Here is a 144,179-nt window from a genome sequence, read left to right as displayed (position 1 = left end):
GTACAGATAGCTGTAAAATGCTGTTTAATTTTACAGAGTGAATAGACAAAACAAGAGGAAATGATCAGGTTTACCTAATGGATCCAAGGAGGAAGACATGTCTTACTTATTTTGGAGTGTAAATTTCTATAGAATTTACATAGGAAAACAGCTCACCCTTCAATGTCGTATGATGCAGCTGAATCCCACTGTGGCCACCTAGGATACATTCACAGAATCTGATTTTGATAGCTGGTGTGTGCATTTTCTGCCTGACTCTAGGTGGATAATACGACCTGTTTTGGTGTTGATAAGCATTGCCTTCATACCGGGTTATATTTACATAAATTAACATTTTTATATTGTGGACATCAGGTTGAATTGTTGAGCTCCTTGCACCATTTGATCAAATCTTACTTATGCCATAAACAGTTTGGAAGCTGTCCAGTGGTGGTAGGAAGGGAAATGTGGGTAGTTTTGGAGGATTTTCCAGAACGCCCTGAATAAACATATATGATCACGGGGAGAACGTACAAACTCAGACAACACCCGTAGTCATGATTGAACCCAGGTCTCTGAACCAAGGCAGCAACTCGACCGCTGCACCATCGTGTCGCCCAGTTCTGGTCGCTCCATTATTGGAAAGATGTGGAGACTTTGGCGAGGGGGCTGGAGAGATTTACCAGAATGCTACATGGTTTAGAAGGTAGTAGCTATAAGGACAGGTTGGACAGACGCAATTTGTTTTCTCTGAAAACCTAAGGGTCAGGGGAGACCTGATAGAGGTTTATAAATTTAAGAAATGCATAGATAGGGTAGACAGTCAGAACCATTTTCCCAGGGAGGAAGCTAGAGGGCATAGCTTTAAAGTGAGAGGGACAAAGTTTAACCACAAGTTTTTTTTTACACAGAAAGTGGTGGGTTTCTGGAACGCGCTGCCAGGGGTGGTGATGGTGGCAGATACGATGGTGACATTTAAGAGATTTTCAAATAGGCACAAGAATATGCAGGGTATAGATAGAGAGATGTGGATCACATGCAGGCAGAGGAGATTAGTTTAACTTGGCATTCATGTTCAGTGTGGACATTATGGCCTGAAGAGCCTATTTCTGCGCTGTGCTTTCTATAATTTAGAAGCATAGAGAGAGCCACGGAGTCTATGCCAGCTCCCTGAACACCAGTCCGCTTCCCCATGTTATTTAGTTGCACCCGACTCTGTTCCACTGATTGGAATTGGAAGCAAATTCACCAGAATCAATAACGATAAGGGATAAACTTTAAAAAATACACAAACTTGGTTACTATCTCTAGAAAGGATTTAATCAGTGTTTCCTCTGAATCTTGGAGAATTAATGGGGAAAGTAGAGAGTTCTTTCTGTTATTTGAGGAATCTAGGAGAGGGGGATCGACCTCAAAATTAGAGTCAGCATTGTTAAGAACAAGTTGGGAAACATTTCTGAATACAGTGAGAGATAGGTATTTGAAATTCTTTCTGCAAAAGACATTAATGAGAAATTGAAAGATATTTGATAACCAAAGATATTGGGGAAAGTGAAGAGAATGTAGATACACAGAAACAAGGAACTGCAGGTGCTGGTATACTGGTTGACAAAAAAAGACACAAAGAGCAGGAGTAACTCAGCAGGTCTGGAGGACATGGATAGATGAAAATGGACGCTTCTGAGATTAATGTCATGGGGAGGGGGTGGGGAGGGGGTGAGAGATGGAAAAGTGCAGGGGCAGGACATTTTTGTGGCTTTTTGTTAGGCAGATGATTAGAAAAAGGTTGTGACTGTCTATCCTATCCATGCCACTCATAATTTTATATACTTATATCAGGTTTACTTCTATCACCTCCAGCCTTTTAGAGAAAACAATCCAAATCTGTCCAACCTCTCCTTTTAGCTAATACCCTCGAATCCAGGCATCATTCTAGTAAACCTCATCTGCACCCTTTCCAAAGCCTCCACATCTTTAGTATTGGGGAGACTTGAAATGCACACAGTACTGCAAATGCACACAATACCATAACTCGAGCATTCTGAAGATAGTTCCTCATCAAACAGATATGTACTTTAAGAATGTACTTTATCGTTTTCTGCCATTATCATTTATTTTAATTAGTCCCTTTAACACAATTATAATTTTGGTATTTACAGGTTAAAAATAGGGAAGAGTTTTTCCTTCATTGATCTCAATGTTGTACCCAATTTGACAAGAGGCCTGGTGCTTTGTTTCTAGTGGATAACCCAAAACATTTTGCAGTCTCTGAAACCTCCGTAGTCATGTTGTTACAATGGAGTGAACTGTGAGCAGCCCACACCACACAGAATGTGAGCACAAGAGTCTGTTTTATGGAGGTTTTCTGTTAATTCTGAATATCACACCACCAGAAAAATTGAAGTTAATTTTTGAAAAGATGCACGTACTTCAGCAAGTAGAAATATTTTTATTCACTATTGCCCACACACAAAATGAAGCACTTTGTCTATATCATCAAAGGAGTTGCCCCTCCGCCACCCATGTTAGAAGGATGTTCTGCAAAGACAAGTGCAAAACCGAGTTGCTCCGACTACATTCACCAGCTTCCAAAAATCATTCAACATCCCAGTATGTTGTGCCCTTTGATTTCCCTGTGAGTTGAAGTGGAGACCACACACACAACAGTGGTGGGGTGAGCATGCTAGGCAATCAAATTGTATGCGCGGCAGCAAGCATTTAATATCAATAGCCTCTGATAGCAAAAAGCAAAGAGAAGCACTGCTGACAATTACCAACGTTCGCTAGTTAGCTGATTTTGTCCTTTTCAATCGGCTAACAATTTAAGCCTTACCTTTCGTTGCTATCTTTTATCTCAAGCGACTGAATAAACTAACACATTAACTTCCACATTTAAAAAAGTTTCATAACAAAGTTCTTTTTTATTACACGGATAAGTAAGTTTGTGACTGCAACGAAAGGCCATGTAGAACCAAATATAATAAATATTTGGCTGCCATTAGCTTCGGAAGCAGCAAATCCAGTCAACAATTAATAAAATCCTATGAAAATCATAGAACAAACAAAAGAGACCAAAAAAATGGATGCAATCATTCACAAATAACTCATGCCTGGAAATGAACTGGTTTTGAAATCACCATTATGTTGAGGAATGTAGCCATATTTTAAAAGGTACTTTAAAGACATAGGAAGGAAATGAGAACATATAACTGCTCAGTGTTAAATTGGCATTCCTCGCAGCATGTTCGAATGCTATATAGGGGACCAGTAAATCACTATTGCAAATTTAGCTCTTATTCAGAGGAAACTACATACACTCACATATGGCTGTGCTGTGAAAGCACTGCCATTCATTAGTGGTCTCTAACCATTCACAGGCACACAGAGAATGCAGGAACTTTGAAACTCTACAGTGGAACTCTGTTAATGCTAATACTTGTGATGCATGTGAGATGGCTAATCAGTTCCCTTGGAAGGGTCAGCCGCAGACCAACATAAGTATCATTTCAATCAACACACAGTAAGTTAAAATGCAACTAGGTTAAAATCCCCTTTTGTGCTCTGGTGCAGCAGCAAAATTAGGAACTGCAGAACCACAGCCAGTTCTGCGGAGTCCAGCAGACAAACCCTCGGAGCAGCTGGTAGTTCAGGGCTGCAGTTATTCATTTACACATGAGAAGCTTTTTTCCCCCTTTCAGTCTCTCAATCAGAGAACAGAAGAACAGATGTTTTCTTTATTCAGCAACTGATTATGGATAAATTAAACATGATCTAGAAGACCCTACTAACTGTTGGAATTAGGTAGATCTTTTCTTCTGTACCATGGAGTTTAAAGTGGGAAGGTTTTCCATTAAGTAAAGCTATGTGATGAGGAAGTATTTAAACATGTTCTTTGTCCTCTTTAAAAAAATTGTGCCCTACTCTTGTTGTAATACACCAAGATCATAACAATATGTGTGGAAAAAATAGAAAGGAAATAGATGTAATACACATTTCTGGTTAAAAAAGAGTCATGGCTTCTAATTTTAGCTCAGCAGGAGAATTGTTCTGTTTCAACAATCTATGCAAAGGAGCTTTGGCAGACAGCATTTTTTTTATGAATGAAGCCACTTAACCACGAGTGGTTTGTTTTATTTTCATTTTTTTCAAGTTGGTAAATTCCTGCCCCAGACCCTCACAGGGGAACCAGTGTCCCACTGGGCGAGCTATCCCTTTAACCTCTGGGGACTCTGATTCAGACACTCTGCCTGAAGGTATAAAATCATAATTGGCAACAACGATGACCACTGACCTTCTAGCCAGCACATTGTGAGGGGAACCTCAGAAATCACAAAAGAAATGGAAAGGGCTGTTTAAGAAGGAACTGCAGATGCTGGATAATTGAAGGTATTGCACAAAAATGCTGGAGAAACTCAGCGGGTGCAGCAGCATCTATGGAGCGAAGGAGATAGGCAATGTTTCGGGCCGAAACCCTTCTTCAGACAGATGGAGAGGGCTTGTTGGAGTTAACACCTGTCCACACTCAGAATAGCTAAAGTGCCTCATAGTCAAAGAGGCACTTTAGAAGTGTAGTGGAACAGTCGTTGGTTCCCTGGTTGTTTCCTACTTCTGAGTCAGTAGACAACATGTTTGAGTTCCACGTGGCAGGAAAATGCAGCTTCTGCTCTGAGTTCCAGTTGAGTTGCCAGAGGATATTTGCATCTGATGAGTATGAGTGCCCTGCTTCATTGTGATGGGTCATTCAGTTTCTGTTGCTAACAACTCTTTGACCGATGTAAGGGTGGTGGACATGCAAAGGCCTTCATTGCTGCAAGTCGTCCAGCAAACATTACCTCCTCCCCCCTCTTCCAAAGTGAAATATAAGTCATTCAGAAACAGAAAGCTAATAGCCTGAGTTTCACATGTTCAAGTGGTGATGGTACAACATAATACCAAGGAACTGCAGATGCTATTTGATATCAAAGATAGACACATAATGTTGAAATAACTCAGCAGGTCAGGCAGCATCTCTGGACACAATGGAAGGTTAACATTTTGGGCCGGGACCCTTCTACACACTGAAGAAGCATCCCGAACCGTAACGTCACCTATCCATTTTCTGCAGAGATGCCTGACTGACTTGCTGAGTTACTCCAGCAATTTGTGTCTATCTTTGGTGATAATACAAATCTTACTTGAATAATGTTGGTTACATCTGCCATGTGTTACACCTCTGCAGGCCATTGATCTTGCTGCAAGATGAATTTTGTGGGTTTGGCTGGTGGGACTGGACCATCTCGATCAGCATCCTGAAACAATAGACAATAGGTGCAGGAGTAGGCCTTTCGGCCCTTCGAGCCAGCACCGCCATTCACTGTGATCGTGGCTGATCATCCACAATCAGTACCCCATTCCTTCCTTCTCTCCATATCCCCTGACTCCACCATCTTTAAGAGCTCGATCTAACTCTCTCTTGAAAGCATCCAGAGAATTGGCCTCCACTGCCTTCTGAGGCATAGAATTCCACAAATTCACAACACTCTGTGTGAAAAAGTTTTTCCTCATCTCCGTTCTAAATGGCTTACCCCTTATTCTTAAACTGTGGCCCCTGGTTCTGGGCTCCCCCAGCATCGGGAACATGTTTCCTGCCTCTAGTGTGTCCAATCCCTTAATAATCTTATATGTTTCATTAAGATCCCCTCTTACCCTTCTAAATTCCAGAGTATACAAGCCCAGCCGCTCCATTCTATCAACATATGACAGTCCCGCCATCCCGGGAATTAACCCTGTGAACCTACGCTGCACTCACTCAATAGCAAGAATATCCTTCCTAAAATTTGGAGACTAAAACTGCATACACTACTCCAGGTGTGATCTCACTAGGGCCCTGTACAACTGCAGAAGGACCTCTTTGTTCCTATACTCAACTACTCCTCTTGTTATGAAGTCCAACATGCCATTCGCTTTCTTCACTGCCTGCTGTACTTGCATGCTTAATTTCAGTGACTGATGAACAAGGACCCCCAGATCTCGTTGTACTTCCCCTTTTCCCAACTTGACACCATTCATATAATAATCTGCCTTCACGAAGAAGAACCTTAAAGCTCTTTATTTTGTTTATTAAATGACTAAGAGCACTTTCTCTGCATGACTTCATTTGCCTCATCTGAGCTGGTTGCCCTGACTGCTTGGTCAGTCTATGTTACTAGAAAGATATAACCTCGTAATTAGTATAAGGCAGATGATGTTGCCCCTGGCCCAGGTGCTTGAAAAATGCCCCTAACTATTTACACTATAATCATTGTGAAATGTGATATTTTGATCCCAAATATAACTCCGTGTTTTCAAATTTTCACAGATAACTTTAACAAATAATCATCAAATCATATAGTGCTTTGGTCAGATGACTTCTTGAAAGGCCCACCTATAATCAAGGAATATGCAAACACTGGAAATAATATAAGTAATAACCACAAGGTGGAAGCCAGTGATGGGGTACGAGCTAACAGGAAACACAGGATGGGCTCTGAGCTGAAGTCTTCACTACTTCAAAAAGAGATACCAGGGAAGGGAAATTCCACGGATTTCCAGGGATCTAGGAAAATTAACCTGGTAAAAGGACTAAAACATAGATTGAAACTTTTAGATATTAATTTTAGCTTAGTCATTGGAAGATTCTTCAGAACATAAAGTTATCAAAATGACGATAAAAGGTCTGGGCAGAGTAGTGCAGACCAGAAGCCCTGGAATCATTGGGTGCCAATTAATTAGTTGCAAAACGATATACAGCAGGTATGATAATTTCAGTTGGGCTTCCTCCTCTGTAATCAACCTGTGACTTTGTTTCAAACTGATGAGATTTAGGCTCCAGTTTTTTAATCTGTGCAGGGAGGCACAGTGGTGCAGCGGTAGAGTTGCTGCCTTACAGCGTTTGCATCGCCGGAGACCCATGGTCGATCCCGACTACGGGTGCTGTCTGTACAAAGTTCGTATGTTCTCCCCGTGACCGCATGGGTTTTCTCCGAGAACTTTGGTTTCCTCCCACACTCTGAAGACGTTAATTGGCTTGGTATAAGTGTAAATTGTCCCTAGTTGTGAGTAGGATAGTGTTAATGTGCGGAGATTGCTGGTCAGTACGAACTCGGTGTGCCGAAGGGCACTGTATCTCTAAACTAAACTAAACTAATCTGTGGAAGGGAAGAGAGTTTGTGTTTTCAGTCAAGATAATGTCTCTTCTTGCCATCATTGCCTTTGTTAGATGCTCCCCTTCTAAATTCCATTGTCCATAATAAAAATGGAATTGTCCTCTGCCAGTTGGCTTCTCCCCACCATTGTATTGAAGTCAGTGATTATAATTCCACAGTAACAGGAGGCTGTTGACCTTTTCAATTTCAGTGTTGGATAATATAAAGAAAATGATTGATAGAGAGATTCATCAACAGCAATATGACTCTGCAGGTAGAAAATACCCTTAAATATGAGGTATTTGGGCAGAGCTATCTGTGGACGAAATGGGCACATATGGAGGCTATGTCTGGGCAGATGGCCATTTTGGTGAAGAGGCTTAGGCGCTTGAAAGTCCTGTGGCAGCTTAATGCCTAGTGTTCAGTCACTGAATCTGACCTGGCTGTGTGAAGCTGACCTTCTGTCTTGCTGTTGTTGGCTCCACTTTGCTCAGGTTGGTTGAAAACTGGCACCGCTCCTTCAGTGCTCCCTTTGGAAACTCATAGTCCTTCTTCTGATGCCATTTTATTTTTGTGGAACGCTTGCGTTTTATTCAGTGTTAGGTCTACAAACTGAAACAAAGAAGTGTCAGTCCATCAGCAAAGCTCAATTATTTTTGGATCTACCAAAAGTCTGAGAGTAAAAATCAAATTTGAAGAAATAAATGTTTTCATATAAATCCTCTGCACAATATAATGGTTCATTACTCACAACAGAAGTTATTAGATGACACTTTTTGTGGCATTGTATTCGCTTTGTAATAACCACATTTGTTTCCTGTTAATCTTATATATGAAAAGAGCAAATTATAATAAGGTAATTTTAATTATTAAATTTAATATCATTGCTTTTAAAAGTAAAATTTGCATCAGGTGAATAGCAAAATTTGTGATTGACTTGTCAGAGGTATCTTATAGATTTTTCTTGCTCTTACAGTGCAATTATATAAAACAAATACATTTAAAATTAAATAATTGAAATCTCCAGCACAACTACAACCTAGTTTTAAGGACTAGAGTTGGCATCAAATTTGCTTTTGACAGGTGAGATGAAAGTGCTCTTTATAGAGTGCAAGTGGGGCTATGGGACAGTAAATGTTGGATATGATTGTTTTCTTGGCACAACTTGATACCATATTTGGGAACTCCTGCTACAAGAGACATTAAACCCACTTGGCAGACACACAGTCTACACAAAGCATTAAAACAGTGTGCCACACAGAGCGCTTCCTCCAACTGCTACCATAGCAGCAAGCAAACATTCAGCTAACACCCTGCAATGTGCAACAGATAAACAGCGGAGAATTTCAAAACTAACAAAAAAAAGCACAGAAAAAAATGTATAACAAAACAAAAAATGAATGCACCATTTAATTACAGGGTTGATGTCGGCTTTCCCTTTACCACCAATAAAGGGATTAAAATAAATCCTGTTGTTATTTCAGAGAGGATGGAAACTATTTAGCACCAAATGTTAAACCTTAACAAGATGAGCAAAGGGCGTGAGGGAAGAGTAACTGTTTGGTGCTGGAGGAGTGGAAAGAGCAAGAGACACAGCAATGGCATTAAGTCCATATAGAAGGAGTAAAATATGGATCATGTGCTGGCAGATGAGATTGAATTATCTTCAACAGCAAATCCAGACCTGACCCTAAAATGGCCCAAATCCAATTCTGGACCCTGATATGAGCAGAATCAATCCAAACAAGACCAATGTCCCACCAGAACCAATCCAAACCCAACCTGAGCCCCATCTGACTACAGCCAGTCTAAGTGTAACACAAATCGTGTCCGTTTGGCTGAGGATGGTAGTCTAGTTCTAGAGAGAAGCAGAGTGGGGAGCTGCCTCTTGTAATGCCAGCACCCTCCTAGCTACTTGCGGACAGACAGCCCCATCACTTATAAAGGGCTGGTCTGCCCCAAACCAGCCCAAGACTGAACTATAATAACAATTTGTTGGCTGCACGCACTGACCTACAACACATGCAACATATAATGGAGCCATTGGCCTAGTTTGAGGTCGCCAGGCAGCGTTTTCCAGCTTGCTGAAGCAGGTACTGACACAAAAAAACCCCACAGAAAGTAATGCAATGGAAAGTAATTAACTGCAATCAGAATATCCTTGAAAATGTGCATGGCCCTGAAACGCAGACCATGAATTCTATTATTGATTAGCTAATGCTACCTAAAGTCATCCCATATGAAAGCAATGCCAGTCCCTTGATGGTGTTCACTGAAGAAATATGTCTACTGGTGACAGGAACGCTGTCCTCAGTCTGATGCCAGTTTTAGATTTTCAAAGGACCAGGCAAATGGTAAAATATCCATTGGAGATTTTTTTAGTTACCCATCGATCAAAGAGCCTCAGGGTCATGTCAACCCCTGGAAAAAGTGGGATGTGATTCTTCCTCATTGATGCACTCAGGAGAATGGAAACCATGCACCAAATCTTTACCCCAATCTGTAATATTCTCTGGGATTGAGGAGTGTGCCAGGAGACTGCACCTATTCAAACACTGGGCAACATAGATCGATAATAGCAAAATGTGCTGCAATGTGCAGAGGTGTCAAGTACGATGGATTACATGATATTTTATCCTGTACCTAACTCTCTCCTTCAAAATTTTAACTAATTGCATCCTGAGGAAAGAAAGGTCTCACTGGGTAATTAAAGGGTTTATAGGATCTCGTGAATTCACAGTCCCACGTGACAGTGTTTGAATCTTCCAGCAAGGTGTGAGTTTGCAAAAGTAACCTTTGAAAAGCACCGAGTGTGGTGGGAGGTGGTTAATCAGGCGCGTGACCAAGGCAAGGACTGTTAGAAACCAAATGATTTATGAATAGAAAAATAAACAAAAAAATTGCACATTCTGGAAATAGGAAACAAATACAGAACATGTTCAAAAATTCACGCAGCATCTATGGGGAAAATACTGAGATACGACAATTTGGGAGTGACGCTATAGTTTGTTTGGAAAGGTAAGCTAATTAATCGTAAGCTACTTAAGGGATGATTTTTAAAAAAATCTTTGTGTTGTTGAAGGTAACAGAATAGCCCTGAAAATCCTGATAATGCCATTCATTTGGTGTAGGGGTCAATAAAAACAGAAATCCAGGTATTTTGCCAGCTCTCTGGTTTCCAGGGCTGCACGGTTGCAATAGAAGAAGGCTGAACAATTCCTTCGAAGTCGGTGGGATTGGTCCCACTCGTCTGCTCGATCTGCAGCAGGTTGGTATTTTGCCTTCTACTGTGTTGTGTAAATCAGATGGCAGAAGAGGAGAGACCTTGGACTAAGCTGAATTACCAGGACAGACAGTGATATTGTTTATTTTTTTCAACTCCTAAGGTGCTTTGCATTCATCTAGAATATACAGATACTGCAGGCCTGTGGCGGCACAGTGACACAGCTGGTAGAGCCGCTGCCTCACAGCACCAGAGACCTGGTTCAATCCTGACCTCGGGTGCTGTCTGTGCGGAGTCTGCATGTTCTCCTTGTGACTCCATGGGTTTCCTCTGGATGCTCTCACATCCTAAAGACGTGCAGGTTTGTAGCTTAATTAGCCTTTGTAAGTTGTCCTTAGTTTGTAGAAAAGTGGGAAAACATAGAACTAATGTGATCAATGGTCAGCGTGGACTCAGTGGGCCAAATGGCCTGTTTCAATGTGAAGGAAGGAACTGCAGATGCTGGTTTAAACCGAAGATAGACAGAAAAGCTGGAGTAGTTCAGCGGGACAGGCAGCATCTCTGGAGAGAAGGAATGGGTGACATTTCGGGTCTACCTTCTCTCCAGAGATGCTGCCTGTCCCGCTGAGTTCCTCTGGCATTTTGTGTACGGCCTGTTTCCATGTTGTCTTGTTTACTGTTTTCTCTCAATAGCAATGTGCCCAGCAGACAGCACAGGCTCCAAAGCTGATCATTTGTTTTTTTACATTGATTTCTGCCCGTAAGTCCAATCAGGTGATAGGACTACAATAGTGAAATTCTAAGACATATGAATATCCCAAAGCTTGGTGTTCCCACGTCTGGGCCTTAGGAAGACATTCCCTGGATTCAGCACAGGAGCAGAGGAGCATCAAGAACATTAGCCCTGAATGATGGGCAGGTATATTACACCCCTGAGAAGCACCGGTCTGCACTGACACAACAACCTGCTCAAAGGAACAGCAAACATAAGAGACATCTCACATGCACCGAACCTCATGAGTGTACAAAATATGTTGATTCTAATGAAAATATTTTTTCAGATATTAAATTTCTTTAAAAATCAAATATCTGATTTATATTAACTGAGTCCTGATGTAAGTAAGATAAGAGTGCAAGGCTAGCAATCTGTCGTGGTACCCAGTCATTTGTTTTGAAATTGGTTGATGGAGATATCCGATTTAAGACACGTAGCTCATACAGCACAGAAAAGGTCCACTGGCCCACCCATGCCAGACACCCCGCCCATGCCAGACACCCCACCCATGCCAGACAACCCGCCCATGCCAGACATTAGACACCCAATCCTTCTTTTCCTCTAATATTCCAATCAGTTCCCCTCTGGTACTCCTGCTACCCAGTCGCAAATTAACTGACCATCCAATACAACACTGGCACAAGGGAGGAAAGTTGAGCACCCATGGGAAACTCATATGGTCACAGGGAGAACACAGACAGTATCAATGGGGCTACTATTCATGTGCTGTACTGTTTATGTGCTTATGTTCTATGTTCTACCCAAGGTTAGGATTGAACCCATGTCACTGGAGCTGTGAGGCAGCAGCAACCTTCTTGTTCTGCATTGTCACTTTCTCCCCACACAATTATAAAACGTGGTAAATAGTTCATCTGCTAGACAGCAAAGTAAAAGCTAGCACTCTTACCTATTACTGATTAGCCAGTCAGCTGAACGGTCAGCTTGTCCTTGGCAGGGAATGGCACATCAAAGGAAGCCGCTTATTTTGAAGCATGTTTCAAAGCACAGTAGCTATCACAGGAATTAGGCTTATCAGGAATTTGGCATCTTATGAAGCAACAAGGACACACTATTTCATGGCTGGAGACAGTGCAAATTTGTTTTAGTAGCAAGCCAGAATATGAATTGATCTGTAAAACCAAGCTATGAACTGAGCTGCAGCGAATAACAAAGTGCTGGACAAACTCAGTGGGTCAGGCAGCATCTGTGGATGCAGATACTCTGCTGTATGACCGAGAGTGTGGTGGGGAGAGAGGTGAGGACGGCTCTGGCAGGCAATAGATGGATCCAGGTGAGGAGAGGGATGATAGGCAAGTGGAGCCAGGTGGGTGGAGGAGATAGGGACAAAGGGACAGAGACTGTAAGGTGATGAGTGGAGACTATAAAGGACTGCAAGTTCTAGAATCTATTAACTATGGAAGGGTGATAAATGAAAGCAGAGAAAGGAGGGTTAAAAGGCAGATAAAACCATTGGGGAGTGGTTATGAGACATATTGGAGTAATTCTGTAGGTGATGGGCAGGCTGAACTAGGTGGGGTTGGGGGAAAGAAACTGGGTTAGAGAGGATTGTTGGAAAGAAGGGCAGGTGCGAGAACCTGGGTGGATCAGAAGGAAAGAGAAAGAACCCAGGGAGCGTGGGTTACGTGGAACATTTCAGCTGCATTCCTATTAGCACAGTGACTTGGCATTTGGTTAATACTCTAATAAAAATTGAAAGATGAAAGATTAGTGTCTTAAAAAGTTAATTCTGCAATTGTCTCCATATGATTAGCTGAATAGTTGGAGGTTTATCTTTATTGTTTTGGATAGCATTCGTTTGGACTCAATTTATCCCTTAAAAAGAACTGCACACACTCACATGCAGAGAATGTAATCTATTTCTATCTTTATACTATTTAGGTTTACTATTAGAGTGCGATCGGTCTCAAATTTTATAAGCATCAGCCCTTGTTGTCCATCGATGGGAGTCTTTATCCTGCATCTTATTGATGTTTTGTTAATATATAGCCCTAATATACATCTGATATATCAACTGAATGGAGTTGCCTATCTTTATTTGATAATACTTATATATTTCCATATATATGGAATTTAAAAATATATATATACTAGACTAAGTGGGACCCGTTAGGTCCCAGCATCACACTGGAGGGCTGGTCCCCCGACGCAATATTCCACCTCTCCACCAATTCCAATATTCATTCGGCCTGCCCTGTGCTTGAAACTGCAATGGCAATGGAAGTGAAATGAAAATGCAATGAGCTGTTCGGCCTGCCCTGTGCTTGAAACTGCAATGGCAATGGAAGTGAAATGAAAATGCAATGAGCTGTTCGGCCTGCCCTGTGCTTCAAACTGCAATTGAAATGGAAATGAAATGAAAATGCAATGAGCTGTTTGGCCTGCCCTGTGCATGAAATTTAAATGAAATGAAATGAGTTGTTTGGCCTGCCTGAAACCACTAATTTCGGTCCACAAGGCCCATATTAGCTGAGAAACCAGTCCCTTTTGCCCAAAATGCTAGTATTAGCCCAGGAGGAGCATTTTGGCCCATAAGGCCCCTGCCAGGCCAGGAAAAGTCCAGAAAAAGTGCCTTTCACTGAGATTTCACTCAGATTTTTTTTAAAGGAGCCCCTTTGGCCCATCAAGCCTGTACTAGCCCAGGAGGAGTCGCTTCAACCCATCAGAAAGTATTCCCCCTGCAAGTATTAAACCTCACCCCAGTATTTTTCACCCTCCTTGGCTTCATTGGCTCCCTGTGAGATCCAGGCCAGGATAGACTTTCATCCTTCATTGCTGTGATCTGCAGAAAAATATGAAAAATTTGTAAAATTGATTCTCCACCCTCTCCCCTTTCTCTCTCACAGAGTCTCTCACCCGTTTTGGGCAGAATTTCTGGCAGTTTCTGAGCTGCCAGCCCACCAGGCCTGAGTGACTGAGCTGCCAGCCCACCAGGCCTGAGTGACTGAGCTGCCAGCCCAAGAATCCATTCGGCCCACAATGTCCATAATAGCCCTCTGGAAAGCCCTCGGGAGCCCAACAGGTCCCACTTAGTCTAGTACAAAATATTGCCATTATGAAGGAGCTCTAGAAAATCCTGCACCCACTCAAGCCATTCCCCTCCCCCCTCCTCCCCCCTCCTCCCCTTCCCTCCGACACGGACACGGAGCGATTGCCGGCCCCCTTTTTTTTGTTATACATCTATTTCCTTCGGGTGTTTTTTACAAATTTCCCCCTTACCATTTCCGTACATTTTCGATAGCTGCCATAACCCGTTTGATGTCATCCTTTGCCCTGCTCTTGGTCTCGACCCGCACCGATGTGTGTGTGTGTGTGGTGTGCGTGTGTGTGTGTGTGTGTGTGTGTGTGTGTGTGTGGGTGGGTGTGTGTGTGTGTGTGTGTGTGTGTGTGGTGTGTGTGTTTGTGTGTGGTGTGTGTGGTGTGTGTGTGTGTGTGTGTATGGTGTGTGTGTGGTGTGTGTGTGTGTGTGTGTGTGTGGTGTGTGTGTGTGTGGTGTGTGGGTGTGTGTGTGGTGTGTGTGTGGTGTATGTGTGTCTGGTGTGTGTGTGTGTGGGGTGTGGTGTGGTGTGTGTGTGTGGGTGTGTGGTGTGATGTGGTGTGGTGTGGTGTGGTGTGGTGTGTGGGTGGTGTTTGGTGGTGGTGTGTGATTGTGTGTTGTGTGTGTGGGGGTGTGTGGTGGGGTGGGGGGTGTGTGTGGGGGTGGGGGTGTGTGTGGGGGTGTGTGGGGGTGTGTGTGGTGGTGTGTGTGGTGGTGTGTGGTGGTGTGTGGTGGTGTGTGGCGGTGGTGTGTGGTGTGTGTGTGTGTGTGTGTGTGTGTGTGTGGGTGGGTGTGTGTGTGTGTGTGTGTGTCAGAGCCTGGGGGGAGAAGCGCCGGCACCAAGAGCGAGCGAACACGCGGACAGACGGACGAAAGCAACGATCATAGAGTTTTTTTGTCTAATTGTAGTCCTGTAGGTCTGTGTCCAAGATGGCTGCCGTGAAGAGAGAGTGGACGCTGGCGCGCTTTGGCTGCCGCTGCTCTCTCTTCACACTGTGTTTTTGATTTTCTGTTTTTGGATTGAATTCTGTTTTTAATTTGTGTCTCTGTGATGTCTTTATTACTTGTTATATTCCGATTATATGTTTTTATTCCGATTACTATGTAAGGTGTCCTTGAGATGTCTGAAAGGCGCCCATTAAATAACATTTATTATTATTATTATAGAGTGGAATAGGTGACATTTCTTGAGACCCTTCTTCAGACTGACATTCAAGGGAAAGAGAAACGGGAGATATAGGCATATCTTCCATTCATTTGTCCTTAGTACTGTCTATATCTCTTGTTCCTCTTTCCCCTGATTCAGTCCGAAGAAGGGTCTCGACCTGAAATGTCACCTATTCCGCTCTGTGACCATTACTTTCATCCGTCTGGCCGCGCGTTCGCTCGCCCTTGGATTAAGTAGCGCAGGATAAAGCTGCGAGTTCACACACAGGATGGAAACTGGAAACTGAAAACTGGGGAACGCCGTTCCCCCCCCCCCCACCATTTCCATCATTGGTCCTCAGGCTCCAATGCCTACTTGCCTCTAGTCTCTCCACTTCATGGGAGGACAAAGTGACTCTTCTGATCATTGCGAGGTGCACATCACAAAAATGTTAGTGGGAATGTGGGAATGGTGTGGGATACGTACTCAAGGCACAGGCTAAGCATTGTGCTCACGCAATTGGTAGACAATAGGGAAGATACAAAAGCACAAAACGGCTTTTGCTAGAAATCTGAAATTAAAAAAATGGAAAATGGAAATATCCAGGAGGTCACATAAGATCAATGGAGAGAGAAGATGAGTTAACAACTGAGGTCACTGATCTTTCAGCTGGATTGGGAATTATACAAAAGTTTTTTGGATACATGTATTTTCATACTCTGTGTAAAATGGTCTGAACTTCAAGCAAAATATTGGGCAGTCTTAAAAACTTCTCATTTATCGGCCAACTAGCTCCTGTCAAAAAGAGTTTAAAAAGGAACTGCAGATGCTGGAAAATCGAAGGTAGATAAAAAATGCTGGAGAAACTCAGCGGGTGAGGCAGCATCTATGGAGCGAAGGAAATAGACAACGTTTCAGTTCGAGACGCTTCTTCAAACTGAAAGACAAGGGGGACTCTGCCCTTGTTACAATGGGGAGATAGCCCTGGGAGTCAGTATCTGGACTACACTTCTTCCCACCCTGCTTCCTGTAAGGACTCCATCCCCAACTCCCAATTCCTCCGCCTACACCGCATCTGCACCCAGGATGAGGTGTTCCACACCAGGGCATCGGAGATGTCCTCATTCTTCAAGGAACGGGGGTTCCCCTCTTCTCCTAAAGGTGAGGCTCTCACCAGGGTCTCTTCTATACCCCGTGACTGCTCTCACTCCCCATCCCCCCACTCGTAACAAGGACAGAGTCCCCCTTGTCCTCACCTTCCACCCTACCAGCCGTCATATACAACAAATAATCCTCCGACATTTTCGCCACCTCCAACGGGATCCCACCACTGGCCACATCTTCCCATTTCCTCCCCTGTCTGCTTTCTGCAGAGACCGCTCCCTCCGTAACTCCCTGGTCAATTCGTCCCTTCCCACCCAAACCACCCCTTCTCCTAGCACTTTCCCTTGCAACCGCAGGAAATGCTACACTTGTCGCTTTACCTCCCCCCTTGACTCCATTCAAGGACCCAAGCAGTCTTTCCAGGTGATGCAGAGGTTCACCTGCACTTCCTCCAACCTCATCTATTGCATCCGCTGCTCTAGATGTCAGCTGCTCTACATCGGTGAGACCAAGCGTAGGCTTGGCGATCGCTTCGCCCAACACCTCTGCTCGGTTCGCATTAACCTACCTGATCTCCCGGTGGCTCAGCTCTTCAACTCCCCCTCCCATTCCAAATCCGACCTTTCTGTCCTGGGCCTCCTCCATGGCCAGAGTGAGGACCACCGTAAATTGGAGGAGCAACACCTCATATTTCGCTTGGGCAGTTTGCACCCCAGCAGTATGACCATTGACCTCTAATTTCAGGTAGTCCCAGCATTCTCCTCCCCTTCTCAGCTCTCCCTCAGCCCCCGGTCTCTGCCTCTTCCTTTCTTCTTCCCATCCTCCCCCCCCCCCCCCTCCCCCCCCCCCCCCCCACCTTCACATCAGTCTGAAGAATGGTCTCGACCCGAAACGTTGCCTATTTCCTTCGCTCCATAGATGCTGCCTCACCCGCTGAGTTTCTCCAGCAATTTTGTCTACCTGTCAAAAAGAGTGTCTGTTTTTTTTTGTGCTCTGACAACAACCTTTCAAAACCTTGTAGGATAATTAGAATGCAAATGCTTCAATCTTTAAGTGAACACAATGGAATTATATTGGTAATTCTGCAAACACAGATTAAAAATTCTCCCTCTTTGTTGAATCCAGTTTCATTGGAATTCATTGGGAGAATTTACATCGCTGCCGACTGAAAATTTGATGCCGTCGAATAGTGAAAAAATGAAAAATCTGTCAAAAGGAAACAGATGCGAACAAAGATCTTCCTCAAGCAAAATAGTTCTTACTGTTGGACAGTTGACACGTAGCAATAACACATTTCTTTCCAAATCTGTGTGACATACTAACAGATGGCTGTGAGGGATCCCAGCTTTCAGCAGGAATCTGCTGATGGTCTGGTCATTCAAGAGGTACGGGAGTAGCCAATGGAAGATTTGTGTCCACTGACGAGCAAGCATCTAGGTGGCATGCTGGGATGCAGAAATGTGCAGACAACACCTCAGCAGGCCCACAACAGATTCCAGCACCAATTCAACAGAGGCTTGTTCAGCCATTTCAGAGTTACAGGCATGTCTAATCCAATCACGTTTAATTGCCTGCTGCCCGTCTACCTCCCATAAAGCAGAGTTTAGGAAGTTTAAAGCAAACTTCAGCTCATATTGCTCTTCCCTGTTGTTGTCCTCTCATTCTGTAAAACCAATCTGTCTCCGTCAGGCACACAGAACTAATCCTCTTTACTCTCCTCATCAAATCAACCATTTTCTATGTTCATATCCTTTGAAGCAGTAACAAAAAAAAAACAAAAGCATGCAGATCATTTACATGGTGACATGCAAAATCCTGAATATTTTCCATTTGACAAACTGTACATTAACTGTTAGCAGTTTCCTCCACAGTCTGGAGGTCAGCTGGCCACACATCTCAGCTCAAACGACAGCCTGTTAGTTGTGAAAACATTTGTTTAACATTTCTTCCATTGTGTAAACTCAGTTCCTGCTAAATGTTATATGCGGCACATTTACTATTTATATTTTGATAAATAAAATCATACATCAAAATTCGATATATTCATATGATGGAGTTATTTCAATATACATGAACTTTTGCACAGGTAAATTTGGTAATGATTGATCTACAGCAAATACATATGTACACTTGTATTACATCATGTAATGTTAAAATCCTAAATAGTGATTTTTGTGGAAATTGTGGATTTTTAAAATATTTGACTACCACAATTTTTTGTTCCAAGACCTGAAGCTGCTGTGGGAGAGAAGGGAGAAGATTGCTCGCACTCCGGCAGAACTCTCTTCCCTGGTCACAAAAGGGGTGCCTCATGGCAAGAGGACAACAAATGCGATACCTTTGATGAAGAAGTTCAGCAGAAGAAGGCAAACAAATCTAACATTAATAGTGCGGAAATTATTGGAAAAAATCTGAGGTGCTGGATTCATTGGCATTTGGAGAGACAGGGATTAATCAAGAATAACGTTTCTTTGTTAGGGGAGATCCAATCTGATTCATTTTACTCAATTTTTCAATGAGGTGACTAAGTGTTGATGAGGGCAGAACAGTTGATGAAGTCTTCATCATCAGCAATAAGGCCCTTGACATGATCTCGCATGAGAAACTGTTCCAAAGATGAGAACCCAAAAAAGCAAAGCAATTTGGCAAATTGGAACTGAAATTGGTTTACAAATAGATGGCAGAAGTTAATGATGGAGGGTTATTGTTGTGAACTGCATTGGGATGGTTGTTGTTTGTTAATTTTATTGATTGAAATGTTATTGTAAGATACTGTTTGGAAACAGGCACTTTGGCCCACAGAGTCTACGCTGACCATTCATCACCTGTTTGTACTAGTTCTATGTAATTGCACTTTCATATCCATTGCCTGCACACTAGGGGCAATTTACAGAAACAAATTAACCTACAAACCCAGACGACTTTGGAATGTGTGATTCTGATTCTAATTCTGATTTTGATTCTGAAACCAGAGGATCCGGAGGAAACTGTAGTCACAAGGATAACGTGCAAACTGCACTCACCTGAAGCCAGGATCAAAACTGGGTGTCTGGCGTTGTGAGGCAGCAGCTCTACCAGTTGCACCACTGTGATTTGGAAATAATGGTAAGACCATCAGGAAAATGGTAGAAGGAATTTAATTCTGTGAAAAATCTGTGGCGATTTTTTTGGGAGGAAAATTAAGAAGCCTTGTATATACTCAATGTATATTGAGGTAGGACTCTCAGAAGTGCTGAGGAAGAAAGCGAGCTTCATACATATGTCCTCTGAAGGCAACAGCACAGGTCGATGTGGTTAAATAAAATCATACTATTCCATGGTACCGAATCTGTGCTAAGAGCAGGTAGATTATGGCACAACTATATAAAACAGTCAGATACAAGGTGCTGAAGTAATTTAGCAGGGCAGGCTTAGCAGCATCTCTGGAGATCATAAATAGGTGACGGTCTGAAGAAGGGTCTCAACCCGAACCTTCCCCTATCCATGTTCCATCCATGTTCTGCCTGACCCCTTGAGTTACTCCAGCACTTTGTATCCTCTTGTGAAAGCAGCACCTGCAGTTCCTTGCTTCTATATAAAACAGTTGTTAGGACACAGCTGGAGAATTATGTGCGGTTCTGGTTACCACACTTTAGGAAGGAAGTGATTACACTGGAGAAGGTGCAGTGGAGATTCACCAGAATGTTGCCTGGGATTGGGGGTTTCAGCTCCAGAGTTACTGGATAGGATGAATTTGTTTCCTTGAAGTGGAGATGACAAATGAGGTTTCTGAATATGACATAAAGGTTATGGAGATGAGGGACAAAGGTAAGATAGTTAGTGAGAATTATCCCCCGAAGCAGAGATGTCTATAACCAAAAGGCATAGGTATAATGTGAGGGCCGGAGATTTAGAGGGGATTTGAGGAAGGCTTTTCATACCCAAAAGTTGGTAGAAATCTGGCCAGCATCGTCCTATAGCATGATGGATGTTATTGTTCTCACATAATTTAACAAGCGGTGGATCTGGGATCGGCACTCACTAACAGCAGTAATGGAGGCTTTCTGGACTCAATCTGCATTACCGACAAGGGGCAAGACACTATAAAGGTGGAGCGTTTTCAGAGCTGGATTGGGCTGATGGTTCCCAATCCGTGTATGAGAGGGAAGAGGCAGCCCCCTCTTCCCCCCTCACCCTGGGGTCTCAGTGCTGGCCCACACTGATAACTGGAGAGGACACCAGCTCACTCTCACCCAGAGCCCCTCAGTAACGGCATCATTAGCACGTACCAGCTGTTCAAATACAGGTAGCAAGCCCTTGCATAGTTCACGTTGTCTTTCCCTGCTCAAGACCAAATTATAAATTATCATTATTAATCCAAAGTTGATATTACATTTACTGTTCTCATCAACATCTGAAAATGCTGAAGACACTCAGAGGGCCAGGTGGTGTATGTAGAAAGAGAAGCAGAGTTAACATGTCAAGTGAACTGGGAAAGTGAGAAAACAAGTTAGTTTTAAGTTGTAGAGAGGTTGGGGGAGAGATTGATAGAAAAAAGGGAATATCTCTGATTATGTGATGCCCGGATTGCCATGGTGATAAGCTGTTGATGAAGCCATCTGGTTGACAGGTTATTGGTGGAAGTTAGAGACGCAGAATATGTAAAAGGTGTAAGATGCAAAGCTGTAGAAAATACCTCGCAGTTCAGGCCATGCTAGCAGAGAGAAGGATAACCTGAGGCAGAATCATAGATAGACTACCGACAATCTGACGAGTACTGATGCAAATAAAGAAAGCAAGTTTGACCTTAGACATTGCGATACATGAGTGGGGCCCCATGTATTGGAGTGCCGTAGGTAATCACTCCATGCTGGTTCCAGGGTCCATACATCGCCCCATGTGAGGCTCAGTTTAGACCCTATCTCTGCTCCTCACTCCAACCTTGCTATTTAAAGCAAGTTTTCAAAAGAGTAGTGTGAATCATACATTAATAATGGTACGTAAATATGTACTAAGAATATTCTTCAAGCACCACTCAATTCAATGTAGATGTTTACAATGCAGATAGAGATATTGTAAACGTAGGAACTGCAGATGCTGGTTTAAACCGAAGATAGACACAAAAAGCTGGAGTAACACAGCAGGACAGGCAGCATCTCTGAAGAGAAGGAATGGGTGACATTTCAGGTCGAGACCCCTTCTTCAGACCTAAGAAACATCATTCCTGCTCTCCAGAGATACTGCCTGTCCTGCTGAGTTTCTCCAGCTTTTTGTGTCTATAATAGACACTGTATAAATGCTATTGTACTAAATGTAGATGAAGACTATCAATAAAGCAAATATCCATGTTGGGGATGTATTAAAACATTTCCAGCTTGTTGCAATTTACAGCCAATAGGTAAGAATTAAAAATACATTAATAAAAGCAAAAATCAAACCAGGAAAGAACAAATAACTTAAAATTTCTTATTTCTGAAATGGGAAAGACAACATAACAGGTAAAAGTTGAACATTGCGTTCTACCTCTCTTCAAAAACAAGGATAAATTCAAAATGCCAATCAAAACTCTGCAAATGCTGCACCGTGCCCCAACTGAATCTCAATGACCACGTTGTAACAGTTGACAGAGAAAAGCTGAATGGGCAATGTTGACATAGCAATGTGACCTGGTGGCCTGCAAATTCCTGCAACTGTAATGCATGTATTAATCGCACTGAACTCCCAGAGTCCTGAATTCCAGAGCTGAGGTGAAAGTGATTGTTCCTGACAACAAGGCACCGTCTCACCTAATCGGATGTGAAAGTGCAGCGAAACTGAAGTCGATGGAAATCGAGGAGAAAATTCTCTGTTGGTAGTCATTCATGCCTGGAACATGGGAAGGTGATTGTGCCTGTGAGAGGCTAATCATCTCCGCTCCAGGATGCATATCGCTGTCTGAATGTCTCAGGAATGTGTCCTGGGTCTAACCATGTTAAGCTCTTTCAACATCAAATTTCCTTCAATCATTGAGGTCAGAGGTGCACTGGTGTCCAGTTCCATTCATAATTCTCTAGGTGAGGCAGTCCTTCAAAACATACACAAATCTTCAATGGCTTGACAAGACTAATTGGAGGGGGGATATTTTCTTTGACTGGAGTCTAGGACAGGGCACACAGTTTGAATAATGAAAAGGCTGTTTAAGACTGAGATGCAGAGAAATTTCTACACTCGGAGAGTGCTGAACATTTGGATTCTCTGTGTAGGGAGGAAATGCAGATGCTGGTTTAAACCAAAGGTAGACACAAAATGCTGGAGTAACTCAACGGGACAAGCAGCATCTCTGGAGAGAAGGAATGAGTGCCATTTCAGGTCGAGACCCTTCTTCAGTGTGAATGTGACATTTCAGGTCGAGACCCTTCTTCAATCTGAAGAAGGGTCTCGACCCGAAACGTCACCCATTCCTTCTGTCCAGAGATGCTGTCTGTCCCGCTGAATTATTCCAGCATTCTGTGTCTATTTTGGGGATCCTCTGCTCTGTATGGCTGTGGAGACTTTGATAGATCTCTGGATATGAAAGAAATCAAAGGATATGGAGTGTGTTGCTACAAAATGACACAATAGAAGATCAGCCATGATTTTAGTGAAGAGTGTAGGGACCACAACTGAACCTAAATGATAAAGGCTTTTAAAACTAATCTGCTATATAGAAAACTATGAATTTAAGCCCATTTTTGCATGTATCTGATTGTGACTTACAGGCATAGAAAATAAAATGGAACCAAAGTAACCTGTGATTTTTCTGGGGTATTTACTATCCAGTGGTTTGTATTATCAAGGGTCTGAATCTTCTTCACGTTTAGATATATCTTTCTTACATGTTTATTAAGGAACGTAGGGATCTTTGGCAAGGCCCGCATTTATTAGCCATCCATACTTACTCTGAGGAGGTGGTGGTCTCATTCTGACACTGGTCGTCTTTCCAGTGAAGCTACTCCCACAGAGTTCCAACATTTAGATCCAATGACAATATAGAAACATAGAAACATAGAAAATAGGTGCAGGAGTAGGCCATTCGGACCTTCGAGCCTGCACCGCCATTCAATATGATCATGGCTGATCATCCAACTCAGTATCCTGTACCTGCCTTCTCTCCATACCCCCTGATCCCTTTAGCCACAAGGGCCACATCTAACTCCCTCTTAAATATAGCCAATGAACTGGCCTCAACTACCTTCTGTGGCAGAGAATTCCACAGATTCACCACATCTCGGTCCTAAAAGACTTCTCCCTTATCCTTAAACTGTGACCCCTTGTTCTGGACTTCCCCAACATCGGGAACAATCTTCCTGCATTTAGCCTGTCCAACCCCTTAAGAATTTTGTAAATTTCTATAAGATCCCCCCTCAATCTTCTAAATTCTAGTGAGTACAAGCCGAGTCTATCCAGTCTTTCTTCATATGAAAGTCTTGCCACCCCAGGAATCAGTCTGGTGAATCTTCTCTGTACTCCCTCTATGGCAAGAATGTCTTTCAATGAACAATGAAGGCACTGTAATATTATTCCAAGCCTTATCTTATAATTTAGTTTCATTTGGTTTAGAGATACAGCATGGGAGCAGGTCCTTCGGCCTAACGAGTCCACACCGACCATCGATCACCCATTCACATTAGTTCTATGTTATCCCACTTTCACATTGTGTCCCTACACACTCAGGGCTATTTATGCAGGCCAATTAACCTACAACCCCGCATGTCTTTGGGATGTGGGAGGAAACTGGACCACATGGTCACAGGGAGAACATGCAAACTCCACAAAGATACCAGCTAAGGTCAGGATCGAACCTGGACCTCTTGTGCCAGAGGCAGAAACTCTACCAGCTGCGCCACTCTGCTGCCCCTAATGGCTTTACAGAAGGAAAGTTAAAAGGAAATGAATGAGGCAGGTTATTTTGCACAGGGCAGGTGGTGGAAACAGATACAAACATTTAAGAGGCATTTAGACACATGAACAAGCAGAGGATGGAGGGATAAAGACCATGTTTACATTGGCCTCATGCTCATCTTAGACACCATGGGCCGAGGGGCCTGTTCCTGTGTTATACTATGTAGAAGTAGCTATTTCGGCCTAAAGACCATGCCACTGCCAGAGAAGCATTCCCATTCCCCCATGCCCTATCTCCCTCTACCACTGCAGTTTATTCTCTCTAACATGTACTCATCAACTCCTCTCTGATTCTTTTCCCCCATTAACCCAGTATAAAAGGTGAGTTGAGGTCAGGAAGGCAGGTTCCTCAGAAGTTGGCGATGCTCCTGCAGTTGGTGATGCTCTCATCTGCCTGACGTTGGAAATGGGTGCTTGGAAGTGCCCTTGACGAAACATTAGTGAGAAAGAACAGTGCGTTTTGTTGACAGTATATGGTAGTGAGAGTGAGCGTGTGCGTTAGCAGGCAGGAGGATGGTGTTGGAACTTGCCCTCACCCAGTTAAGTCTCCCATATCTTGTTGGAGATAATTGTTGCTTGGTACTAATGTGGAGCAAATGTTATTTGTCACATGTTTCTCAGTAGTGTATTATTCCAAGGGCTTCTAAGGCTTGACGTGTACAAGAGGTGAGATTTCTAAGAGCTCTGGTTTCCATGGAACAGGTTGTCCAAAGGAGTGGCATTTCTGTCAGCACCGGCCACGTGCATAAGTGGAGATTTCCCAGTGTATGGGTGGCCGTTGGGTTTTCCTGGGCATCTCAATTAGAGAGCAAGGGTTTTCCTCAGGTGTGAGGTTTAAGCGAATGTGGCGATTTCAGCGAGGATTACCCATGAGTTTGAATCAACAAAATCATGCGTTTTCCAATGATTTTGTTACTAAAAACCTTTCTGAGGTCTGGGTTTTATCAAAGAAGTGATGACCATTTTGTTTCTCTATGTTGGAGGACAATTAGGTCTCACAGTCAGCGCCTTCAGGGGGTATGAGGAAAGAAGATGAGTTAAAGCTAACTGGGGGAAAACAGGTCTTTGAAATTTCTATTCTTTCAGACACAGAGGATGTGGACATTTGTCAGATCACCCATGACTGTTTGCGGACAGTGACACCTAGTGCCAGTCATTGTATTTACCACAATTGTACCCTAATCTGCGTCAATGCGACTGATACCATACATCCAGCAACCAATTCCAATGTGTTTTGGGGCAATGTATTCACACAGTTAAGGCGTGGTTTCAATTTTAGGCAGAGATACAGAAGCATTATTTATCTTTCATTTAAGATGCAATAATGAGACGGAAAAATAAAGAAATTTTGATTGTGTATATTCTTTGCCTATATTAGGAATGCAACTGAAAGCTAATAGACTGGATTTATGCAGTGCCTTTTGTAATTTCAAGAAAACTTTAAGCAAGTTAAGATTAAGTGAGACATTTTTGAATTACACTGTTCTAATAAATACTGGATTGAAGTAGTTTTAAATATTCTCACATTCTAAATTATTTATATCGTAATACTCAGATAAAAAGTCACATTGTGATTTGATGATTATTTTTTCCTTTTGGGTTTTCTCTGCACAGGGTTGTGGCTCTGAAACTCTTACTGGATTTCTTCACTAGGTCGGTCCATATTAAACTTTTTTAGATGCCAATGTTTCTTACTGCAAAATCTGTCACTGGAAATCTTAACTGGTCTTTTTAACTGTTGTTCCATCCTTATCTATCATATTCATTATTGACTGTAAATAAAAACAGGCCATTCAGCCCTTCCAGCCTGGTCCACCTTTCATTATGATCAAGGCTGATCCACTACCACAAAGTGCCCAATTCCTTTGATTTTCTTAATGTCCAGAAATCTATCGATCTCTGTTGTGAAAAAAACCCACAATGACTGAGCCTTCCCAGAGCTCCAGGATAGAGAATTCCAAATGTTCACTATCTTCCGAATCAAAAGAATTTCTGTTCACCTCAGTTCTAAACAGCATATCCTTTACCCTATGATGAGTATACCTATTCTAGGCAAGGAGATCAAAACAGTACACAAAACTCTCATCAAGGTCTGATACAATTGCAATAAAACCTCCTTATTCTTGTATTCAAATCATCTGTAAATAGAACTTAACACACCACTCGCCTGTTTGTTGTTTGCTACACCTACACACTGACCTTCTTTGATCAATGTGCATGTGCATCTTAGTCATTTTCAACATCACCACTACACAGTCTCTCACCATTTAACAAATACTTTACTTTTCTATGAAGTGCACCAAAGTGCATGATCTCACATGTTCTCACACATTCTCACCAAGGTTGCCCATATTCCCTGAATCCCTTCTCTTTGCTCTCAATCCCACCTGGTGCAATATTTTGTGCAAATTTGGAAGTATGACATTTGGCACTTAGTTTATAAATTCATAAATTCTAGGAGCAGAATTTGGCCATTCGGACCATCAGGTCTACTCCACCATTCAATCACGGCTGATCTATCTTTCTCTCTCAACCCCATTCTCGCTCCATAACTTCTGACAGCCTTACTACTCGAAAATCTGCCAATCTCCCCCTTAAAAATATCCATTGACTTGCACTCCACAGCTGTCTGTGGCAATAAATTCCACAGATTCACCACCTTCTGACTAAAGAAATTCCTTCTCATCTCCTTTCTAAAGGTACGCCCTTTTATTCTGAGGCTATGGCCTCTGGTCCTAGACTCTCCCAAAAGTGGAAACATCCTCTCCACATTCACTCTATCCTTCCACATTCCTGACTGTGATGGAAGGCAATAAAGTTCAATCTTCTTCCTCTTGTTCTCCCGCGGTCGGGACAGTCAAACCATCAGCAGTCGGGGCGATCGAAGCCCCCGCAGCCGACGATCGGTCTGATCGAATCTCCCACGTCGGGCAGTTGAAACTCTGTCCGCGGCATGGAGCTCCAGAATCGGCCTCTTCTTACTAGAGAACGCGGGCTTCATGATGTTAAAGCCCCACAGACTCCTACGGCTTGGAGCGCCCGTCGGTCTCCAGGAAAAGCCGCCAACTCCACGATGTTGGGCCGCAGTGGGGACGGAGATACGATACCGAAAAAAATTAGCATCTCCATCGAGGTAAGAGATTGAAAAAAGGTTTCCCCCAACCCCCCCCCCCCCCCCCCCACACATAAACCAAACCAAGAAACACTAAAACATACTTTTTAACACATACTAAAAATAACAAAAAGAAGAAAGGACAGACAGACTGTTGGCGAGTTGCCACCCGTGTTACATCTTTTAATCACCCTGCTTCATGGAACTTTATTAAACACCATCCAAAAATCCAAACACATCATATCTGCTCATTCAACACTATCTAATCTACTGGTTACACCCTCAAAGAATGACAGCAGAGTTTTCAAACGTGATTTTTTTTTCACAAATCTTATTTTCCTTCAAGGCTTTCTGTCGTTACTCTTGCATCCTACTGAAGTTATACAGGATCTTGGTGAGATTACACCTGGAAAATTGTGTACAGGTCTCGTCTTCCTGCCCCTGGGAGGACATCCTAGCAGTAAAGGCAATCCAATGAAGAGTCATCAGATAGATTGTCGGGATATATTCCAATGAAGAGATATGAAGCATTATAAATATAGGGATGGGCTACCTGGAATGAGGGGTTACAGTCTAAAAATAAGGGATTGGTCTTATAGATGGATCAGAAGAAATGACTGATTGGATCATGATTTTTCTTTCTCTCACAACCTAATTCCCTGCTTTCTCCCAGTAAACGTTAACATACTGGTTTCCACTGGTGGGAGGGTCTAGAATTAAAGGGCGCTCTTTTAGAAAGGAGGTGAGGAGGAACTTAGTTAGAGGGTAGTCAAACTATGGAACTTATTGTCACAGAGGGCTGTGGAGGCCAAGTCAGTGGATATTTTTAAGGCAGAGATAGACAAATTCTTGATTGGAACGGGTTATGGGGAGAAGGCATGAAAATTGGATTAGGAGGCAGAGATGAGCAGTGATTGAATGGCGGAGTAGACTCGATGGGCCGAATGGCCTACTTCTACTCCTATAACTTGTGAACTTGTGAACATACAGAGCACCATGGAGAGATTCGAGATAGTTCCTTCCATGAAAGAGTAATACTATTCCACAAAGGTTCGGCGGCTTCAAAGTCACTTTTACTAAAATTAGTTAATTTAATTTCAGATTTTTAAAAGCATATTTAAATTTTCAGAATATAGTGGGATTAGAATGTTCACTTTCCTTCTGATAAACCAAGACTTCTGTATTAGTAGTATGACAGCCTGACCACCATAGCATTATGCAAGGGCCTGACCAGGAGCTGGGAATAACTGGGGAATTGGCATGAATTGGCAACACCAATGGTCATGATACACATTATATATAATGGAATCACACATATACATAGACATGGATAATCTGTATATGTTTAATATGCAGCCTCCCAATACAGTCAAATGTAAATTCCTATGCTCATACCTCTTTACATACGTATATATCAGCAGCGAAGGCAAATTTTTCTTTTTCAAGATTTGCTTACATTTTCCATAGTGAGGTTATGTGCCAAACCACTTTGCACTTCCACCTTACGCCTGGAGAGGGTGGTGTTGCTGTACGATGGACAAAAGAAAATGCTGTTGACACAAGGAATTGCAGACGCTGGAATCTTGAGCAAAACACAATGTGCTGGAGGAACTCAACAGGCCAGGCAGCATCTGTGGAGGGAACAGAAAGGCAATGTTTCAAGTCAACCGCAGAGAAGAGAACAGAGAGGCTGCCAATTCAGGTGTGAATCCTTCATCAATATAGAAGATCTCAATCATACACAGCAAAGGTGAGCAAGGAAGGGGATATTTGATACCAGTAGCTAAGAATTATTTAAAATATATATATATAAAATTAGGTTCCATCCTGCAACTCAATGCTTATGGATTCCAGGATCCTGGTCAACAGGTTAATTCCTAAGCGTTTAGTTTCAGTTATTTATTCAGAATAAATATTGTTTCCAATTCAGTTCAGTTTAGTTTATTGTCACATGTACTGAGGTACAGTGAAAAGCTTTTGTTGCGTGCTATGCAGCCAGCGGAAAGATTATATATGATCACAATCGAGCCATTTACATTGTATAGATGCATGATTAGGGAATAACATTTAGGGGAAAGGAAAGCCAGCAAAGTCCGATCAAGGATAGTCTGCGACTGCTATTTGTTACATTTATACATAATGTCAGATATTTCTGCTATGGAAAGTTTGTTGGGATTCATTTCCCGTCTCATTTATTGCCAATATATTGCTGATTGGTTATTTATTGCTGATTGATTATTTATTGCTCTTTGGTTATCTATGTTTCTGCTTTTCCTCTTGTTCCTGTTTGCCAGCCAATCTGCACGTAAGTTCCTACCCCAAGAATGGTTCTTTCCCTTGTTAAACCGCTGATTAGGAACTTGGACCTCTGCATGACTTCTACTTGCAAGATCATGACAATTTTTACATCAGACTTGTCAGATTTGTCCGAAAACTTTATGAGTATGAACTTATTCTCACAATGTTCAACAGACTAATCCACCAGCAGCACATAGTGCCAGAAGTTTCCACTGAACGTTTAACAAAGTACAAACTTAACCATTTCTCTTAGTCCAAGAATAAGACTGCCTCTGTGAACTTGGACAGGGCTCTCGGTGAGACTAAACCTGGAATATTGAGGAACCTGAATCTGGTCTCTTTAGAGGGAGGATATACTTGATTCCTCCACTGGGGGCATTGCCCGCTGAGGGGAGATGAAGCAGACTGGGCCTATATTCTCCAAAGTTGCCAAGAATAAAACATGAAACATTCTTACAGGGTCAATGCATGCATGATGCAAGGTAAGGGGATTGAGTGGACTCGATAATATAATCTATAATGTGGGGAGCAGGCAAGAAGGGCCACCAATGCTTCTATTTCTTATGTTTACCAACAAAATCATCTCTATATTCAATGGTGTTGAGTGAATATTGATAATGTGTGTTGAATTAGCCCTGCCCACAAAAGCTCAGAATATCTTCATAAATTCATATGTGATTGGAGCAGAATTAGGTCATTCAGCCCATCGTCTACTCTGCCATTCAATCATAACTGATCTATTTTCCCTATCTTAACCCCATTCTCCTGCCTTCTCCCCATTACCCCTTGACTACTGCTTCTGACATTTGGAAAATTAAGAGTACAATTAAGAAAAAAAGAATAGCTTATGAAATTTAATAAGCGTAAATGAAAAGATTTTATACGGTTAGGAATGCTTTAAAGTAATTTAAGGTATTTAACCAAGCTCAATAAATGGAAAGAAATGTAAACAACCTAATACTGACCTTGCTTCCTACCAATCATTCTGCTCTAAGTTCAATGACCAGGTCCCCATTATTAGTGGTCCCCACTATAATACTGGAGGAATTGCAGTTAGTTCCTAGAGTGCCAGTCAGTCGGTCAGTGTGCATTTCAGGTCACCCAGCTACAGCAAGGATGTCATTAAGTTGGAAAGGTGCAGAAGAGGTTCACCAGGACTTGCGGGCTTGAGTTATAGGCAGACATTGGATTGGCTGAGACTCTTTTTGGAGCATTAGAGACTGACGGGTGACCTTATTGAGGTGTAAAAGATCATGAGGGGCATGGATTAAAATGAATGCGGACACCTTTTGCCCACGGTAGTGGATTCTAAAGTTAGAGGGCTTAGGCTTAAGGTGAGAGGTGGAAAGATTTAAGAGCATTCTCAGGGTCAACGTTTTCACATTGAGGATAGTCTATATCTAGAATGAGCTGCCTGAGGAAGCAAACGAAGAGGATAAAATTCTGACATTTATTAGACATTTGGGTAAATATGGACGGGCAGGTTTTAGTGGGCTATGGGCCAAATACAAGGAAATGTGACTAGTACAATATGCCACCTTGGTCGGCATGGACACGGCGGGCCGAAGGGCCTGTTTCCATGCTGTATAGCTGTATCACACTGTCGCTAGCTCATACTTAACCACTACACTCAAATTAAGGGAAACAGCTTCAGAGCAATGTCAGGAAATTGCAGGTGGAGAGCCTACAGATTCTGTACTCCCACATCCTATGGGAAACCTGAAACACTCGTAGAGTCATAGAGTTATAGAATCATGCAGCAGAGACACAGAGCATTCAGCCCACACGTTCACACTGACCAGCGGGAGCCCATCTGCATTAAACCATCTTCCACTTGGCGCATAGCCTTCAATGCCAAGGTGATCCTAGTGCTCATCTGAATTCATCTTAAATGCTGTTGGCAACTGATTCCACCATTCTCTCAGCAAGAGTGTTTAATAGTTCAATAGTGTTTTATTTGCAACTGCGCAGTGAAATTCATTTTGCATATATTACGCATGTGGCGGCATTATTATAAATCCATAGCCCGGTCAGTCCGCGCGCCCGATGTACTGGAGCAATTCCCGTGAACCAACATCCCTCTCCTCACCCGGCCATCTATGTGTCCCTGGGGTGATTCCTGCAGCTTGAGGCATAATCTTGGTTCACCCTCCTGAAATCCCCCTCTGATCCTCTCTAACATTTCCCCTGCACCCTAAATCTATGCCCCCTGGTTTTATCTACCTCTGATATGGGGAAATGTTTCCTGCATTCTACCCTATCTACTCCCCTCATAACTTTATATATCTCAGACATGTCGCCTCTTTATCTCTTCCACTCCAGTGAAAACAGATCCATCCTCTCCAATCACTCCTCATAACTAAAATGCCAGACACCAGCTAAAATCCTGGTGAATCTCCTCTGCACCCTCTCCAGCACTCTTATATCCAGTGACTAAAACTGCACGCTGTAATCCAGCCGAGGTCTGACCAATGTTGGCAAAGTGGAGACAGAAGGAACTGCAGGTACTGGAATCATGAGCAAAACACGAAGTGCTGGAGTAACCCAACAGGTAAGGCAGCATCTGTAGAGGGAATTGACAGGCGATGTTAATGGGTCAGGATCCTTCCTCAGACTCAGGTCCTGGCCCGAAATATTACCTGTCCATTCCCTCTGCACATGTTGCCTGACCCACTGAGTTACTCCAGCACTTTGTGTTGTGCTCAATGTGTTATAACATAGAGCATTGACTCCCAGCTCTTGTATTCAATGCCCTGACTAATGAAGGCCGGTATTCCATGTGTCTACCTGCACTTCCGCCTTCAAGGATCTTGGATTTGTACACCAAACTCCCTCCATTCCTCAATGCCATCTGGGACTCTACAATTCAATGTAATGACATTAAGTAGGGAAATGCTAGCAATTCCACTCAAGCGCCAAATCTTTAAAAACAAATCCTCCCTTATCTAGACTCAAAGGTGAAGAGTGCAATAGCACAATCTCCCTAGTACCCCTCTTAACCAGGAGCTACAGTCCCAAATCAGCATCACCTCCTACAGAGCTACCTCCGCTACCCCATCACTTCCCACAGCAGTCACCTCCCCACAGCACCCACATCCCCTTCTACATTTATCCATCGCCCGTATTTCATCACCATCCCATCCCCAAACCTCAACACTGTACATTCCACCTTGACTGGGGATTTCAGTAGGAGAAAACGAAACTACCAGTTGGGTGTCTCAATAAATGTAGTTAGACAATGAGGGTGTTATTGACAACACCCTACAAAAGGAGATACCTGCCAGCACTCTCTCCACAGCACTGGGGTATCAGATTGCTCATCTATTGCATTCAGTACTTGACTTTTCTGTTTTGGGAATGATATGGGCAGGTTGTGTACAACCTGCTCTTACTGTACCTCCGCTCCCACCCTCAGAAGTACAGGTCTTGCTATGCTCAGTTCTATCCTCGTGACCAAGTATTGCTCTAATTATTTTCGATCTGCAGGAGGCGGATAACGGCAGCAAATCCATATTTTTATTCTCCTTCAAAGCACCAGAGGACACTGACGGTGAGGTTGCCCTTTCACCTGCTGCACGAAGTAAGAGGTTTGTGATTCTAAGACACCATTGAAGGATTGACGATAAATAAACAAATCAACATAGTCTATGACTTGGAGGGAACTTTGTTTAGAGATACAGCGATCCACTCGCTTTGGGCCACTGAATCTGCAGCAATCCACGTACATTAACACTGTCCTACACACACACTAGGGACAATTTACAATTTACACTTATACCAGCCAATTAAACTACAAACCTGTACGTCTTTGGAGTGTGGGAGGAAACCGAAGATCTCGGAGAAACCCCACGCGGTCACGGGGAGAACGTACAAACTCCGTACTGTCAAGCACCCGTAGTTGCCGTCGAACCTGGGTCTCGGGCGCTGCAAGCATTGTAAGGCAGCAACTCTACCATGATGAGAGTGTTCCTGTAACTTTCCTGTTTGTGTCTGCAGAGCAAGAAACGTATTTGGGCATGAAAAACCCTTTGACAACATTTCTTATGAAAGAACGCCGCGGAATCTAGCAGTGCCTTTCAAAATAAACTTTGGAAGTGAATTAAAAAAACAACTAGCTGCAAATAAACAGAATTAACTAATCCATTTGCTTCAAGGTTACTTCAATGTGTTCAAGTTCTGTAAAGTGTAATTGTACCGACTGCAGCAAATTGCACATTTCAAAGTCAGCTAAGATTGCATAAAAGTTCAATATTTTGAGAAGAGCAAATCCATAGCTCCCTGAAAGTGGCAACACAGCTGGTTAGGATAGTGAAAGGGTATGTGATATCCTTGCATTCAAAGGCTAGGCATTGATATATGAATTGGAATATATTGTTGCAGCTATATAAAACATTGGCCTATTGTGTTCAGTTCTTGTCGTCACACTCCATGCAGCAGTAGAGAGAGTATAGAAGGGATTCATCCGGATATTTCTTGGAATGAAGGACATAGTTATAAGGAGAGATTGGATAGGCTGTGTTTATTGTCAGTAGAACATAAGAGGTTGAGGGGTGCCCTTATAAAGGTTTATAACATTATGAAGTGCATAGACAGGATAGATAGTCAGTCTTTCCCCCCAAGCAGGTGAGTCTGGAATAAGAGGGCACAGTTTTAAAGTGAGAGCGGAGAAATTTAAATGAGATCTGGAACAAGTGGCCAGATGAAGCGGTAGAGGTGGATACAATGACAATGTTTAAATGACATTAGAACAGGTACTTACTGTAGATAGGAACGGTGAGAAGGGATGCAGGCCCAAAGGTGTCGATGGATTATTGTTGATAGGCAACATGGTGGCATGGATGAGGTGGGTCAAAATAACTTGTTTCTGAGCTGTAAGATTTTATGATTCTATGAATCTATTATTGAAAAACCTGCTTTTCTCATGCAAAGGAGATCATATCTATTTCTGAACAACTGACAAAATAAATTATTCAGTTATAAAGAAGGTTTTATAACTCTGGGCAAGATTCCAATGTGACTTAACAATGGAGAAACAGGTTATCCAAATATTACCTCCGCTTAAGAGTTACTATTAAAAAAAGTAATATGCCCCAGTTGTAGATCTAAGATTAATTACAATTAATGAATTACCCTGTGGGTTGTGAGAAATGTAAGAGTAATACTCTAAAGGTATTTTCATCATTGTGAACAGTGTCATTATGCAACCTTCTGGTAAGATGAGAGATAGGTGCCACCTCTTCATTGAAATGGTAATGTTGTCGAACCAGTATTGCCTCCATATTCCTTTCCTCCTTGTTCTGACATAATGGATCAGACTACATGTTCACGGCCTGATTAGGATACAGAGGGCCTCCATTTGGTGGATTCAGCCATCAGTAACCTAGCAAGCATTTATTTCAAGAAGACTAGAATATAAAAACAGGGATGTAATTCTGAGGCTTTCTACGACACTGTCAGACCACTACTGGAGTATTGTGAGCCATTTTGGGCCATATATCGGAGGAAGGATGCACTGGCGCTGGAGAGGGTCCAGAGGAGGTTTACGAGAATTATCCCAGGGTTAACATATGATGAGCATTTGACTGGCCCTGTACTCGCTGGAGTTTAGAAAGGTCGGTGGGGGGGGGGGACCTTTTTGAAACTTTTCGAATGGTGAAAGGTCTCGACAGAGTGGATGTGGAAACGATGTTTCCGCTAGTGGGAGAGTCTAGCACCAGAGGTCACAGCCTCAGAATAGAAGGACATATTCTTAGAAAGGAAATGAGGAGAAATTTCTGTAGTCAGGGAGTGGTAAATCTTTTGAATTCTTTCCCACAGAAGGCTATGGAGGCTGTCAATGGATATTTTTAAGGCGGAGATTGGCAGAATCTTGATTAGTACGGGGTGTAAGGGGTTACCTTCTCTCCTCTCCCCACACTAAGGAAATTAGTTTCTCTAGACATTAGGAAGCCATGCATTGTCCTGAACTGGTTTCTGAAAGTTTTCAGAAGTTTCATCAATATAATGTTTATGAAGGTACACTATAGAAATACTTTTGTCATACACTTCACTGATAATTAACACAGGAGTTTTGTATGTCTGTTCTCAGGGTACAAGCCACATTGTTCCATTTGCGTTATGTCACCTGCAACATAGTTAATTCCCTTGGTATACAGCCTTTGAGCTAGCTAACAGTCCATGGGGTTTTTAAACATGCTTCAGCCCCTCAGTGTTCACTGGCAGGATGGGTTTACACTGTGGTCTTTCCTCCTACAGTGCCTGCAGTGGCTGCATCAACCTTCAGTACATGATGCCAGACCATGCAATGTGCCAGCCTGCAACATTCGGTCAGAGCCAGGATTTTGCATTGGAAGAACAGCAAGTTTCAGGCAAACCAGGAGATATCTTTCACCAAAATGATAATCTTCCAACAACAGTGGATGATTGTCTCAACATATGTCAATGGCAACAGTGCTATCTGCTGCACATGCAACTGGGTGAATTCTGCCAAAGTCCATTGCGTCCCTCTCCAGACCATCTTGGCAAATGGCCATTCCAGAAGGGGAGAGGCAATGGTCTCATGCCCAGGGCAACATGCAGTCGACAAAAGTCTACAAAGGACAGTACAGTCCAATTGAATAGAACGTTCTGTGGCACCAAGACCAGACAACAACTAGCACAGAGATAACCATATTATCTGGTCACCCGCAGTGTTTGTACAGCCAGGGTCTTCACACAGCCAGATGCTTCCACACGTAAAGATGGTCTTCATGATGACGCACACATTGAGCATGCTTTACTTCATTCTCCCCAGCGATTTGTACATTGTTTCTCCATGGACACAACACGAGGCAGTGTTAATCTGTTGTGAGAGCCTCCCACCTTCAATGCAGAGCAGCCACGGGGTCTTTGAGTGCTTAATGTTAGTGCGATACAATAAAAGAAATCACTGTTCATGCCAAGAATGCAGAAAAATAAATAATTGCACTTGCCTTAGGGCTGTCTGTTCAGCTACAAGGGTTATTGAGTACCAGCAATAAAAGTTCATTCCATGGTCCCATGTCTGACTAGCGCTGATGGTAGTTATCACCTGGACTCTGGGAGACCAATATTTTTGAACAATGGAAATTCTGAATCCAAACCCTTCAGCTGAAACGTATCACCACAAATACAGCAAGGTATAAAATTCGAGTTCATGGTGTACACAGCTTTTGCATTTATCTGGAAAACTAGTTTGTCAGCGGTGAAATGAAAATCCCCCCACCCCAATCCTAAACCCATCCCCAGCCTTCACCCACTCACGCTCATTCCTATACCTTTCCCACACCACCCCACCCCATCCCGACTCCCACTGTTCCTATCCCATTCCCACCTCTTACCCAGTCCCATTCAACACTCCATCCCCACCTCCACTCCCATTTCTATCCCATCCCCACTCCATTCCCATCTACACCCTATGCTGACCCCATCCAGCCCCCATTCCCATCTTCACCTCCATTCATATCACATCCACACCTCACCCCACCAACACCATCCCCATCCACACTCTGCCACTATTGTTAAAACAATCCCATCCCTACCCCATCTCCAATCAATTTCCATCTCCACTGCATCCTTACTCTATCGCATTTCCCACCTCCATCCCTTTCCCGTCCCTATTCTCTATCACATTCCCATGCACATCCTCATCCTTACACCTGCATCTCCATCCCCAAACCACATCTCACAGGGATACAACTCATTTTGAAATATCTCCCTCTAAACGAACATGATTTTGACACATACAAATGTTCATGGTCTTGGTGATGCTTAATCCATTTCAAACTATCCCTAATTTTATTCTGCTCCCTTCTGTTACCAACATGTGGCCAGTATTTCCCAATTATATTTGTCTTCATACCTCCACTATACAAATTGCTAATGTCATGAAATACTGTTGGCCCATAGACCACATCTAACCAGGACAGAAGGCCATAGGAGATCCTTCTTCCCTGTGGCAACTCATCCCTCTTCTGTCATGGGGTAGACTGAGACTGAGACTGATCTCCCCAAAGCCTTACCACTCGTCACTTTATTTTCATGTTTCATGTATTTTGTGTTTTTTATGACTGTTGGCAAATTAATTTCCCTCCTAGAATAAATAAAGTTCTATCATATCGTATCGTATTATATTATTTCGTTCAATATTCGAGAGGCCCAGGAGCGGTTGGAGCGGCTGGGTTTAAAAACGGAGCCCGGGGCTTTGTTCCACAGAGGCCCAGGAGTGGCTGGTGCAGCGTTGCCCACTCTGCAACGTTCCATCACACTTCAAAAGAAGTGGTCTGTTTGGTGGAAGCGGACTAGAGGAAGCACCTGATTGGGAGCAACCCCAGGTTTGTATTTCTGCTTTCTGGTTAAGGGTTCAGTGAGTTAAGGGTACAGTGCTTTTTAGTAAAGGTACAGTTTAAAGGATTAAGATTTTTATAGTGGGAGTGAGTTGATTTAATTTGGGGGTAAGCCATGTCAGTTGAGATCGGCCCCATGGTTTGCTCATCCTGCAACATGTGGGAGATCAGGGATATGGTCGGTGTCCCTGGTGACTACGTGTGCAGGAAGTGTGTCCAGCTGCAGCTCCTGGCTGACCGCATTGAACGGTTGGAGCTGCGGTGGGATCCATACTGGAGCATCCACGTAGCGGTAGACAGGTAGTGCAGGAGTCCCCTAGGGTCATCTCCCTCCTAAACAGATATACCATTTTTGATACTGTTGGGGGAGATGGCTCATCAGGGGAAAGCAGTAGCAGCCAAGTTCATGGCACCGTGGGTGGCTCTGCGGCACAGGAGGGGAGGAAAAAGAGTGGAAGGGCTATAGTAATAGGGGATTCAATTGTAAGGGGAATAGATAGGCGTTTCTGCGGCCGCAAATGAGACTCCAGGATGGTATGTTGCCTCCCTGGTGCTAAGGTCAGGGATGTCACTGAACGGCTGCAGAACATTCTGGAGGTGGAGGGTGAACAGCCAGTTGTCGTGGTGCACATTGGCACCAACGATATAGGTTAAAAACAGGATGAGGTCCTACAAGGTGAATTTAGGGAGCTAGGAGATAAACTTAAAAGTAGGACCTCAAAGTTAATAATCTCTGGATTACTACCAGTGCCATGTGCTAGTCAGAGTAGAAATAGGAGGATATTGCAGATGAATACGTGGCTTGAAAAATGGTGCAAGGGGGAGGGATTCAAATTTTTAGGGCATTGGAACCAGTTCTGGGGGAGGTGGGACCAGTACAAACAGGACGGTCTACACCTGGGCTGGAATGGAACCAATGACCTTGGGGGAGTGTTTGCTAGTGCTGTCGGGGAGGATTTAAACTAATGTGGCAGGGGGATGGGAGCATGAGCAGAGAGACAGAGGGTTGTAAAATCAGGGCACAAGCAATAGGTAGCAAGGTGAAAAGTAAAAGTGGCAGGCAGACAAATCCAGGGCAAAAATCAAAAAGGGCCATTTTTCAACATAATTGTATAAGTGGTAAGAGTGTTGTAAAAACAAGCCTGAAGGCTTTGTGTCTCAAAGCAAGGAGAATTCATAATAAGGTGGATGAGTTGAATGTGCAGATAGTTATTAATGAATATGATATAGTTGGGATCACGGAGACATGGCTCCAGGGTGACCAAGGCTGGGAGCTGAACATCCAGGGATATTCAATATTCAGGAGGGATAGACAGAAAGGAAAAGGAGGTGGGGTAGCGTTGCTGGTTAGAGAGCAGATTAACGCAATAGAAAGGAAGGGCATTAGCTTGGAGGATGTGGAATCGATATGGGTAGAGCTGCGAAACGCTAGTGGGAGTTGTGTACAGGCCACCTAACAGTAGTAGTGGAGTTGGGGATGGCATTAAACAGGAAATTAGAAATGCGTGCAACAAAGGTAAAACAGTTATAATAGGTGACTACAATCTACGTATAGATTGGGTGAATCAAATTGGCAGGGGTGCTGAGGAAGAGGATTTCTTGGAATGTATGCGGGATAGTTTTCTAAACCAACATGTAGAGGAACCAAAGAGAGAGCAGGCTATTCTAGACTGGGTATTGAGTAATGAGAAAGGGTTAGTTAGCAGTCTTGTTGTACATGGCCCCTTGGGCAAGAGTGACCATAATATGGTTGAGTCCTTCATTAGGATGGAGAGTGACATAATTAATTCAGAAACAAGGGTTTTGAACTTAAAGAAAGGTAACTTTGAGGGTATGAGACGTGAATTGTCCAAGATAGACTGGAAATTGATTCTTAAAGAGTTGACGGTGGATATGCAATGGAAGGCATTTAAAGACTGCATGGATGAACTACAACAATTGTTCATCCCAATTTGGCAAAATAATAAATCAGGTAAGGTAGTGCATCCGTGGATAACAAGGGAAATCAGGGATAGTATCAAAACAAAAGATGAAGCATACAAATTAGCCAGAAAAAGCAGCCTACCAGAGGACTGGGAGAAATTCAGAGTCCAGCAGAGGAGGACAAAGGGCTTAATTAGGAAAGGGAAAATAGATTATGAAAGAAAACTGGCAGCGAACATAAAAACTGACTGCAAAAGTTTTTATAGATATGTGAAGAGAAAAAGATTAGTTAAAACAAATGTAGGTCCCTTGCAGTCAGAAACAGGTGAATTGATCATGGGGAACAAGGACATGGCAGACCAATTGAATAACTACGTTGGTTCTGTCTTCACTAAGGAAGACATAAATAATCTGCCGGAAATAGCAGGGGACCGGGGGTCAAATGAGATGGAGGAACTGTGAAATCCAGGTTAGTCGGGAAGTAGTGTTAGGTGAATTGAATGGATTAAAGGCCGATAAATCCCCAGGGCCAGATAGGCTGCATCCCAGAGTACTTATGGAAGTAGCCCCAGAAATAGTGGATGCATTATTGATAATTTTTCAAAACTCTTTAGATTCTGGAGTAGTTCCTGAGGATTGGAGGGTAGCTAATGTAACCCCGCTTTTTAAAAAGGGAGGGAGAGAGAAAACAGTGAATTACAGACCAGTTAGTCTAACATCGGTAGTGGGGAAAATGCTAGTCAGTTATTAAAGATGGGATAGCAGCACATTTGGAAAGTGGTGAAATCATTGGACAAAGTCAGCATGGATTTATGAAAGGTAAATCATGTCTGACAAATCTTATAGAATTTTTCGAGGATGTAACTAGTAGAGTGGATAAGGGAGAACCAGTGGATGTGTTATATCTGGACTTTCAGAAGGCTTTGACTAGGTCCCACATAAGTGATTAGTATGCAAACTTAAAGCACACGGTATTGGAGGTTCAGTATTGATGCGGATAGAGAACTGGCAGACAGGAAGGAGTAAACGGGTCCTTTTCAGAATGGCAGGCAGTGACTAGTGGGGTACCGCAAGGCTCAGTGCTGGGACCCCAGCTATTTACAATATATATTAATGATTTGGACGAGGGAATTGAATGCAACATCTCCACGTTTGCGGATGACACAAAGCTGGGCTGCAGTGTTAGCTGTGAGGAGGATGCTAGGAGGCTGCAAGGTGACATGGATAGGTTGGGTGAGTGGGCAAATGCATGGCAGATGCAGTATAATGTGGATAAATGTGAGGTTATCCACTTTGGTGGCAAGAACAGGAAAGTAGACTATTATCTGAATGGTGGCCGATTAGGAAAAGAGGAGATGCAATGAGATCTGGGTCTCATGGTGCACCAGTCATTGAAAGTAGACATGCAGGTGCAGCAGGCAATGAAGAAAGCGAATGGTATGTTAGCATTCATAGCAAAATGATTTGAGTATAGGAGCAGGGAGGTTCTATTGCAGTTGTACAGAGCCTTGGTGAGACCACACCTGGAGTATTGTGTACAGTTTTGGTCTCTTAATCTGAGGAAAGACATTCTTGCCATAGAGGGAGTACAGAGAAGGTTCACCAGGCTGATTCCTGGGATGGCAGGACTTTCATATGAAGAAAGACTGGATAGACTTGGCTTGTACTCGCTAGAATTTAGAAGATTGAGGGGGGATCTTATAGAAACTGTAAATTCTTAAGCGGTTGGACAGGCTAGATGCAGGAAGATTGTTCCCGATGTTGGGGAAGTCCAGAACAAGGGGTCACAGTTTAAGGATAAGGGGGAAATCTTTTAAGACCGAGATGAGAAAAATATTTTTCACCCAGAGAGTGGTGAATCTGTGGAATTCTGTGCCACAGAAGGTAGTTGAGACCAGTTCATTGGCTATATTTAAGAGGGAGTTAGATGTGGCCCTTGTGGCTAAAGGGATCAGGGGGTATGGAGAGAAGGCAGGTACAGGATACTGAGTTGGATGATCAGCCATGATCATATTGAATGGAGGTGCAGGCTCGAAGGGCCGAATGGCCTACTCCTGCACCTATTTTCTATGTTTCTATGTTTCTAAATAGCTTTTCATTTGTGCAGTATAAAAGAAACACTAAAAAAAATTTTAAATAAGAAGCAATAATTTGCTATAGGAAAGATGTTGTTAATCTGGAAGGAATGCAGAGAAGATTTACGAGGGTGCTGTCAGGACTTGATGGCCTGAGCTATAGGGAGAGGTTGGGCAGGCTATGACTGTATTCCTCGGAGCTTAGGAGGATGAAAGGTGATCTTATTAGAATTAGAATTAGATTCCTTTATTGTCATTCAGACCTTTCAGTCTGAACGAAATTATGTTGCCTGCAGTCATACACAGAACCAATAAAAACAAAACATACAATAAACACAAATTAAACATCCACCACAGTGAGTTCACCAAGCACATCCTCACTGTGATGGAGGCAAAGTCTTAGTCTCCGTCTCTTCCCTCCTTGTTCTCCCTCTGCGCTGAGGCGATCGATCCAGGCCGGAGATGCCGCCCTCCAGTCCAGCGGACCTCCGTGGTGATGTCGCCGCCGCCGAAAGCTGGAACGCCGTCTCCGCTCCGAGACAGCCCGCCACAGCATCAGCTACAGGCAGCCGCCCCAGCTCCAGGCCGCCGCCCCAGCTCCAGGTCCCGCAGTCTCCGCTCCGGGCCGCTGCCCCAGCTCCAGGCCGCCGCCCCAGCTCCGGGTCCCGCAGTCTCCGCTCCGGGCCGCTGCCCCAGCTCCGGGCAGCCGCCTCAGCCGCCCCAGAGGACATAGAGGTGTGCAAGATAATGAGGGGAATAAACAGGGTTGATGCACAGAATCTTTTACCCAGAGTAGGGCAATCAAGAACCAGAGGACATAGGTATATGGTTAGAGGGGAAAATTTACTAAGAATCTGAGGAACTACTTGGTCACATAGGGTGGTTTGTATGTGGAATGAGCTGCCTGAGGAGGTCGATGAGGCAGAAACTATAACACCATTTAAAAACATTTGGACAGGTACATGGATAGGAAAGTTTTAGAGGGATATGGGTCAAACATGGGCAGGCTAGGCTGAAGGGGTTGACTCTATGACTAACCTCTGATTACTGAAATCTGAAATAAGTATTAAAAGTACCAGAAACTCTCCAGCAGATCAGGCAACATCATGTTCTGACTCATACCATACGTAACATGGTTCTACCAGCTGAAGCAACAAAAGGTTGCCAGTGGGGTCTGCTTCATCAAAAGAAAGTGTTGCAGTGTTTGGAAAATGGGTTTGTGAATGAAAAAGAAAGGTGTTGAAATGTATTTGCTCTGAAATCAGGGATTTAAAACATTGAGTACAGGGCTTGTTGTACTGTTTTTTAAATGTTGTAATTGGTTCATGGTCTTCCTTTGCAATAGCCCAGCTGCACTCCATTCTAGATGCCTATGCTAATGAAGGAATCCAGCACAGGCTGTCTCCGGATTATGTCAGAGACATGTTCCTTAAAACTGATTTCTCCATAAATCAGAAATTTCCATTTTCGATAGTCATCACATACACTTGCTATAATTATATCATTTCATTGAATAGTCACCCTCCCAGTGATCACGATTAAACTATTCAATTCAATTCAATTCAATTCAATTCAATTCAATTCAACTTTATTGTCATTGCACAAATACAAGTATAGGTACAACGAAATGCAGTTTAGCGTCTGGTCATAGTGCAAGATAGTAGAAGTAAAAATAAAAAATACAAAATAAAAATAACCGGTTAAAAATGTGTGGGTTGTGGATGAATTAAACTGGTACATAGGCAAATAACTGTATACAAATGGGAGAGTCTAAAGATAGCTGGCGATGGGACTCAGAGTTCAGCAGTGTAATGGTGTTATTGAAAAAGCTGTTCCTCAGCCTGCTTGTGCGAGACCTGAGGCTCCTGTACCGCCTCCCTGATGGGAGGAGGGCAAACAGTCCATGGTTAGGGTGTGAGGGGTCCCTGATGATTTTCCCGGCCCGTCTCAGACACCGTTTTCAGTGGAGGGCATCCATGGCAGGGAGCGGGGCACCGATGATGTGCTGAGCGGTTTTCACCACCCGTTGCAGTGCCTTCCTGTCAGCTGTGGTGCAGCTGCTGTACCATACCGTGAAGCAGGTGGTCAGGATGCTTTCGATGGTTCAGCGGTAGAAGTTGGACAGGATCTGGGGGGACAGGTGAGCTTTCTTGAGCCTCCTCAGAAAGTAAAGGCGCTGCTGCGCCTTTTTGATCAATTTGGTGGTATTGAGGGACCAGGACAGATCCTCTGAGATATGTACCCCGAGGAATTTGTAGTTGGAGACGCGCTCCATCTCAGTCCCGTTTATATGGATGGGGGTATGTCTGCCACCTCTGGTCTTCCTGAAGTCAACAATGATTTCCTTCGTCTTCTTGGAGTTGAGGACGAGGTTATTGTTGGCACACCAGGTTGTCAGGTGCTGGACCTCATCCCTGTAGGCTGACTCGTCGTTGTCACTGATCAGTCCTACCACCGTGGTGTCTTCGGCTAATTTAATGATGGCGTTGGAGCCATTCTTAGGGATGCAATCATGGGTGAAGAGGGAGTAGAGGAGAGGGCTGAGCACACAGCCCTGTGGCACGCCAGTGTTCAGTGTTAGAGTGGAGGAGGTGAGGTTGTTGATCCTAACAGACTGTGGTCTGTTGGTGAGGAAATCCAGTGTCCAGTTGCAGAGGGAGGTGGAGATGCCAAGTCCGCTGAGTTTGGTGATCAAGCTGGCGGGGATGACAGTGTTAAAGGCGGAGCTGAAGTCGATGAACAACAACCTGATGTAGGAGTTGTTGTTGTCCAGGTGGGTCAGGGCAGAGTGTAGGGCCGCCGATATGGCGTCCTCTGTAGATCTGTTGGTCCGGTAGGCAAACTGATGGGGGTCCAGTGTGGGGGGGAGGCTGGCTTTGAGGTGAGCCAAGATCAGCCGCTCAAAGCACTTTGCGATGACAGGGGTGAGTGCCACTGGGCGGAAATCGTTGAGACTCCCTGAAGCTGACTGTTTGGGCACTGGCACAATGGTTGAGGTCTTGAGGCAAGTAGGGACGACAGCCTGGGCCAGTGACAGATTGAAAATGTCAGTGAAGAACTAATGGAATATACAATACAATACAATACAATACAATTCAATTTATTGTCATTTGGACCCCTTGAGGTCCAAACGAAATGCCGTTTCTGCAGCCATACATTACAAACAAATAGACCCAAGACACAACATAATTTACATAAACATCCATCACATTGCTGTGATGGAAGGCCAAAAAAACTTCTCTCTCCACTGCACTCTCCCCCCCCGATGTCAGAGTCAAAGTCAAAGTCAAAGCCCCCGGCGGGTGATGGCGAATTGTCCCGTGGCCATTAAAGCCACTCCGGGTGATGCAAGGTCGCACACCGGGTCTTGGTGTTAGAGCCCCCGGCGTGCGCTCGCAGAGACCCGCGGCCATTCCAAGCCGCGCGGGGCGGTGCTGTAAGGCCCCGCTCCAGGTGCTCTTCAACCCCGCAACTCGGGCGGGAGAAGTCGCCGTTGCGGAAGCCCCGAAAAGCGGTCTCCCTCCAGGGACCCGTGGGCTCCCGGTGTCGCCGTCCGCCAAACCCGCAGTTGCAGCCACCGAATCTCCGGGGGTCGGGTCGCAGCAGCGTCCACCACAGCTCCACCCGCTCCGGACTCGGCCAGCTCCGCGACGGTGAGGTGAGTAGCGGCACCAGAGTCCCCGGTCTTCCTGTTGGCGGCCGCTCCACGTTGCAGCCCCAACGACAACGGAGACCCGACAAAGAAAAGGTCGGGTCTCCCGTGCAGGGAGAGATTTAAAAGTTACCCCCAACCCCCCCACACCACCCCCACCCCCCCACACACATACCCCAACAAAAAATAACAAAAACTACATAAAAACATAGACATAAAATAATAAAAACGCAGATGGACTGCAGAGGCCGCTGCAGACGAGAGTCGCACCGCCTACCGAATATATACTGTATCCAGTCATTAATGTAAAACATGAAGCATTTTAGTATCATTACTAGAGTGAAAATGCTTTAAAAATGTACATATAATGTACATAAAAATAAAAATGTAAAGATGAAAATGCTTTAAAAATAAACAGCTCCCTTTCCTGTCGCTTTGTGCAACTTCAAGCTTCATAACAGGACCCCTGTGACACACCGTTGTATAACTTGCCAAATATGTTTAGGTTTGGAAAATGATTAACAGGGAGCATTCTCCCCAAACACTTTGACAGGGACTTGGAAGTCTTGTTGTATGAGATCAACAAAGAGACGTAGGTCATATACATCAGGGTGTAGAGATGGCAGGAGTTGATGCAATAGTTGACAGTCAGGAGTGATAGTTGCGGAACATGGAGTAATGCTGAAACAAATTCAACAACCTCATTGGAACGGTGAAGTCGAGGGGTTCAGTGCAAAGGGCAACTCACGTGACCTCCTACAGCTGCAACAGTTGACCATTCAGCCATCAGCTGACCTTCTCCAAAATTATTGAGCGCTCAGTACCTGCTCTCCGCTTCTCCATACATGCTACCCACACGTAACGTCCCCTTCTCTACACATATTGATGGACACACAATATCGACCTTTGCCTTATTTTCTCCAAAACTCAACACACGCTCTCACATCCAGAGAACTTCTCAAATGATTGTTGGCAGAGACTGTTTAGAACAATAGAGATGGAAAGGGGATTTAATAAATGTAAATAACATTTGGACAAGAAACTAATGAATACCACAGATGGCAGGAATCCAAAGTAAATGCAGCACGGTGGCGCAGCAATAGAGTTGCTGCCTTACAGCGCAAGAGGGCCGGGTTTGATCCTGACTACAAATGCTGTCTGTACGGATTTTGTACGTTCTCCCTGTGACCGCATGGGTTTTCTCTGGGTGCTCTGGTTACGTCCCACACTCCAAAGATGTAGAGGTTTGTAGGTTAGTTGGATTTGGTTAATTGTCCCAAGTGTGTGGGATAGTGCTAGTGTTCGGGGATGGCTGGTCGGCGTGGATGGGCTTGTTTCTGCGCTGTATCTCTAAAGGCTAAAGTCTAAAGTCTAAAGTGAAGTAATTATCAAGCATCTATGGAAATGGAAACAATTAATGCATTGAGACCATTTGTTGATTTGTGAAAGAGAGATAAAAGGGAAAATTATATTGCAGAGAATGCGACAGGAGGAAGGGATAAGAGAAATGGAATATCTGTGATAGTGCGAGACCAGTGCAAATGTTTCAATGAAGCGGTTAGAGCGCATTATGTTTTTTTTGGGTGTAATATGCGGCTAATATCAGGGGCTCTGTGACATGCCCAGGTAAACAAAATTGACGGAGTGAAAAAAACGGAACTAAAATCACAGATGGATGAATTACGGTAGAAACAGTCAGTTCTGATACAGACAGGAAAAACAAGTTACCTAAATTTGGAGGGACTAATATTGGTGTATGGAAGGGTGTAACAGGCCCAGATGGAAGATGAGGTGCTGTTCCTCAAGCTTGCGTTGGGCTGTGTTGTAACAGTGTAGGAGGCCACAGACTAAGGATAAGATGGAGAATTAGTGACAGGCAATCAATATCACTGGTCCCTGAGCCTGGAGAGGCTTATCTCCCTATGTAATTGTGGCATTTTCTTACGGGATGGCAACTGTTCATAAATTCATTTCAGCAGGGAATCAATCACGGTTTTCATTCACAATGGGGTGAAAAAATCATTGTGCAATTGAACATCTAGATTGAGGACCAAATGATCATTCAATTTAAATATAAAATCATATCGCTCATGAAATCACCTCAAACTCTCTCTCAAAAAAAGACATAAAGTGCTGGGGTAACTCAGCGGGTGAGGTAGGTATCGCTGGAAAACATGGATAGGTGATGTTTAGGTCGGGAGCATGTCTTTTGGAAAGTTTAGGGGAAACCAGAGTACCTGGAGAAAACCAACATGGTGACAGGGGGGACGTGTGAGCTCCACACAGACAGTACCTGAGGTCAGGATCGATCTGGGGCCTGCGAGACAGCAGCTCCACTGTGCCTTTCTGTTAAAGGTGGTCCTTGGATTCCTATTCAATTCTTCTCCCCTCACAAATCTATGCCATCTATTTTCAAATCTCTCTACCCTGGATAAGATAACATAAAGCAAGTCCTATCGGTTCTTGCCTTCAGTACTCCCACCCTGTTCTTGCCATAAGGTGAGAGAACATTCCATTGTCCCGCCATTGGTTAAAAAATCCAATTCTCTTCCATTGGTCCTTGGGCCCAAGTCTCCTAACTCTACTTTTTCCAATTGGCCCACAAGTCCAAGCCCCACTTCCACTTGCTCCTATTGGTCATTGGGTTGACCTCCTCCAATTGCTGACTACCTGTAGGTGTGCTTCAGGAGTACAGAGAAGGTTCACCAGACTGATTCCTGGGATGTCAGGACTTTCATATGAAGAAAGACTGGATAGACTTGGCTTGTACTCGCTAGAATTTAGAAGATTGAGGGGGGATCTTATAGAAACTTACACAATTCTTAAGGGGTTGGACAGGCTAGATGCAGGAAGATTGTTCCTGAAGTTGGGGAAGTCCAGAACAAGGGGTCACAGTTTAAGGATAAGGGGGAAATCCTTTAGGACCGAGATGAGAAAAACATTTTTCACAGAGAGTGATGAATCTCTGGAACTCCCTGCCACAGAAGGTAGTTGAGGCCAGTTCATTGGCTATATTTAAGAGGGAGTTAGATGTGGCTCTTGTGGCTAAAGGGATCAGGGGGTATGGAGAGAGGGCAGGTACAGGATACTGAGTTGGATGATCAGCCATGATCATATTGAATGGCGGTGCAGGCTCGAAGGGCCGAATGGCCTACTCCTGCACCTATTTTCTATGTTTCTATGTGCTGCTGGAGTTCTGGAAAGTTGCACTTGCAACAAGTTACATGAAGCAGGAGGATATTCTAACTCTAGTGGCAAAGAACTGTCTACAGCTGGAAAGATTAGGACGGAACCAGGTGAGGGCAATCCAACCCAGCTGGTTGGTGACATTTCCAGCTGCAGAACATGTTTTTCTTGAGCTCCGTGCAAATAAATTCCTTGTCTATGTTTTTTTGTTGCTGCCAATAGCACATGCACGACACCCTGAGGCCTGACCTTGAGATTTTCATTTGGATCCAGTTTGAAGGCACTAAACGGTAACAGCTATTTTGATCTAACCAAGCCTTCGAGATTACAGCTGACATACTGAAATGCACCAAAGCAACAGCACTGTTTTTTATTATAACATGCACTTGCTATCTGGCATTGTAAGGAGTCAACATTGTACTCACGAGAAGGGCAGTTTGTGACATGACTGAACTCCATGCCTGTTCAGAGCAGAAACATCAACAAAACACTGCAGAAAAAATGAGAGACTCTTAGTGCAATAATGCATTATTTTAAAACTACCAGCATCTCCAAACTCTTTGTCCTAGGAATCAGCATCTCCCTCTACCACTGGATTCTTCACTTTCTGACCCGCAGGCCACACTCAGTGAGGATAGGTGACGTCACTGCCTCCACAATAATCCCTGACACCAGTGCCCTGCAAGGTTGCGTTTTCAGTCCACTACTGTACTCCCCACACTCTCACAACTGCGTGGCAAAGTTCGGCTTTAACTCCATTTGCAAGCTTGCTGATGACTCCCTTGCGGTGAGCCAGATCATGGACAATGATGAAACGGAGTACAGGAAGCAGAGAGTGAAGTTGGTAACATGGTGTCAAGCCAACAGGCTCTCCCTCAATGTCAGCAAGATGACTCAGAACTGCTGTAGTTTTTGGGAGCAACAGCAGCAGGAGATTAGCAAGAGATACGACCGATTGGCTCTAGCCCAAGTGGGAGGAGAGAAGTGAAAACAGTTAAAGTAGAGGCCAAGGACAGGCAGACTTTACTCAGAACTGCTGTAGCTTTGGGAGCAACAGCAGCAGGAGTTTAGCAAGAGATACGACTGATTGGCTCTAGCCCAAGTGGGAGGAGAGAAGTGAAAACAGTTAAAGTAGAGGCCAAGGACAGGCAGACTTTACTCAGAACTGCTGTAGATTTGGAAGCAACAGCAGCAGGAGGTTAGCAAGAGATACGACTGATTGGCTCTAGCCCAAGTCGGAGGAGAGAAGTGAGTCAGTGCCGGGAAAACAGTTAAAGTAGAGGAATTTGGTTTGTAACTTGGTAAATCAGGCAATTTATCAGTCAATTTAAGCAAGACTGCTCTTAGGAGCGGCAGTGAGTGAGCGGCCTTGTGAGGGAAGTGTGAGTCTTTGGCTCGAGAGTCTTCGCTGAGGAGAGGAGAGGAGACCACGCAATACGCTTGAGAGGTAGAGACGAAAGAAGGAGATGTCAGGCAAGCTGATTCAGTGCGATGCTTGCAGTATGTGGGAGGTCAAGGACACCGCTGGTGCCTCTGGCTGCTACAAATGCGAGAAGTGCATCCAGGTAGAGCTCCTGAAGGGCCGTGTTGGGGAACTTGAGAAGCAAGTGGATGACCTCCGGTTCGTCCGAGAAACGGAGTCGTTCCTCGACAAGTCCTACAGTACGATTGTTACACATAAGGTACTGGAAGAGAGAAGGTGGGAGACAGTGAGAACGGGAGGGAAGCATGGAATGCCAACGTCCCCGGGTGTTGTACCTCCTGTGAACAGGTTCACCCACTTAGAAGCTGTCGGGACAGAAGAGGTGTTTACACTGGGCGGCGGACTGGCTTGTGATGCGAATAGGGCTGTTGAGCCAAAACCAAAAAGGCCTAAGGCAGGCAACGCCATTGTAGTGGGAGACTCCATTGTGAGAGGTACGGACAGGGGTTTCTGCAGCAACAGACGGGATGCGAGGATGGTGTGCTGCCTTCCTGGTGCCAGGATCCAGGATGTCACGGACAGAGTGCAGAAAATCCTCAAGGGCGAAGGTGAACATCCGGAAGTGGTAGTGCATGTCGGCACAAATGATGTCGGAAAGAAGGGGATGAATATTCTGCAGCGTGACTTTAGAGAGCTCGGAAAAATGCTGAAAAGCAGGACCTCCAGGGTTGTTATCTCCGGTTTGCTTCCAGTTCCTCGTGCTGGCGAGAGCAGGAACAGGGAGATACGGGACCTGAACGTGTGGCTGAGGAACTGGTGCACGGGGCAGGGATTTAGATTCTTAGATCACTGGGATCTGTTTTGGGGTAAGGGGGAACTGTACAAAAGGGACGGATTGCATCTTAACAGGTGTGGGACCAGCATTCTGGCAGGCAGGTTTGCCACTGCTACACGGGTGGTTTTAAACTGAATAAGGGGGGGTGGGGTGTCGAATGGGATAGTGGAGGATGGAGTTAAAGGGAAAGGGTTTCTTAAATGTGTGAGCGTAGAGACAGAGGGGTGTAAAATGAGGGTAGAAGCAATAGGTAGCAAGGGGGGCAGAAAACGCTGGTGGGTGTACAGGCCACCTAACAGTAGTAGTGAAGTTGGAGATGGTATGAAACAAGAAATTAGAAATGCGTGCGACAAAGGCAAAACCGTTATAATGGGTGACTTCAATCTACATATAGATTGGGTGAATCAAATTGGCAGGGGTGCTGAGGAAGAGGATTTCTTGGAATGTATGCGGGATAGTTATCTAAATCAACATGTAGAGGAACCAACGAGAGAGCAGGCTATTTTAGACTGGGTATTGAGTAATGAGGAAGGGTTAGTTAGCAGTCTTGTTGTACGTGGCCCCTTGGGCAAGAGTGACCATAATATGGTTGAGTTCTTCATTAGGATGGAGAGTGACATTGTTAATTCAGAAACAATGGTTCTGAACTTAAAGAAAGGTAACTTTGAGGGTATGAGACGTGAATTGGCCAAGATTGACTGGCAATTAATTCTAAAAGGGTTGACGGTGGATATGCAATGGAAGACATTTAAAGACTGCATGGATGAACTACAAAAATTGTTCATCCCAGTTTGGCAAAAGAATAAATCAGGGACGGTAGTACATCCGTGGATAACAAGGGAAATCAGGGATAGTATCAAAGCGAAGGATGATGCTTACAAATTAGCCAGAAAAAACAGCATACCGGAGGACTGGGAGAAATTCAGAGACCAGCAGAGGAGGACAAAGGGCTTAATTAGGAAAGGAAAAATAGATTATGAAAGAAAACTGGCAGGGAACATAAAAACTGACTGCAAAGGTTTTTATAGATATGTGAAAAGAAAGAGATTAGTTAAAACAAATGTAGGTCCCTTGCAGTCAGAAACAGGTGAGTTGATCATGGGGAACAAGGATATGGCGGACCAATTGAATAACTACTTTGGTTCCGTCTTCACTAAGGAAGACATAAGTAATCTGCCAGAAATAGCAGGGGACCGCGGGTCAAAGGAGTTGGAGGAATTGAGCGAAATCCAGGTTAGCCGGGAAGTGGTGTTGGGTAAATTGAATGGATTAAAGGCCGATAAATCCCCAGGGCCAGATAGGCTGCATCCCAGAGTACTTAAGGAAGTAGCTCCAGAAATAGTGGATGCATTAGTAATAATCTTTCAAAACTCTTTAGATTCTGGAGTAGTTCCTGAGGATTGGCGGGTAGCAAACGTAACCCCACTTTTTAAGAAGGGAGGGAGAGAGAAAACGGGGAATTACAGACCAGTTAGTCTAACATCGGTAGTGGGGAAACTACTAGAGTCAGTTATTAAAGATGGGATAGCAGCACATTTGGAAAGTGGTGAAATCATTGGACAAAGTCAGCATGGATTTACAAAAGGTAGATCATGTCTGACGAATCTTATAGAATTTTTCGAGGATGTAATTAGTAGCGTGGATAGGGGAGAACCAGTGGATGTGGTGTATCTGGACTTCCAGAAGGCTTTCGACAAGGTCCCACATAAGAGATTAGTATACAAACTTAAAGCACACAGCATTGGGGGTTCAGTATTGATGTGGATAGAGAACTGGCTGGCAACCAGGAAGCAAAGAGTAGGAGTAAACGGGTCCTTTTCACAATGGCAGGCAGTGACTAGTGGGGGTACCGCAAGGCTCAGTGCTGGGACCCCAGCTATTTACAATATTTATATTAATGATCTGGATGAGGGAATTGAAGGCAATATCTCCAAGTTTGCGGATGACACTAAGCTGCGGGGCAGTGTTAGCTGTGAGGAGGATGCTAGGAGACTGCAAGGTGACCTGGATAGGCTGGGTGAGTGGGCAAATGTTTGGCAGATGCAGTATAATGTGGATAAATGTGAGGTTATCCATTTTGGTGGCAAAAACAGGAAAGCAGACTTATCTAAATGGTGGCCGACTAGGAAAAGGGGAGATGCAGCGAGACCTGGGTGTCATGGTACACCAGTCATTGAAAGTAGGCATGCAGGTGCAGCAGGCAGTGAAGAAAGCGAATGGTATGTTAGCTTTCATAGCAAAATGATTTGAGTATAGGAGCAGGGAGGTTCTACTGCAGTTGTACAGGGTCTTGGTGAGACCACACCTGGAGTATTGCGTACAGTTTTGGTCTCCAAATCTGAGGAAGGACATTATTGCCCTAGAGGGAGTGCAGAGAAGGTTCACCAGACTGATTCCTGGGATGTCAGGACTGTCTTATGAAGAAAGACTGGATAGACTTGGTTTATACTCTCTAGAATTTAGGAGATTGAGAGGGGATCTTATAGAAACTTATAAAATTCTTAAGGGGTTGGACAGGCCAGATGCAGGAAGATTGCTCCCGATGTTGGGGAAGTCCAGGACAAGGGGTCACAGCTTAAGGATAAGGGGGAAATCCTTTAAAACCGAGATGAGAAGAACTTTTTTCACACAGAGAGTGGTGAATCTCTGGAACTCTCTGCCACAGAGGGTAGTCGAGGCCAGTTCATTGGCTATATTTAAGAGGGAGTTAGATGTGGCCCTTGTGGCTAAGGGGATCAGAGGGTATGGAGAGAAGGCAGGTATGGGATACTGAGTTGGATGATCAGCCATGATCATATTGAATGGCGGTGCAGGCTCGAAGGGCCGAATGGCCTACTCCTGCACCTAATTTCTATGTTTCTATGTTTCTATGACGAAGCCAATTATGGACTTCAGGAAGCATGCCCCAATCAGCATCAATGGTGTCAAAGTGGAAATGGCTGAGAGCTTCAAATTCCTTGGTATTAATATTACCAATGATCTATAATGAACCAACCACATTGATGTGACAGTTAAGAAGGCATAGCAACACCTCTACTTTCTGATGAGACTGAGGAAATTTGACATTACTCTTGCAATCTTCTACATATTCTGCACTCTGTATCTATCTATGTACCCTTTGCTCTATTCTATGTACTCAAATCTAACCTATAATTATATAGTATATCTGATCTATTTAAACAACATTGAAAACAAAGCTTTTCACTGTACCATGGTAATAAATCAGTAATAAATCTAAACCTAAAAAAATTTCTTTACTATTACTGAGGTGGTAAATTGGTCAGGAATCTAGGAGAACAAGTTTCATATAGGTATGCTCACCACTGCAGGGTGATCGTGCTTTGGAAACTACACGCAAAATAATAATTATAAATTATGCTCACAGTTTAATGCACATAATAAACAACTCTTCTTTGGAGCTGGAATTTTGTTATGGCGTGAACCACATTCTATTATGATTGCATTTCATGCTAAATACTGCCGCATGTATAATACTGCTGTTGGAATATTTGCAGATGGTATGCAAAGATAGTTTGCAAGCAACTATTCTTAGTTATGCAAGGGTAAAAACAAATCCCCTTCGATGCTGTGTCATAATTTCTTGGGGCATTCTATCTCATAATTAGGAGAAAACTTTTAAGAACAATAAAATGTAGTGATCTTTTGAGAATTATTCTATACCGTACTCTGCACTGATTTCCTATACTGTGTGCTGCAAGAAGAATGATTGGAAAGAAGGGCATCAAAAACAATGAGGGCAGTTCCACACACTCCGTTTGATCAGTGATAATGTAATGATGAGGCTGTTAACTTTGGCCCGCGTCCCAAAAATACTTCAGCCAGTTTCTCGCGCAGCCTCCAGGAATTTCCTTTAAGAACAAGTGGGTAGATCGCACAATAGTTGAAGCAAATGGGTGAGTATGCACCATGTAATTATTGCAATTTGTAGCATGAAAGGAGACTAGGCAGCCCTGGCGATATGTCAATGTACAGTGCACTCTCACCCACTCATGGCCAAAAATTGGAAACAAGCCTTTCTTGCTGGCGAGGTCACCAATTTACAGCTAGAATCAGTTTCCTATCTGTTTCTGGAGGATGCGGTGGGAGCTGATGACAGTTTCCCTGGAAGTTGCACCGTGGATTCTGGGTGCACAATATAATCCCCCCTGCAGTTCCACATCCAACCCACAGACTTGGAGATGGATACACTTGCCCAGAGTAGGTGAATCGAGGACTAGAGGACATAGGATTGTGATGGGGAAAATATTTAATAGGAATCTCAGGGGTAATCCATTCACACAAAGTGAATTTACAGAAAACTCAGTTTTAAGTGTCGAATAGGTCAGGAGGACACATTATTGGCAACAATGCTGAATACAAGATTCAGTGTATGGTGGGTGTATGGAACAAGCTGCCAGAGGAGGTAGTTGAGGCTGGGACTATCCCAATGTTTAACAAACAATTAGACAGGTACATGGATAGGACAGGTTTAGAAGGATATGGACCAAATGTGGGCAGGTGATACTAGTGTAGCTTGGACATGTTGGCCGGTGTGGGCAAGTTGGGCCGAAGGGTCTGTTTCCACACTGTATCACTCTTTGACTCAGTTAGGACTAACTGACAATATCAAGGGAATCTCATTACCGTACTCTAGATGAAAGTTTGCCGCCACATTCTCAAGGTCTAAGACGGATGAGTTAGAAATGCTTACTTGCAAATGACACCTTCACCTGTAAATACTTAAATAAAGGCCCACATCCTGTCATCCGCTCAATTCAGGTGAGAAGCACAAGGACAGTGAAGAATAAGGGTATCCTGTAAATATTTCCTATCAGTTCTGGACTGTTTGGACTGCATTTGTCCCAGCAGTCCAGCAGGTAAATTCAAATCATTGCAAAATTTTACTTTGTACCTTTTCAATGGTTATTTTTGATAATGAACCAAACTAAGTGGCATAGGTTTAAGTTGGGAGGCAAAATATTTAAAAGGGGCTTGAGGGGTATTTTCTTTGCATAGATGGGTATATACAGTAGATCGAGCTGCCAAAGAAAGTGGCTTATGCAAGTAAATTAACTCCAGGTAAAAGACATTTGGACGGTCCATGAATAGGAAAGATGTAGACCAAAATGGGCCAAACATAGGCTAACAGGACTTGTTTAGGTGAACATCTCGTTGATATGGGTGAGTTCGGCCAAAGGGTCCGTTTCCATGCTGTATTTCTCTGTAACTCTATGTATTCTAGTTAGTTGCTGATTGGTTTCATCAGCTATAGGATAATTCCAGGGGCATTTGTGTTTCCCTTCATTACCTCATGTTGCAAGTTTCTACAGAGACTGTAAGGCCTGGTTTGAAATTATTTAATTGAATTCAGTTTTTGCTCAAATCCCTGTTACTTGACATAGACAATAGACAATAGGTGCAGGAGTATGCCATTCGGCCCTTCGAGCCACCACTGCCATTTAATGTGATCATGGCTGATCATCCCTAATCAGTACCCCATTCCTGCCTTCTCCCCATATCTCCTGACTCTGTTATCTTTAAGAGCCCTATCTAGCTCTCTCTTGAAAGCATCCAGAGAACCCGCCTCCACTGCCCTCTGAGGCAGAGTATTCCACATACTCACAACTCTCTGTGAGAAAAAGTGTTTCCTCGTCTCTGTTCTAATGGTTAGTATTAGTATGATGTATTAGTGGTAGAATGACCGTTGTTTAACAATAAAGGGTCACCCATTTAAAGCAGAAATAAGGTGATGTTCTCTTTTCACATTGTAATCCACAGCCATAATAGCAGGACTCTGAGTTTGCTCGGCAGCAAACTGCCCTTGAATGCCTTGTAGAAAATAAATATGGGATTAGTGTAGGATTAGGCACAGTGGTGCAGCTATAGAGCTGCTGCCTCACCGAACCAGGGATTGATGTTCAACCCCGATCTTGAGTGTTGTCTGTGTGGAGTTTGCACGTCTCCCATGGTCACTCTGGTTTCCTCTGGGTCCTCTGGATTGCTCTCATTTCAAAGACGTGCGGGTCGGTATGTTAATTGGCAGCTGTAAATCAGCCACTGTGTGCAGGCGAGTGGTAGAATCTGGATGGATGTAATGGGTATGTGGAAGTATTAAAAAAAGTATTTACTGTAGGATCTGTGCAACTAGGTGATTGATGGGCTGAAGGGCTTGTTAATGTGATGTAGTTCTCTATGATTTTATGACTCCATTGCAAATTTGTGTGCTTGATATTCAGGGCAAGCATGGTAGACTGAAGGGCCTCCTCAAATTCTGAATAAGTCCATGAATCTGTGATAATATTCAAGACTGAGACATCCACCATCAGATACTACATGATAGCGAAGACAAAGGTAAATATGTTTCGTTCCCACTGATTCTTTCACTCATCACCTACTGAAACCACATCCTCCAGATTTGACCGGCTAAATCAGTAATGAAGCTATCAGCTGCTCTCCCACCATTAATATGTTCAGTGCTCTTCCTGACTCAGTGGAGGTTGAAGTGGAGGAGCACTAATTAACCAGCTGAGGCTGGATGGTAATCCAAGGAGCACTCCTCATGTTTGATACACAAAACCTCACAGAGTTCAGACCCATCGTTGGTACTCAAAGAGGCATTCTCTCACAGTGTATGCCAAGGCACCACCAACTCTACTGAATCTGTCCTGCTATTGAGATAGGATATCCCTAGGGGTAATAACAAAATAATCTGGGACATTGCCTGAAAGGCATGAAGCTTGCTTGTCTGACCCATGAGACAGTTCTTTTAATTTAATCAGTCACCAAACGTTTATGAAAAACAGTTGTCAGGGTAAGCTGAGTGGGGTGTAGTATCATCATATGTGAATCTTGTACCAACTTCATTGCTGGGTAGTCTATCTGGTTTGTTGGCTTAATCTGTTTTGTCACAGAGGGTGGCGAAAAAATGAATGATTACCATGCCTGAAGTCAACTGTCAACGCCAAAGTTGTGAGCTTGTTATGATCCACAACAGGTAAGAATTAACACATTGCTTCTTTCCACGAGATTGGTGAAACAGGTGGGTTTCTATGTCAATTAAAAAAAACTTGCTGAAAATCTGAAACAAATTAAGAAAAAGTTGGAAAAACTCAGCAGATGAGGCAGTCCGTGCAAAAGGAAAAGTCAACCATTCAAAAAAAGAGAGAAGCATACTCCCAGAACAGTCACTGTTGTTTCCCACAGATGCTGCCTGACCTGTTGAGTACTACCAGCGTTTTCCATTTTTTTTTGTATTTTTACAACAATCCTTGAGTTTCATGGTCAATATAACTGGTAACCACATTTTTAAAAGAGATATTCAGATAACTTACAAGACACTGAGTTTAGTTTTCCAAACTGGCCTGGTTACATTTTTTAGATAACGGGTCTGATAAGTTAACAAGTACTACTGTTGAGTTAGCTTTGTGGAAATTTATTCTCAGTAAGGGACAAGGAAGTACGTCAATGAATGCCATGTAACCTGTTTGCTAAGTTGCGCAATTCGTCACGGTAGATCAGCAGATACGATGAGTTGGCAAAATGGGCAGAGAAATGGCCAATGGAACTTAAACCTGGAAAATGAAAGGTCATGCATTGTGGGAAGACAAATAAGGTCAGGGTATGCACAATGAGCAGAACTACACTACATCCCAGTGTTGTGAACGGGAAAGGCTCCCTCCAATGGGCTGTAGTCTTTGTCTTTTGAACTCAGGGCTTCCTTGCACAATAGTTCTTCCTGGGTTACAGTTGCTAATGCCTTATATGGTTTTTTTTCCTTTTATGTTTTAAAATCAATCTTTCAGAATACTGGGGCTACTTAAATCCTACCTGAGCCAATCTGGCACAGAGAAGTTTAGAAATGATTGTCCCTGATAGTTTTCCCACATGGATATTATGATCAAGTGTATCTATCTAGGTATTTAATTTTAACCAAGGCTTCTGGTTCTCTCTTGGCCACAGTGACAATGGACATTTATGCCTGGAATTGAGGTCTTTGATGCCATGGAGGAAGTTTCAGTATTTCTTCTCCCATTACAACCAAATGGCCACTTTGTTGTAGTGTACAGTTTACTGGACCTCTGTGATTTTGAGCTAAGAACTCCCATTTAGCACTATCAAATAACAACTCCTTTTCTTCCTACTACACATTACAACTATCCTTACCCGTATCTATTATAGATCAGGTTTCAGTCTGTACCTCATCTCACCCTGCCTTTCCCTTGTCTCAATTTCTCTGTCATCACCACATGTGTTCTTAAAATGAGGCCCTCTGCTCAGGAGCATCTGAAACAAATTACTTCTGAAAATGTGGCTTTCCCTCTACTATAGTTGATGAAGTTTCACGTGCATTTGGTCAATGTACTGCACATTTCTTTTGACCAACCCCTGCTCCACACCTCTCCATGCAGAACAGCAATAGAGTTCTCTTAGTCCTCACCTTTCATCCTACCAGCCTCCATCCCTCAATCTTCTGCTGAGAAGGAATGGGTGACGTTTCCTTTTCCTTCTCTCCAGAGATGATGCCTGTCCCGTTGAATTACTCAAGCTTTTTGTGTCAATCTTCGGTTTAAACCAGCATCCCCAGTCCCTTCCTACTCATAATCCTCTGTTATAAGCTCCAATGTGATTCTACCACTAGTTACATTTTCCCCTCATCCACGTCCCTTTCTGCTTCAGATAGAGACCACTCTCTTGCGTCTACTCATCCCTCTCCATCATCCATTACTGCCCCTGACATTTTCCCCTTTGACTGAAGGAAGTGTAACAGCTGTCCCTACCTTGCACCCACTTTGCAATACCCAGGTACCTAAAGCCCTTGCAGGTGAGGCAGAAGTCCATCTGCTCCTCTTCCAACTAGCTCAACTGCATTAATTGCTCAAGGTGTGGCCTATTCTGCAATAGTGAAACCAGGCATAGATGAGGTGAGCATATTACAGAACACCTGCGCTCCACCTGCATTGGCCATTTCGAGCTTCCAGTTGCATGCCATTTTAAATCGCCTTCCCACTCTCACGCTGATCTGTTTGTCCTCGGCATTCTCTATTGCTACAGAGACGACAGATGTAACATCCTCACATTCCTTACAACCCAATGGTATGAACATTGACTCTTCCAATTTTAGGTAAACACACCCTTGGTGCTTTCCTCCCACACATACTTGTCTGCCTGCATAGCTTTCTGCTGTCTGCATAGCTTTCTCTCACTTTGTTCATTCCTCCCACTTCCCATCTCTAAAAAGAAAATCCTAATTCCGATTGCCCATCATCCACTCCCCATCTGGTTCCACCCACCAGGTTTTATCCCACCTTTCGCCTCCCCGCTCCCATCCACAGGAACCATTATATGTTGGCCATCTTTCCTATTCGCTTCAGTTCTGATGCAGGATTTTGATTTGAAATGTCGACATGCACTTTTTGCCTCCACAGATACTGCTTGACCTGTTGTTTCCTTCCAGACTTTTTTTAGTTTAGTTTTTAGTTTAAAGATACAGTGCAGAAACAGGCCCTTCAGCCCACTGAGTCCACGACAACATGCAATCCCCGTATACTAGCGCTATCCTACTCACCAGGGACAATTTACAATCTTTACTGATCCCAATTAATCTACCAACCTGTACGTCTGGAGTGTGGGAGGAAACCGAAGCACCCGGAGAACTCTGTACAGCCAGCGCCTGTAGTCAGAATCAAAGATGGGTCTCTGGTGCTGCAAGGCAGCAACTCTACTGCTGCGCCACCATGTCAGTTAGAACACTGTTCTGTTTTGTGTGGCAGGGAACTGCAGATGCTGGTTTAAACCGAAGACGGACACAAAATGCTGGAGTAACTCAGTGGGACTGGCAGCATCTCTGTAGAAAAGGAATGAGTGATGTTTCGGGTTGAGACCCTTCTCCAGACGGTCTCCCTCCCTGAAGCATTACCAATTCCTTTTCTCCAGAAACGCTGCTTGCCCCGTTAAATTACTCCAGCATTTGTATCTATCTATTGTTTTGTTTCTGTTTAGTCTGTACCTGACGGTTCAGTTGTCGCAGGTGGCGTCTCACAATATCTCCTAATTCACACATCTTTCATCAATCAGCACCACTGGACACTCTTCCAGTTACACCGATATCAATTCTCTGTGCAATCTCAGAGAACTTCACAGACCATTACCCATCCTCGTGTGTGGCCTGTTCAAAATGAAAACACTCTGATGTTCTGATGGAGTCACACATGGGCTGCTTGGCTTATCATGTACACACTGACTGACCAATGAGCACCCATGTGTATCATTCCATCTTCCATTGGGCCTACAGCCTTCAGTCTGTTGGTAATTCAAGTCCTCATCTAAATACCCCTTAACTACTGTTCTAAGATGGCTGTTTTTTAATTCTTTCCTCTCCTCACAGTGAGCTGTGATTACACACAGATGGCTTCTTTTCCCATAGAGATTTGTAGAGGTTTAGCTGCACACCATGTGTTACTACAAAGTTCTTCTCCGAGGCAGTAGAGACAAACTCTTACAACATTTATACGTGCAAATGGCTCTGGGACTCAACACTTGCTGGCTAGCGTTTAGTTGGGAAAACAGGTATTCCAATATTGATGCGCAAGCAAGTTTTCATCTAAACCTCCCAGCACCGGTTGGCAATTCTATTTCTCCTTCCTAATCACCACTACCATTCTACTCCTCCCTTCCTTTACATTCTCCCACATCCACCCTTTCTTCCCTCACCCTTCTTGTTGTAATCCCCCTTCTTTCTGCCTGCACATGTCACTGTTCACTTTCCACCCCCCTCCCTTTCTTTTCTCTTCCATATTCTTTTCATCTCCCTCCATCCAGGCTCCTTCCAACCATCTATCTGTCAAAAAAAACCCACCTTGTCAATTCCCCGTGACCTGCCACGCTTTAGCTGCCTCCCCTTTTCCAGCTTTTTTTAATCTCTCTCTCTCCCTCCCCCCACCCATCATCAACAATCAGTCTGATGGAGGGTCTCGACCAATATCATCACCTATCCATGTTCTCCAGAGATGCTGCCTGGCCTCCTGAGTTACTCCAACACTTGATATCCTTTTGTGCATTAACCAGCATCTGCAGTTATTTGTTTCAGCAGTTATAGTTTAGATGTCAACTCTACACCGGTTTTACCATGCCGGGGACGTGCGCTTCTGGCAGTCCGCTGGGCATTAGTTTGTCACCTATGACTCTTCTGCCACCCGCATCTATGGACTTGGCCCGTCTGGTCAGCTTGATGGCCTTACAAGACAACTCTATTATTCCTTCAAGTTGCCTTCGTGACTTTTTTATATTTTTATAGATTAAAAAAGATCATTCAAGCAAATCTATAAGGTCTGATTATAGGTGTATAATTGTTCTGTTGCTGCTGATTTCAGGGAATGTTCAACCTAACCCAGGCCCAGGCTCTGCTGAGTCTGCTGTTAATTTTAACACCCCTGCTGAATTTGAATCAAGGTCTGGACTTGGTTTCATCTATTTGAATGTGCGCAGTATGATTGCTAAAATGGATATGATTCGTATCTGGGCTCATTCAACTGATGCTGATGTTATTGTCATATCTGAAACTTGGCTAGACAAAGCAGTTTTAAACAAGGATATCAACATTGACGGCTACAATGTGTATAGGACTGACTGACCAAGAAGGGCGGAGGGGTCGCAGTCTATGTCAAATCTAAGTTTCATGTGAAGATCCGTCTCTCTACATCAGTGAGTAAGCAATTTGAACTTCTGGCTCTTGACATGGAAATCTCAAAAACTCTCCACATCATTGTCGTCGGTTGCTATAGGCCACCTTCAGCTATCAGCTGCACCTTACCATCTTTAATGGAGCTTTTATCCGGGTTGAACTTTAATGAAATTGTCCTTATTGGTGACCTAAACTGGAACTGGCTGCTACCAGCATCAGATGATTTTAAAGCATTTTGTGATTCGTTTAATTTCTTTCAGATTGTTGACAGTCCTACTAGACCTAATCTGAAATGTCCGGAAAAATCTTCTTTAATTGATCTTATCTTAACTAATGTTCCTCATAAATATTCTGCTGCTTCTGTTTTTGCAAATGACATCAGTGACCATTGTGTCATTGCAACAGTAAGAAATACAAAAGTTCCTAAAACCAAACCGCGTGTCATCATAAAGCAGGACATGAAACATTTTGTGGAGCAAGCATTTTTTCATGACCTGTTTCTCTTTGGCTGGGAGAAAATTAATGTAATTCCTGATGTTGAAAATGCCTGGAAATTCTTTTATGATGGTTTTATTGAAATTGTTAACAAGCACGCTCCTTTTAGGAAGTATAGAATAAGGGGCAGGGATAATGCATGGTTCACGTCAGAGTTATCCATTTTACTCCATGAGCACAATGTGGCATGGTCTAAAGCCAGGAGTACTGGTCTTGGATCAGACTGGTTGCTCTTTAGGCAGCTGCGAAATGCAAGCACAGTTGCAATTAGAAAAGCCAAAGCTGATCATTTCCTTACTGAAACTTCAAATAACCTAAACAATCCGTTGAAATTCTGGAAAACCATTAAATCAATAACTGGAAATAAAAATGTTATTGAGCTACCTCCATGCATTGTCAAAGACTCTACCCAAATTTATGAAAAGGCTGACATGCTTGGTTGTTTTAATGAGCATTTCATTGCCTCTGGTTCACTTTTCAACTCTCAAAACACAGCTCAAGGCTCCTCTGCTTGCTCTGATAGTAGTTGTTTTTTTGAGGGACAAGCCTTTACTTTTGACGCTGTTACACTTTCAGAGGTGCATAAGGCCCTGAGATGTTTAGACACAAAAAAATCGGCAGGTCCAGACAACCTTGAGCCTTACTTCCTAAAGTTAGCCGCTGATTTTATTGCATTGCCTCTGACTTATCTTTTTAATCTATCCCTGGAGACAAACGAAATTCCCCTTATTTGGAAATCTGCCTTTGTTCTCCCACTGTTAAAAGGGGGGGACCCCACTGTGCTAAACAACTATAGGCCCATCTCCAAACTGTCTGTTTTAATTAAGGTGCTGGAATCCATTGTAAACCAACAACTGAAGGACTTTTTTATCAACTAACAGTATTTTATCTGAATTTCAATCTGGGTTTAGGAAAAAATATAGTACGTCAACAGCTGCTTTAAAAGTAGTAAATGATTTTATGGAATTTTTAGACAATAAGCAACACTGTGCAGCCCTTTTCGTTGACCTATCAAAGGCTTTCGATACTGTGGATCATGCCTTATTGTTACAAAGACTATGCAGCATCGGTTTGTCTGATCAAGCTGTCTGTTGGTTTAAAAACTATCTATCAGGCAGATCCCAGTGTGTGCTAGCAGAAGGTATTACTTCTAGCTCTCTTAATGTATCCAAGGGTGCCACAGGGATCGGACAGGAATAGGACCTTTATTATTTACTATTTATATTAATAGTCTAGATCATAAAGCTCCGAACGCAAATGTTCACTTTTATGCTGACGACACAGTGATATATTGCTCTGCATCTACCCCAAATCAGGCTCTCTGTCAGCTCCAAACTGCTTTTAACACTGTGCAACATAACCTGTGTGATTTAAAGCTCATGCTGTTCACTAAAGCTAAATCAAAGCCCTCGGACCTCCCTCCTATCACCACTTTGCAGGGCTCTGTGGTTGAATCTGTGTCTCAATATAAATATCTGGGAATTATAATTGACGATTCTCTCTCTTTTAAACCTCATATCCAGCAACTTGTGAAAAAACTAAAGATAAAATTAGGTTTTTACTTTAGAAACAAATCTTGTTTTTCTTTTGAAGCCAAAAAAAGACTTGTTGCTGCAACGTTTATGTCTGTGTTGGACTATGGTGATGTTTTATATATGAATGCATCTTCAAAATGCCTACAGTCTTTGGACACGGTCTACCACGGAGCACTGAGATTTGTTACTAATTTTAAAACCCTCACGCACCACTGCACTTTGTATGCTCAAGTTGGATGGTTTGCCCTGTCCACCCGCAGACTCCATCATTGGCATATCCTTATTTATAAGACTATCCTCGGTGTTCTTCCTTCATACCTGCAGAAGTATGTAATTCGAAAAAGCACAGGAACTTATCAGCTCCGCTCTGAGGACTTGTTCTTACTAACTGTACCTAAAGTCCGTACTGAACTGGGGAAAAGGGCATTTAGTTATGCTGCTCCCTTCGCATGGAACCAGCTGCAGAATGAACTGAAACCTAAGGAGCTGGTTTCTATAAACAGATTTAAATCCCTTCTTAATGATGTTGAAGCGGGCTCTTCTGTCTGTACATGCTTTGTTTGATGATGTTCTGACTGTGACTCTATTTATATGTTCTCTGTTGTTTTTAAATTATTGTCTGTAACTGTGGAACTGTGCTGCTGCCTGTCTTGGCCAGGACTCTCTTGTAAAAGAGATTTTTAATCTCAATGAGACTTCTCCTGGTTAAATAAAGGTTAAATAAAAAAATAAAAAAAGATGTAATCCTCCTCTTTGGGTAATCCCCTGGGATAAAGGATGAGCAGCTTCCACTCCAGACCGTGGGACCGGTGGTGACTAATAGGGCCAGTGCAGGATGACAGACTGTCATTGTTGAAGAAGGATGGTCAGTGTTATGCTACAGCATTTGCCAAAAGTTTGAAGAACTTCAATAATTGGAGAAGATGAGAATCCCAAAAATACTTTTTCCAAACTTCAAAATGACACACAAAAATCAGAAGTTTGGAAATGTGATAAGTCAATTCTACTTCCATTGCTGAGCTAAACTATACTAACAAATGATTTTTAAAAAACACAATAGTCAGTCCACTACTGGCAAAAGGATATGTTTGTTGAATGCCATCAACTAGTTAATAATACTAGAAAGTTCATTTTTAGCCTAGACTTACAGTTTAATAATAACACAAACATATTAGAGACTAATCTCTACAGTTATCAATTCTAAATGTGATTTTCGCTCTGAAAGAATCATAGGAGCATCCAGTGACATTACCCAATTCCAGCCACAACAGCTCTGGTTCAATAACTATACCTGTAAGGAATGAACAGCCACAGAAGCTATACTTTGAAATCCACACATAACTAACACGTTGGAACACAACAGGAATGAAGCTTTGCTGAAATTAATCACCAGTTGGCATTCTCCCACACAGTATAGTTATCTGGAACTCTGAATAATTATGATATGACGAATCAATGTACAGGGAGGAAGTAAAACGACTAGTGGACTGGTGTGGCAAAAATAATCTAGAATTAAATGTCGACAAAACGAAGGAGATGGTTGTCGACTTCAGGAGGGCGCAGCCAAAGCATACACCCCTCAACATCAGTGGCACCACAGTGGAGAGAGTGGAGAGCATAAAGTTCCTCGGTGTGCAAATTACAGACAGCCTCACCTGGTCCAGGAACACCACTGGGACCGTCAAACGGGCCCATCAGCGACTGCACTACCTGAGGAAACTAAAACAGGCCTCACTCCCCACCAACATCCTCAGGACTTTCTACAGGGGTACGGTGGAGTCTGTACTCACATACTGCATAAATACGTGGTACTCCACCTGCAACTGCTCGGACAGGAAGGCTCTGCAGAGGGTAGTGAGGGGAGCAGAGAGGATCATTGGCATCTCCCTACCCTCGGTACAAGAACTGTTCCAGAGCCGCTGTCTGAAAAAAGCTCAGAGAATTGCTAAGGACAAACTGCACCCCCTCCACATACACCTGGATCTCCTGCCATCAGGCAAGAGATATCGAAGCATCAAAGCCATCACGGACAACTCATTATACAAGACTGCTAAACAGCTTCCTACCACAGGCTGTGAGGCTGCTAAACAGTCACTCTGTACTCACAGTCACTTGATTTTGCGGCTGGCACGGACACTTTAATAACTGGCACTGGACACTTTAATAACTGGCACTGGCCACTCAAATCAGCTGCCCCGGACATTTTTATGATTGGTTTATTGTATTTTAACGTTGTTGTTTTACCTGCTTTTAACTATTTATACTGTTCCATCAGGGACTGGATTGTTTTTAGTGTTATTATGTGTGAAATGTTTTAAATTTCATGTGCGATGCTCCGCTATTCCCTGGGAAACGTCTTTTCATTTTGCACTGTACAACTGTTGCTTGCAAGATGACAATAACGGTTGATTGATTGGTTGATTGATAATAATAATAATAATATATTTTATTGTCATTGCACATAAGTGCAACGAGATTTGGTATGCAGCTTCCATCCGATGTCATAACTTAAATAACTAATAACATTTAGATTTAGATACCCCGAGAAACATGGTTTGTAAAAAGAACATTACAACAGTAAAACAGTTCAAACAGACTAAAGTGCAGATGTGTCTGTGTGACGTGACCATCCGAGGGAGACAGTCCAGGGGGGGGGGGGGGGGGGACACTCAGCAGGGCCGGTTCAGAGCCTGGGAATGAAGCTGTTCCTGAGTCTGGAGGTTCGGGCGTCGAAGGCCTTGTAACGTCTGCTGGAGGGAAGTAGTTCGAACAGTCCATTACAAGGGTGTGAGGAGTCTATATGGATGCTGATGGCCTTCCTGAGGCACCGTGTGTGGTAGATGCCCTCCAAGGCTGGTAGCGGTGTCCCAATGATCTTCTGCGCTCTGTGGACGACGCGCTGAAGAGCTCTCCTCTCCGCCTCCGTGCAGCTGAGATACCACACAGAGATGCCATACGTTAATATGCTATCTGTGGTGCAGCGGTAGAATGTTGACAGCAGCTGTTGGGGCAGACCAGTCTTTTTTTAATGTTCCCAGGAAGAACAGTCATTGCTGTGCCTTCTTGACCAGCGCAGTGGTGTTGGTGGACCATGTGAGGTCCTCTGAAATGTGAGTGCCCAGAAACTTAAAGCTGGACACTCTCTCCACACTGTCCCCGTAGATGGAGGTTGGGGCATATTCTCAAAAGGCATATCCCTTTGTTTTAAATTATTCCCAACTGTTTCACTATCCACAAACATCACGGACAACTCATGAGACCCGTTGTCATGAGACGTTTGCATGTAGTTCTCCAAACTAAAATTGTTCAGCTGGATCATTTGTTGTACCATCTCATAGAATGCAGAGATATCAAAAGAACAGCAAATACAAGGGATAGAATGGGCACACACGGGCTCCACATATTACCAGAAATATTTTTTGGAGCCAAAGTCCAACTTTGTAGTTGCGAATGAGCAGAGAAGATATGAAAATCATTTAGTTTAGAGATACAGCATGGTGACATTTGTCAGAGTGAGGCTAAACACAAATTGGAGGAACAGCATCTCATATTTCGTTTGGGCAGCTGACAGCCCAGTGGTATGAATATGGATTTCGCTAACTTCAAGTATCCCTGCAATTTCCTTTCTCTCTCTCCATCCCCCACCCAAGTCGCACCAGCTTCTCATTTTCACCCAACAAACAGCTACCAATGGCCCGTTTCCTTTATCACAATTACTTTTTTGCATATCTCTCATTCATTGTTCTTTATCTCTCAACATCATCTTCTATATCTTTTGTTTCCCTTTCCTTTCAGTCTGAAGAAGGGTCTCGACCCTGAAATATCACCTACTCCTTCTCTCCAGAGATGCTGCCTGTCCTGCTGAGTTACTCCAGTTTCTTGTGTCTATCTTTAGCATGGAGACAGGTCCTTTGTCCCACCAAGTCTATGGCGTCCATTGGCCATCCGTTCACACTCAAATCCATTTTATCCCACTTTTTCATCCATTTCTTACACACCAGGGGCACCTTACCAGGCCGATTAACATACAAACCCGCACGTTTTCGGGACATGGGAGGAAACCAGAGCACCCAGAGGAAACCCACGCAGTCACAGGGAGAACGTGCAAACTCCACACAGACAGCATCTGGGTCAGGATTGAACTTGCGTCTTTTGCACCGTGTAACCCAAATTCATTTGTAAATTAATTTCACTACAGTCTAAGTGTGAATTATTACATTTTGGTAATAATAAATGTGGTAACAAAGGGATTTAGGAGTATAAATAGACAAAGTGGCAATGCAAATAGGTAAAACCATCAGACAAACAAGCCCAACTCGTATATCAAGGACATACAGAATAGCAAAGTAAAAGTTACACTAAACCCGAGATAAACCCTACTTGAAATAATTAGTATGTTTCTGGTTGTGATATCAAATAAATAATATGGGAATAATGGAAACAGTCAACAGTCTGTCCTTTCTTCTTCATTTGTTTTTTTTGATGTTTTCATGTGGGTTGGGGGGGGGGGAAGTTGGGGGAAACTATTTCTAATCTCCTATCTCGACGGAGATGCAATCTTTTTCCATATCGTATCTCTGTTCGCACTGCGGCCTAACAACAAGGAGTTGGCGGCCTTTGCTAGAGACCGACTTTGAGAGCTCCACCGCGGGACTTTAACACCGCGGAGCTCGCGATCCCTTTGCTAGGGGTCGATCTTTGAGCTCTACCGCAGGTGCCTGCGGATTTTAACATCGTGGAGCTCGCGATCTCTGGTCAGAGACTGACTTCGGGAACTCCAAGCCACAGGAGCTTCGACTGCCCCGACGCGGGAGCCTCGATCGCCTGTCGCGGGGGGTTGCTTTTTTAAAAAAATAAGAATGGCTGTATGGTAATTCACATATCACTGTAGCTTAATTGGTAAATGTGACAATAAAAGACCTTTGAAACTAATTTTATTCCATAGCAATAATTGGAACTGCATTAACTAGAAATGACAAACTTTTATCATCTGAAGAAATTGATAATTCAGAACAACAATGGCTTAAGGTAGACTGATTGTTTTCCAGTACAATCTAATCCAGTAAAGTGGCTACTGGTCACCTGTGGCTAGTTGAGAGTTCACATGTAACCAATGCATTTTTGATCAGCAAGTTATTTACAGATACTGTGGCTGTTCATGTGATTTCAAGTCAAAGTCACACAGGGGATATAGGAACATTTTGAATTTTGTGCATTGTTGGGAAAAAATTAAAGGCAGCATGAAAAATCATTGACCCAAAAACATGAACTCAGTTACAGAAGGATGTGTGATGGCTCTGCTGGTAAGTAATGAAATCCAATCCTTAGCAAGGGATGACATAAGGTCAGAAGATGCAGAATTCTTGTGGGTAGAGTTAAGATACTGCAGGGATAAAAAGACCCTGATGGAAACTATATACTGGCCTCCCATCAACCACGTGACCATAAAAGACCTTTGAAACCTTTGAATTACAAGGTTTGACCCAGAAACACAAGGTTATTCCTGAGGAAGGAATGGGCAAAGTGGCCTGCTTGTGTCTTGAAAAGGTTGACACATGAAGTCTTTAAAATGAGAGGTTTTGATAGATTTATATTTGTGGAGAAAATCAAAAGCCATCAATCATTAGTAAGTTAATGGGACCATTTACAATTTTTTGTTTTGAAACTCAGAGTTATAAACAAATGAAACAGATGAAACAACTAGTATGCCAAGAATTATGGGCCAAGTTTAATTACAGAAGTGAGGAAGGAATTGAGGGTTGTAAGAATCGGATAAGGAAACATAAAGAGAGACTAAATGAACAATAAAAGCAGGCTAATAAAGTAGCTATGGCCTATTTCTGTGGTTGACATAGAAGACATTTGACCTCAGTCTTTCCTTAACTGGTATCTTTATTACACTGATCTAATCCGATCCTGTAAATATGTCATTGGTACAAAGTACAGTTTATTAACAAAAAATGACTAAGCAGTCAACAGTGAAACCCAGTCATTTTGTGCTTATAATTATAAATGAACCTAGTGTACAGAAATATTGGGAGCACTTACAGTAAGTAAAATTGGGTATAGTTTGACAGAGTATTTCATGGTCAGTTAGGATGGAGTACAAGGAGTATTTCATGGCCAGTATAGGACTCCATAAGCAAATGCTCAGACATCTCACATAAGACCACCTAAAAAATCTATTAATTGAATACGAGATATGTCCCATTCATACCATTTATTAAAAACACAAACTAATATTTACTTGTATTAAATATTCAACAATTTTAATATGTGATTTTTGTGTAGAGTCCATTGTTTCCAAAGTATTATACCAAACAAAATTCATATCAAATTGATTTTGTCTATTCTCTTAATTCCAGATCTGATAGTTCAATTTTAGCACAGAATTCAAATGATGCCATTCTTTATTACTTAATTCCATATTTACATTAAAATTGAGTGACTAACATTTTATCACAACTTAATATAAAATGCATACTATTTTACAAAGGCTACCGTTGTAATTATTATAGTATTTGAAATTTGTAATCAAAATATTTTATCTACTGGATTTTTCTGGGCAGAGATATCCAGTCTCCAATTTGCACAACTAAATACCATGAACGTTTGCAAAACAGTGAGCAGTACACTGCCAGGCTTTTTAAAGCTTTTATAAGAGCCCATCTATGTAGAAAGTATATTACAGACCACTGTTCAAAACATCCAATAACATTGCAATGTTCACTACATTAAAACAGGTGGTATCCGATTGATTTTAAACAGATTTGTGCTTCCATAAATACAGTGGACACGCAAAATGAATGCATTAACCATTCATTAACTCACATTACTCATTTCTTGGCAATTTCAACTCACATACTCCACCAAACATGAAAAGAATCATTTGACATTTGATTTTTTGCTGAAACAGTATATTTGATGAAAGAGAAGCTGGATTTTTAATGATAAGACAATAACACGAAGATATTCACTTCACATGATGTTAAAATTAGAAAAAAAAAATCAACTTTAATTTAATTTTATTTAATTTGCTTGTAAAGTAAAATATTAATTTTCTATCCCAAATCAAAACACCTCCATGTTCATTAATATTTTAAGGTTATTTGGGCATAAATGTTAAGCTTATAACAGAAATTAAAATCAAAAGTGTTGCTGAATGAGTTTTTCTCCTTACTTCAGTTACAGAGTAGTAAAGTTGCAGCAATCATATTCTCAAACTCTTAGCTCAAAAGAGCAAAAAAAAATGATTTTAGCTGCCAAGACCATTTGACTTAGATTTTCCATTGAGCTACTCAACAATGAGGACATTCCTGATGGAATAATACTCTAATACCTCCAATGGAATGAATAGGAATACAAAGTCAATCTTAAAACATACATGATCCACAAATCCTCCAACAAATAATCTATGCATGGTGACATAGCAGAAGTATTATTGTTTCTGCAACGTATGAGCTTAATTTGATGGTACAAATTGAACACTAGCCACTCTTACTGGAATTTAAGCAATGTATCCTTTAGGCTGTGCAACTGAAAATACTTCCCAGTTTGTTGTTGAATTCGTGCTTTTTAAATGTATCTTTCAAATTAACAATCACAGCATGGTTATCTGCATTCTTCCTCATTTTCAACCTGATGCCCCTCAGTTCAAATGATAAACCCGCTTGATTTTTTTCTATATCGCCAATGGAAGGAAGTATTAGTTGGATAGATGGTATGCTAGATCTTGAATATTTGGGATATGTTATTCTATGACATGGCTAAAATTTAAAAAAGTATAATGAGGTTCCTCTCAAATAGCTGTACTATTAATTGCTCCCTAAGAAAACGACTCACATTCATCCACTAAAAGTATTACCTATGGATTTGACCAAAGCAAAATCCCAAATTAAAAAATATCTTCTTGTTTTTCTGCAGTGTGACTATGGAGACGTTAGATCAATAATGGGAGAATTACATTGATTTTTAGGAATAACAAAATAATTCAGAGTAAAAATTTGACAATTCCATGTTTTTTCCTCTAATGTACAATGTTCAGAGAATTATAATCATGCCTTAATTATGTTATATTGAATTTTGAATAAATGTGTAATAGAAAATGTAATTAGGTGTGAACAACAGAATTAATTTACTTTGGAGAAAACAATTGTTTTTGGAATTCTCCTAGATTTTTAAAAGTCATATACTTATCCTGTTTATAAAGTAAAATGACACAGGAGTTAACCACGTTTTTGATGCATAACAATTTTGATCCCGGTGAGATATGGTTGATTATATGTACTTTCACTGCCACTAAAGTTAATTCTACAATATGTTCAACCTATTGTAGACATGAAATGATCAATGCAAACTGGACACCAGCAACGTGTGAACAGTCTGTGTTTCAGATCAAAATGGTGTGCAAGTCATGACCATAGGGGGCTTTCCTATGCAGCAGCATTGCTCCAATTCATGAATGAAATCATGTCCCTAGTAGTGCCCTGTATACCATAAAACAATGAAATAATCAATCCATAGACCAAAACAACCCATAGGCACCTTTGCAGCAATAACAAGGTAGGATTTCTATACATATTATATACATACAAAAATAGATTGATAATTGTTTTTGATTTATATCAAAGATCATTCATTGTCTATCTACATAAACAGCAAAACACCTACATGGTGTGGAAAACACCAGTGAACCTGTAATTCATAACAGCTTGCTGAAAACTAACATGCATCAGTGCCATCGGAATTCTGTGTTCAAGGTTGTCTGGATCAATACACTTTAATAGCCGAATCCAGCGTGGCCCTATGAAAAAATATTTGAAATAAAGCAAAAACAAATTTTATTCCATAGCAATAATTGGAACTGCATTAACTAGAAATTACAAACTTTTAACATCTGTAAAAATGGATCATTCAGAACAACAATGGCTTAAGGTGGACTGATTGTTTTCCAGTACAATCTAATCCAGTAAAGTGGCTACTGGTCACCTGTGGCTAGTTGGGAGTTCACATGTAACCAATTACATTTTTGATCAGCAAGTTATTTACAGATACTGTGGCTGTTCAAGTGATTTCAAGTCAAAGTCACACAGGAGATATAGGAACATTTTGAATTTTGTGCATTGTTGGGACAAAGGCAGCATGGAAGATTATTGACCCCAAAACATGAACTCACTCACAGAAGGGTGTGTGATGGCTCCTGCTGGTAAGTAATGAAATCCAATCCTTAGCAAGGGATGACATGAGGTCAGAAGATGCAGAATTCTTGTGGGTAGAGTTAAGAAACTGTAAGGGTAAAAATACCCTGATGGAAGTTATCTACTGGCATCCCATCAACAGCCAGGTTGCAGGGTCAAATTACAGCAGGAGATACAATCGGCATGTAAGAAAGGCAATGTTACGGTGGTCCTGGATAATGGTCTTTACAAATGGAGCTGCTGGGGGACTTCTGAATGGCTAGAATGATTCACATCTAATAGATGTATTTTGACTGGATGATTTTTGGTGAGTATGCAAATAAAGGAAAAAATACCAATTTGCGGGAATTGATGTCACAATTGGCAATGTAGGAGTCAATTTCCTGGAAAAGGAACTGAAAATTAAGGAGGCTAAACTACGTCATCCAGGTGATAAAGAGATGGCTCCACTCAAGAGGAGTGGCCAATCTCAGCCTGAACAGTGCCATTGAAAAACTTGTCTATTATGATATTGGGTTCCTGTGAAACAGAATGAAGCTTGCTGTAGCTCGTCTCAGATACCCACACAAATCTCTTCAAACAGGAACATCAGAGATGAGCTGAAGATTGGATGCTGACCTATCTGACCACTGCCTCCACTGCTGGCTGGGCCAACTGCTTAGCATCCTGTTGCTAATATATTTTTCCATCTTATGAGCTTTAGAAAAATATGAAGGTCAACAGACAGAAAGATATATTGGCTTTGATTTCAAGAAACACTGCGATGCAGATATAGCTGGACATAGATTGATCCATGCTGTAACTCACTATACCAGTGGTCACTCCACATCTCAACACCCTAACCTATTGATCTCAGTCTTAAAAGTTGTAATTGATCTCAATGACATGAAAACACCTTTGCTCATGCCAGTATTAGTAAAGCAAACAAATTCTGACTAGTTAAAATTTAAACAGCAAGCCCTGACATCTGATATTGTGGCACATTCAAAGACAAGCACAGCCACTGTTCAATAAATGGTACAGTGAAGCAAGTTCAGCTCATAGTGCACAGACTGCCAGATTACACCTGCCATATATTGCAAAATTGTTTCCAGCATATCAATTGTGCTACATGATACCTCCAAGGCTGTTCCAAGCAACAAACTACTTATGTGTTTTGTGGTTTTTTCTGTAAACTGCTGTGTCATCGATCTCGAAGTCAAGGATGACAAAGACCACTCCCAACATCAAAGGAAATTAGTTCAAACTGAGGAAGCTGTCACAAGAAAAATATTTCTTAAAGTTAAGCCTTTACCTGATTCTGATCTTCCAGTTCTTCCACGTCATCCTCCACGTCCTCCAAAGGTTCTTTTAATTCCTGCATGAGCGATATCTATTTGGGAAAATAGTAAATTAGTAAAGTTTAGATGTATAATAATTAAACATAGAACAGTACAGCACAGGTAGAGGCCCTTCAGCCCACAATGTCAGTGCCGGACATTATGCTAGGACCAATTAACTGCCTACATATAATCCATATTCTTCCATTCCCTGCATTTCCATGTGTCTATCCAAAGTCGCTTAAATGCCACTATCGTATCTGGTACCACTACCACCCCCCGCAACACATTCAAGGCACTCGCCGCCCTCTGTGTAAAACAAAACGTGCCCGGCACATCTCCTTGAAACTTTGCCGATCTCATCTTAAAACTATGCCTTTTAGTATTAGCTATTTCGATTCTGGGAAAAAGGTTCTGACTGTTTACTCTATCCAAGCCTCTTAATTTTATATACTTCTGTCAGGTCTCCCCACAACGTCCAGCAATCCAGAGAAAACAAGCCAAGTCTGCCCAACCTCACCCCATAGCTAATACCCCACAATCCAAGCATCATTCTGGTAAACCTCCTCTGCACACTTTTCAATGCCCCCACATCCTTCCTGTAGCAGGGCGACCAGAATTGCATGCAATACTCCAAAATGCGGCCTAATCGAAGCTGAAGGGCAGTAAATCGTATCATCTAACAAAATCTTCTATTACATCTGACACACTATTTAAGTGTATTTAGCTATTTGTTTTTCCCTACAAAAAGCAATATAACATCAATATATTTTCCTGTAAGCACCAATATAATGCTCATTCTAGAAAGTAACAATGCGTGTAATAACACTTTGAGTTGACCCTCTGCCTACTTCATCACCATGTTTCTTGCCATACTTGGCTCCCAAACATTATGACAACAGAATTGGAAAACCATTAGAAAAATAGCTCAGTAATGTTAACAAGCTCTTATAAATTACTTCAAACAACACAAGAACTCTCCACGTGTTGAGAAAGATTCTGATGACTGCATAATGCATTCCAATTGATGAATTATGAATCATACTGGTAAATTCAAACAAACTATTGGCAGCTCTCAAGACAACCTTACTGTGTTTCCTCACATGCACACTGGTGGTTCCATTGTGCACTTTTGTATTTTCACCCAAGAATTTGATCTACTACATATTAAACTGTGTTACACACAGGAAATTTGCTTTCTTCAGTTTTCTCTTCTTCTCCAGATGCTTCTGATTTACTAGAGTCTCATTTATAAAAAATCAACAGATATCAGGGACATTCTTCTGCAATTAGCTGGTCCCAACTAATTATATACTAATACAGTATTTTTGTCTTTTCCTTCATATATAGCATCCCTGCCTCTATATTTTGCAGACGTTATTCCAAAGTACAAAATGTAAAGGGATGACAAAAAGGCAGTAACCCTACAATTCCATCCCAATACACTCTTCTGTCCCCCCTGCAAGTCTAACTCTTCATTCCTGTCTCCCTAAACATCAGCTCAATCCATTACCAGAGAACCAGAGAACTAGAAAAGGAAATATCACATCCTTTCCCGTGAGCGGAGAATAGTTGGAATGGACTGCACAAGAGGCAGAGGAAAATGGTATGGATCTGTAAGGTGTGAACCACCACATTTACTCTGGATCTAATATGAATTTTCTTTCTGAAAAACCAAAATCCCATCAATTGAAACTAGAATTGTCACTCACCTTCTCAAATATAGGATCTTGTATATCTTTGTACATAGCCCGAGTGTGTATGTGAACAACAGCATCGTGAACAGTGAGGTAAAACATGTCTTTTTTCAAAGTTTCATCAAAAAAGTCACATTTCTCCAATTTCTTCACAACGTGATCTGGAATTTTTAAAGATTGAAAGGAATTATTAAAATGATTGAAAATTATACCCTGTGATTTCAGCCAAAATAGATCAGAGCTTTTATTACTAAGTATGGTAATAGAGACAAATTTAAATGGTAATATATTTCCTGTACAAATTAAGGAAAAAATCCTTGAACCAAAATTGACTTTTTCCAAATCATCTAATTAAAATTGAATCCTCAGAGACAGCCTACAGATCAGTGACATTATTGCCGAGGAAGGTTGCTTGATTCATGAGGATTGCAATTAATTACCATTGATCACTGGTGTGGAGCACTGTGTTGGGTATAATTGGCAGTCCAGTCTATTAAGCAAATCTACATAATTGCGATTTCTATAAACGGCTGAAGGCAGTGGCAGCCTGACAACATGTAAATTTCAAGTTCTGGGTGAATGATACTCAAATCATCATGATATATGATAATTTTTAAATGTTCTAGCACACATACAGTTTCAGAAGCATTCAAAATCTACCAGAAATTTTAAAAATTGCTAAATAATATTGACAATTTAGGTGATTTTTATGAAAAAGATTTTGAAAATACCTCATCTTTCCCCAATGTAGCAATATTTTATCTGTTCAAATGAATGGGTTCACAGATGCCAGACCTATGCATCTATTGCTACACTCCAGTGTCACGGGGAGCCAAGTAGCAGTGTGTACTAACATATACACGAGCAAGGATCTGTCCGCAAAGTACAAAACTCCATGCTCAGAGATAGATGTGCTCGAGTCCAGGACTCGCAGGCATTTACGCAAATACTGATGGTTCTCTATGGAACAGTTGGCAAAACTCAGAGAAAAAAAAATTTGGCTATTTTTTGCTTGTCTTGAGTTTTCGTATTTTTAGTCATTTGCAAAAGATTAGTTATTGTTCACAATTCAAATTACCTTCATATGCTGCCACATAAACAGTTACGCCTATTCGACTAAATTGCTTGACCACCTGTAATAAATAATGATGTATATGTTAGCAGGGGCCTTTAAACACCACATTCAATATTATAAATGGCAGCCGGGAGTCATTTAGACTGCGGGGTGTTTCCATCAGAATTAACCTAAAGGAATCATCTTCATTTTGTAGATGGAAATAAAACAGAAAATGTAAGACATACTCAGGTGGTGAAAGGTGATCAATCTGAAATAATAATTCTCTCACAAAGATTGGCACTTTTGGGGAAACAATAGAAAACTAAAAACTGGATGAATAGTGGAATATTGGAACATAGCCCAAGTGGGGAACTACAGGGCCTGAACGTTAATGAGAAGGATTAAAGAGGTGCTGTGCTTCATCACCAGTTACAGAATATAATGGAAATTCAATTGCACATAACCCATATCTCTCCATTCCTTAGATATCCATATACTTGTCCAAAAGTCTCTTAAATGGTACTATCGCATCTGCCTCAACCACCACAGGAAGGCACGGTGGCACAGTGGTAGACCTACTGCCTTACATTGCCAGAGAGCCGGGTTCGATCCTGACCATGGGTACCGTCTATATGGAGCTTGTACCTTCTCCAAGATCTTCGGTTTCCTCCCACACTCCAAAGACGTACAGGTTTGTAGGTTAATTGGCTTTTAATGTAAATTTGTCTCTAGTGTGTGGGGGATCAATGGTCGATGCGGACTCGGTGGGCCAAAGGGCCTGTTTCTGCGCTGCATCTCTAAAAAAAACACCACCCACAGCAACGCATTCCAGGCACATGACGTAAAAATAGGTGCCTCATATATCACCTGTAAACCTTGGTCCTTTCACCTTAAAGCTGTGCCCTCTAGTATTTGATTTTTCGATCTTGGGGAAAAAGGTTCTGAATGTCTATTCTGTCTATGCCGCTCATAATATTAATTATTTCTATCAGGTCTCACCACATCCTCCAGCAAAATCGATCCAAGTCTATCCAACCTCTCGCTGTTGCTGATACCCCTTAATTCAGGAAACATTCTGGTAAACTTCCTTTGCATGCTTTCCAAAGTCTCCACATCCTTTCTGTAATGGGGCAACCAGAACTGCACACAATACTCGGGAAAATACCCAGATACTCTTAGTTAAGATTTCAGAATTGACAGTAATCCATTTTTCAGCATTTCTGCCAAGGATTGAACTCATCCGAGACACTGGGCAAGTCCCAGTTATAATACATGCAGAAGAAAAGCTGGGAGAGTAGAATTTGATGGACTTATGTAAACAGTGAAGTTAGAGATGGAAAAAGTTATTTCCTCAGCAGCAAGAAAGCTCAAAGGGATGCAAGCCAGCGACTTAAAGATTTTGCAGGGTTGCTACAACTCTGACCCATACACAGTAGAGTGGTTCAATATAAATACTGCATTACTGAATAATTTTTGAACAAAACTTCTCAATTTCAGTATTGAGCTTCACTTGCTGGCAGCATACCTAGTAGCGGTAGGAGCACCTGGTGTACACAAAAATGAATTCAACACTTTTCATTAGATGCTCCGTTTCAAGGGAAGGAGTTCATAAGTGACTCATTTTAATCTGAAACCACTAATAATGTATCATGTCCATACAATCTCAGTGGATATTTAAAACATTCATACAGCTGTAATGTTTAAAAAGCAAATGCTGCACATCTGAATTATAACTTCGTATTGGAAATACAATCTATATTGAAAATATTTTGTGATGTACTTTTCATGAGTTAATGCATCCTAGCCTATGCACTTTCCCCTTTTAAATGCTGACCGAAAAGTTACATATTTTTGATATTTACTTTATTTTTTTTTTAAACAAAACTTTCACACCGATACTAGTTACAGCAAATGTATACTTACCATTTTAAAAATCCGGACTCCTACAATGTCAATAAATGACACTGCACCAAAATCAAAAATAAGGCTATGAATGTTAACTTTAGGGACCAAAATTTTGATTGGGAGTTCAGAATTCCAGTCAACTTGGATTTCCACTTCCTTTGTTGGAACATCGGGTTGTGGTTCTTCATCAGCTTCCTCATCATCCTCAAAACCCTCATTGGAAACACTTCCATCAGTTACAATCCCTTCCTAGAAATAGGAATGCAATTTCTGAACAGGACTGCTAGACAATTAATCATTTAGATCACCGTACTAAGTTTATCTTGCATATAAAAACATGGGGAAATTAATTTTTAAACTATCTGCGAATGAACATAGACAGGAAAAGCTTTAGGGTTACAGCAGATTGGAAGATGTACATTTGTGGAAAAATGTGAAGTTGTGCACTTCGACAGAATGAACAGAAAGAATAGACAGATAGCTTCATTAGGGACAGGCAGCATGGCTTCGTCTGCAGCAGAGCATGTCTTATCAACTTGTTTGTGATTTTTTTTGAATAGGTAATCAATGAGGATAGGGCAGTGGACGATGTCTGCATAGATTTTAGTGAGGAAAGTCCTCCATGGTAGACTGATCCAGAAGGTCAAGATCCGTGGGATCCATGATGACTTGGTCGCATGGGTTCAAAACTGCCTTACTCATGAAAGGGAGAGAGTTGTGGTGACAGCTGTTAATTTGGCTGGTGGTCTGTGACCAGCAGAGTTTTGCAACAAATAAATATATATAAATAAATGATTTGGTTGTAAATGTAGATGGGTTGGTTTGTAAGTTTGCAGACAACACTAAAATTGGTGAAGTTTCAGACAGAGAGGAAGGCTGTCAAAGGATATCGATCCACTATGGAAATGGGCAGATAAATGGCAGGTAAAGTTTAATCCAAGCAAGTGTGAGTTTTCACACTTTGGGAGATCGAATGCAAGGGCAAAGTATACAGTTAATGGCAAGACCCTTAATAGCATTGATGTATAGTGAGACCTTGTGGTCCAAGTCCAGGTCTCCCTAAAAGTGGCAACACAAGTAGTTAGTGTGGTAAAGATGGCGTATGATATGCTTGACTTCATTGGTCAGGGCGTTCAGTGTAAGAGCCAGGATGTCATGCTGGTCTGTTGGTCTTTGTGCAAAAGTCAAAGTCTTGCAAATTTAAATTTAGTTTATTGTCATATGTACTAGGTATAGCAAAACCCTTTGTTTTGTCCTATCCAGTCACCAGAAAGGCAAAACAATTACAATCAAGCCGTCCACATTGTAATGCAAGATAATGTCCAACAAAGTCTGAGTAAATATAGTCTAAAGGTCTCCAATGAGGTAGATAGTAGGTCAGGACCACTCTCCAGTTGGGATAGGATGGTTCAGTTGACTGATAACAGCTGGGAAGCTCTTGCTAGAGGAAGTAAATATTGAATTTGAATCAATGAAGGACACATTCTCCAAATATGATGGTTACTCAATAAACAGAGATAATGCAAGATTAGTTTGTACTCACCACAATTTAGAAAATGTAGTGGGCTTGGAAGAAATATTATGGAGAGGCTACATTCTCATGGTGGAGGGTTTAGATCTTCAGAACAGAGTCTTACCATTAGGGGACGGAGATGAGGAGAAATCCCGTTAGGACTTCTCTAACTCAGAGGGCTGTGGATGATCGATGTTCGAGTATATTTGTCACTGATCAACAGGTTTTTGTATTCCAAGGTGTTCAGACATACTAGTGATTTAGCAGTATTAGGGAAACATGCAATATTTCCAGATGTTGATGAAATCAAGACCATATTACATGTACTGGTGAAGGCCAATCTAATATTTGTTCAGATATTATTGGATTGTGAAATAAAGTTTTGGAATTTCCATTGAATGTTAAGTTCCATATTTCTGAATCCACCAGTTTGTTCCTTAATTATCGGGGATCAGTCTTGTTAAGGTTCCCCCTGGTGTGCATGGAAGGACTGGGGTGTATCAAATAAAAATTCAATTGCCTCTCAGGTCCTAAATTAGACTAACTCTGGATCAATCCCTAACATTGGATCTCTTACTCCAATACATGCAGATATAAAGCAATTGGGAAGCAAGTTATTCTATTTCTTATTTCAATGTACTTACATTTTTTAATGATAATCACATCAGTATTTTAATTAATTTAGTTATTTTTATTATTAAATTCATATTCAATAAAACTTAAATGTTAACAGTCGAAATGTTTGTCACTATTAATTGACACTCAGCTTTTACAGTCGGTAAATATGAGAGGAAGGCTTTGCCAGATCTTTTGTTTTACGGGTAGGAGTTCTTCTGTGCACTAATGCGGGATCTCATCACTGGTGGAATTCAGGCCAGCAAGGTAGGCCCACCACATCTGGAATTTATAGGTATCATTTCAGGCAGCAGAGGCAGACTTTAAAGCTGAATGAGAGGATATTGTGATTCAACTAAAGGGGGGGGTGAACAAAAGTCATTGCTAGGTATCATGCGCATGCATTATAACAAGGAATGGTTAAGGCTGAGATGAAACTATTAGAAGAAAGATAGTGATTGTACTGTGACAAGTACAAGATGAAACAGATAAAATTAGATCCATGGAATAACTTTGTTGTGAAGCAACATTGTGTAACTTTGTCGTGTATCAACAAAATGGAGTAAGATAAAAAAAAAAGCTATAATACATTTCCCCTCATTTTACAGAAAAGGCCAGAATTAATAATTGTATAAAAGAAAACAACTTAAAAGTAACTTCACCCTTGTTGCTCTTAATTGGCCCTTCTTTATAAGTGATTGAATCTTCTTCAATGCTTTTGTTCGCTTATTAAACACTCGAACTGGATTAAATCCAACCTGAAACGATTCAATTCATAGACATGTAAGTAACAGAAATAAAAATAAATACTTAGAGATTCATATTATACATCTAAATAGTATACTTACAACGCTATTGAGTCTCTCTTTAAAATAATCAACACTTCCAAAAAATAAGGGAGAAGAAAATCTGAAGATTTTCACGCCACTTGGTTCAATAAGCTGTCAAATATCCAGGGGAAAACGATTCTCCATTAAAACATTGAAATTTTGAATATTATGTTGGAAAACAAGATTTATACAAGTTTAAATAAACTAACGTTTTTGTATCTCTTCATGTTCTTATAGATGTCGGTGTTTGGTACATTTCCTAGAGCAGTGGACACTGGGCTAAAAGATTAACATTGAATTTAATAGATGGAGATTTCATTCAGTATGTGATGAATATAATGTATATGTCATTCCAAAAAGGTCTAATCAAATACTTACAACTGGGCTCTAAGGACAACCGTAAGAAGTTCAAAGCACACACCAGCTAAAAGCCCCAGATCTAATCCCAGAAGGATAGATGCAATCCATGTCACAATCCATATCAGCTGCAGAAAAACAAGACAATGTTAGTTACAGTACAGTCCTCTGAAGAACTACACGCTTTTTTTTTTTAAAGCAAAAAACTTGCATGGCTGAGTTATAAATCTATTATCACAGTAACTACATATACACAATGTAAATGAACAAAAATGCGCCATTCCCATTTCACGTTCCAGTACAATACGTTTAAGGTGTCATATTTCTCCTGGTTCTGTTTTTAAATAGTATTACATAATATTGGCAAAAGTTTAACAAGAATGGCTTTGCTTGGAAGCTTTTTGTTGATGGATGTTGCTTCGGTGAGAAATTATCTTTCATGTGATATCTTGTGTCTCCATTACCATGACCTAGGCATGGGTGCATTCAAATTGATATCACGACAAGAGAAACTTCATAAAATATGTCCTACACATAAAATTAGCAAAACATTCATGCCCCAATTCTTAAAGTGTTTACGAGGATGTTGCCAGGACTAGAGGGTCTGAGCTAAAGGCAGAGGTTGAGTAGGCTGGGACTCTATTCTTTTGAGTGCAGGAAGACGAGGGGTGATCTTATAGAGGTGTATAAGATCATGAGAAGAATAGATCGGGTAGATGCATAGTCACTTGCCCAGAGTAGACGAATTGAGGACCAGAGGACATATGTTTAAGGTGGAAGGGAAAAGATTTAATTGGAATCGGAGGAGTAACTTTTTCCACACAAAGGGAGGTGGATGTATGGAACCAGCTGCCAGAGGAGGTAGTTGAGACAGGGACTATCCGAACATTTAAGAAACAGTTAGCCAGGTACATGGATAGGACAGGTTTGGAGGGATATGGACCAAATACTGGAAGGTGGGACAAGTGTAGTTGTGACATGTTGGCCGGTGTGGGCAAGTTGGGCTGAAGGGGCTATTTCCACAATGTATCACTGTATGACTCTATGCTGTTTTTACAAAAACTGCATTATTTTTAAAATACTCACACAATCAACTCTGTTTTGTCTCCACAACACTGGAACATCAAAGAATTGCCAGAACATTCCCTTCAAATTGGCAATGACAATTGCTGCCAGAACAGCCTGAGAAAAAAGTTAAGAACAGAGATTAAATTTACGATGCTTGTACAATTCAAAACCCAGTTAATGTTTTTATTACGTCCGTAACAATAATCTTCCAGTTTGTAAAATGGAAATAGATGGGTGTAAATGATGACAAAGGAGACTACAGATGCTGGAATCTGGAACGAAAAATACTAAAACTCAGCAAGTCAAGCAGAATCTGCAGGGTTATGATCCAAACGTCAACTTGAACCTTTTGCCTCAGCAGATGCTATTTAACCCAGTTTTTCCAGAGTTCTGTTATTTGAGCTGTAAATGAAGCTTTGTATCAATTCGACAGAAAGCATTATCAATAAAAATACAATTCATCATGCAACATTAATTTTTAGCATCCCAATTGATATTTATATATGCTGGTTGACTGTGATTTTAGTATTCTGACAAGATGGGTGCTGGGATGAATTTGCAGGACTCATGTGACACAAGTGACCAGTTGATGCCTCTGAAAACTGCAAGAGAATACAAGTCTCTGGCACATCACTTCAAAGGAGATGGCAGGATATTCTAAACTCAACTATTCTTAAAGCAACTATTCTTATCGTCAAAGCTAAAAATCAGAAAATAATCTTGATGTCCCACCATCTTATCAAGACCTATTACACATACTAATGATGTGTCTACCAGCTCATTCTGGGGAATGCAGGACATTGGGAGAATCAGCTAAAGCACAAAAAAATGCAAGCAGAAGCAGAGAAGGAAAAACTTGTCAACTTTATTTTTATTTTTAATATTCATTTTTCAGGATCTGGACATTAGTTTCATGGCTAACATTGATTCTGTATTTGGCTTTAACTGAGAACCAGCAAACAATCAACCACATAGTAGTCCAAAATATGCCAGATTGAGGAAAGATACAAATTTCTTGTACTTTGATGGACATTAATATTCTTGATGGAAGTTTACTACAATCCAGCAGTTTGTGGTCACCTTTAGCTATTTAATTATAAATGGCAGGTTATTAATCAAATTGAAATTCACAATTGGTGGAATTTGACTTTAGGTCTAGTTTATCAGCCCAGACCTTTAAATTACATGTTTAGTACTATAACAACTGCACCATATTGAATATATCAAACCTTTTCCCCATTCGATATCAGTAGCAGGAGCCAGGACTTTATAGCTGATGTGGATTGGTGAGGGAACGGTGCTCTTGGAGGGTTAGAAGCATTGTGTGCTTCACACAGTATGTGTTCCACACAGTATGTTTGAAGATCCAAAGCACGTGCATGTAAAAATGTTTAGCCAGATCAGGATACTGCAGTACAACATGGCGATTTTACAGACCTCCCAGAGGTGTCTCAAGGAAGAGATTCATGACTGCAGCGGCAAAGATCTGGATTCTAATTTACAACGTTTTCTGCTCAGAATTCAGCAGGTTCGAAAGAAGCAAAGGAAAAAAGAGGGCTACACACTCTTCAGTGATAACTATAATCATATCTCCATGAAGCTCCCTGTTAATCCCAAATGAATTGCCTGATAGACAGAATATGTCAAAGATAGGAAATATGTAGCTAGTTCACATGCAGCTAAACCTATTTAAGGTGCAAGATAGTGGACTGTAGCAGCTAACAAATGGGAAGCACAAGGCTATGGGTATTACACAACCTGCCCAGCGAAGGGGACCATATTGACATCACATTTGTTCCTCCAGGTAAAACAGTAGTTAGAAAATGCAGGGAATTTTGTGGCAAGAGGTACATGGGAGAAAATTCATTGACATGACTATTGAGAAAACACACAGAATACAAATAGGGAAATAATTTATTTGCAAAGTGTTTCCATACAATCCCCAAGAGTTTTTTGAGGAATATTAGGTGTATCGGCCTGCATAATTGATGTAGGGTTGATTATTTGCAAGAATATTGCTGAGACCCATATGTTTAACATGTCATTTCTGATAATGCAAGAGATGCATTGGAATTTGAATGAACAGCCAATTTAATGCTCTACCACACTGGCCTAGATGGTAAATCGAAATCTCTGCACCATCCTTCCGTTGTCAAATTTTTCAAAGTGTTGATATCTCAACTAAGATTTTTTTTATTTTATTTTTTTTTAATTATTATATTTCACATGGTCCCCTAAAGTAAATTGATGGCAAATCTGCCCCCCCCCCTGCCAAAAAACACTTGTGAATTACTGCAGGAAACACCCTGATCAATAAATGTGGAGACTTCATGTTGCTTTCTCCATTTGGTTGAAGGAATAAAAAAAGGTACTTTACGAACAATCAAAAATCATTCCATTTGCTTCTTGCAGCAGTATGCTTTGGCAAACATACAGAAGGATGCAGGAATAGTAATGTAATGGCATGGTTATTATCATAACCTCAGAACTAAATTATGGTGAATATTGCCTTCAGCTCAGGCATTAAATCTTGAATAAATTAGATGTCAAATGATATGCATCTCTGTGTTGTAGAGCTTATGCAAAACTATTGAGTGAACTGGAAGAACACATGATGAGCCTGCACCCTGGCACCAACTTGGATGAGATAACATCAACTTTAGTTATGATGGCTGGGTGTGGAGCAGTCACTGCAGGGCAGAAATAACAACTCTGAACAATAGGGCTTCAAAAAACACAGGCAACTTTAAAATGTGCAAAGTCAGATCAAGAAATAACTCATCAAGAATGTTAGGCTACACTTCAAGTCAGTTGACAAGGTCCTTTCTTTTCTTGGAAACCATTAATGAATCATTCGCATAATTTCTGGAGATAACATGCCATGAGAATATAACGTTACCTTCTGCAGCGGTTCAAGTAGCTTTCCAACTATCAGGATGGCAATCATTACAATTACTGCAGTTAAAAGCCCAGCAACCTGCAATAAACACATGCGAGAATCTTTACTAAGTCATTTATGTTAACAAGTAACATTTGTGTTGCAGTACAGGATTAAAAAACCACATGTGATGCGAGATCCCCCTCCATTTTGTTTATTCATAAAACACAATCGAAACATTGTGCCATTAAACATAGAAAATATGTGCAGGAGGAGGCCATTCGGCCATTCGGCCCTTCGAGCCAGCACCGCCATTCATTGTGATCATGGCTGATCGTCTCTGATCAATAACCCGTGCCTGCCTTCTCCCCATATCCCTCGACTCCACTAGCCCCTAAAGCTCTATCTAACTCTCTCTTAAATCCATCCAGTGACTTGACCTCCACTGCCCTCTGTGGCAGGGAATTCCATAAATTCACAACTCTCTGGGTGAAAAAGTTTTTTCTCTCCTCAGTCCTAAATAACCTCCCCCTTATTCTAAGACTGTGGCCCCTGGTTCTGGACTCGCCCAACATTGGGAACATTTTTCCTGCATCTAGTTTGTCCAGTCCTTTTATAATTTTATATGTTTCTATAAGATTCCCCCTCATCCTTCTAAACTCCAGTGAATACAAGCCTAGTCTTTTCAATCTTTCCTCATATGACAGTCCCGCCATCCCAGGGATCAATCTAGTGAACCTACGCTGCACTGCCTCAATCACAAGGATTGACAGACACTTGTACCAAATTAAGTCACTGAACAATATAGCACAAAAGGTCACAAGAAATCGTCGACCCTTCATGCCCACTGTGCTTCAATAACATTACCGCTGACTTCTGACCTCAGTGCAGGAAACAATCTCCAACTTTTCATCTCTTGATTACCTGACTATCCAAAATATCAACCTCCGTGTTGAGAAGACATGACCAAGCCTCCGCAGCTATCTGGTGCAGAAAATTCCAAAGATTTCTTTATTCCCTGGGTGAAGAAACCGCTCATCTTTGTCATGAATTGCTGATCCCTTATTTTGAAGCTGTGACTGCTAATTCTAGGTACTCAGCCAAGAGAAAAACATTTTCTGCGACTGCCCCATAAGTAGAATTCAATCAGAATGGTATCTATCCTGACTGGCTCATCAAAATACCTCCAATTAATCCCAATTCCTGCCCTAGTCCATGATCTTGGAATTTTTTCAATTCCAATTCTGTCCCTTTTGATAATTCATGTACATTTTGCTTTCGCCATCCTTTTTGTCAGAGCATTCCAGAACCTTGTATCTTATTGCCCAAAGTTAGCTCTCTTCATTAAACACCATGCTCTTTTCCTAACTACCCAAAATCTAGATTTTCTACTTACACACCAGAGTACGCAGCTTGGAAACGGGTCCTTCAGCCCAACTTGTCCATGCCCACCACAATGCCCCATCTAAGCTGGTATCATTTGACCATGTTTGGCCAAGATCCTTCTAAACCTTTTCTATCCATCATTTCCCTGCAAACGTTTCCCAACAACGGAAGTCCAATCATTTATAAATAGAGACCCATGCTAAACTTTGATAAAGCCACAAATTCTTGAAGAGCCATTTCAATTTGTCCTGACTAAGGATTTGTATAGAAACATAGAAACATAGAAATTAGGTGCAGGAGTAGGCCATTCGGCCCTTCGAGCCTGCACCGCCATTCAATATGATCATGGCTGACGTTCCAGGTCTCAGTTCAGGCTCCTCCTCTAAAATTGTATCATTAAGTCTATGTTGCCTCTCCTTGTTCTTTCTCCCAAAATGTATCAGTTCACATTTCTCCACATTAAATTGCATGTTCGCCACCCTGTTTGCTACATTTCTTTTATTTGAAAGTGTTGAAATCACAAGCCCCGATGTCAAGATCATTAAAATGCATTCAAGAATACTGGCCCCAACACAGAGAAATAAAGAAGTGAATGAAGAATTAACATATCCTGAGAGCGATGCCGTCTGGAGCTATGCTCCTGGTAGGGCCACTCATGGCAGTAAGTTTGAGGGGGAGGTCTCTGACAAAGAGCAATCCAACCAAGACCTCAGCAGTGGAACAGGCGGAGGATGATGGCTGACCTTAGTGGAGCATCACAACGGCTGGGAAGGGGATGACGGCTGCAGCAGAAAAGGGTCTCCGGTCGTCTTGGACTCCATGCCACTGGATCCTGACCCAGATCTGTCAAGGACCGTGTGGTGGCTGTCTGTGCACCAGTCTCTCCACGTTAAACAAAGTCACGCACAGGCATCCTCCATATATGGAATCGCACCCTGGAGACACCCATGGTCAGCCTTGACCAATGGAGGCCTTAGACCATTCACTCCATTCCACGGCAAGTCAACAGTCAATGTATCAGCCCAACACATAATGTAATTGTGATTGAATAAGATATAAATTAATATATCTAGTATGGTTTATTACCTGAGTTTTTCCACCTGTACTTTCCTGTATGGCTGTGCGTGACAGAGCGGTACCCGCCAAAAAGCTTGAGAAGCAGCCAGCAAAAATGTTGGAAATTCCCAGAGCTATAAATTCCTGTAAAATTGAACAAAAATGTAAATGATAACATTAAAAAACAGTAAGCACATAGCATTTCCCTTTGTTGTCCTATTTTGAATAGTGCATAACATGTTCCCACATAGACAACATTATGCATACATAAAGTAAATCACTTTACACTTATTGTGCTTTTGTTTGTAAACCACTTGTGGCATTATTCCAGCAGTAGAAATGGGCAGATAGATCCTAGGTTCCTTTTTACCTAAGGAATGAAGAAAACCATATTGGATAGCTTTGAAAAATGGGCAGTGAGATCACAATGTACAATAAATCTAATCCATTTTGACCTGCAAGTTCGATAACATTATTTCACGCTGCTTCCTGGAATGAAGAGTCATAGCTTCCAGATCCGAGATTAATAAAATTTGGATGAACTTCTGAAGTCAGGGCAATTTTTTGGCAGCACCCCCCCGATAGGCTTCACAAATTGAGGCAAGGACTGTAAACACAAACCTGTACTTCTTGACAACCAACATTCCTACACCAGCCAAATTGCAAACACTTGAAGCTTTTATGTCGCACATGTTCTTCCTGCTTCTCAACCGGGTTCTCCATGCAAATGGAAGTTGCCTTTTACCATGTAGACCATATTTCATAATTTACTTAAGATAATATTTCAGGGGAGAGAAGGGGGGGAAGAGAAGGGGGGGAGAGAGAAGTGGGGGAGAGAGAAGGGGGGGGAGAGAGAAGGGGGGTGAGAGAAGGGGGGGGAGAGAGAAGGGGGGGGAGAGAGGAGGGGGGGGGAGGAGAAGGGGAGGGGATGGAACTGGGGGGGGAGAAGGGGGGGGGAGAAGAGAAGGGGGGAAGAAGAGAAGGTGGGAGAGAGAGCGGAACGAGAAGGGGGGAGAGAAGAGGCAAGGGGGGGAGAGAAGAGAAGGGGGGAGAAGAGAAGGGGGGAGAGAAGAGAAGGGGGGAGGAGAAGACGAAGGGGGGAGAAGAGAAGGGGGGAGAAGAGACGGGGGGGAGAAGAGACGGGGGGGAGAAGAGACGGGGGGGAGAAGGCAGCGGGTTGGGAGAAGAGATAGGGGGGGAAGAGACGAACTGAAGGAAAAGAAGGGGGGCGGGGGAGAAGAGCGAATAGGGGGTGGGAAAGAGCTGGTAGGATAAGAAAAGGAGAACGGGGAGAGAGGGAAGGGGGGGCAGAAGGTGGGTGAAGAGAGAACGGGGGCGGAGAAGAGAAGGGGGGGTGAAGAGGGGGAGAAAGAGAAGGGGGGGGAGAAGAGAAGGGGGAGAGAGAAGGGGGGGGAGGAAGAGAAGGGGGGGAGAGAAGAGAGGGGGGGGGAAGACGAGGAAAGGAGGAAGGGGGGGGGAGAAGAGAAGGGGGGGGAGAAGAGAAAGAGGGGGGAGAAGAGAGGGGGTGGAGAGAGAAGGGGGGGGGGGAGGAAGTAAGAGAAGGGGGGGAGAGGAGGGGAGAGGAGAAGGGGGGGAGAAGAGTAAGGTGGGGGGAGGAAGGAGAGAGGGGGGAGAACGAGATGGGCGGGGGGAGAAGAGAAGGGGGGGAGAGGACGAGAAGAGAAAGGTGGGGGAGAAGAGAAGGGGGGAGAAGAGAAGGGGGGAGAAGAGAACGGCGGGGGAGAAGAGTGAAGGGGGGAGAAGAGGAAGCGGGGGAGAGAGAAGGGGGGGAGAGAGAGAAGGGGGGGTGAGAAGAGAAGGAGGGGGGAGAAGGGGGGGAGAGAAGAGAAGGGGGGGGGAGAGAAGAGAAGGGTGGGGGAGACGCAGAGAGAAGGGGGGGAGCGGAAGAGGAAGGGGGGGGAGAAGAGAAGGGGGGGAGAAGGGGGGAGAGGAATGAGAAGGGGGGGCAGAGAAGAGAACGGGGGGGATGAGAGAAAGAGAAGGGGGGGAGAAGAGAAGGGGGGGAGTAAGAGAAGGGGGGGAGAAGGGGGAGAGAAGAGAAGGGGGGGGGGGAGAGAAGAAGGGAAGGGGGGGGAGACGAGAAGGGGGGGGGAGAGAAGAGACGGGGGGGGAAAAGAAGGGGGGGGGAGAAGAGAAGGGGGGGAGAGAAGAGAAGGGGGGAGAAGAGAAGGGGGGGAGAGAAGAGAAGGGGGGAGAGAAGAGAAGGGGGGGAGAGAAGAGAAGGGGGGAGAAGAGAAGGGGGGAGAGAAGAGAAGGGGGGGAGAAGAGAAGGGGGGGAGAAGAGAAGGGGGGGAGAAGAGAAGGTGGGGAGAAGAGAAGGGGGGGAGAAGAGAAGGGGGGGAGAAGAGAAGGGGGGGGAGAAGAGAAGGGGGGAGAGAAGAGAAGGGGGAGAAGAGAAGGGGGGGAAGAGAAGGGGGGGGAAGAGAAGGGGGGGAGAGAGAAGGGGGGAAGAAGGAAAAGGAGAAGAGAAGGGGGGGATGAGAAGGGGGGGAGAGAAGGTGGGGAGAGAAGGGGGGGGAGAGAAGGGGGGGGAGAGAGAAGGGGGGGAGAGAAGGGGCGGACGAGAAGGGGGGGAGAGAAGGGGGGGAGAGAAGGGGCGGAGAGAAGGGGGGAGAGAAGGGGGGGAGAGAAGGGGGGGGGAGAGAAGGGGGGAGAGAAGGGGGGGGAGAGAAGGGGGGGGAGAGAAGGGGGGGGAGAGAAGGGGGGGGAGAGAAGGGGGGGGAGAGAAGGGGGGGGAGAGAAGGGGGGGAGAGAAGGGGGGGAGAGAAGGGGGGAGAGAGAAGGGGGGAGAGAAGGGGGGGGAGAGAAGGGGGGGAGAGAAGGGGGGGAGAGAAGGGGGGGGAGAGAAGGGGGGGGAGAGAAGGGGGGGAGAGAAGGGGGGAGAGAGGGGAGGGGAGAGAAGGGGGGGTTAGAGAAGGGGGGGTTAGAGAAGGGGGGGTTAGAGAAGGGGGGGTTAGAGAAGGGGGGTAGAGAAGGGGGGTAGAGAAGGGGGGTAGAGAAGGGGGGAGAGAAGGGGGGGAGAGAAGGGGGGGAGAGAAGGGGGGGAGAGAAGGGGGGGAGAGAAGGGGGGGAGAGAAGGGGGGGAGAGAAGGGGGGGGAGAGAAGGGGGGGGAGAGAAGGGGGGGGAGAGAAAGGGGGGAGAGAAGGGGGGGAGAGAAGGGGGGGAGAGAAGGGGGGAGAGAAGGGGGGAGAGAAGGGGGGAGAGAAGGGGGGTGAAAAGGGGGGGGAGAGAAGGTGGGTGAGAGAAGGGGGGGGAGAGAAGGGGGGGAGAGAAGGGGGGGAGGGAAGGGAGGGGAGAGAAGGGGAGGGGAGAGAAGGGGGGGAGAGAGGAGAGACTTTTAAGAAGCCAGACAAGTTTTAATAAGCCAGAGATACACAGCTGTGAGGTTTAGCGGGCATTTAACATTACCGGTCGGTTTTCCTTGGATCTGAAAACTCGTCCTTATGTTTTTTTCCCCCAATGACCCAATGAAAATGCCCGGTCAGCAAGGGAGATTAACTAAAAACTACCTACAGTTACCTCGACTACCTACAACGACATGGCGACCCCACTACCACTGCACCTACGACTACAAAAGTATCGATTTTCTCCATGGCGACCAATTTTTGGTCGCAGAAATTTTTTCAACACATTTAAATATTTGCTACGACCATACTGAGGCTGCGACAAGTTCCCAGAATGCGGGAACTCCTCTCGACCATGAAGGAGACCACCTGCGACCATGTGGCGATCTTGTGGCGAGCGCACAGTCTCCTAAACGCGCCTACGTGGGACAGGCCCTTTATGTTCATTTATAGCCCAAAGATGAATGGTATTAAGATTGCCTTAGTTCCCATTTTGGTATAAGGCAGGGCTTGTGATAACTGTCCTGCCACAATCATTTCACAGCTTGGATCTTTGCCGTGCAAAATTGAGTCAAGGACTGCACTCCTGTTTCTAAACATCCTGTTTCCTTGCGATGATCCTGGCATGCAGTTGATTCAAGTCTGAATGCTATAATGAAGTACCAGGCACAGCAATGTCTGAGGAGTCCATATCCACTTGCACCACCACAAAGCAAAATTGGCCCACGGTTTTCTGTTTAGTTTGAACAAAATGATAATAAACACCACCTTTTAAAGTACCAGAGTTAATAGATTTTATAGCTTATTTGAAGATTAAGAAAACTGTAGTTTCAGCCAGTAACATATGTTTTATTTTCCAAATAATGCATGCCACCTGAACTCCTGTAATTATTTTTCATGTTTAAAAGATACCAAAAATGAAACTGAATAGCAAACATAGGGATGTAAAACAGACTGCAGTGGAATTCCTGCCTGGTCAGCCTCCTGCACATCAGCAGAAAATTGGGAAGTGCTAACAAACAGGTATGCTTGTCACCCATTTCACAAGCCCGTTGATATTAATCTTCAATCAAGAAACCTTCAAACTTTTAATATCAGGTCATACATCTGAATTTCCATTGGATTGTGCACAAAGTGCAAAATAATGTCACTCCAGATCTACAGTTGCGCAAATAATATAAAAATCAAACTGCTATCTGGCATCAGAAACGTATACAAGTTTCAAATGCAAGAACTTTCAATAACAGTCGGAACTTGGTGACTAATTTTACATTGATTTATCAGTGCAATACAACCATATCCGAGATAAATATGCAAACTCGACCATTTTCACTTGACATGCAATTCCGCTTTCAGAAGTTCGACGGTATGTTCAAACCTTTTCTCACCTGGTTTCCATCAATTGCATAATTGTGCTTGGTGCCGAACACTTTAGCTACAGAAACAGCAACAGCATATCCCACTATAGCAATAGAAAATGCTGATGCTCCCATTTGACTAAACAGGCTCACATCTGGAGGCTTTGGTGGTAGAAATCTGTATACGGGTGGAAATAAACATTTCCAAAATTATTCCGACAAAAATTAAATTCTCTGTAACAGAGGATCCCACCAGAATCTTTAGAATTTAAGAGTTAGGAAATTATAAAAGGAAGCAGAAATCTTAAAAAGTCTTACCCTGTTGGAATGCTGTTGATAATACCCGCATTATATTTTTCTTTCAAATTAGCACCATATGAGACTCCTGTAGCTACAATAGTCTGAAATAAGAATCATATATATTTGAATATTAACCACTATTTATATATCATTACTCTTCCCTGCATCTTTACCAACTCAATGTATGTCAATAGCTCAAAATTGTGACATTACCACACCCTCCATCCTTTTTCCTTACATTTTCAGAATTAAAACCATGTCCAATATTATTTTACAGCCACTTGATTACAGTTATTTATTTTAAAAATACTTGTGTGCTATGCTCCTACATGCAAATTATTTCGCAGTTGCCCAGAGCTGGAAAGTCTGAGCCAACTCTCATGCTAAGATTATATAAACCAGGTCTGATCCCAATGAGAAGATGCAAGGTTGCTTCCAAGTAATGGTTTAAACCCAGTATCTAGCCATCAAAACTTAAACTGACATTTCAGTGCAATATTGAGTGATTGTAGCACTGGGTATTCTTTGTGTGCAGAGTTACAGTGAGTGCCCATGTGCCCTCTCAGATGAAATGGAAAGATCCAACTAGACTATGAAGAGCAGAGCAAATCACGTGTGGTTCCCCAGCCAATACTTGCTCCTCAATCAACATTACAAATATTTACACACTGTTGTTTTTGAAAGCTTGTTGTGCACAAACTGCCTGGGGCATTTAAGACTTAATAGCAATGGCTGAACATCATCGGATGCAGTGCTTCCAGTTATCCAACAACTCAAAGTACAAACATAAATACGTCTCACTTTCATTTCTAATTAGAATCTGTGTACTTACCGCCCAGACACAGTGAAGAACACTAGCTCATACCCTCATAAATTCTCAATAATTTAATTTAAACAGTTCCCTCATTTTGAGGGGTACAACCTATTTTCCTTCCTCCGAAAATTGACTCACTTTCATTCTTCACATTGTATATAACCACACATAAGCCTTTTACGTCAGATTCCTAATGGGGCGTGAAGGCAGATTACAAGAGTTGGAGGGCATGCACTCTGAGGGCAGCACGATGGTGCAGCGGTAGGGTTGCTGCCTTACATTGCCAGAGACCCAGGTTCGATCCCGACTATGGATGCTGTCTGTATGGAGTTTGTACATTCTCCCCGTGATCTGCATGGATTTTCTCCAAGATCTCTGGTTTCCTCCCACATCCAAAGACGTACTGGTTTGTAGGTTAATTGGCTTGGCATAATTGTAAATTGTGGATAGTGTGTAAGATAGTGTTAGTGTACAGGGATCGCTGGTCGGCGCGGACTCGGTGGACATATTCTCACTTGCCTTTCCTTGATTTAGATAAAGGGTTTGAATTGATGGTTACAGGCAAATAATGTCTGCCCGTGTAACAGTTAAACCCTCTGCTTATCTAATCCAAGGAATTACAATTACAACACAAAGTACTTGTGCAAAAGCTCCAGGATAAGCTCTCAACTAAGAAAACCAAGCTCAAAGTATTATCTAACTATCAAACTAAATATACCAACCTACAATAAATAACTCTGTATGCAAAACACAGCTACCTACATATTAACTAGCTCTTCAAAAAAACCCTAATCCTGCAGATGTAAGTATATTATTGGGGTTAAGGGCCTTTCCCACTGTACGAGGTAATTCAAGAGTTCTCCCGAGTTTTCCCCTGATTCGAACTCGGAGAATGGCCGTAGCAGGTCCATAGGAGTTCGTGGATGTCTCGTAGCGGCTCGTACGAGTAACGGTAGGTACTCGGGAAATCCGGTAAACTCGCGACGTTTTTTCAACACTGTGAAAAATGTCCACGAGAAAAAAAATACTCGTGATGAAAAAAAATTGTTACCTTTTACTCGTAAAAGGTGAAAATTGGTGACTGAAGAACATTGAGATAATCTGTTAATAAAACAGATAGTTCTACCCTTAATATAGTAATTGAACCAGAGTCATTCTGAACCAGATTAAATGATTAAGTCTTGACACAGGAGGCTGCAGATATGGGAATCTTGGGCAAAAACCTGGATTGATTTGGAAAAGAGCACGAGTTGATAATAAATAATTGATGCTCGTGTTATCTGGATGAAGGAAAGTGAAAGTCAGGCACAATTCCTGTTCTTGACCCTGATCCAACAGCCAAAAGGTAAACATCTGATCAAAATATCACTAGATTACCTAAATAAACACTAAAGTTGAAGAGTTCCCCAGGCACAGTGTCAGTAAATGCTGGAGGAAAGGGTATAAACAAGGAGACAAGGAAGGGAAGGGAGATGAAAACCAAAGGGAAGGAGAGGACGAGCGATGAATGCTCCAACACTTACTTACCACAATTATTTCAATCGGAATAGGGACTTTAATTTTATCTTTGAAACGAACGTTAATTTCCTTCACAACTACACAAATAACAAAGGTGAGCAAACCAGCAACGAAGTCTGCAATATTGGTTTGCCGGATGTTACGAAATATGTCAATAAGGGTCTGAAAAATAAAATGAATGAAAGCTAGAGCAAATGCTACATCTCAACAAGAATAGGAGTCTAGACTCCAATTAGTTACTGGGTTTCCATAGGGGATTCCAAGCAATTTTTGAAGAGCAGAAATGTGTTCTACCAAAGTTTTGGCCAAATATTTTCTCCTAGATCACCAAAACAAAGATACAAATATGACAGGGGGTAGAGACCAGTTGTTCCGTCAAGCCTACCTTCAACACCGTGGCTGAACAATATGCCCATCACTCTCATATAAACTCATGTCAAGTGATGAAAACAAATATTCATGCCAATCAAAAAAAAATTCTAATTCAAACTTCTTGAATAATGAGCTAACAGTTCATCTCATTTTCTGTCCAAGTCTTGTCACATGCATCCAAAGCCATTTGTAGTAATGTGGAAAATATTTTTTTTTCACCCCCAATGCAACCCACCTGGTAAATACAGGGCTGATGTTGGTTATAATGGCTGATGGCGTGCCAACACTTATTGCCAATGCAAAATTCATAAATGATAGTGGTCAGCAGAAATTGCTAGCAGCTGAACAAATAGGACAGGCAGTGGAGAAAGCCTGGTAACTATAGAAGTGCAAGCCTAACATCAGTAGTAGAGAAGTTTTAGGAAAGATTCTGAGTAAGAGGAAAATATTCACTGAGAATGGTAGGGACCAAGCAGAAGCAGCAAACTTGACTTTGTCTAGGGCAGACCATGTCTGACCAATTTGATGGAATTCGTTGAAGAGTGCATCAACAAGGGCAGTGCAGTAGATGGTATATACATAGACAATAGTAAAACCTTTGACAGAAACCCATTTAGGAGACAGGTTCAAAAGATTAGGGCCTCTGGGAGACAGGGCAAATTGGTAACTAGGGTCCAAAATTGTCTTGGCAATAGGAGGCTGTAGGTGATTGTAAAATGCTGCATTTGCAATTGGATGCCAGTGATTGGCAGAGTTGTTGAAAGTGTGAAAAGTGGTCTTAAACTGCAGAGATCAGGGTACAAGTGCATCGATCCTTGAAAGTGGCAATGCAGGTAGACAACATAGTTAGGAAGGCATGTAGGATACTGGCCTTCACTAGTCCAGGCCTTGAATATTAAAGCAGGGAAGTTATGCTCCAACTTTATAAAATCTTGTTCAGATCTCAGCTGGAATATTGAGTACAGTTTTGGTCACCACACTACAGGAAGGATGAGAAATTGAACAGTTATTTTCTGATTACTTGGACAAAAGCTAATTGCAGCAACTAACAATGTCGCAAGTTATCCTGTGATTTTAATATATATATATATATATATATACTGCGTTACCATAAAATATACTGTTCAGAAGAGTAAATTAAAAAAATACTCACATATATGACAGAAAGGATACCTATGTAACTCTGTGTTGGCACACTTAACACTAATTTCAGTTGGGAGACAAAGACATGAAAGGCCGCTGCTGTTGTAAATCCTCCCACTAGCGGAACGGAGAGGTAGCGAACAATAAAACCAGCTTGGGCAGCCCCAAGTGCAAGCTAGAATTTGAGGAAAACAACTGTTATCACCAAGAGTAATTTTAATAAGATGTGGAAGCTGTTGAAGAATAGTCTCATCTCATCAACAATTAAAAATGCATTACCTGTATAATGCCAGCAAGGACGGTGACTGAAGATGCAATGACTACTCTTTGGGCATCCCTGGCAGCAAAATCCACGACTGTTTCATTGCTGAATTCTGTCATGTTGCTTGAAATCAGGAATTTTTCATCTGGTGCCAATGATAGAATCAAAGACCCTATCATCAAGCTGGTAATTGGAAAAGGACCTATGCAAAGAAAATGTACGTGTCAAGATTACGTTTTCAATCGGAATATTCCGATAATAAGGAAACTTATTCCCTTTCATCTTTATAACCTTCTCATTCCTCCATGGAGTAAAGAGGTCATGCAGATACAAGCGTCACGTATTCCAAATGCCCTCTGGTCAAAAAAAGAAGTTTCACTATTTAATACCGTTCTATACCCACACAAATGCTAACACATCAGTTTCCAATATGATACCATTACCAGGCAATATACATAGATTTGCCATTATTTCACTATGCATAAACACAGTTCAAAAATAAATAGGCTTTGTTAAAGCAACTTATTAAAACTGACCAACTTCCATGACTGAATTCCATATAACCTGGAAAATGTAAAATAAAATGCTTGTATTTCAATAAATGTAGTTGTAATATTTCCCCACAAAGGGTGTGGAAAAATATCAAGTGCTTAGGAAGGAACTGCAAATGCTGGTTTAAACCAAGGATAAATATAAAAAGCTGAAGCAACCCAGTGAGTCAGGCAGCATCTCGGGAGAGACGGAATGGGTAATGTTTCGGGTCGAGACCTTTCTTCAGACTAGAAGTTTGAAGAAGGGTCTCGACCCAAATCATCACTCATTCCTTCTCTCCAGAGACGCTGCCTGTCCCACTTACTCCTGTTTTTTGTGTTTATCTAAGGAGAAAATATATGCAGCATCCATTTGTTTGAAAAACAGGATAATGTAATTCAACCCTTTGAGTTTGTTCAGCCATCCCATATATCCCATGATCCTAAGAATCCAAAGATCTAATAATCTGCCTTTAATATACTGACGCCTAAATATCACCACTCTCTGTAGAATTAAAATCCAAAGATTTACAAGTTGACAAGATTTCTTGTCCAAAGTGATTCCTCATTCGAGGACTCTGATTTTCCTGGTTCTACAGTCTACAACCAGAAGAAACATCCTTCCAGGATCATCTCTTTTGAGAACTTCAACAATCCTACATTTTTCATCAATATTACTTATTTTGCGAATTTCATGGCATGTGTTGTCATTTTATTCCGTATCCTTATATGAAATATAATCTTCCTGGGTAAAATTCGTAGCCACAGAATAATTAGTGCGGTAGGAGGATATACCTCGTGTCAAATCCAACCTAGAATGCAAAGGCTATCCAGCTAGACCTCCTTCAAAAAACAATGCCAGTTATTTCCTTTCAGATACTTTGCCAGCTCCCCTATGAATACTGTAATTGATTCTACCTGCACTAGTACACTGATAATACATTCCAGACCAACAATTTACCGTGACAAGAACACTATTTCATGTCATGTTTAAGAGGAACTGCAGATGCTGGAAAATCGAAGGTAGACAAAACATCAGTCTGAAGAAGGGTTTCGGCCCGAAACGTTGCCTATTTTCTTCGCTCCATAGATGCTGCCTCACCCGCTGAGTTTCTCCAGCATTTTTGTCTACCTTCATGTCGTGGTGTTTTTGGCTACTCAATCTCATTTCATCCTTTTTCCTCTATTTTGCGACCATCTTGTCAATCAGAAGCATTTATTTCTATTTACTTTCCAAACCTTTCATGACAATAAACAACTATTTTAGGCTCCATTGTAATGTCCGCGACTCTAAGATGATCCCCTCCACACAAGACCCTAATTCTTGGAACCAATTTGGTAAATCTCTTCCGTACTCCCTCTAAAGTCTTTGTACCTTTTCTAATGTGTGGTACCCAGAACTTCACACAATATTCCACTTTTGGCCTAAACTGAAGTTCATAAACGTTTACCATGACTTACATGCTCTTGAACATGCTCCTATATTCACAAAGCTCAGGACCACATTTACTTTCTTAAGATATACACACAATGCTGGGCAGGCAGCATCTCTGGATAGAAGGGATGGGTGATGTTTCGGGTTGAGACCTTTCTTCAAACTGAAAGGAAGGGGAGAGGGAGACAAAGATACGGAGGGGTAAGGTGAGAAAACGAGAGAATAAAGGGGACGAATCTCAAGGAAGAACAAAGGTAGAACAAACCATTGTTAGCTAGGGAAGGTGGCAAAAGGACATACAAAGATAACATTTAATCTGGAGGACAGTCAGACTGGTTGGAGAACTAGGATGGGGAGGGATGGAGAGAGAGAGAGAGAGAGAGAGAGAGAGAGAGAGAGAGAGAGAGAGAGAGAGAGAGAGAGAGAGAGAGAGAGAGAGAGAGAGAGAGAGAGAGAGAAACCAAAGGCTACTTGAAGTTAGAAAAGTTAATCCATTGCGCTGCCCTAGCTTTCTGAAACTTTCCTCAGCATATTCTCAATCGGCTCTACTGATTTTACCAAAGCATGCACATACATTTGCCAGATTTCTCCCTGCTTCTTTTAAAGCTGTCTCCTCTTCCTTATTGCCTCTTCTCTTTCTTTCTACAAAATGCAACAGCTCATATATTAATAAGACAGTGATTTCATCAGTCATCTATCTACTCACTCCATCAGCCTTGGGTACATACACGAGGAACTGCCAGAACTACAAATAAATAAATAAATTGCTGGAGTGACTCAGCAGGTCAGGCAGTATCTGTGGAGAATATTGATAGATTGGGTATGAACCCTTCTTCAGCCCTGTCTATAATCTCCTTGATATTAATTAATATGTTCCTCATAATTCATTGCATCTCCAACTATCGTCAGGTGCAAATTATGAAATTATACATTGTCGAACTATTATTGAGGTCAATCTAGAGCCAAGCCGTAGGGAACTCTGCTGTATACTGATATCCAATTCAAAATGCTTTCTTCTAATGCTTTAGTCAATTTTATACCTAAAATAGTTCACAGCACTCCATAAACAAATTCATCAAAGCCAATGCAAAAATGTTAACACAAATGTTCTCATTCTCCAATTCGTCCTATAATTTGATTTGCATTTGTTCACTGAGCTTCTAATGTATGAACAAGGATATTCTAGTGTCTCTGAATATCAAGGGTTCCTAGGACTCACTATATTTAGTGTTTATTCTACAAAAAAATCACATTTCCTATTTAAGTTGTTGGCTATGTCCAATGAGTTTACAAATTTCGTTGGGTCTCACAAACTCAAGATTCGGGCACTTGTCACAATGCTGCGAGGTAATCATACTACTTATTCTCTGCCTATTCTCCTTCTCCCATCTTTAGTAGCAGGCTTATATTTGCTACCCTTCTTTCCTTGGCATCCATTTCTGGAAAATCAAATGCAGCCCCATTCACCTTCCCTGTAACCAAATATCCAAAGTCATGAGGAGACCCACGGGATTTGCCAGTTTTTAACTTCATTAATTTCTCCTGTTCTGCTCCTTTGCTAATACACCATTTTTCTTTACTGTTTATTCTCAATTGATCCTTAATTCCACACTACTTATGGAATATTATTTGCATTCTGAGTCTTAACTTCTTTTTGTCCATCATTTATGTTTCAAATGTTCGGCCAGGCTCTTGCACAGTGGACAGCCTTCTCGTTTGCCACTGCTAGATCTTCCAAGCAGCATTGTTCACCTAGAAGTGGCCTCTTAGTAGGTGTGGTACGGATTGTACAGATGTTCCACGTTCACATTCTGTGTCTGCTGCATCTGCGTAGCCCCATTTGCTCATATTGGTCTTGCATCGGCCCATCCCTGTACAAAGCCTATTGAGAGATTTCCAGGGCTTCCAGTCACACCTGTCTTCCAGTCTTCCTACAATTCCAGGTGGTAACTGTTCCTTGGTTGGGATTGGCATCTTTACATGGTGGTAGTTTTCACTGCGTTTCTTTTCCCACAGGGTTAGTCTGGTTGCTTGAGGAGACTGTGACAGTGGCTGGACTGTGTGAAGGAAGCTCTTCCTCGACTTCAGCTGTTTTGGGGCTAGGTGATGGTAGTGACAGGAATGGCGGGTGTCCCCAACTTGCTTACTACGTCCAGTTCTACCGGCAACTGATCTGCGGATTCCTGGTGGAGCAATACCGGCCAAGACATGCAAGCTATCCACATCCGTTGGTTTTAGGCAGCCAGTGATGCATCTGCAGCTGTCATTAAGGGCAGCATCAACTTTCTTTGCATGAGATGTTCGCTCCCAAACAGGACCAGCATACTCTGCAGCAGAGTAGCACAGTGCAAGAGCAGTTGACCGCAGTGTGGATGCATTGGTATCCCACGGCGAGTTTGCCAGCTTGCGTAGGAGGCTTTTCCTCGTCCTCACTTTGCCCTTCACCCTTTCGATGTGTTGCTTGAAGGAGAGGGTTCGGTCCAGAGTGACCCCAAGGTAGACAGGGTAGTCGCGGTGTCTCAAAGGGACATCATTCCATGTTAAGGACAGTTTCCTACCAGCTTTGCCATTACAAAGGTGGAACAGGCTAACTTGGGTCTTAGCAAGGTTTGCCTTCAGTTGGTTGTCCTTGTAGTAGTTTGTCAAGTTGACCAAGGATGAAGAGATGGTAGCTTCTACCTCATCGATGTGAGTTTGTACATTTGTACATTTTCTGCCGCATTCATGTTTCTTCGTTTAACCTCTCCTGTACATGTGCACAAGAACTGCTTATTCTAATTAATCCTTTTCTTTTTGCATGCTTTTACAACTCGGGTTCAATTTCCCACTCTTCTACCTTCTTTATTTTCCCTCCCCACCCAATTTGTTGATCATTTAGTGAATTCTAAAATCCTCCCCATCTTCAGACTTGGTCCTGTTTCTGACAACAAATCACTACAACATTCAAATTTCCTCATTAGCTGCAGATGGATCAGTTTTCCCATAAACTATGATCCGTAAGGAATGTACATTAATTTTAACATTACTTTATATTTTTGCTATTATTCAGCTGGCTGCATGTTTTAATCGTTTCCCAACCTTAGTCCATTGCTCCTCATATTTACAAAGCTGATTGTTCAGAATTAAGATCCTAATTTTGAATGCAACTAAATTATTTAAACCCACCATAAAATTCTAATCATATAATCATTTCTCTCCAAATATTCCTTCATAAAAAGGTTATTAATTAACCTTGTCTCACAGTTTTAAATCTCATAACGTACAGACTGTTCCCATGTTGATTTCTCACCATTCTGATCCAGAAAACCCTTTTTAAGGTAGTCTGTGAAATCTTCCTCCATATTATAACTGGCAACTTGGTCTATGCAATCTACATCAAAAATCCTTGTGATTACTGAATTATCTTTGTTAAATGGAGCACTTAATTCCTGGTTTGTACTCTTATCGCAAATGTTATTTTCCGCAGCTGAGATTTCTCAGCATCACCCAAATTGCATCCTTGAGATAAATCACAAAATAATTAATATAGCAAGATGTTCGTACTTGCAGGGAATATCTGTTGTGCAACGTAGGCAGATTGTGATGTTAGTCAGATAGTAGGGCCGATTTGAAACTAGCACTGCCATTTTGAAGTTCAGAGCAGACAAAAGTTAATCCGTTTTCAAGACCTCTGCCATGATTCAGTAGCATAGAAACATAGACATAGAAACATAGAAAATAGGTGCAGGAGGAGGCCATTCGGCCCTTCGAGCCAGCACCGCCATTCATTGTGATCATGGCTGATCGTCCCCTATCAATAACCCGTGCCTGCCTTCTCCTCATATCCCTTGACTCCACTAGCCCCTAGAGCTCTATCTAACTCTCTCTTAAATCCATCCAGTGACTTGGCCTCCACTGCCCTCTGTGGCAGGGAATTCCATAAATTCACAACTCTCTAGGTGAAAATGGTTTTTCTCACCTCAGTCTTAAATGACCTCCCCTTTATTCTAAGACCGTGGCCCCTGGTTCTGGACTCGCCCAACATTGGGAACATTTTTATAATTTTATATGTTTCTATAAGATTCCCCCTCATCCTTCTAAACTCCAGTGAATACAAGCCTAGTCTTTTCAATCTTTCCTCAGATGACAATCCTGCTATCCCAGGGATCAATCTCGTGAACCTACGCTGCACTGCCTCAATCACAAGGATGTCCATCCTCAAATTAGGAGACCAAAACTGTACACAATACTCCAGATGTGGTCTCACCAGAGCTCTATACAACTGCAGAAGAACCTCTTTACTCCTATACTGAAATCCTCTTGTTATGAAGGCCAATATTCCATTAGCTTTCTTCACTGCCTGCTGTACCTGTAAGCCAACTTTCAGTGACCAGTGTACAAGGACACCCAGGTCTCGCTGTACCTCCCCCTTACCTAACCGAAACCCATTGAGATAATAATCTGCCCCCTTTTTTTTGCCACCAAAGTGGATAACCTCACATTTATCTATATTATATTGCATCTGCCATGCATCTGCCCACTCACTCAACCTGTCCAGGTCACCCTGCAACCTCCTAACATCCTCTTCACAGCTCACACTGCCACCCAGCTTTGTGTCATCCGCAAACTTGCTAGTGTTGCTCCTAATTCCCTCTTCCAAATCATTAATATATATGGTAAACATTTGTGGCCCCAACACCGAGCCTTGCGGCACTCCACTCGCCACTGCCTGCCATTCTGAAAAGGACCCGTTCACTCCTACTCTTTGCTTCTGGTCTGCCAACCAATTTTCTATCCATGTCAACACCCTACCCTCAATACCATGTGCTCTAATTTTAGTCACCAGTCTCCCGTGACCTTATCAAAGGCTTTCTGAAAGTTTAGATGCACTACATCCACTGGCACCCCTTCATCCATTTTACTTGTCACATCCTCAAAAAATTCCAGAAGATTAGTCAAGCATGATTTTCCTTTCATAAATCCATGTTGACTTTGACTAATCCTTTTACTGCTATCCAAATGCCCCATTATTACCTCTTTAATAATTGACTCCAGCATCTTTCCCACCACCGAAGTCAGGCTAACTGGTCTGTAATTCCCCGTTTTTCTCTCGCTCCTTTCTTGAAAAGTGGGGTAACATTAGCTACCCTCCAACCCACAGGAACTGATCCTGAATTTATTGAACATTGGAAAATGATCACCAATGCATCCACTATTTCTAGAGCCAACTCCCTGAGGACCCTGGGATGCAAACCATCAGGTCCAGGGGATTTATCATCCTTCAGTCCCATTAGCCTACCCAATACTATTTCTCACCTAATGAAAATTTCTTTCAGTTCCTCTACCCCCTTAGATCCTCTGTCCTCCAGTATATCTGGGAGATTGTTTGTGTCTTCCTTAGTGAAGACAGATCTGAAGTACCTATTCATCTCTTCTGCCATTTCCTTGTTGCCCATAATAATTTCACCCGTTGTAATGTATATAATGTAATTAGCATATGTTATGTCTTGTGCGAGGGGACGCATGCGCTAGGGGAGACTCATGGTGGCGTCCAGCAATAAAGAAGCTGGTTAGTTTACTCCTGTATCTGAGAGTTCTTTTGAGTCAGTTCCAAGTACCCAAAATACACTACAATTGGCGACGAGGATGGGATAGAGTTTGTGAACTCACCCACAGGACTATTTTGCAACACACAGGATTGTTTAACAGTTTAAACTGTAGATACGGAGTTGTGTCGCAGTTGTTTGTGAGCTGGACAAGAGAGGCCTGCAGATCCCTCTATGCCGGGGACTGCATTTAAAACATCAGCTGTACAAGTCGGCGAGTTTTGTCAGGCTATCTCTATGTTGTGTCTACGTGGCAAGATGTCGTCCTTCGGATTGTTACTCATTTTAGACTGAGTTTTCCTTTTGTCAAATTCCTCAAGCTGAATAGTCTTTGTATAAGTTTTAGGTGAATTGGTACACCAAAACACACAACAACAGCACGAAGAGGATAAAAGAACAGAAAAGGAAAGAAGAAGGACTGTCAGAAAAAAATAAGGTTGTGTTTGGAAACAAAGTGGAACGGCACCAAGCCAAAAGATTTGGCGCCAAACGGTTTTGGATTGGCGCCAAAGAAAAGCAAGGTCGGAACAGGAAGCAAGGAAAACAAGTGGGGCAGTAAGTAAGTGTCACCGAAGAATGCAGCCGAAAGCTGGAAGCCTAACCAGCAGGACAGCGACGGTGTCAACTTACCTGGAACATTTTCCAGGGCTGTGTAGTCAAGGCAAAGGGGCAGAAGAGGCCCAGCAGCTGCCACCGACTTCGGACATTTTCCAGGGCTGTGTAGCCCACAGCCAGGCCCAGGAGCCGCCAACGACGTTGAGTGAGGGCCTAGTACTGGATAGGTCACGGACAGGTCCAGTGAAGCCACCGACGAAACGGAGTCAGCCCGGCTGGGAGAAGAGTCAGCCCAGTCGAGGGAGAAAGCCGGCCACGTGAGAAGCGGTCCAGCAGCGAGAAAAAAAAGCCCGGCCACGCGTGAGAAGCGGACCGGTCGTGAGAGAAAGCCCGGTCGCAAGAGACGGCCGTGAGCAGAGAAAGCCTGGTCGGGAGCAGAGTCAGCCCGACCATGAGCAGAAGAGAGGGTCCGGCCGCGCAAGAGAAGGGGACTGGCCGAGGGGGAAAGCCCGGACGTGAGAGGAAGTCCAGCCCCGAGCAAAGAGTGGGTCCGCACGAGAGAAGCAGGACACAGCACTCAAGCACTTCAGCCCGGTCGGGAGTAGAGTCAGCCCGGTCGTGAGGGCTGTGGAGACAGCGGGCAGGCAAGTCAGCAGAGCAGCAGTAGTCGACTTGGCAGCGAGCCAGCGGCAGCAAAAGTAACGGTGAAGCCCGGAGGAACCAGCAAAAGCAGCAAATGTGGAGGTCTGGCGAGGCCAGCAGCAAAAGTACCGGTGGGGACAGCTCGAGAGGTCGTGAAGGCACTGGAGTCCATAGGCCGACAAGCTGGACCGGTGAAATTCTTCAAAGTAAAAGCAGGACTGTAGAATGTAATGCGTTGTTCACTATTCCTTCACAGTAAAAGCGGGACTGTTTGGATGTAATGCATTGGTCACTGTTATTAATAGTAAATCTGTGTGCATAGCAGGAATATGGTTAAAAAAATTTAAATGTCTATTAACATGAAATGTTGGTTAATAGTATAAATCTATTATTATAAGAATTAGTAATAGTCAGTGGGCTGGATCACTTCTTAGTGTGTAGAAGGATTAAGTCTAGTGCAGAATACACAGTGAGAGAAAAGAAGATAGTGCACCTGAATAGCAACAGGTAGCATGGCTTTTCAAATTGTAGGAAACGTGCCCCAATTAGATTATGGGTGTAATTTTGAGAAATGGACCAAAGTCTTGGAGGCTTGTTTCATTTCCAATGATATTGCTGCAGAGGAGAAGAAGAGAGCATGGTTCATATTAGGCTTAGGAAGAGAGGGTTATCAAACCTTACGTATGTTACTGCTGCCATTTAAGCCCACAGATAAAATGTATGAGGAGTGTAAGGAGGCTTTAATGGCTCATTTCTCGCCAAAACCTCCAAGGGTATCCAGAGGCATGGAGCCTGAACTAAAGAGGGCAGAGAGTCTCTCAAAAGACCAAGGTCAAGTGCAAAAGGACAAAGGTCAAGTGCAAAAGGACAAAGGTCAAGTGCAAAAGGGACACAAGTCAAGTGCAAAGGGACACAAGTCAAGTGCAAAAGGACAAAGGTCAAGTGCAAAAGGGACACAAGTCAAGTGCTAAGGGACAAAGGGCAAATGCAAAGTGGCAGAAGTCAAAGGCAAAGAGAAATTGCCATCCAAAGGGCAACCCTAGCTATTCAAGCTGCATTCAGGGGTATGAAGGTACGGAGAGAAATCCGGAACAAACAGAAGGCAGCAACGGTAATACAAGCAGCATTTAGAAGGCACAGAGTATACCGTCAATACAAGGCAATGAGATTGGCAGCTATAATAGTACAAACCCATTATAGGGCACACCTTCAAATGGAAAGTGATCGCAAAACTTACATGAAGGAACGCAGAAGCGTTGTACTGCTTCAAGCAGCCTACCGTGGAGTGCTTGTTCGAAGGCAACTGCGGGGCATGCATAAATCTGTCAAGGTCAGACAGACTTATTATCAGATGTATAAACAGCGTCAGTATTTTAAGAAACTACGCTGGTCTGCCATTGTGGTACAGCAACGATACAGAGCATGCCAGATAAGAGATGTCCAAGTGAGACAGTATATGAGTTTGAGAGAAGCAGTGGTGTGTATTCAGGCCTTGTACCGCGGGATCAAAGCCAGAGTATTGGTAGAGAAAACCAAGGCAGCACGCTGTATTAAGTCATTCATAAGAATGTGCATTACAAGAAAGCATTTCTTGATGCAAAAGGCGGCTGTAGTCACTCTGCAAGCTGCATACCGTGGTTACCGATTAAGGGTACGGTACAGAGCTGTGCGTCAAGCAGTCATTTCGATCCAGAGATGGTACAAAGCATGCAAAATAGGGCATTCCCAGTTTGTGCAATATCAGTCAATGAGGGATGCAACTATTACCATTCAGACTGCCTACAAGAATATGGTGGTTAGGCAGTGGGTTAAGCAAAAGAGAGCTACTGTAAAAGTGCAGTCAGTACTCCGTATGAGTTGGTATAGGAAAGACCTAAGGAGACAAATAGATGCACAACAGAAAAGGCTGAAACGATACAAAAGGCTTAAACGATATAGGAAAGACTTCCTCAAACCGATTTATACAGCAGTTGTAGTGCAGTATCACTACCGTGCTTATGTAGTAAGAGAAATATACAGAGCGCAAATCAAAGCCACTGCTGTATTGCAAGGACAGTATAGATCCTACTTCTTGATGAATAACCAGAAAGGTGATTTAAGAAGACAAATAGACGAACAGCAAAAAAGGCTTAAACGTTGCAAAGAACGGTTAAATAAATGTGGGACGATGAGCAAAAAGCTGTTAACAGCAAAGTCTAAAGAAGAGAGGCTTGTCGGTCGAGACAAAAGTATGCAGGACCGATTGCGATTAGGACACTTCAGTATAGTCCAGCATGGAGCTTCCTTCACTGAGCAATGGACAAATGTTTATGCATTGCAGAATGTCATTATACAAGAGCAGATAAATATGCAGCGCCAGGAAATTGAGCGACTGAAAAACGAAAACCTGCAGTCATGTGTCAGATGCAACCTACAAATAAAGAACAGAAACAGAGGAAATGTTAACTTTAGCAGAATATCAAGAACAGGAAGAAATCTGCAAATTAGATTAGGGTTTAAAAAGGGAAGAGGCAGAGATACAGGTAGATTGATTGCTAGAGTGATTAGAAAGATGAGTGGAATGAACCATTATAAGTGCTAAGTTTAGATACAGTTTACAGTTATGAGGATGTAATGTCAGATGACTGTAATAATATAATTTTGCAACTGTGTGTTAATCAATTATATTTAATGTAGTAGAAATGGTGTTATTCGCCTCCAAGCTAAAGGGGGAGCAGTGTAATGTATATAATGTAAATGGTGTTACCTGCCTCCAAGTAAAAGGGGGAGCAGTGTAATGTATATAATGTAATTAGCATATGTTATGTCTTGTGCGAGGGGACGCATGCGCTGGAGGAGACTCATGGTGGCGTCCAGCAATAAAGAAGCTTGTTAATTTACTCCTGTATCTGAGAGTTCTTTTGAGTCAGTTCCAAGTACCCAAAATACACTACACCTGTGTCTGCCTTCAAGGGACCCACATTTGACATTGCTACTCTTTTTCCCCTTAACATATCTAAAGAAGCTTTTACTGTCCTGCTTTATATACCTGGCAGCTTCCCTTCGTACTTCATCTTTACAGCCCGTATTGCCCGTATTGTTTCCTTCTGTTGTCCTATGAAAGTTTCCCAATCCTCTGGCTTCCGGCTACTCTTTGCTGTGTTATACATCTTTTCTTTAGTTTTATTCTATCCCTAACTTCTCTTGTCAGCCATGGTTGCCTCCTACTCCCCTTAGAATTTTTCTTCCTTTTTGGAATGAAATGATCCTGCGTCTTCCGGATTATGCCCAGAAATTCCTGCCATTGCTGTTCCACCGTCATTCCTGCTAGGATCCCTTTCCAGTCTACCTTGGCCAGCTCCCCTCTCATGCCTTCATAGTTCCCTTTGTTCAACTGCATCACTGACACTTCAGTGGCATCTGGATCCCACATTTGCACTAATTAAATGGAGCTAGAAATAAAGCCCAAGAATTTCTAATCAAACTCATTTGGTTGCTGCTAATGATCTACAAATGGTGTTTTACATAGTACAGTGCAAGAATAGGCCCTTTGGCCCACAATGTCTGTGTCAAATTTCTTGCCAAGACCACCTCGAATCAACCTGAGCATAATCCATATCCCTCCACTCCCTGCATATCTATATGCCTATCCAAAGGTATCTTAAATGCCACTATCGTATCTGCCTCAACCCCTAACACTAGAAGCACATTCCAGGTACCCAGCACTCTCTGTATAGAAAATGTTGCCCTGCGCTTCTCCATTAGACTTTGCCCCTCTCACCTTAAAACTATGCTCTTTAGTATTTGTGTTTTCCATCCTGGGGTAAAAGGTTCTGAATGTCTACCCGATCTGAGCCTCTCATCACTTTATATACTTCTATCAGGTGTCCACACATACCAGAAAAACAACCCAAATCTGTGCAACCTCTCCCAGAAGCTAAAGTCCCCTTAACTGAGCACCATTCTGGCAAACCTCCTCTGCACCCTTTTCGGACCCTCCACATCCTTCCTGTAATGGGGTGATCAGAATTGCACACAATATTCCAATTGTGGCCTAACCAAAGTCCTATAAAGTTGCATCACGTGTTCTGGACTCTCGTACTCAATGTTTCGACCTATGAAAGCAAGCATACCACATGTATTCTTTACCACTTTATCTATTTGTTTTGTCACTTTCAGGAATTTAGAATTTTGGACCCCAAGATCCTTCTGTACATCTAAAGTTACATTTTTATAAGATTGTGTACAAGATGAGAAGGGTAGTGCATCTGCATAAGCAGGATGTTACCAGACATCCTTGCTGTCCCACATGCATGTTGCCAAGATTTGGGATGGAGTACTGCATGCCGCATAATAAAATCACTAAACTATCATTATGAATGAAATGCTGTACCTCATGCAAGTAGTCATTAATCAGCTTTACATATTTCATAACTGCCTATTTACTATGTGCCTATGATATTATACTGTCTACACAGTAGTTGTAACATGTAGAGTTGAAAGCTCACAGCCGACAACATGGGCATTGCAGTCATAGCAATACCTTAGAAATCCCAATACACCATTGTATGACAGAATGATGGATCACTATAGCATGTTACAACCCCTTATGATTTGCAGGGCTGTACAATATTTATAAACTAGAAGTTATTGCCTTCTTTCTGTACAAAGCTCAGAAGTACGCACAACTCGTTGCATGCAAACCTTTTGGTGGGCTTCTCAAAATATCCCTTTTTGGGTATTCCTTCAATATTCCTTTCTAGGTAACTCCACTGCATGCCAACATGCAATTTTTGCAGCAGAGCACATGCGCAACCTTGTACATATCCTCTACATTGTTTACAAGCCATTTATAACTGGTGTCTCACCACATCCTGTTCAAGGTTCTTTGCCATACTCTAAATTCACAAAGTTTCAGAACAGCTGGCTACCAACTTGAAATGATTAACATGTGTTCCACAATCTGTGTTTTTTGCTGTTCTTCCACCGACTACAGATTGCACTTCTTCAGTTACTTGGAAGGAGAAAACCACAAAGGGTCATGTTATGATGTGGAGGGAAAGCGGGAAAGCACGAAATGCATTTTTGAACCATCTGCATCTTTAGTCCCATAAGTTCGAAGAAATTATGAAATGAAAGAAGGTGGACAATGAAGATGAGGTACAAGGACACCATATTATCAATGGTAATAGACACAAAATGCTGGAGTAACTCAACGGGACAAGCAGCATCTCTGGATAGAAGGAAAGGGTGACATTTCAGGTCGAAACCCAAGGGTCTCGACCCAAAACGTCACCCATTCCTCCTATCCAGAGATGCTCCAGCATTTTGTGTCTATCTTTAGTTTAGACTAGCATCTGCAGTTCCTTCCGACACATATTAGAAATGGATTCAGCCTTAGTGCTGTCCAGTCTCAGCAAGTACCATTCCAATAGTACCCATCACCATCATCCACATTGGGGTTAGGACGTGCTGGCACCTCACTCGCCCTCCTCTTTGCCTCATTTGTGTTGCCACCTTATACAGTGGGAGGGGAAACACTCCGACTCCAGTTAAACAAGCTGCAATCCCCAAAAATGCCGTTATTTTCTGCCAGTGTGGCTGTTCAAAACCCTGTTGCTGTCTATAATTTTTCACTAGCCACCGTTACTGTCTACCTTCAATACTAGCATCCCCACCCAAACCCATTTATGGTCACTCATTTAAAGCTTTGTGCTTTAATTATTTTAAACTCAGGTATAGATTATGGTAATTTAGCGTTCTACCCCTTTGCATAGCATTAGCACTTTGTAATTTTTCTCCCACAACATATTCAGATTGGTTCTTTTCCTTTCTTTTTCTGGAGAAACATTTTCATTTAATTTCCGTCTGTTCATTTAGCCTTTTTTTTTGCAATCTGAACGCTCTGCCCTCATCCAAACTCTTACCTGTGGTGCGTAGAGGGGGATTGGGGGGGGGGGGGGGGGGGGGGGGGAGGGAGGAACAGTAAAAGTGCTCAAAAACTGGCACAGCATATACTCACCCACTGCTAAATGCTTTGATGTTCCCAAGAAGAAATAAGGTAAAATGGGGAAAAAAGCAGAGTACAGACCAAAGCCAACAGGAACTTCAGCCAATAGAGCAAAAGCCAGACCTAAAATTAAAAAAATATATATTTATTGCCATAACACTTTCCATTGTTTCAATATCTAATATATGTCAACACGGACAATGCAAGAGATAAATAGTTCCAATCAAGACTTGTCTCCTTGACACCCAATGTTTGAAGTCTCTGCCAGCAGGATATGTTTATCTTGTGATAATGTTTCTTTATAAAGTTGTGTTTCAATTTGACTCCAGAATACAAATGTAGAGTATAGAACAGTACAACACAGAGACAGATCCTCTGGCCCACAATGTCTGTGCTGCACATAATGCCAATATAACAATTACATTTATTTATCGTTACAGTTGCAAAATCTGTTATGAAGCACTCCCTTAATACTACTAAATAAAACCTAAGCAGTAAAAAACATATGTAACCATGGAGTATAGCAGAAAGCAATTGGGTGTATATTGGTAATGATCAATGCATCCATGTATTTGTGAATCCCTTTCTTTTGTAACCAATGAAGGACCTGTGTATTTGTGCTTCAGAGAGAAGAATAAACTTTCTCTTGCTGCAAACTTACAAATTTGAGAAAGGCACATATTTTTTTCATAAAGTACCATGAGTGCTAAATAATACATAGGAATAACTAAAGAATTAGTTTAAAAGTTTAATCATTAATGACTTTGTGAAAAGGAGAAATAATTTTCATTATCAGTTAAATTAACTGACAATAGAAATTACAACGGCGTGGATTACAAAAGCAATTAATTCTTACAATTTCTAAATCAAAATTTTAAATGTGTTAATTTGTAAACACACGTACCTTGTAATGTTGCAATCAGACCAGTGCTCAGACCAGAGATAATGTCTCCAGGCAGCCATTGCTTCAGTTTGTATTTGGGCAACCAATCCAGTACAGGAAGCAGAGATTTAGTAATACCCAGTGCCTTTTTAGTTGTGCAACTGTGGTGAAAATAAAAATTACAAAAATCATAAATATAATCTGATGGAATATATGAAAAAAGGGAACCAAAGGTAAAGGCATTGTAGCTCAATTTACAACTGTCAATCTCAACATTTATCAAGTTATCAAGTCATGCATAAGTTTCCTTTGTAACATGAGCCAAACCAAAAACAAAACTGAAAGTAGCCAAAACAATCTAAATATATACACAATAAACACAAAAGATCATACAATGCCCTCCATAATGTTTGGGACAAAGACCCATCATTTATTTATTTGCCTCTGTACTCCACAATTTGAGATTTGAAATAGAAAAAAAATCAAATGTGGTTAAAGTGCACATTGTCAGATTTTATTAAAGGCTATTTTTATACATTTTGGTTTCATCATGTAGAAACTACAGCTCATTTCAGGGCACCATAGGTTTGGGACACATGGCTTCCCAGGTGTTTGTCATTTCTTAGGTGTGTTTAATTGCCTCCTTAATGCAGGTACAAGAGCTCTCACCACCTAATATTTCCTCCAGTCTTTCGGAAACTTTTATTGCTGTTTATCAACATGAGGACCAAAGTTGTGCCAATGAAAGTCAAAGAAGCCATTATGAGACTGAGAAACATGAATAAAACCTTAGGCTTACCAAACCTTAGGCTTACCAAAATTAATTGTTTGAAACATCATTAAGAAGAAAGAGAGCACTGGTGAGCTTACTAATCGCAAAGGGACTGGCAGGCCCAAATGATGTTGTGACTGCTTCAATGATTTATTTATCATGGCTACCTCCTACAATTCCCTGCATTAGATGATGGTCCTCTCCTACATAGTCTGAAGAAGGGTCCTGACCCAAAATGTCACATAACCATGTTCTCCAGACACCCTCTGAATGACTCCAGCATTTTGTGTCTCTTTTTCCTACAAGGTGGTGTCTATCCATGTACCTTTGCAATCCAACAACATTATTATCACTATGACTCCCACCATCGACTTCCTGGGGTCACTATTCACCAGAAAAAAACATCAACTGAACCTGCCACATAAATATCAGCTGCAAGAGTAGATCCGAGGCTGGGTATCCTGTAGTAAGTGATTCATCCGACACCACAAAACCTCTCAAATTATCTGCAAGGTATGTCAACAACATGGTGGAAGATATTTTGCTTGTTTGGACAAGTGCACTACCAACAACTCACGATTCTCTAACGAAACGGAATAAATCAGACTGCTTGATTGGTACACCATTCACCATCATAAATAATCAACCCTACTACATCAACCCACAATAGCTGCAATGCAAAATGAACTGCATTTGCTCACAACAGCTATTTAGGCGTACGTCACAAACCTACACCCTTAACAAAGAGGATAAAGGCCACAGGCACATGAGGACACCACCAACTGCAGGTTCATCTCCTAGTTGCACACTATCCTGACTTGGAAATAGATCAATGATCCTCATTGCTTGCCTCAGGATCCAATTCGTACAACAGCATCATGACGGATCACATCTGTTCAGCATGCCCCATTACAGGAAGGACGTAGAGGCTCTGGAAAGGGTACAGAGAAGGACTACCAGAATTATGCCTGGATTAGAGAGCATTGGTTACAAGGAGAGGTTGGACAGATTTGAATTGTTTTCTTTGGAAAGCCAGAGGTTGAGGGGAGACCTGATAGATGTGCATAAAATTATGGGAGGCAGAACTTTTTTCCCAGATGGAAAATCAAATATTAGAGGACATGGACTTATGGTGAGAGGGGTAAAGTTTAAGGTGGATGAGTGGTGCAAGTATTTAAAAAAATCTATGTATCATGTGAGAGTTTGGCAAGTGCCTGGAATGTCTATCAGGGTAGTGGCGGAAGTAAATAGGATAGTGGCATTTAGGATAGCACATAGATATACATAGAATGGAGGGAAATGGATTATACGTAGGCAGATAAGGGTCGGCCTTGGCATCATGTTCAATACAGACATTGTGTGCTGAAGGGCCTGTTCCTGTGCTGTACTGTTCTATGTCTTATGTTCTAATACTGGAATGATTAATGGAGTAAACGGCCAACAAATCTCCACAAATCTTTTACCAACAGAATGGAAGGCAGCAAATTCGTGGTCATTATTAACAAGGATCGGAGGGCGAAGGAAAGAAGAGACTAGAGGAAGTAAGAAACTAATCCGCACATCACTCAATTTTATGGTGAGAGAATAAATAAGCAGTGCACTAAGAAAATATTAACAATCAAAAAACTGCAGATGCTGGAAATCTGAAATAAAAACGGAAAATAATCAGTGGCAGAACACAATTCAAGAAAGAGAAAGTGCTTGTGCACTGGAGATTTCTGTATTTTAATTAACAGTGTAGGTAAGAGAGAACCAATGGAAGTGGTGAATTTTAATTTTCAATAAAGTATTATAAAGGTGACGCAGAGAAGCTGTTACATGACATTATCCGTCATGAGATTTTGGAAAAGATGGTCTGAGGATTGGTTAACAGAATGAAAAGAGCTGGTAAAACAGGTCTATGCAGGTTACAATTTTTCTGCCAGAATCTGTGTAGGGGGTTTTAGCTATTTACAAACAATATCTATGAGATGGGGACAAAGTGCCATGCTTCAAGCTGCACCATGTTACAAAGCTAGGTGAGAATGCGGGTTGCAAAAACAATGAGAGGCTGCAAAAGAATAGCTTAAATGGACAGCCAAAAATAACTAGTCATTCAACACTCCAGGAGAAAGGCCATGACATTTCATCTATACCATTGTGACAAATCTCCATGCCCAAAAAATGATAAAATAGAACATGGAAATATGAAGTTATTAAATAGGATAAGACACCTTCAAAAATAGAATAACTTCTAAAGACCAAGAATCTGGAAAATGTTTGTCTTTAAAGGAACCTAGGTTTCTTTACAAATGATTAAGAGGAAGGAAACGGGCAGCACAAGTAATTTTAAGGGGAATATGGTATGTGTTTCATTATTGCAATATAATTGGATAGGAAAATAAATTAATTACAATTAATTGGGACTTTGATGAGGCACTGTATACGTTTAGCCTCCTGAACAAAGGAGGATATCCCTGCTTCTGAGAAAATGTTACAAAGTTTTTAAGAGATTGATTCCTGGATTGAGATTGTTTTTTTTTTAAATTAGCTTTCTCCTACAAAAGGCCCAGATTATCAGAAGTTTAGAATAAAATGACATGGTTTCATTGTAATACACAACAGTGAAGATCTGGGACAGTGCAGAATTTGGTCTCAGAGGGTTGGCCATATAATGGAATTGAAAAGAGGGCATTTGCATTCAAAAACCTTGACACTTTAGAACCCTACACCTGAAGGGTGGGAATGCTCAATCGTTAAGCATTTCACTAGAGATCAAAAATAAAATTGGATACCAAGGAAATTAAAGCATACTTTGTTCAATCATGGACGAAATAAGCCAAAATGGAAAATAACACAAATGCTGGATTTCGGACATAAAATACTGGAAATATTCTGCAAGTCAGGCAGCAGCTGTGGAGGGAGAACCTGGGTAAATATTTCAGATCCATGGCTTTTCATCAGTACTGGAAAAATGAGAAAATTACCGCATTTTAAGTAGGAAGGAGCCAGGAGAATAGAAGAAATGCCTTTGATTGGATGGACCAATATTGTGTTTTTTGATGTAATCTCAAATGCTTTTCTTTTGTTCTGTTCACCACACCCAATCTCTGGAATTTATAGTATGCCTGTTTTCTCACTTTTCCAGTTCTGATGAAAGATCATTAATATGAAATGTTAACTTTCTTCCTCTGCAGACGCTCTGTACCTGCTTCATTGCCTGTACTTGTGCTCACTCCTCTGCTGTGTATTTCTAGCATTCCGTGTTATTAAGGCTTTGAGCGACAATTGATTTGCACCCTAATTCCAGCCCTTTTCCTTTGCTTTGTGTGGCATTTCATGTAGGGCATTTGAATGTGGGCAGATAAGTGGCATGTGGAGCAGGCAAATACCAAGGAGTGGTTATCTTGATCAATAACATCACCATTGCCATTCATTTCCACCAGACAAATAAGCTATGATTGAAAAGCACTTTATCTTCTCTTATATGACATCGACAGATTGTGTGACAAAAACAACCTTGATCTGTGCACCAAGACAAATTTTCCTTATGTTCATCCCCTCTTTCTGCATCATTGCAGTGTAAAACACATGTCGACTCACTTCTTCAATTCTGCTTTTATTGAAGACTGAGAATGGTAGTCCTCTCACAGGAAAGCAGGCCATCAAAGTGCCTAGTACAATTAAAGTCATTGGGGGCACACAAGACAAAGGCACACCCTGCACCAAAAGTCAGACAGCAATTATTTTGCCTCAAGACACCAGTGTAGGAAATCTTAAGGGTATTGACATAGACCTAATCTCGGTGATCTCTACCCCATTATAATGAGAGAAAAGGAATTCACTAATGGCTGTGAAGTAAAATGTTCAGTTTCCAACCCAACTGTTTGAATAATCAAGCAATGCTTGCCTTTGTGTGACATTGCATGTATAGCATTTGCATGTGGGCAGGTAAGTGGCTTGCGGTGCGGGCAAATACCAAGGAGTGGTCATCACCAGGAATCGCAATCACCATTGACATATTCCCTTGCATCATCTGGTAGGGAAATCATTAACTAGATATTTAACTGGAACAACCATGTCTTTATTGTGGCTGCAAGAATGCAATGATTATGACTTATCTCTTGACTAATCAAAGTCCATCCATCATCTAACAAATGCAAGTCAGGAGTGTGATGCAATACCCTTCTCACTTACCCAGATGACCAATCCAGCTCCAAACCCAAAAATAGAATTCATACAGCATTTTTCACATCCTTACACAAGATATCCCAAAGCACTTAACATCCAATGAAATAATTGAGGTGCAGCAGCTGCTAATGTGTTGTGAGAAATATAGCAATAGAAGCCTCAACTACACTCAAGTTCTGGTGCAAACTTTAATGGGCCCCATTAATGTATTGTTATTTGTACAAAATTAAACATTCACAATTATTATGAACACCACTTTAGAACAATTCCTCAAGAATGAAACATCCCTAATATTGACTGGGAGTTGCTTAGTGCCAATGGCTTAGATGGGGCAGAACTTGCAATAGACAATAGACAATAGATGCAGGAGTAGGCTATTCGGCCCTTTGAGCCAGCACCACCATTCAATGTGATCATGGCTGATCATCCCCAATCAGTACCCCGTTCCTGCCTTCTCCCCATATCCCCTGATTCCGCTACCTTTAAGAGCCTTATCTAGCTCTCCTTTGAAAGTATCCAGAGAACCGGCCTCCACCGCCCTCCGAGGCAGAGAATTCTACAGACTCGCAACTCTCTGTGTGAAAAGGTGTTTCCTCATCTCCGTTCTAAATGGCTTACCCCTTATTCTTAAATTGTGGCCCCTGCAGAAAGGAACCACATTGGAGTAAAGCAAACTAAAACATTAATAGGCAGGAGCTCAGGAGGATACATTGGGAGTAGTTGATATTTGGCAAGTCCATATCTGAAATGTAGGAATTGTTTAAAGGCCAGTTGATCAAAGTTGAGAACCAGCATGTTCCAGTAAAGAGGTGGATTACGGATGGCAAAGTAAGCAAATCTTGGATGAACGAAGAGGTTATAAATTTGGTAAGAAAGAAAAAGTAAGCGCACACAAGGTTTAAGAGAATGGAATCAGGCAGGCCCTTTAAGGAATATAAAAATAAGAGAAAAGAACTCCAGCAGGCAATTAGAGGGATAACAGGGGGCACAAAATGGCTTTGGTGAGTCAGATTAAATCCCAAGGCTTTTTATACCTACATTAAACACAAGAGGGTTACCATGGAGAAGGTAGTACCACTCACAGATGAAGGAGTAAAATTGTGCTTGGAATCTGGGGATGTAGGAGAGATGCTAAACAAGTACTTTGCATCTGTTTCACCAAACAGGAAATGAAGATCAGTGTGGAGAACACAAATATGCTAGACTGGAATTTTTCAATCATATAAGCACATTTGATACAAAATTATCTTTGCCTCTTCTCAGCAGAGATCCAGAGAACTATATCCAGAAAGAGGTTTCGTCCATCAGATCTAGTTATGAAAAAAGTTAAGACAATTTTTTTTTTAGCATTTCAATTAATATGCTTGAGGTCTACATGATGTGCTGCACTATTACACTAAATTTAGGGGATTCGTCTCCTTCTCGTTAACATCTTCATAAGTGAACAGACAAGGACATGGCTATATTATAGAATTTGCTAGCTGCACGAAGCAGGAACTCACAAAGCGCATTGCAGTAAACGATTAATCAGTGCGTCCATCATGAAGGAAGGGATGTCAGAATGAGGGAGGGAGTGGTGAGACAGGACCAAGATGTGACCGGTGAAGGAGGGGTGAACGAAGATGGGCAAATAAACCAAATAAGGGGGAGGGTAGAGAAAGAATGCAGTTGGGAGGTAGAGACATGTTTATTATTAGATGACACAGACTTAAGAAAATAAGAGGCAGATGGAGCATGGGGAGGTAGAGTAGAGGAGGGTGGGGAAACCTACTAGAGGCGACAAGCCTCCAGCAGCCGTCTCCAACTCCACCCGGCTCCATCTGCTCATCATCCTTCATTCCTCCGTCCACCAATCACCTCTAGTTCCTGCCTCTCCCCCCGCTCCACTCTCGGTTCCTGAGGCAGGATTTAGACCTAAAACGCCAACAGTTCCTTTCCCACCTTCCAACGGATGCTGCTTGACCTGCTAAGTCCCTCCAGCAAATGGACTGGCTCCAGATTCCAGGATCCGCAGTCTCTTGTGCATCCAAGTTAAAAGAGGATCTGACCAAGGTGGAATGCAATCAGACTGCCAGAAGATAGTTCCATGAAGAGTAGCCCACAAAGCAGGCAAATGAAGGATAGTCAAAACTAGAGCGCGCTGACTGGCTTGGGGTATAGATGAAAATGCTCAGGAAAGAAATAGTCATCAGGTTGTTAATATGAAAGTGAACCAAGTTGAAAGCAGGCAATAGAGTGAAAAAAATCAATATGGAAACAACAATGTAAGGTATTAAGGGTATACATTACAAACATTAATAAATATACACAGGGTTAGCAGTGAGAGCCAAAAAAAATGTATAGGCAAATGTCATTTGATTTGATAAAAAACATAACATTTGATTTCATACAAAAATCCTGCCATATCTTAGGGAAGAATTTGCACGGAATGAAACAAAGACCTGCGGTTGTCTTGATCCGATGACAAAGACGCTAAACCCTTAAACCTAGTTTTCATCCCTATACTCTGGATTGAAATTCCCGTTACTCTGACTGGCGTCTGTCTATGCGAGCCGCTTGAATCACAACAAGTCGCACATGTACAGGGCTCTAAGAAGTAGTACTGTGCATTTTTTCCCCGCCTCCAGTCCACTCCTCCTTTGAGACCACCTATTTCCCGAAACGCTTGGTTAGATTAGATTAGATTAGATATGCCTTTATTGTCATTCAGACCGAAGTCTGAACGAAATTGCAGCAGTCAAACATACAATACAATACAATAAAAAACAACAATAAACACATATTAACATCCACCACAGTGAGTCCACCCAGCATCTCCTCACTGTGATGGAGGCAAAAGTCTTAGGGCTGCAGTCTCTTCCCTCCTCTTCTCCCTCTGCGCTGAGGCGATACCCCACCGGGCGATGTTAAAAACTGTCCCGCGGCTCAATCACCGCGCCCCGGGACTTTCCTTAATCTCTCTTTCGGTTAACATTCACCTTGCTACTCCAATGAAGCACCGCGAGTTGATACTCCAAACAAACTCACTGGGTTTTGCATTGGGCTGACACATTTAAAAAGCCTGTTAAATACACTGTGGACGCGACCGACTTGCTAGAGAGAACCACCGAACCCGGAAAGCTTCAACTCACCTGCATCTCTTTGCCAGCCGGTCGCGTAAAGTTTTAGGCACCTTCACTTTTCTTTCATTTTCCTCGAGGAAACTGTTTTCAGAATAAACGGAACGCGCCACAAAATAGTTGTCAGTGAGATTTTCCGTTGCCGGCATATCGGAGCTTCCAAAACTATCCCGCTCTCCGAATAGGTGGCTGAAAGAGAAGGTGTTTCGATTACAAAATGTTAACCCGCAAGGGGTGGTGCCCTTGAATACATTCCTGCAACGATTCGAAAAGGAAGTTTTAACATTCGGAGGTAGACACAAAATACTGGAGCAACTCGTTGGGTGACGCAGCATCTCTGGAGAGAAGGAATGGGCGACTTTTCGGGTCGAGACCCTTCTTCAGACTATTAACATTCGAGTTTGACATTTTTACTGAAAGTTGCTCAAATTTGGTAGATTGCAATTATTCCCGTGATGTGCTGTGCCGGATATTAATTCTACCACAGAGGAAGAATGGGTGAGGGTGATTTTAAAACTCTCCAAGTGGATGCACTGAACGGCGACCATCTATATCTCCAGAGGGTTTAGAGAACAGCACTTCCGGATAAACAGCTCCCAGCGCAAACAAAAATCGGCGCACATCTGAAAAATCCGGCAATTTCCAGGGAGTTTTCCAGGCAGTTTTCCGGGAAATTTGGAAATCCGGCAATTTCCAGGGAATTTCCAGGCAGTTTTGTGCCAGGACGGGCGGATTCACCAGGACTCTCCGCAAAATAGGCGGAGGTGGTAAAATGGGTATCTTGCCAGCCCACTTCCAGCGACATACACTGCCTCTGAGGGGGGGATTTCCGAACCACTCAAATGTGTTAAACTCTTGTGAGGAAGCCCATGGTGGAGGAAACACAACACACTGCTCCCGCCATGTGACGGCGACACGTGGTCGGCATGAAGCTCCCCTGACTGTCTCCCGCATAAACTTCTAACATCATTCCTGTCACCTTACTCCGAATAAAGTACTTTTAAAAATAACCACACATTTACAGACTTTTAACACAAAAAAAGGCAAGATTGATTTATCGATCCAATTTACCCCGAGGCTGCGCGACTGAAGGTAGTTACTGATTAAAATCTTAGGTAAATATTGAAGTAACGTTCCGCTAAAATCCTCAGAAATACGCTCCGCGCTAAATCAAATATGGCCCAAATTATGAACTCCACAGCAAAATAAAAGTGAATAATAAATTTCTGAATTTTGTTTGCCAGCATATGTTCAATTTTTTTTTACCCCAGTGATCTCGACAGGACTTGTCTCCTGCAGGGCTTCATTGAGAGCGCAGCGTCTCCTTCTGGTTTATATGTTCTCGCATTCTGGGCTTTATTTTTACTGCACACATTGAGCAGTCTGTTCCGGTTTGGGAGAGCTTCTCTACAGCACCCGAGAGAAAACAAATGCAGATTGCGTGCAACAATTAGTAGGTAGTTAAACGGGGTGGGTAGTGGTGACCCCTCGTGGTTTAGTACAGAGATGGGGTTGTCAATCCAAACACGGGGATGACTCTAAGACAGAAAGTATGGTGCCCCAAGGGCAGTTCGGGACTGTACGATGTTGGCTGGCATAACAGGCAGGAAGGTGGAACACGGAAGCCAATATAGAAACGTTTCAAGAGATACACGTATGGTTCGATTGGGTCCGCGGGGGCATTAAGTTATACATGTGCACAAATCCTTGAAACTGGCAGGCTCTGTCGAGAGAGTGGTTTGGAAGACAACCGGGATCCCGTGGCTCATAATTTCATGGGACACTAAAGCAGAGAAGTAATGCTGAACTTGTATAAAACACAGATTTTGAAGGGTTTTGGAGATAGAACGAGTGGGTAAATGGGTAGGAAGGAACTGCAGATGCTGGTTTACATTGAAGATAGACACATAATGCTGGAGTAACTCAGTGTAGGACAGGCAGCATCTCTGGATAGACGGAATGGGTGACGTTTCGGGGGCGAGACCCTTCTTCAGACTTGCTTTTAATGGGACTGCTTTTAGTGGCAAAGAGTCGGTGAGCTGAATAGCTCAGTGCTATGGCAATTCTGTCATTCCACATTAACTGCAGCTATTCACTTGGAAGTAGAAATCATTATGTTGCTATGAACCCAAAATGCAGACACACAAAATGTATGTTCTCATCATAGTTCTGCTCCATCTGCTATGTATTTAAGCATTTATATACTTTTACTAATATATCTCCAGTTTTAATTACTTCATCAAAATTCTAACCTCTACAACTTCTCCATTGCCTCTCTCTGCAGCCTGCAATCAAACCAGGTTCGAGGTTAAATGCCCTAAATATCTCCGCATGTTGAATGAAGTTACTTTATTTTTATATAATTTTTTCGTGAATTGCAATGGATTTTTTTCCTGCATTAAACAATTTAGTAACAGGAATTTACATATATTTAGGTAAATTTAAAAGTTTTTAAAAAGCACCAAATATTTTTTACATATGGTATTATTATATACATTGGTAGCAATAGGTTGCATGGGACATTCCAGAAGACTAATAAATTACATGATGACACATGGATATTGACTGGGTCATTGTTATGAAATATATACATTGAAACTATTTTCATTTCAAGTGGTTCCTTGAGACAATGAGATGATTGCTATTATAAATTCACACAAATTATCTGTTTATTGACATGTGGATACATCTGTAGCCACTTTGATTCAAACATGAGGGGTTGCTGTTTCAATGAATCAGCCTAACCTTTAAGGGTGGTATATTCAAGTCACTGTCTTGGATGCAGAGTATAGCCAAGTTATTGAGTGTAATCTAAGGCTCCATGTGACCTATGCATCCTTGCATTCCAGGAACATCTGTCAATCAGCAATTGTTAAATTAATTTTCATTCTTCTGCTCAATGACAAACTGTTACTGCTACTATACTCTCATTATTCTCCCAAAACTCCTGCTCTAAAAGTAATTTTCAACATCTTCATTAGCTCAAACAAAACTATTGTTTTAATTCAGTTCCTAATGAACAATTTGCATATGCAGGTTAGCATTTCTCTGCTGTAGAAATTAAAGTCACTAATTTTAAAAGCCTGTATAAATAAATCCCCCATGATGACGAAGGGAGTTATTTTTTTTCTGATAAATAATGAAAACTATTTACGCTCAACTTGTAGGAACAGTAGACTCCCAGTTAAGCTTCCTCCTTTCAGGTAATAATTCAGAAAAATATGTGTAAGCTCTGTCTTTGTTGCTACGTAAACATATGTTGTTTATCTATATCTTTGCATTAATAAACTTATTTGATCTCATGATTATGGTCGATACAAGCCTGCTTGAAAATGGCTAATTGAATCTGGCTGTGTTGAGATGGAAAAGTTTAGGAGAATAATTTGCCATTTTCTATTAAAATAAATCACCTTGCCATTTTTAGTAACACTCAATAAATTATCTCCCAAATAAAACAAGATTATTTTGACGCTGTTTACTTTCCTTATATTTTACACCTGACTACATAGATTGGCATCACTGTTCGATATCCAACTGTTAGAAGCACCTATCTTTAACAATGGTACAATTAGTAGGACTATATGCTTGAGTGACTCTACTAGTGAATGAAACAGCATTTCATTTTCCTCTCTTTTTTATTGCCGACCATTTTCCAATCTAACTAGTTAAGTCGCAGTTGATTTAGGATATTTAATATTTCCCAAAAGTCCAACGGATAGGATTTCTAAAAATTATTTTTGAAAATCCAATTAAGGTATATTCAACGGATACACATCAACACGTTTAAATATGCAAGGAATTCTAAATTCAAGCAGATTATGCTGTTCATACAATATTTAAAAACACTTTTATATTTCACTTCTTTGTAATGTCATATGTTCAGACACACAGGAAAAGGTCCTTCTCCCACCTTGTCCATGCCAACTATTGTACTTATCTATACCAGTGCCATTTACTTGTTTGGTCCGTAGCCTTCAAGCCTTGCAATTCAAGTGCTTGTCCGGATGGCCCTTAAATGTTGCGAGAGTACCTGCCTCAACCACCTCCTCAAGCAATGTGTTTCAGGTTCCAACCACACTCTGTGTGAAACAAATTCCCTCTCACATCCATTCTAAACCTCCTACCTCTATCCTTATATCTATGCCCCTTTGTTTTAGACAACTGCACTGTCTGAGGAAGGGGCTCGACCTGAAACATCACCCATTCCTTCCCCCCAAAGATGCTGCCTGTCCTGCTACGTTCCTCCAGCTTTTTGTGTCTATCTTCGGTTTAACCCAGCATCTGCAGTTCCTTCTTGCATTATCTACCCTATCTATTCACCTACTAATTTTGGATATCTCAATCAAGCCACCCGTAAATATCCATCACTCCAGGAAAAATAGAACTAGCCTAATCAAATATAGACACAAAGTGCTGGAGTAACTCAACGGGTCATGCAGCATCTCTGGAGAAAAAGAATGGGTGATGTTTCCAGTCAGGACCCTTCTTCAGTCTGATGCTGCCTGACCCGCTGAGTTACTCCAGCACTTTGTGTCTATCTTTGGTATAAACCAGCATCTGAATTTTCTTGCTTCTACATCTAGCCTAATCAATCTCTGCTTATGATGGAAATACTACTGAACCCAGATAACATCCTGGTGAATATCCAGTACACTCTCTCTGACACAAGCACATCCTATCTGCTTTATGGAGATAAAAAATGCACAATAATCCATGTGTGACCTTCATAAATTCATATTCATAAGTTCTAGAATCAGAATTAGGTCATTTGGCCCATCACGTCTACTCTGCCATTCAATCACAGCTGAATCATCTTTCCCTTTTAACTCCATTCTTCTGCCATCCAGCCAACTTGCTATCCATGTGTAAGAAAGAACTGCAGATGCTGGTAAAATCAAAGATAGACACAAAATGTTGGAGTAACTCCGCAGGTAAGGCTGCATCTCTGGAGAGAAGGAAAAGGCGACGTTTCGGGTCGAGACCCTTCAGCAGTCTGAACAATCCTGCCGAGTTACTCCAGCATTTTGTGTCAACCTGCTAACCATTTTAGTATCTGCCCTTTGATACCATGGGCTTTCATCTTTTGCAGCCTAACGTGCAGCACCTTATCAAAAGCCTTCTGAAAATCAATGTTTCATACAGTTGTAACATGCCATCCCTGCCCTATGGCATGAAGAAGGGATGACCCGAAACGTCATCCATTTCTTCTTTCCAGAGATGCTGCCTGTCCTGCTGAGTTACTCCAGCATTTTGTGTCTATCATGGCTGATGAAGCCAGGCATCACAGATGCTTGCTTTGCCACCATATGTACCTATGCTGCCACTTTCAGGGATCTCTGGACATGTACCCAAGATCTCTCCGTTCACCGCTACTCTTGAGTGCCTACCATTTATATGTATATCCTACCCTTGTTTGGCCTTCTAAATTTCATCAGGTTGAACCTGCCAGAATTAAGTTCCACCTACCATTGCTCTGCTCATCTTTCCAACAGATCTTTATCATGCTGTAAACTAAAACAAGCTCTCTGCCATCTTTAGGAAGCCCCAGTCTATATCGATGGTGCTGAAGTGGAGAAAATTCAGGTTCCCAGGTGTAAACATCACCAACAATTCGCTCTGATTTAACCACATTGATGCTATGACTGAGAAAGCTAAGGAAACTCCAATTTCTCCAGTGACTCTTACCAATTTCTACATATGCACCATGTAGAAAGTATCCTGTTCAGATGGATCACAGTTTGGTATGGCAATTCTGTGCCCAAGACCGCAAGAAATTGCAGGGTGTTGTGAAGGCAGCCCAGTCGATCACTCAAGCCAGCCTAACCCCACCCCCAAAAAATGTCTAAACACCTGTTTTTGCTTCTTCATTCTGGGGTATTGTGTGTAGATTGATGATTAAAAAAAAGAATTCAAGTAATGTCAGAGGGCTGCCCTAATCTAACGATATTTCAAAGACGCTTCCTTGACTATGGTTTAATAACTGCAAAAAAACTTATACTTAAATTCTGGAAAAAGATAACAGCCCCCACAGTGAAGATGTGGATCACAGAAATGACCGAGGCACTACATCTAGAAAAAATAAGGCTTGTCTTGACTGACAAACCAGATCAATTTTCAAAAATATGGTCTCCTTTTATTGAATTTCTTCAACAACATAATGGTTGAACACAAACTCAAAACCGACACTAGGGTCGGGTGAGCGGGCGTATGGAAGGGCAGAGGGATATATCTCCGCTTCTTTCACTCCTTCGTTAGTTCTGAGGTTTTCCTTTTTCGGGTTTTTCTTGAAATTCCTTCTTTTCTTTCTCTTTTCTTCTTTCTTTCCCTTTTTTCCTTTTTCTTTTTTTCCGATCTAGCTATTAGTTCATAAAATGTTAAAACTGAAGCAATACGAAAATGGTATAACTGTTATGTCGATCATTCGCTCTTTGTACAATTGCTTCTAATAAAAATAAATATTAAAATAAAAAAAAAGAATTCATTCCATTTTAAAATAAGGCTATAACATAACAAAATGTGGAAAAAGTGAAGGTGTCTGAATACTTTCTGAATGCACTGTATACTAAAGCTAAATTCCTGGTCTTCCAATCTATCTTGCTGATGTCCTTGACATTTTTTTTTTAACAATCTGCAACTTTCTGCACCTCTAACACCATATTCTGCACTTTTGTTTCTTGCACTACCTGAAGTTTGCTTGGATATTACACAAAATAAAGTTTTTCACTGTGTCTCAGTACATGTGACAATAATAACCCAATACCAATATGCACCACCACAATTTTTGAATCATCTGCAGATCATACCTCCTGCATCCAAGTTGTTAAAGTATATTGCACACATCAAAAGTCCCAGCATCAATCCTTGCAATACACCATTGGTCACAGACTTTATTGTGCACCAAGGCATCATTCATTCCTTTTCATCTTTGCTTAAGTGTAATGTCACTACCAAAGTTTTATTTTAAATTTATATTTCACAGGAAAGATCAGAATTTATATGTATACTTATTTGTCCACAAAGTGAGCGGCCTTGCTGGGCCATTTCAGAAAACATTTAAGATTGGCGGGTCTGCAACCACATGGAATCTAGCTGTGATAGGGCATCAGATTTCCAATCATATAAACCATATATAACATTTTTTATATAACAAACCAGTGGTTTTCTGGTCATCGCATCAGATTAAAGAATCTGATTTAACCTAACACAAAAAAATCAGATTATTAACTGAATTTAAATTCCACAGTGGAAATCCAATTTAAGTGTCAGGATTGTTAACCCTGAATTACTGGCTTGGTAATTTAATTACTGTACCAGCATCACACGAGTATTTATCAACGAACCTATTCACTTATTCACTTCCTGTTTTTTTGCAGATAATAGAAATTATAGTAGAAAAAATCAAATAATTGAAGCATTAAATAAGTATTTTGCATTTGTTTCAACTGTGGAATATTATCATTCTGGAAACCTTGGGAAACCAAGATTCAAATGATAGAGGAATTTAAAAGCATCAAATATTACCAAATAGAAAATACTGTAGAAATTAAGAGTACTATAAATGGATATCATATTCATTATTTGCATTAATCATTACGCTCCAAAATGCCCTAAATTCTGGAAAAATTGATGGTAGCAATTTTTAACACTGCTGTTTAAAAAGGGGAAGTAAAACATATCTATAGATGAGTTGAGTCATTTATTGTCACGTGTACCAAGGTACTGTAAAAAGCTTTTGTTGCGTGCTAACCTGTCAGCGGAAAGCAAAATGCATGATTAAATTCGAGCCATTCACGGTAATCATGTATTATCTTTCCGCTGACTGGTTAGCACATAACAAAAGCTTTTCACTGTACCTTGGTACATGTGATAATAAATTAAACTCAACTTTATGTTTTATTTCCCCTTTTTAAACAGCAGATTACAATGAAATGACAAAGTACTTGTGCTATAACACCAGGATAAGCGCTCAACTAAGAAAACCAAGCCCAAAGCCAAAGCAATATCTAACTGAATATACCAACTTATGCCAAGGACAATAACTAACTCCATATGCAATGGAGTGTGATTGGAATCGACATTGTGATCATGCACTAAAATTTCATATTATTAAGTTGAGTGCCATTTTTTTGAATGGAGTAATTCTGGTTCAATGATAGAGAAATTGTATTTTCTTATTCTAATGGAGTATTTTGAGGATGGAATAAGACGGAGAATGACAGACAACCCCTTTCATTCCAGAAACAATGCTTTCAATTGTATGTTAATGAATTTCTCTGCAAACATATTAGGAAAGAGTAGGGGCATCATGGTGGCACAGTGGTAGAGTTGCTTGCTGCCTTACAGTGCCAGAGTGTAATCCTGATTATGGGTACTTTTTATATGAAGTTTGTACATTCTCCCTGTGACCGCATGGGTTTTTTCCAGGTGCTCCGGTTTCCTCCCGCACTCCAAAGATGCACAGGTTTGTTGGTGAATTGGCTTTGGTAATAATTGTGAATTGTCACTAGTATGTAGGATTGTATTAGTGTACAGAGGTGATGATAGTGTACTGGTCGGTGCGGACTCGGTGGGCCGAAGGGCCTGTTTCTGCGCTGTATCCCTAAACTCTAAAGTCTAAAGATTAAAGAACAAGAAATAAGTTAAGAATAAGTGTTTTTTTTTTAGCTTGACAAGCTTTTAGTGGGCGGGTACACAAGAGCCACAATTACAAAGTGCAATGGGTCGGATGTAAAGACAGAATGTAATGCAGTATCCAAGTTAGCTGAAAATAATAAACCTAGATTGGGAAGTTTAATGTTTTCAATAAAATATCAGTAGGTCAAGTGGGCCAGATGGAGTTTAATGGTGGATCATACAAGGTTATTTATTTTGTTGCGAAGTAGAGAAAACCACTGTCAATATGAAAAGATCTTGGTGTGCTAGTTGATAAAACATGCAAGTTAACATGCAGGTGCTGCAAGCAATTAGGAAGGTAAATGGTAGGATGCTTTTTCTTACAAGGTGTTGGGGTGCTGGAATATGAAAGTGAGGACATTTTGCTACAATTGGCTAAAACCACATATGAAACACCGCATGCAAAGTCACTCTTCAATCCACTTGTCTTGGAGGCAGTACACCATAGGTTCTCAAAATTGATGCGTAGGATGTAAAGATTCTCTAGTGAGGATAATTTGTGGCGGACTATCTTATTGGAGTTTGGATAAATGAGACTGAGGCAAACAAGGTTATGATAGAATTTAATCTCAGCCTGGAGATTTTGGGAAAAGGAGACCTAATCTCAAGAAATAGCAAGGGTCTCGACCAAAAACGTCGCCTATTTCCTTCTGAAGAAGGGTCTCGACCCTAAATGTCACCTATTTCCTTCTGAAGAAGGGTCTCGACCCGAAACATTGCCTATTTCCTTCCCTCCATAGATGCTGCCTCACCCGCTGAGTTTCTCCAGCATTTTTGTCTCCCTTCAAGAAATAGCCAAATCTGTTACATTGAGAAGAAGGGAAATCACTTTATAGAAAATAATTAGATTAGATATAATTTATTGCCACACAGCCAGGCTGGTGGAAATTTGGGTTGTCTGCAGCGATACAATAATAAAGAACACACAACCACAATAAAACTGTAACACAAACATCCACCACAGCATTCAACACTGTGGTGGAAGGCACAAAATTTGGCCAGTCCTCCTCCATTTCCCCCCCGTGGTCAGGACCAGAGTCCAGAGTCAGTCCAGGATCGGCTCTTCCTCACCGGAGACCGCGGCTTTAAGTTGTTGTAGGCCGCAGACCGGCGGTCAAGATTTAAGTCCCCGCCGCAGCCAGAAGCACCGTAGACTGCAGGGCCGGCGGTCGAAGCTCCCCTCCAGGGGTGATGGTAAGTCCATGCCGGACCCGCGGTAGAAGTCGGCCGCGGGCCGGCAGTGATGGCTTCTTCTTCCCCCGGGTCCCCAACGTGAGATCCCGGGCTGTAGACGCCGCACCAGCTGGAGCTCTGCAGACCGCGACTTCAGGCTGCGACTTCAGGCTGCCGGCTGCCCCGGGCCAGCGAAACGGAGCGCTCCCCTCCAGCGAGGGCTCACCCGCTCCTCGCCGAGAGTCCACGCTGCGCCCGCCGCTGAAGCCCCGGGCGCGTCTCCGGGAAAGGCCGCGTCGATCCTTGATGTTAGGCCACGGGGGAGGCGACCTGGAAAAACTCGCCTCTCCGTGGAGGAGGCGACCGAAGCGGTTCCCCCTTACCCCCCCACACCACCCCCCACACAAAACACACAAAGAAACATTAAATACAGACTTTAAAACATACTAAAAAAATAAAAAAAAGTTGAAAAACTGACGAGCTGCATGACATGGCTGCTGCCAGAGCAGCGCCCCCTCCGACATGTGACTCTTTGCAATTTGTTATCAGACCAGGCTGTGGATGCACAGCTGTTGAGTATACTCTAGACTGACAAATTATCAGAAACTAAGAGTTTCTAAGGCGAAACCAGGAGGCAGCTCGAATGTCGGTGAAACATCACTCCCTGACGAGCTCAATGCGTTTTACGCACGCTTTGACAGGGAGAATACTGATGTGCCTTCCCGATCCCCCATTCGCTGTGATGGCATTTCAGTCTCAGTCACAGAGGCCGACGTCAGGAAATCCTTCAGAGGGGTGAACCCCCGAAAAACACCTGGTCCTGATGGTATACCCGGTCGTGTTCTAAAAACCTGTGCGGACCAACTGGCGGGAGTTTTTACGGACATTTTCAACCTCTCACTTCTGAGGTCTGAGGTCCCCACCTGCTTTAAAAGGGCATCAATTATATCGGTGCCCAAGAAGAGTAAGGTGACGTGCCTCAATGACTATCGACCAGTGGCACTAATGACTATCGACCAGTGGTGATGAAGTGCTTTGAGAGGCTGATCATGGAGCAAATCAACTCCTACCTCGACAAAAACCTGGACCCACTGCAGTTTGCTTACCGCCACAACAGATCAACGGTGGATGCGATCTCGCTGGCCCTCCACTCCGCACTGGGCCACTTGGACAACAAAAACTCATATGTCAGGCTGTTATTCATCGATTACAGCTCGGCATTCAACACAATCATCCCCTCCAAACTGGTTACCGAACTCGCAGAACAGGGTCTCTTCGCATCCCTCTGCAACTGGATCCTCGACTTCCTCATCCACAGACCACAGTCTGTTCGTATTGGTGGAAATGTGTCAGCCTCGATAACAATCAGCACGGGAGCACCTCAAGGCTGCGTGCTCAGCCCCCTGCTGTACTCACTCTATACCCATGACTGCGTAGCCAACCACAGTGCGAACTCCATCATCAAGTTCGCTGACGACACCACTGTTGTGGGACGTATCACTGATGGGGATGACTCAGAGTACAGAAGAGAGATCGAGCAACTGTCCATAACCAGGCCCTCAACACCAGCAAAACCAAGGAACTGATTGTGGACTTTGGAAGGAGTAGGAGGGGGACCCACAGCCCCATTTATATCAACGGGTCGATGGTTGAAAGGGTCAAGAACTTCAAATTCCTGGGCGTGCACATCTCTGAAGATCTTTCCTGGTCCGAGAACACTAACGCAATTATCAAAAAAGCTCATCAGCGCCTCTACTTCCTGAGAAGATTACGGAGAGTCGGTTTATCAAGGAAGACTCTCTCTAACTTCTACAGGTGCACAGTAGAGAGCATGCTGACCGGTTGCATCGTGGCTTGGTTCTGCAATTTTGTATTGTATTGTATTTAAATTTATTGTCATTGTCTCAGTTAGAGACAACGAAATGAATTTCCCTTACAGGCAGTATCATAAAAATAAAAATAAATAAATAATAATAGATGATTAGATTAGATTAGATATAATTTATTAGATTAGATATAATTTATTGCCACAGCCAGGCTGGTGGAAATTTGGGTTGTCTGCAGCGATACAATAATAAAGAACACACAACCACAATAAAACTGTAACACAAACATCCACCACAGCATTCATCACTGTGGTGGAAGGCACAAAATTTGGCCAGTCCTCCTCCATTTTCCCCCCGTGGTCAGGACCAGAGTCCAGAGTCAGTCCAGGATCGGCTCTTCCTCACCGGAGACCGCGGCTTTAAGTTGTTGTAGGCCGCAGACCGGCGGTCAAGATTTAAGTCCCCGCCGCAGCCAGAAGCACCGTAGACTGCAGGGCCGGCGGTCGAAGCTCCCCTCCAGGGGTGATGGTAAGTCCATGCCGGACCCGCGGTAGAAGTCGGCCGCGGGCCGGCAGTGATGGCTTCTTCTTCCCCCGGGTCCCCAACGTGAGATCCCGGGCTGTAGACGCCGCACCAGCTGGAGCTCTGCAGACCGCGACTTCAGGCTGCGACTTCAGGCTGCCGACTGCCCCGGGCCAGCGAAACGGAGCGCTCCCCTCCAGCGAGGGCTCACCCGCTCCACGCCGAGAGTCCACGCTGCGCCCGCCGCTGAAGCCCCGGGCGCGTCTCCGGGAAAGGCCGCGTCGATCCTTGATGTTAGGCCACGGGGGAGGCGACCTGGAAAAACTCGCCTCTCCGTGGAGGAGGCGACCGAAGCGGTTCCCCCTTACCCCCCCACACCACCCCCCACACAAAACACACAAAGAAACATTAAATACAGACTTTAAAACATACTAAAAAAATAAAAAAAAGTTGAAAAACTGACGAGCTGCATGACATGGCTGCTGCCAGAGCAGCGCCCCCTCCGACATGTGACTCTTTGCAATTTGTTATCAGACCAGGCTGTGGATGCACAGCTGTTGAGTATACTCTAGACTGACAAATTATCAGAAACTAAGAGTTTCTAAGGCGAAACCAGGAGGCAGCTCGAATGTCGGTGAAACATCACTCCCTGACGAGCTCAATGCGTTTTACGCACGCTTTGACAGGGAGAATACTGATGTGCCTTCCCGATCCCCCATTCGCTGTGATGGCATTTCAGTCTCAGTCACAGAGGCCGACATCAGGAAATCCTTCAGAGGGGTGAACCCCCGAAAAACACCTGGTCCTGATGGTATACCCGGTCGTGTTCTAAAAACCTGTGCGGACCAACTGGCGGGAGTTTTTACGGACATTTTCAACCTCTCACTTCTGAGGTCTGAGGTCCCCACCTGCTTTAAAAGGGCATCAATTATATCGGTGCCCAAGAAGAGTAAGGTGACGTGCCTCAATGACTATCGACCAGTGGCACTAATGACTATCGACCAGTGGTGATGAAGTGCTTTGAGAGGCTGATCATGGAGCAAATCAACTCCTACCTCGACAAAAACCTGGACCCACTGCAGTTTGCTTACCGCCACAACAGATCAACGGTGGATGCGATCTCGCTGGCCCTCCACTCCGCACAGGGCCACTTGGACAACAAAAACTCATATGTCAGGCTGTTATTCATCGATTACAGCTCGGCATTCAACACAATCATCCCCTCCAAACTGGTTACCGAACTCGCAGAACAGGGTCTCTTCGCATCCCTTTGCAACTGGATCCTCGACTTCCTCATCCACAGACCACAGTCTGTTCGTATTGGTGGAAATGTGTCAGCCTCGATAACAATCAGCACGGGAGCACCTCAAGGCTGCGTGCTCAGCCCCCTGCTGTACTCACTCTATACCCATGACTGCGTAGCCAACCACAGTGCGAACTCCATCATCAAGTTCGCTGACGACACCACTGGTGTGGGACGTATCACTGATGGGGATGACTCAGAGTACAGAAGAGAGATCGAGCAACTGTCCATAACCAGGCCCTCAACACCAGCAAAACCAAGGAACTGATTGTGGACTTTGGAAGGAGTAGGAGGGGGACCCACAGCCCCATTTATATCAACGGGTCGATGGTTGAAAGGGTCAAGAACTTCAAATTCCTGGGCGTGCACATCTCTGAAGATCTTTCCTGGTCCGAGAACACTAACGCAATTATCAAAAAAGCTCATCAGCGCCTCTACTTCCTGAGAAGATTACGGAGAGTCGGTTTATCAAGGAAGACTCTCTCTAACTTCTACAGGTGCACAGTAGAGAGCATGCTGACCGGTTGCATCGTGGCTTGGTTCTGCAATTTTGTATTGTATTGTATTTAAATTTATTGTCATTGTCTCAGTTAGAGACAACGAAATGAATTTCCCTTACAGGCAGTATCATAAAAATAAAAATAAATAAATAATAATAGATGATTAGATTAGATTAGATATAATTTATTAGATTAGATATAATTTATTGCCACACAGCCAGGCTGGTGGAAATTTGGGTTGTCTGCAGCGATACAATAATAAAGAACACACAACCACAATAAAACTGTAACACAAACATCCACCACAGCATTCATCACTGTGGTGGAAGGCACAAACTTTGGCCAGTCCTCCTCCATTTCCCCCCCGTGGTCAGGACCAGAGTCCAGAGTCAGTCCAGGATCGGCTCTTCCTCACCGGAGACCGCGGCTTTAAGTTGTTGTAGGCCGCAGGCCGGCGGTCAAGATTTAAAGTCCCCGCCGCAGCCAGAAGCACCGTAGACCGCAGGGCCGGCGGTCGAAGCTCCCCTCCAGGGGTGATGGTAAGTCCATGCCGGACCCGCGGTAGAAGTCGGCCGCGGGCCGGCAGTGATGGCTTCTTCTTCCCCCGGGTCCCCAACGTGAGATCCCGGGCTGTAGACGCCGCACCAGCTGGAGCTCTGCAGACCACGGCTTCAGGCTGCGACTTCAGGCTGCCGGCTGCCCCGGGCCAGCGAAACGGAGCGCTCCCCTCTAGCAAGCCCCAGCGAGGGCTCACCCGCTCCACGCCGAGAGTCCACGCTGCGCCCGCAGCTGAAGCCCCGGGCGCGTCTCCGGGAAAGGCCGCGTCGATCCTTGATGTTAGGCCACGGGGGAGGCGACCTGGAAAAACTCGCCTCTCCGTGGAGGAGGCGACCAAAGCGGTTTCCCCCTCACCCCCCCACACCACCCCCCACTTAAAACACACAAAGAAACATTAAATACAGATTTTAAAACATACTAAAAAAATAAAAAAAGGTTGAAAAACTGACGAGCTGCATGACATGGCTGCTGCCAGAGCAGCGCCCCCTACTCATAAATAATAATAAATAATAAAACATATTAAAAATAAAATAGAATTTAAAAAAAAGCACAAACACTGAAAGTCCACGACACAACATAACACAGTGGCACCAAGGTGAGGAAGGCACCATAGTCCAGCCAGCCTCCCCTCCGTTCTTCCCAGATGTTCACTCGTGGTCGAGGCCTTCCTAGCACCCGCAGTCGTCGCCCCGGGTGGCCCGATGTTCAGGCCCTCACGCCGGGCTGGTGGAACGCCGACGCCGAACCCCGACGGTGAACATCCTCCTCAGCGGCCCGGACCTCCTGATCAGCCGCCTCCCGCAGCCGGAGTCCGCAGCACCCGAGTCCGCATCTCCCGAGTCCGCAGCTCCCGAGTCCGCAGCGGCCGAGCCGGGCGGAGTCGCAGGACCCCGCGCTGTCCATCAGCGCCGCCCGCGTTGGGAGCCCGCAAACCGCAGCTCCATGATGTCGGTGTAGCAGGTCCAGCACTCCGGGCTCCAGACGGCGACCCCCGGTAAGGCATAGCCAGCCCCGCGATGTTACAGCGCTGTCCCGCCGCTGCTGGAGCTCTGGTCGATCCCGGCAGGAAAGGCCGCGCCAATCCAGTAGGTAGGCCGCTGGGGGGGGGGGGCGAGGACGCGACTCGAATAATAGTCGCGTCCTCACCAGGAAGCGGCTGAAGGACGGTATCCCCCGCACCGTACCCTCTTCCCCCACATCAAAGCACAAAAAAACACACTTTTACATAACTAAATAAACAAAAAAACAAAAAGATACCGGGCTGTAGGTGGAGGCTGCTGGCACCAGCGCCACCGGAACTACAACATATCTTTGAGCACCCTGGAGAGGAAAAGACTACAAAATGTAGTAAACACTGCCCAGTCCATCATCGGCTCTGACCTTCCTTCCATCGAGGGGATTTATCGCAGTCGCTGCCTCAAAAAGGCTGGCAGTATCATCAAAGACCCACACCATCCTGGCCACACACTCATCTCCCTGCTACCTTCAGGTAGAAGGTACAGGAGCCTGAAGACTGCAACAACCAGGTTCAGGAATAGTTACTTCCCCACAGCCACGAGGCTATTAAACCTGGCTCGGACAAAACTCTGATTATTAATAACCACTTTCTGCTATTTGCACTTTATCAGTTTATTTATTCATGTGTGTATATATTTATATCATGGTATATGGACACATTTATCTGTTTTGTAGTAAATGCCTACTATTTTCTGTGTGCTTAAGCAAAGCAAGAATTTCATTGTCCTATACAGGGACACATGACAATAAACTCACTTGAACTTGAACTTGAGCCGGGATTTTATTGGTTGGTGGAAGAGGATAAATGAGCAAAATTACATAGCTGTGCTTTCATTTCTTATGTTCTGACAATTTTGGTTATTAATTTTTGTTTATTATTTCCTCTTTAGGATCTTGTCTTTAGAGTTTGGAGGTATCATCTGACACCAAGCTTGCTTAAATTCTTCCATCATTGCAACCCTTCTCTGTGCCTTGTCTACCTTTGGACTTGACTATTTCTAATGTACTGCTGTCCAACATTACATATTTTTTAAACTTTAAACCTAACTTGTGTGGAGCTCCTATTCTGCATTCCGATTACTGATATTTGCTGGTTAAACAAAACCTCAAATTTTCAAATTCTCATCCTTTTTTGAGATCTCTCCATTCTCTCATTCCTTTCTGGTTCTGTAATGTCCTTACAGAACTAGTGCCTGTGTTCTCTAATTTTGACTTCTTGAGAATCATAAATATGATTTGTTCCACCATCATCAGCAGCTTGTAGTCTGGAATCCCGTTGTTAAATTTCGTGGTCTTTCTCTTCCTTTAAGGTAGACCTAAAAACCTATATCTTTGTCAAACATGTACTGTAGCTATTTACTTTCATACCTTATTCTTCAGGGAAAGAAAATTACAAGATGTAAGTTAGAAGCAGGTTTGGACTCCCCACAGAAATTTTGTAGACAAAGATTTCATTGAGTACAATGAAATTGTAACTTTAACAGAACTTTTCCCTCTTATGAAGATCAGAACTGTTTCCTACAATTGCATCCTTTGCTATTTTGACTGAAAAAGAGGTTGAGCGACGTGTTTGAACCCAGGCAATGGTAAAGTAAACACACGGAACAGCCTATTGATTGGAGGAGAAACAAGATCAAAGTGAAATGATAGAATGTTAAATTGTGGTATTAATACATATGCAATGTTGAGACAATTCTAGCCATCTATGTATATCCTAGCCCACTAAAATATTTTAATGTCAAATCAGTATTATTATATTTCATAATAACTCATTATACAAACTCGTGGTCTATTACAAAGAGATAAAAATGTACAGAATCAGGACTGAGATTTATTCAGCTCTCTTGACCATTCAATTGTGGTTTTATTTCCTGCCCATTACCTCTGCTAGGAGTTTTCAATAGACAATAGACAATAGGTGCCGGAGTAGGCCATTCGGCCCTTCGAGCCGGCACCGCCATTCAATGTGATCATGGCAGATCATCTCCAATCAGCACCCCGTTCCTGCCTTCTCCCCATATCACCTGACTCCGCTATCTTTAAGAGCCCTATCTAGCTCTCTCTTGAAAGCATCCAGAGAACCGGCCTCCACCACCCTCTGAGGCAGAGAATTCCACAGACGAACACATTTTCTGAATACATTCCTCTTGGCTGTTCTTTTGATGCCCATTTTCTCCACTTTTCCCATAGTAGATTATCACCATGTTCAACTAAAACACTTTGAAGCAATAGCTGCACATTTAGGGATACAAACATACGTCACACAATTCTATTTTGTTACCCAAAATTCAATATTATAATTTGAATTTGACCCTTTTTATTGTGCATTTGTAATGTTTTAATCTGTTATGAGGTTATAACAAAGCTGATTTAGACATACAGTAGGTGAGGCACAGCTGAGTTTATCATCGGATGTTGGATTCAAATAAAGCCATCTTCCCAACTGACCATTATGTAAGAACATTTTCAGAGCTAAATTAAGAACTTTAGGCACCGTAACATTGGGGCACTCTTCATATGCCTGTGCACGTCCCATTAAAAGACACACATGAAATATATTGCATGAATAATAATGACCTGCAGAATGTTTTATAAATGATACTAGTAACAAAACAAATGACAATAAAATGAATCATAACTGTCACAACATTTGGCTGAGCCATCTTCTTGGCTCCACAGTCCAGTGCATTAATCGTGGCATGACTTTAGTAAATAACATAAAGTTATACCATTCAGATGAGAAGGTCACAGCTTGAGTCCTGGTCATTGGCACCATTTAATAATCTTAGCAGGGCTAGAAGTCGAAAGGTACAATTAATCTCAATATGAATAGACCAGAGAAGAGAGAAAATGAGTCTATAAATTAGCCCACACCTAATTTCCATCGACCTGGTAATAATACTGTAAGTTAATTAATATAATTGAGCCAATCAAATCCATTATTTAAACTCAAATGCCATGAACACATATGTGAAATATCAGACGTTCTCAAACCTTTACATTCATGACCCAGCAATGTGCAGAAGCACAAAAAAGCTGAGAAAAGAAAAGCTTTGCAAAACCCTTTTGGCTGGATACATACTAGATTGATCGTGTTAGCAACTTCAAAACATTATATGCTGCTTCCAAAATTCATTTGATTTAAAGTTTCTTGCAAATGATGAAAATGGATTTGGGAGGGAGGGTTTAAAGAATTCTGACTATGTGATTGTGCCTTAAGCATTATTAACCATTAATGATTAATTTCTAGGCATTTAAGAAAGAGCAACCGGTTGCTCAGCACTTCAACTCCCCTCCCATCCCCAATCTGACCTTTCTGTCCTGGATCTCCTACATTGTCAGAGTGAGGCCCAGCGCACATTGGAGGAACAGCACCTCATATTTTGCTTGGGTAGTTTACATCCCAGCGGTATGAACGTTGACTTCTCTCCAGAGATGCTGCCTCACCCGCTGAGTTCCTCCAGCATTTTGTGTCTACCATTCATTTCTAGGCAGCAGTTTTCTACAGTTAGATTCATATCGCATTTACACAGTTCATTTTCCTTTAATACAGAACATGCCTAATAAAAATATATTCTTAATTTATAGCACCAAACATATACATAGACATGAAATATATCATAAACTATCAGACAATTGAAGAACAAGTCTGCTCATGTGTACTCTATCCTTAACAATCTTTTACACAATATCTTTGAATTACGTAGTTTCAGAAATACCCATGAATTTTTCTCATGCTTATATCTCTTGTTAATTGGAGCATAACATCTAAATATTACAGCTTTATTATTTGTCCGTTTCAATTTTAATTTTTTACACAACATAAAAATCTGCATCATTTTTAAAAATGTAAATAAACTATTAAACTACCTTGATTGTCTGTGGAGTCACCGTAATATAAGGCAGTATCTCTCTGGTCCATATAATTTCCAGAGGACTGCCTATTTGCTCTAAAATTAAATAATAAATGGAATAAGATTTAACAAAACAAGTGCAGAATGTATTTATTTGCAACACATTTATTGTGTACTTTACCACTAAACAAAGCAATAAATGCACTGCATGTAACACATAGCCATAGGCTATCTCTCACCCCCTATACACACACAAACACACACACACATAGGGTCCTCAAATTTCAACTGTAACACTCAATGAAATGTAACAGGGGCAATAACCTCCAAAACATAGATTGTCATACCTGAAACTGATGTATTTAGAGTAGGCAAATATCGATACAAATGGGAACCAAGTACCTGGGACTCCACATTGGCTTCCAATTTCTTCAGCAATATGTGTCAGGTGAATGAGGAGCTCTTAGCTACACACCTCTCTAATGTTAAGAAACAGAAGAGCTTCTTGCTTTTTTTAAGAAAGGGGTGGATCTAATTTTATGAGTGTCACAAGTGAAGTTGTTAAATCCCAAACTAGTTCAGCAGCATGCCTTTTAGTGCACCCCCATGAATATTTCACCGCTAATGAGAACCTCTTCATATAAATACAGGTAGACAAAAGCATCTTGAGTTTGGTTATTAAAAGACAATGTTTGACATTACCACATTTAAATATTCATTCAATATAGTCAGTTTCTAAGTCAAGAGTCAAGATTGTTTTACAAGAGTACCACAAGTTAGAATAAACCAGGTAAATTATTCTGGCCAACTGCATCTTTGAGGAACATAACTCAAATTTACAAAGTCTACGACTAGACTTAATTGTAGCAGGTTAGTTTTTCAATTTCCGTGTATTTAACCTGGAAGGAAAGTCCAAAACGAACTGCACCCCAGTTGTGGTAAAAAAAAAATCAATCGGCAGTTTCTAAATGAAACTGAATATACACTTGAAAAAAAAAATTTACATGGTTATGGGAAAAGACAGAGGCAAGGCAAGGCAACTTTATTTATATAGCACATTTCATACACGAGGCAGACTCAAAGTGCTTCACATAAAAACATGTCATACAATAAAATGAAATAATAAAATGAAATAAAATAGAAGTACTAAAAGAAAAGAAAAGCAAAATTAAAAATGCATTATAAAAAGTGCAAAAGTTAAAAGTGCAATGTAGTTAAGATTTAGCTGAAAGCTAAAGTAAACATAAAAGTTTTCAGTCTTGTTTTAAAAGTGGTCAAAGTTGAGGCAAGTCTTAAATCTTCAGGACGTTTATTCCCGCTATTTGTTGCATAGTAACTAAATCCTGCTTTCCCATGTTTTGTATTTACTCTGGGAATCACTAACAGATTGGTTTCAGAAGATCTTAGTTTATATAGTGGAAGCATGTCAGTGATATACTTTGGTCCTAAACCATGTAGTGATTTATAGGTGAGCAGCAGGATTTTAAAATCAATTCTCTGAAGAGGGAATAGGATGAAGATTCGGGGGGCCTGCAAGGACTTGATGGGCCAAATGGCATCCTTCTATGTTTTACAAATTATATGGTTATTTGAATACTGTTTTTGTTTCAAAAGAAAACATTTGCCCTAGAATCATTTTCTTACCAGCTAATATGCTTCTTTTAAAGAACGTCATCTGTCCATTTCCATCCACTGACGCTACCTTGCCCACTGTGTTCAGCGTCTGCACTCTTGTGTATCCCTTTCATGCTTCCTTTTATGCTAACCTAGCATAATTCCATAGTAATTGTCGTAGGATGGGCCATCTGGAGGAGGTAAACACCCAACTGTGCTGAAAGTGCTCCTGTGCCAACCAACTGTGGGAAACATGCTGAAGGAAATCCGAGCAGGTAATTCCAAATGGATACTATGCTTTCTGTGACCATGTCAAGAAAGTAGCGATTTCCTCTTTTATGATATTAAATTAGAGGTTAATAGAGAAAACTTGACTGAAACATTCTTCAGCATTGGCAGATATAACCATCATAAATAATGAAATAGGTTAAAAGTTGAACAGTTGCCTTGAAATACAGGTTTCTAACCAGTAAATTGGCTTTGTAAAGACTCATTGCCTTCAAATAGCTCCAGGTCATTTTCTATA

The 144,179-nt window shown here is 42.4% G+C and overlaps 1 protein-coding gene across 4 annotated transcripts; it reads right to left on the bottom strand.

Moving 5' to 3' along the window:
* Positions 1 to 71,164: 71,164 nt before the first annotated feature.
* Positions 71,165 to 143,867, bottom strand: slc26a4 (solute carrier family 26 member 4). Of its 4 annotated transcripts, none has more exons than XM_033039721.1 (23): positions 143,684 to 143,867; positions 142,056 to 142,135; positions 135,317 to 135,320; positions 122,626 to 122,805; positions 114,574 to 114,713; positions 113,682 to 113,792; positions 98,951 to 99,135; positions 98,682 to 98,846; positions 97,166 to 97,318; positions 94,843 to 94,925; positions 94,555 to 94,702; positions 89,831 to 89,944; positions 87,380 to 87,457; positions 84,499 to 84,594; positions 83,434 to 83,540; positions 83,265 to 83,334; positions 83,074 to 83,166; positions 82,888 to 82,983; positions 80,116 to 80,346; positions 78,214 to 78,268; positions 77,151 to 77,296; positions 75,414 to 75,491; positions 71,165 to 73,725 (listed from the first exon to the last, which is right to left on the bottom strand). In XM_033039721.1, the coding sequence occupies exons 2-23, from the start codon at positions 142,105 to 142,107 to the stop codon at positions 73,702 to 73,704; spliced, it is 2,409 nt and encodes an 802-aa protein (XP_032895612.1). In that variant the 5' UTR covers positions 142,108 to 142,135; positions 143,684 to 143,867; the 3' UTR covers positions 71,165 to 73,701. The 4 variants fall into 4 exon arrangements, with proteins under 4 accessions (XP_032895612.1, XP_032895611.1, XP_032895613.1 ...); XM_033039720.1 differs by lacking the exon at positions 143,684 to 143,867 and adding an exon at positions 142,387 to 142,527; XM_033039722.1 differs by lacking the exon at positions 143,684 to 143,867 and adding an exon at positions 142,402 to 142,526 and having other exon boundaries at positions 142,056 to 142,112.
* Between the last annotated feature and the right edge of the window lie 312 nt (positions 143,868 to 144,179).

Source organism: Amblyraja radiata, chromosome 21 (genome assembly GCF_010909765.2).
Source record: "Amblyraja radiata isolate CabotCenter1 chromosome 21, sAmbRad1.1.pri, whole genome shotgun sequence".
Lineage (NCBI taxonomy): Eukaryota > Metazoa > Chordata > Chondrichthyes > Rajiformes > Rajidae > Amblyraja > Amblyraja radiata.
This window is presented reverse-complemented; position numbering and strand designations above follow the sequence as displayed.

Coding starts and splice junctions, on each gene's coding strand:
- slc26a4 (XM_033039719.1), bottom strand. Junction 80,347..82,887: donor GCCAATTAAGAGCAACAAGG/GTGAAGTTACTT, acceptor TCCTATTTCTAG/GAAGGGATTGTAACTGATGG. Junction 77,297..78,213: donor TTATGTGGCAGCATATGAAG/GTAATTTGAATT, acceptor TAAAAATTCCAG/ATCACGTTGTGAAGAAATTG.